Raw genomic sequence first — 120,330 nt, 5'->3', positions numbered from 1 at the left:
ACTTGTGAATCCTTACATTAAGCGCACTGAATGATTCGCCAGTGTCAGAGCCGGTTTCAGTGCGATATGCAGACTCCCGGCGGCCAGACAAGCGGATTTATTTTATTTTTGCTTTGAAAAAAAAAGTATTCAAACCTCATGAACTTTTTTACATTTTTCATGTTACACCCACAAACAAACGCATTTTATTGGGATTTTTTCTGATCTACCTACACAACGTAGCAAGTATTTGCGAAATGTAAAAGAAATAAATAATACATGGTTTTATATAAATCTGAAAATTGCGATGTGCATTTATAAGCAGCCCCGCGTCAATACTTTGTAGGACCGCTTGTCACTAATTACTGCTGCGAGTCTTTTAGGGTAGGTCTCTACCAGCTTTGCACATGCGGACGATTACCTTTTTGCCCATTTTTCTTTGCAAATAGTTCTATCTGCGTGAGACCGGATGAGTGTGTCTGTGAATAACATTTTTCACATCTACAGATACGTAATGGGACATAGGTCTGGACTACGAGTGGGGCATTCGCACACTTGAATGCGCTTTCATCTAAACCAGCGTTTCCCAAACTCCAGTCCTCATGGCCCCCAACAAGTCATGTCTTCAAGATTTCCTTAATATTGAACATGTGATGGAATCATTACCAAGGCAAATATTAAGGAAATCCTGAAAACATGACCTGTTGGGGGTCGTGAGGTCTGGAGTTTGGGAACCACTGATCTAAACCCTTCCATTGTAGCTCTGGCAATATGTTTAGGGTCATTTTCCTGCTGGAAGGTGAACCTACGCCACAGTTCCAAGTCTGTTGCAGTCTCTAACAGTTTTCCTCCAGGATGACCCTGTATTTAGCTCCATCCATCTTACCATTAACTCTGACAAGCTTCCCTGTTCCTCCTGAAGAAAAGCCTCTATATACAGCATGATGCTGCCACCATCATGTTTGACAGTGGGGATGGTGTTTTCTAGGTGAAGTGCAGTGTTAGTTTTCCGTCACACATAGAATTTTACAGTTAGCCTCCAAAAATTCTACTTTGGTCTCATCAGACCAGAGCACCTTCTTCCACATGCTGTGTCCCCTACATGGCTCTTTGAAAACTGCAAATGGGACTTATGGATTGCTCTCAAAAAATAGCTTTCTTACAATTTTTCCATAAAAGGACAAATTTGGCTAACTAATAGTTGTCCTATGGACAGATTCTCCCAACTGAGCTGTGGATCTCTGCAGTTCCTCCAGAGTAACCTTGGGCCTCTTAGCTGCTTCTCTAATTCGTGCTCCCCTTGCTTGGGATGTCACTTTAGGTTAACGGCCATGTCTGGGTAGGTTTGCAGTTGTGACATTGTCGTTCCATTTTTGGAGGATTGATTGAATTGAACAATGCTCTGTGAGATGTTCAGTGTGTGGACTACGGTTTTTTTTTTTTTCTTTTTTTTAAATAACAACCTTGCTTTACTCATTGCTACAACTTTATCCCTGACCTATCTGGTGTGTTCTTTGTGTTTTTTTATGCTGTTTTATCCATAAAGTTTTCCAATAAACGGGACGCCTGTAGTTATACTGAGAATAAATTACACACAGGTGGACTCAATTTACTAATAAAAGTGTCTTTTGGAGGCAATTGGTCAATCAAGATTATAATTTAGGGGTATCAGACTACAGAGGGGGGCTAAATACAGATGCACATCACAAGTTTCAGATTTATATTGCAGGAATACTTTTTTGAGGCACTGTGTAGAAATATATCTCTAGATATACATCTCTAACTATACATAGAGTCTGGAACAAGATGTTATAGCTATGGGTCAGAACTAAATCATTTAAGATTCTGCAGATCTAGAGGCAAACATTAAAATTTCCTCATCATGGCATATGTTCTCTTTAGAAGAACACAATATTCTGGAAGACATTTAATAAGGCCTTAGAGTTATGATGGGGATAGACAAAATCTTCCATGCAGTGCAGACAGACCGGAACATTGCATTCTGCAGTAGAAAATAGCCAAAACCTCCAAAAACAATGGGACGTGAATTGTCTGATGTCTAGTTTCATTCAGCATTCCCATAATCTCTTAAAGGGTTATTTTCAGACCTGCAAGTTTTTCCCTGGCCGTAAGGTACCGTCACACTAAGCAACATCGCTAGCAACATCGCTGCTGAGGCACAACTTGCTAGCGATGTCACTGTGTGTGACATCCACTAACAACCTGGCCCCTGCTGTGAGGTCGTTTGTTGTTGCTGAATGTCCTGGACCATTTTTTAGTTGTTGCTGTCCCGCTGTGAAGCACACATCGCTGTGTGTGACAGCGACAGAGCAACAACTGAATGTGCAGGCAGCAGGAGCCGGCTTCTGCGGACGCTGGTAACCAATGTAAATATCGGGTAACCAAGCGTCCGCCGCTCTCACGCTGCCAGTGCCGGCTCCCTGATCTCTGCACATGTAGCTGGAGTACACAATGGGTAATTAACCCGATGTGTACTCTGGCTAGGAGTGCAGGGAGCCGGCACTGGCAGTGTGAGAGCGGCGGATGCTGGTAACAAAGGTAAATATTGGGTAACCAAGGAAAGGGCTTCTTGGTTACCCGATGTTTACCGTGGTTACCAGCGTCCGCAGAAGCCGGCTCCTGCTGCCTGCACACGTAGCAGAGTACACATCGGGTAATTAACCCGATGTGTACTGTGGCTAGGTGTGCAGGGAGCCAGCGCTAAGCGGTGTGCGCTGGTAACCAAGGTAAATATCAGGTTGGTTACCCGATATTTACCTTAGTTACCAAGCGCAGCATGCTTCCACGTGTAGCGACGCTCCAGCAATCCCTGCCAGGTCAGGTTGCTGGTGGGATCGCTGGAGCGTCGCTTAGTGTGACATCTCACCAGCGACCTCCTAGCAACTTACCAGCAATCCCTATCAGGTTGTATCGTTGTTGGGATCGCTGGTAAGTTGTTTAGTAACATCCCTATCCTAAAGGCCCAGTCACACTAATCACTGGGGGTTCAACAGCTGGCATTTCCATGTGATCCCCAGAACTAGACTCTGCAGAGCACCATCTAAAATGGAGTGGAGGCAAACAGACCTGCCCTCCGCTGCACAAATTGTCTATCAAACTGGTGGAGCTAGCCGAGCATAGTAGAACCTCTGGAAAAGGTAGAGATCAAGCATGAATCCACTTCATTCGAGATGGAACTCTGCACAGCCCTGTTCTCCTAATCTCTGGGGGTGACTAATGCTGAACACTCATCAATCAGCACATATCCCTATCCATACCATTTCACCTATGGTATGGATAGGTGACAACTTGCAATTCTGGAAATAAGTTAATTTTTTATTTTTCTCTGATATATCTACACAGTGATCACAACAAGCCTTTAAGAAGCACATCTATAAACACTGATCCCAAAATACCTTGCTATTCTAAATAGCCATAAAATGTATGTGCAGTGGATACGCCTTGCTTTTAGAGGGTAAGCATCATCAGAAATTATCGTCTGCCACACATTTGGGTGAAATTATCTCAAAAGAGAGATGAAGGTTCTCATCAGTTAAAAAGATACTGAAGAGAGACCTCAAAAACTAAAGAATCCAGCAGCGTCACTGCCATGTCGGGTAACCAAATTGTGACGGCATTTTAGAAAAATCAGTTTCTAAGGATTGTTAGTTTTTTCTTATTTTGAAATCCTGCAGAACACATACAGTGCCTTGCGAAAGTATACAGCCCCCTTGAATTTTTCAACCTTTTCCCACATTTCAGGCTTCAAACAAGCGATCATATTGAAATGGAAGGAGGATCATACCATTGCAAATCTACCAAGACCCGGCCGTCCCTCAAAAATGTAATGTCAAACAAGGAGAAGACTGATCAGAGATGCAGCCAAGAGGCCCATGATCACTCTGGATGAACTGTAGAGATCTACAGCTGAGGTGGGAGAGTCTGTCCATAGGACAACAATCAGTCGTACAGTGCACAAATCTGGCCTTTATGGAAGAGTGGCAAGACGAAAGCCATTTCTCAAAGATATCCATAAAAAGTGTAGTTTAAAGTTTGCCACAAGCCACCTGGGAGACACACCAAACATGTGGAAGAAGGTGCTCTGGTCAGATGAAACCAAAATAAAACTTTTTGGGTACAATGCCAAACGATATGTTTGGCATAAAAGCAACACAGCTCATCACCCTGAACACACCATCCCCACTGTCAAACATAGTGGTGGAAACATCATGGTTTGGGCCTGCTTTTCTTCAGCAGGGACAGAGAAGATCGTTAAAATTGATGGGAAGATGGATGGAGTCAGGACCATTCTTGACGAAAACTTGTTGGAGTCTGCAAAAGACCTGAGACTGGGACGGTGATTTGTCTTTCAACAAGACAATGATCCAAAACATAAAAGCAAAATCTACAGTGGAATGGTTCACAAATAAATGTATATATAAATAAAATTATTATTATTATTATTATCCAGGTGTTAGAATGGCCAAGTCAAAGTCCAGACCTGAATGCAATCGAGAATCTGTGGGAAGAGCTGAAAACTGCTGTTCACAAACGCTCTCCATCCAACCTCACTAAGGTCGAGCTCTTTGCAAAGGAAGAATGGGCAAGACTTTCAGTCTCTCGATGTGCAAAACTGATAGAGACATATCTCAAGCGACTTGCAGCTGTAATCGCAGCAAAAGGTGGCGCTACAAAAGTATTAACTTAAAGGGGGCGAATAATATTGCCCGCCCCAATTGTCAGTAATTTATTTTTTACAAAAATTTAAAAATAAGCAATAAATATCGTTCAACTTCACAATTGTGCCCCACTTCTTGTTGATTCACCATAACTAACATTTTTATCTTTATGTTTGAAGCCTGAAACGTGGGAAAAGGTTGAAAAATTCAAGAGGGCCGAATACTTTTGCAAGGCACTGTACATGAAGCGTACCACTTTCTCTCAATCTTCTCTATCATTAGCTGCCAATTTCAGACCTGTTTCGTGTAAGGAGGAAGTTCTACATGGTCACAGGACACACTCCCACAGACACATTTGCTTTGGCCTCGGTGGATGGGGTTTCCAAAAAGTACTGTAATTTCCCCGGATTTATTTCCTCAATTACAAAATTATTTTAAAAAAAATCCCCTTTTCTTGAAATCACCTAAGGAAGTTCAAAATACAAATACACGCTACAAGTAACACTAGCAAGGGCTTCATAACCCTCTCAATCATCTTATGAAAGTGTGGCATGTGGAAGCTTCTGGGACCCCTAAAGCTGGTCACACACCATTACTAGGAGCCACCAGAAGGCTCGTTAATCTGACCGCTCTGTCTCCAGCATACACACATGAATGCGCTCTTCAGCTATGTGTTCTCCATAGGGAGAGGGGAATTCGCTCAATTTAGACACAATAGGCAGCGGCTTATCTGCGATAACAGTGAATCAGGCATATTCCGCTGGTTTCACATCAGCGTTTTTCTGCCGCACTGCCGGATCCGGCACAAGTGCAATACAGTTCACTGGCAAGCTCCGGTCACATGCGGTCATGCCCATTGTCTACCGTCATCAGCGGCGACACATGTACCTTTGTCTGTTGTCACCGCATCAGATGCTGGGCAGTGCACATGATCAGAAGCTATCGCACTTCCGGTCGTGCGCACTATGAAGCTGGGTGTACGCATCTCTGCTTCACGGAGATCTGGTGCACATGACCAAAAGTGCCGAGACTTCTGATCATGCGCACTGGCCCTATGCCTAGTGTCTGATGTTGGTGACAAAGGACACAGATACGCGCATCACCACTGATGACGCTAGGCAATAGTCATTGAATGGCATGTTAGCACACCTCTGTGAACATACTACATACTAAGAGGGCAAAATGAGAGCAGGAACTAAATGCCCTTGTGACTAGTCACTGCGCTCATTAGCATATCATAAAGGGTCTTTACAAATACTTTTCTAAGGATCTCTTTGTCTATGCTAGTGTATACAGGGACAGTTAGGCAGGGATTATAGATATGCACACAGAACTGCTCGTGGGTCTGGGTGCATATTTCACCTAACAGGTTCCCTTTAACGAAAGATGACCAGTGGAGGATACAATAACATAACATAACATGGGGGGGAAACCCATGCCAAAGGGTATTGAATTTATTTTTATACCACTATAGAGGCGCACACACCGCCTGGGATTCCAAGTAGTCAGATATGCTGTCACACAGGGTAGGGACGTGGTCTGATTGCAACCAGACAGCAGGACTGCTGGTGGGCGGGGGAAGCAGTGCATATGTATGACTAATGAGCAGCCCCGGAAGTAGCGCTACAGGCGCACAGGAGACTAAGTACAACGTGCCTCCGCTAATCCACCTAGCTCTTTCTACCACCATTTTAAAGCCCATGATTCGGGTCCCCATAGACTAAAGGGCCCGTTACACGCTACGATATATCTAACGATATGTCGTCGGGGTCACGTCGTTAGTGACGCACATCCGACATCATTTGATCTATCGTAGCGTGTGACAGCTACGAGCGACTGTGAACGAGCAAAAATACTCACCTTATCGTTGCTCGTTGACACGTCACTCATTTTATAAAAAAAATCTCCGCCCCTCCGCTTCTATTGGCCGGCCGCTATGTGACGTCGCTGTGACGCCGAACGTCCCTCCCCTTCAGGAAGAGGATGTTCGCCGCCCACAGCGAGGGCGAGCGGGAGGTAAGTGCGTGTGACGGGGGGGAGTGGGGGGTGTTTTAACGACTTTGTGCGACACGGGCAACAAATTGCCTGTAACGCACAAACGATGGGGGCGGATTCGATCGCACATGCAAACGCACGATAAATCGAGGTGTGTAAAGCCGCCTTTATATGGGGATCGGCATCCAGCCGGATATATAAAATTAATTCCGGGCCCGGACCGGGTTTTTTTATTTAAAAAAAATAAATAAATAAATTCCGTTTGGACCCTCCGATTCCGGTTATCCGCGGGTTTGCCTATGAACAGAGTGAAAGATCAGTCCAGGGAGAGAAAGAAGTAGATATCTCTAATAAGATACACTACGTCGTCGCTTATTTTCAAGTGTACTATGAATTTATGGAGTAAACTATTTAGCATAATCGTGGTTTAAGTCTCCTCGTCTTCTCCTATGCCCAAGTTCATATTCAGACAAGATTTATTTTGTCTGTATGGAAAGCAGTCCCAAGGTTCGCTTATGTTCTAGTTCACATATGCTACTTTTCATACAGCTCTCAGTTCTGTGTGAAAATGGGAGAAAGAAAGAAAAAAAAAAAATAGAGAAGGTCAGCACAGCATGTGCTAGTCTGGTATGATTTATGGACCAGACTAAAGCATGTACATAGTAGACAGCTCGTCCATCTGAATGCACGGAGCCAGTCCGGTACACAAATGCTGGGCACGACTGGTCCAATAAATCAAGCGGACCAGTCACAGACATGTGAATGCAGCCTAATGCCAGACTCGGGCTGTCATTTTTGGTCGGCATGCTGTTAGTATACGCCAACGACCGCAGGCTGATCTAATAATAACCCGTGTGCACTCCATTGATTTTTCACCTTGTGCAATTCCTCTATAAATGGCACATTCTTTAGCTGTAATTACTCATGTGGGTAATCTTGAAAAGGTAAAAGTTTAATATCGATATCAAACCAATCCTTGTTTGCAGTCATAAAATACCGGAGGTCAAGGATACACGGGAGGGCGTATGTGCAGGCATGTTAGTACGCCTTTACTAGAGATCTCTGGTTATGTTTCATAGCACGGTGGCTCAGTGGTTAGCACTGCAGTCTTGCTGCGCTGGGGTCCTGGGTTCAAATCCCACCAAAGGACAACATCTGCAAGGAGTCTGTATGTTCTCCCCGTGTGTGCGTGGATCCACACTCCCAAAGACATACAGATAGGAAATTTAGATGGCAAGCCCCAATAGGGACAGGGATGATCCGGTCTGGAAGACACTATGGAATTAATAGTGCTATATAAATAAAAATTATGGAAAATTTTGCCAAAGTAAGATGCACTCATGTGTAAGACAAGATGTCACATTTCCCGATAGTATCACCCCTATAGAATGTTACAGTGTAAGTGTAAAACAGGACATTAGTAAAATGTATTTTAGACTGTCCGAAGCCTAAGCAACCTGGATAATGAGAAAATACTTGAATATTGAGTTAGGCTATTGTAGTTTTAAAGAGTGTGGAGAATGGGGATGTGATTTCAGGCTAAGTGACCGTATCATGCCAGGTATGGGATTGCATGTACCAGATCATTTACCAGTGTAGCTGTGACCGGGAAGCTAGCCCAACAGCGGCTTCAAAGGCCCCCTATGCACAAATTCACACCTCCATCAGCCTGGCTGAAGCCCGAGCTTTTCGACAGGAGGAGCCCCAGCTGTGAGCACAGGCTTCTGGCCCACTTTAAATGGGACAACCTAGCTGGAGAGGTATTATCATGTATAGAATGATAGAATTACAGTATATCCGAGCCATACACCGATTATATTTCCAGAAATGACAGGCCAAACGCGCACCTGGGTCTCAATTCTTCCAGGGAATCTCAGGGAGGAGATCCTGGGATGGTTAAGAAAAATGAGGTACAGCAGCCATGTTTGGTCTTCAAATGACAAAAGCCCAACTGAAGCCGATGGCGCCAAAACCGCAGCCCTAGGACCTTCCGAAAAAGGTTATCGCCCATCATGAATTGTAGCTGTGAGAATCCTGTTGAGGGAGTCTTGGACCTTCCCAGGGATGGGAAGGAGAGTGACTGGCCAAGGGTCATAAGCAAATGGGAAGGTATGGCCTGGTGTTTTCTACTAAGGGAGGTCACACCATTATATGGTGTTGGAAGAAACCGGAAACCCCTGGCACCACACACCTCCCATGTGGCTGCGCAGCTACAAGGCCTAACATCCAACCGGTAACTGATTTCACCTGCTTAAGCCCCTTGAATCCCCACCTGTATATGCATAGCTGACCGTTGTATTTCATTTGTGTACATAGTGTCATCTATGGCTATTAAATATTATTATTATAGCGTCATTTATTCCATGCGGCTTATATATGAAAAAGGAGGGGCACACAGACAAGTACAATAATCATCACCAATACAAGGCGCAGACTGGTACAGGAGGGGAGAGGACCCTGCCAGCGAGGGCTCACAAATATACAATTTATGCCTGGGTTGCTCTTATCTCAATTCACACATCTGTGTTCTCAGTTTGTCACACGCTACTGGGCTTGTTTCTTGACCGACATAATCCCGCTACGGACCGGGTTTATATGTAACAATGAACTGATGGCAGTCTTACCAGCAGGCAGGTCTCGGTTTCATGGAGTCTAGTGAAAAGGATCCTTCAGCAGTCAGGGTTGTGGGTGAGTGAGGTGCCACGCCAGAGGTTGCGTGGATCTCCTCCTCTTCCAGTGCCTACTTGTGCCCATGTGTACAGGAAGGATCTGTATAAACCAGTGCCATGCTGACCTTACATATCCCCAGGGGTTGCGTAACGTCACATTCTGGCGGAAGTGACGTGACTGTATCACATGACCTCAACGTAGCAGTGATGTCAGTCGCGGCTACGAGGTGCAGTTTGTCAAAGGGCATTTATTATTTGGATATTGAGCCACTAATCTTTAAAAAGAACTTATTGGCGGAATTTCCACTTTATTTACTATAAAAACAAACAAAAAAAAAAAACACTGCCCTTCAATAATAGAGTAGAAGCAATTAGTGCTATAATTAGGCATTTAAGAGAGGAGACAAAAAATATATATTATACACACACATACACAGTACAGACCAAAAGTTTGGATGCACCTTCTCATCTCTAGAACAACCATTAAGAGGAGACTTTGTGCAGCAGGCCTTCATAGTAAAATAGCTGCTAGGAAACCACTGCTAAGGACAGGCAAAAAGCAAAAGAGACTTGTTTGGGCTAAAGAACACAAGGAATGGACATTAGACCAGTGGAAATCTGTGCTTTGGTCTGATGAGTCCAAATTTGAGATCTTTGGATCCAAACACCATGTCTTTGTGCAACACAGAAAAGGTGAACGGATTGACTCTACATGCCTGGTTCCCACCGTGAAGCATGGAGGAGGTGGTGTGATGGTGTGGGAGTGCTTTGCAGGTGACACTGTTGGGGTTTTATTCAAAATTGAAGGCATACTGAACCAGCATGCCTACCACAGCATCTTGCAGCGGCGTGCTATTCCATCCAGTTTGCGTTTAGTTGGACCATAATTTATTTTTCAACAGGACAATGACCCCAAACACACCTCCAGGCTGTGTAAGGGCTATTTGACTAAGGAGAGTGATTGGGGTGCTACGCTAGATGACCTGGCCTCCACAGTCACCAGACCTGAACCCAATCGAGATGGTTTGGAGTGAGCTGGACCGCAGAGTGAAGGCAAAAGGGCCAACAAGTGCTAAGCATCTCTGGGAACGCCTTCAAGACTGTTGGAAAACCATTTCCTATGACTACCTCTTGAAGCTCATCAAGAGAATGCCAAGAGTGTGCAAAGTAGTAATGAAAGCAAAAAGGTGGCTACTTTGAAGAACCGAAAATATAAGACATATTGTCAGTTGTTTCACACTTTAAGTATTTCATTCCACATGTATTAATTCGTAGTTTTGATGCCTTCAATGTGAATCTACAATTTTTAGAGTCCTGAAAATAAAGAAAACTCTTTGAATGAGGTGTGTCCAAACTTTTGGTCTGTACTGATAATATAATTTTTTTTTTGTTTGTTTGTTCAATCCAGAGCGGTGACCAATCGCTGTCTTTCCAAGTATTGTGGGATACTTGCTAGTATCACTGCTGAGGCTTGTGATTGGCTGCACAGTCACATGAGTATCTGATGGCATCACTGCACAGAAATAAGCAAAGACCGGCAGGGGCCTCCGATGCAAAGGGGTGTTAGGGTTGACTTGGTGAGCATATAACTTTTTTTTTTTCTTCATTAGAAAGCCCTATGATTTTGGCTGACAGCCTGTAGGGGGGTTAGGGGGCGAGGCGTAATGCATGTGATAATGAAGATTACATAACTGGCGCAGATAAGCAGTGTGGAGATATGCCTGCCTCCGATGGCTGCTCATGTCAAGCAAGGTCGATACACACCCAGTAACATTACAGACATAAACCTGAAATACATCCCTGCCATATTCTGAGCTGCCCGGCTTCCTACCAATTGGTATCCAGAGCGGATCTTCTCATAACTAGGAATTAATAGCGGTGTGGAAAGTATAGTTGAGACCTGGGTGCTCACATACTCCTGTGATAGTGCGTGCGGAAATGGCTCATGATAGCCATCTCGTCAGAGCAGGCAGCAATGCAAAGGTTAATAAAATGTCACTTCTCATGTTCGGTCATGTACAGGAATGTTTACATACTGTACATTCAATTCTAGGGGCCAGATTAGTTTACTGTTTACATACAGCAACCGGCAAAGCGAGATTACTGGAGGCAGCTCGGCCACACAATTAGGAACATGTCGATGTTCTCGCACAATACTATGGCTCGGCTTACAACTCCAGATCGCGCTGACACAAAAAAGACAGGAGTCCCAAAAGCAATGAACACATTTTTTCAAAAATTTTGAGGCGATTATGATAAAGCCATTACAGCGGATCAGGAATATAAAAGTCTGGATTATTTATCATGTAGAAATGTTGAAAAACATGATAAAAGTTTTACTGATTATGAAGCATTTACCGTATTTTTCATTTTATAAGATGTACCCCAAATTTGAAGGAGCAAAATAGGATAAAAAAAATCATTTTTACTGTTAAAATGAGGGTCCGTCTTAGGCTGTGTGCACACGTTGCGTTTTTTACCGCGGAAACGCTGCGTTTAGAACCGCAGCGTTTCAGTGGCAAATTGCATGCGTTCAGCTTTCCCAGCAAAGTGTATGAGAAAGCCGAAAAATCAGTGCACACGCTGAGTTTCTAAACGCAGCGTTTTGGATGCCAAAAATCGGTGCGGAAAGAAAAGCAGCATGTCACTTCTTTTGTGCGGTGTGGCTGCGTTCTCTCCCCCATTAAATCAATGATGGGGGTCAGAACGCAGCTACACCGCAGTGAGCTGCTTTTTTGTTGCGGTCCGCGGGCTTTGTCGGCATACAGAACGCAGGCATTTACCTGGAAGTGAGGTCAAGAGGTTTCCTGTTGACCTCACTTCCTGGCAAAGTCCTGGAAAGCCCCCGGTGTCGCCAAAGTGCCCGCCCCGACCCCCCTCCCGAAAATCCAACATGGCCGCGCGCACAGTAGCGCACCGGCCGCCCTGCTCCTATGATTTCTGTCGCATGTGCCTTGAGACATGCGACAGAAAAATGCCCCCCCGGCCCTGCCCGGTCACCCCCTATTCCCCCCGGTATTCCCCCTTACCTGTCCGGTCGCAGCGCTGATCCCCCGCGGCCCCCTCCTCCTTCACAGTGCACGCTGGCCGGTCACATGAGCAGAGCAGCTGACAGCCAGCACTGTGTTCAGAGAGCTGTGCTGGCTGCTCGCACTCTGCAGCTGTGACCCGGGGAGAGTGGGTGCAGATTTTTGGCACCCACTCTCCTCAAATGGAGGGTCTGCCCTCCTAGAAAATGGGGGATACGTTCCCTTAACGTGCCCCCATATTCTAGAAGGTCCAGAGGCGACGTGGGACGTCCAAATGGATTTCTGCGGACCCATTTTTTTCAAATTTTTTGATTAAATTGGAGAACAAGGGAATGATTTGGGGAGTGTTTTTTCTAATAAAAATGTGTCATTTTTTTTTGCTTTTGTTTACTATCAATTAGTTATGTCTGGTATCTGATAGACGCCGTGACATCACTAATTGCTGGGCTTGATGCCAGGTGACATTACACATCTGGTATCAACCCCATTTATTACCCCGTTTGCCAACGCACCAGGGCGCGGGATGAGTTGGGGCGAAGCGCCAGGATTGGCGCATCTAATGGATGCGCCACTTCTGGGGCGGCTGCGGCCTGCTATTTTTAGGCTGGGAAGAGTCCAATAACCATGGCTCTTCCCACCCTGAGAATACCAGACCCCAGCTGTCAGCTTCACCTTGGCTGGTGATCTAATTTGGGGGGACCCCACGTTATTTTTTTTTTAATTCTTTATTTATAAATAAAAAAAAAAAAAAAGCCTGGGGAGCCCTCCAAATTGATCACCAGCCAAGATGAAGCTGCCAGCTGTGGTTTGCAGGCTACAGCTGTCTGCTTTACCCTGACTGGCTATCAAAAATAGGGGGGACCCCACACCTTTTTTTTCCATTGTTTTTTTTTTTTTTTTTGGATAAATACTAAGCTAGGCACCCTTTAGTGCCACATGAAAGGTACTAAAGGTGCCAGCTTAGAATATGCAGGCGGGGGTGGGACGTTATATATATTTGACATCCATTCATCCATTGACGCTTTTTAGGCTGTGTGCCCACAATCAGGGTTTGCCGCGTTATGGGCGCTGAGTGGTTTCCCTGCGTCCATAACGCTGCGTTGTGCAGTAGAAGCACAGTGGAAGGATTTTTGGAGATCCCGTGCCCATTGTGCTTCTTTTCTCCGCAGCATAAACTGACCAGTGGCGTGGCTTCCCGAGCCTCAGCATGTCAATTTATGCTGCGGAGATGAGTGTTCTCTGCAGGTAGCATAGAGCTCCACAGCAGCCTGAACCCAAATCTTGGGCATGGGCAGCTGCGTTCTCCCGTGGACAACACTCACATCTCTGCAGGAAGGCTGACACTGTGTACTAGACGCCGTGTCGCTGGATCATGGCCACATAGCCTTAGGCCTCTTTCACATGTCAGTGATTCTGGTATGTTTGTGCTTTTTTTTAAACATACCAGAATCACTGACATACGCAGACCCATTAGAATGAATGGGTCTGCTCAGATATCAGTGATTTTTCACTGCACGTGTCTCCGTGCGGCGTACCCGCGTGTGCGTGATTGCCGCACGGCGACATGTCCATTTTTTTCTGGCATCACTGATGTCCCACGGACCACGCAGTGGTGTGATCCGTGAAACACGTGCCAGAAAAAAACGTCCTTTTAAAATAAAAATCATTTTAACTCACCCGGCGTCCAGCGATGTCCTCTGCAGCCCGTGCAGCTTTCTGATTCTGAGCCGGCTCATTATTGTCGCGCATATTCATGATGCGCGACACAGTCGACCCGGAAGCAGTTGCTGCGGGGGTCAGCGCCAGCCGGATGCTGTACCGCGGGAGCGATCAGCACCATGGAGAGCGGGAGAGTTGATTACTGAGTGCAATCACGGGCCACGGAGAACGGAGCCCGGATTGCACTTAGACAACCCACGTGTGCCGTGATTCACGGCACACGGAGGGACATGTGCGTGTTTTACACGCCAGTGAAAAACGTCAGTGTTTTTCACTGACGTGTGAAACGGGCCTAAAAGTGAGAATATTGTTGCTACAGCAACATTTTGGGTGAAGTAGCTGTGGATTCAAAATGCTTAATATACTCCTGAATAAAATCCTTGAGGGGTGCAGATTCCAAAATGGGGTCACTTGTGGGGGTTTTCTGACGTATAGGTAACCAAGGGGCTCTGCTAATGTGACATGGTGCGCGAAGTTTATTTCAACTTTTCCAAAATTCAAATGGTGCTCCTTCCATTCCAAGCCCTCCCATTTATCCAAACAGAATGTGGAGAAGGAAATGACATCACAGGTTTTTTATTCCAAAGGTCTGTGTTCAACCAACATTATTAACACTGACAAGTCTTAAAAAAACGCACCTAAAAAAAAGCATGAAAAACGCATGAAAAACGCATGCGTTTTTCTCAAAAAGCATCAATTACAATTCTCCCCTCTGCCAGAGGGTGCGTTTTTTTCCGCGTTGAAAAAAAAGCAATGTGTGCACATAGCCTTATAATCTTAGTGCCTCATATTAGCTCACTAGGGGGAGGGGCAGCAGTGGTGGAGCGGCTCAGGAAGGTCACAGGAGGCAGGGTAAGCAATGCTGCAGGCTTGGAGAAGGGGGCGTCACGGCTCAGGAGGGTTCGGCAATGCTGCGGGCTTGGAGGAGGGGGTGTCGCGGCTCAAGAGCGTCAGTGTGCGGAGGATCAGCAATACTGTGGGGCGCCACGGTGGAGGGCGCCAATGATCTGAAGGCGGGTTCGAGGGTTAGTGGGCAGCAGTGGAGGGTCGGTGATACTGCGGTCTTATGGTGTGTCTCGGTGGCAAGCGCCATTGATCTGCCAGTGGACTGTGGGCTCCATTCAATCGCCAGATGTTGACGCGATGAACTTTAAGGAAATGGCCGCGGAGGAGGAGCATATGCATAATAGCCTTCTGAGCTGCTCCACTGCAGTGACACCCCCTCCGAGCCCTCCGTGTCACTGACCCTGCGCCACCACTGCCACCCCAGTAAGCCGCATGCGGTTTGTAAGATGCATCCCCATTTTTCCCCCAATTTTAGGGGGGAAAAGTGCATCTTACAAATTGGAAAATACGGTAAATATTTCCCGCAACAATGATTCAACTGAACCAAAAGATTTTCACCACAGATTTTCCTTTGTATTCAACGTCTAGTGTCTCCCATATTGGTGTCCACCAATAATCTGCTACCATTGATGGATTCCAGTAGCGTTGACGCTTTTTCATCATAGCAATATCTTGGTGAAGCAGTTTGTCATTGACTGTGCCAAGATTTTCAGGGAAGAATTCCAAATTTGAAAACAGAAAATTAGTTTTCAGTGACATGTTGCACTTCATCGCTGTAAGCTTCAAGAAGGTGGTCAGCCAATTCGATGTAGTTTGGTGCTCAATATTGGTCAAAGAAATTGTCGAAAACATTCTTGAATGATATCCAAGCAATTTTCACAGGCCACACCAGCAGCTCGTCATTCATGATGTGTCGGATTTGTGGACCAACAAAAAAATGCTTTCCTTAATCTAGGCATCGGTTATTTTTGAGAACATTTATCTCAAATAATGAAAACCTTCTGCCTCCTTGTCATTGTTTGCACAAAATTTTTCATCAGCCCAAGATTTATATAAAGTGGAAGCAGAAATATCATTGATGGGTCTACAAGTGCTTTATGTGCAATATGTTTCTACTGGGGAGACAACTAGTTACATATTGGCCACTTCCTTCTACTGTAATGTGACTGCTCAGCTCGGCTGTCCCATTCACAAATCAAACAGTAGTACTTGGTATAGCAGAGCTGCCATCCAAGCCGCAGGGACACTACTTTTATGTTCCAGTTGTAGTTGCTGTACTTCGTGTTTCAACAACAGTGCCATGTTCTCATGGGTTTCTTTCATTTGTGCAGCATAGCCAACAGGTATGGAAGGAGGAGTAAGAAGACAGCCTTGAGGCTTCACACTGATGAGTCAATAAAGAGACGCCACTGTTTGGGCTCGTGCTCACAACCCATCAGTGTCGGTGAAGAAGCACGGGTTGTCATCTTCAAAGAAATGTAAGGAGTTCATGCCTTTGTTTTTGAATTACATAACAGCACACAATGTGGACAATACACGGCCAGCCAGAAAAAAAGAAATCATTCACAGAATATTTCAGAAAAACAGTACCCGACTGGAAAATTTCAAGACGATTTTCGAGACCAGCAGCTGAAATTACATAACCTACATCACCAAGAAGCAGAACCAGTCTCCAGTCAAGGAGACCACCTATGCCAAACATGGTATCCATCCACCCCGAAACGGCTGTCTGTGGATGGATACCATGTTTGGCATAGGTGGTCTCCTTGACTGGAGACTGCCCTTCCCGTGGTTGTTCCTTCCCGGTGAAAGACCTGGCTAGTTTCCTGCCAGCGTTGAGAAACATGTGATGGTGTCTCCGCAGGCCTTCTTGCTTTGAATATTTCCCAGGGGGCATTGCTCTAGAATCACTGCGTTGAGAAACACGTGATGGTGTCTCCGCAGTGGTGGATGTTGATCTCCCTAAGGTCAATCATCCTTGCTTACATTATACTCCGGTGTTGTCTTACCGTAGGGGGGCAGCAGTGGTGGTGAAGCGGGGGTCACAGAAGGCAGAGGTTGTGCTGGCAGTAGCGGTGGCGTCCTTGGCATTAGGCGCGGTAGATCAGTAGTGGTGCCGGCAGCAGCGACTTTAAGACGCACCTCTCATTTTCCTCCCAAATGTTTGGGAGGAAAAGTGCGTCTTATATTCCGAAAAATACGGTATATGAACGCAGTATCTGACGCCTCACATCTGCCACCTGCTGCGGATGAACGGCTCCTGAGCCACACACTCCACATAACCCTATGGCGCTTTGCAGAAAGGGTCCGCTCTCCTCCTTTCGTTACTTTCCTGTATGTTATATGTAAAGTACAGCCTGGGAGGGTTTATCTAAAAACGGGGTGTCCCTGGCCTTCACAACTAAACCTAGAGAGATATTATACAAATAAATGTTACATTTTCTGGACAAATGGGATCAGGCTTACAAATGTGTGTCCTACAGCAGACAGGGCATAAGTATGGGGGCTGTTATTGCAGCCAGTTTTTTTTAATAGGCAAATCCAGGGCCATGGAGTAAGAGGTGGGGGAGGGGGGGGGGGCACAGAAATCGGTAAGAGGAGATCCGCTATGTCAGTTATAGGCCTCATTCAGACATCAGAATTTCACATACGTGTTCTATTGTTCACGGATACAACATGCACCCATTCTAATCTATCACATGTCTGGGTATTTTCACGGACCGTTTTTTGTCTGTGCAAGAATCACAGAGACATGTCTGGAAGCATGGATGAAAAATGCCAATACAAGTCTATGGGTCCGTAAAAAACACAGACAGCACAAGGGTGCCATCAGTGTCCGTGTTCAGCATTGCAAACGGATAGGAGAAGCTTTGTAGCTAAATTATTTATCCATCTGTGATAAAGGCTGATGACATCTGATGGTAAAAAAAAACACCGATGACAGCGATCCCACCGGTAACATTGTTATGCAGTTACACTACAGTTCAAAAGTTTGGGGTCACCTGGACAATTTTGTCTTTTCTGTGAAAAATCTTACTTTTATTTATCAGATGAGTTGCATAATGAATAGAAAATATAGTCCAGACATTGACGAGGTTAGGAATAATGATTTTTACTTGTAACAATAAATTTTCTACTTCAAACTTTGCTTTTGGCACAGAATGCTCCTTTGCAGCAATTCCAGCTTTGCAGACCTTCGGCATTCTAGCTGTTAATTTGCGGAGGTAATCTGGAGATATTTCCCCCCATGCTTCCAGAAGCCCCTCCCACAAGTTGGATTGGCTTGATGGGCACTTTTTGGGCACCATACAGTCAAGCTTCTCCCACAACAGCTTAATAAGGTTGAGATCTGGTGTCTGGGCTGATCCCTCCATTAGGCTGGAGCCACACTTGCGAAAGACTCGCGCGAGTCTCACATAGTATCACCTGGCATGGCCACACACTCTCCTGACAGGAGCGGGTCAACTGCATGTATTTCTATGCAGCTGAGATGCTCCTGTCCAGAGAGCTGCAGGCCATGTCAGATGATGTGATGCAAGACTTGCACGAGTCTCTCACAAGTGTGACTCTGGCCTTACAGACAGAATACCAGCTGCCTTCTTCTTCCCTAAATAGTTCATGCATAATTTGGAGGTGTGCTTTGGGTCATTGTCCTGTTGTAGGATGAAATTGGCTCCAATCAAGCTCTGTCCACAGGGTATGGCACTGCAAAATGGACTGATGGCCTTCCTTATTCAAAATCCCTTTTACCTTGTACACATCTCCCACTTTAGCAGCACCAAAGCAACCCCAGACCATAAAATTACCTCCACCATGCTTGACAGATGGCGTCAGGCATTCTTCCAGCATCTTTTCAGTTGTTCTGCATCTCACAAATGTTCTTCTGTGTCACCTCAAACTTAGATTTGTCTATTCATAACACTTTTTTCCAATCTTCCTCTGTCCAATGTCTATTCTTTTGCCCATATTAATCTATTCCTTTTTTAGCCAGTCTCAGATATGACTTTTTCTTTGCCACTCTGCCCTGAAGGCTAGCATCCCGGAGTCGCCTCTTCACTGTAGACGTTGACACGAGTTTTGCAGGTACTATTTAAAGAAGCTGCCAGTTGAGGATCTGTGAGGTGTTGTTTCTCAAACTAGAGACTCTAATGTAATGTCTTGTTGCTCAGTTGTGCAGCGAGGCCTCCCACTTTCTACTCTGGCTAGATACCGTTGGTGCTCTCCTCTGAAGAGGAATTTCTAAACATTCATTAGCCTTCTAACACAGTTAGCAAACACAATGTACGATTAGAACACTGGAGTGGTGGTTGTTGGAAATGGGCCTCTATACCCAAATGTAGATATTGCATTAAAAACCAGACGTTTGCAGCTAGAATAGTCATTTACCCCATTAACAATGTATAGAGTGTATTTCTGTTTAAGGTTAGCTTTATTTTTTAAAAAAAATGTGCTATTCTTTCAAAAATAAGTAATATAGCTAGAAATCAGAAGCGCTGATAGGGTCTTACCAGATAAACAACGAGGTAATATATAATATAATACACTCACCAATTGTGGTTGTGAAGGGTCACAACCACCATAGATAGCATGAGATAATGGCAGCTGCGGCGGCCCAACGTGGAAATGTCAAAGTAGGAGGAGAAAAAGGGGTTAATCCCGCGCAATCCGCCAGAATGAGATGTAGAAATGTTGATAGATTAATAACTTTTATTCCATAGGTCTACGCGTTTCGAGGTGTAAAAACCTCTTCCTCAGGACCAGAATATCAACAAAATCAATCATTTTGTTGATATTCTGGTCCTGAGGAAGGGGTTTTCACACCTCGAAACGCATAGACCTATGGAATAAAAGTTATTAATCTATCAACATTTCTACATCTCATTCTGGCGGATTGCGCGGGATTAACCCCTTTTTCTCCTACTTTGAAGACTTTAAAAAAAAAAAAAAAAAGGAAATATCTAAGTGACCCTAAACTTTTGAACTGTAGTGTATGAAAAAGCACTGACACCAGAATGAGGCCTTAAAGGGAATCGGTCACCATTTTTTTCTCTATTAAACCAAAAGTGTCACCTTCTGCAGCTCCTGGGCTGCATTCTATGACGGTGCACCTTGTTGCGGCCCCCTTTGCAGACCCCAAAAAGAACTTTATAAAATCTCACCGTTTCCTATGCAAATGACTTGTGCTGGCCAGATGGGCGGGCTCATTTTCAGCTTGTGTCCTCTGGCCTTGCTCGAAGCCCCCCTGTCATGATTTACATGGATGACTACGCCCCCGTTCGCAGTGCCCCTATCGCGGGCCATAGCAGAAAGTTTTCCTCGCCGGTGATGTATTTGCACAGGCGCGAGATTATGGGCGGCGCTGTGCATGACCTCACCAGCGTCATCCTCGTACCCGCCCATAATCTCGCGCCTGTGCAAATACATCACCAGCGCGGCGAGGTAAACTCTCTGCTCAAACCCGCGATAGGGGCACTGGAAACTGCGCGAGACTTTGCCAACAGTGTGGACGATGACAGGGGCGTCGTCATCAATGTAAATCATGACTGGGGGACGGCGAGCAATGCCAGAGGGAAGGACACGAGCCGAAAATGAGCCAGCCCATCTAGCCAACACAAGTCATTTGCATAGGAATCGGTGAGATTTTATGACGTTATTTTTGGGGTCTGCAAGGGGAGCCATGGAACAAGGTGCACCTTTATAGAATGCAGCCCAGGAGCTGCAGAAGGTGACACTTTTGCTTTAATAGGGAAAAAACTGGTGACAGATTCCCTTTAAGGCCTCATTCTGGTGTCAGTGCTTTTTCATATACTACAGTTCAAAAGTTTAGGGTCACTTAGATATTCTCTTATTTAAAGTAATATTCCAGTGGGTTTTTTATTGCACTTCTGGAGTGGTGCTTAAATTGGCTGTTATATACTCACCTTCTGGAGGGTTTCATCATCTATTGCTGATGCTCTGGTCGGTCTCGGTGGTTTGTGACCTACCAGCAGCTCCAGTGTTTCATGTAGAGCACCAGAGTTCACAAGTCAATAAAGGTCTATGTGAAAATGGATAAGGTGTCTGCTAAGTGTAGTAAATTATAAGCATAGACAGTGATCCAAGAAAGATTAATGCACTCACCTTGGAGAGGTAGCGTTGATGCATGTAAAAGTGAGGATCATGCTCTTGAGGGACGGTATGCCACCTGTTCAGGAAACTGTGGGAGTCACCTCCAGCAGGTTTCCCACAGAGGGGCTAGGGATAGTGTTAACCGTAATTGGCGCTCACAGTCTATCCAGAGGAGGAAAAAGGCCAAAGATCCAAAAATTATTGATTTACTACTTTAAAAAAAAAGTCTAAAAAAACCCCAAGGATTGACAAGATGTGCCAGAACAATGTGTTTTGGCTTCCTGAAAGCCTTTATCAGGTACATGAAATGAAAAAAAAAAATGCATACATGCCAATTTTTGTTTTAATTTCATTTCATGTACATGATTAAGGCTTCAAGGAAGCCAAAATGCTTCGTACTGGCACATCTTGCATATTTGTTTTTTTAAAAACAAACTTTTAATACAGTAATTTTGGCTCTTTTCTCTTCCGGATCGACGGAGCGTCAATACAAATCGTGAGAGCCTTGTTCTGGCTCTCAGAAAAGCATTGGGACCTTGTGACGTAACTTCTGACTTCAGGACAGTCAGAAGTTACAGTCCGGAGTGGCGTTTGTAATAGGTGAAGTTGTTGGAAGGTGACTATATGACAGGGGGCTTAGATTTAAAGCGCTACTTCAGCGCTGAGAACACTCCCCTGCCCCCCCGCTGGAGTGGCATTTTAAAAATAGGACCTGTCACCAGGTCAGAAGTAGACAGTTTTCACCCTCATAGGATTCCTGCTGTCCAGGGTAGTGTTTTTAAAGACTAACACTTGCTTCCAGAGTTTTGGATCCTTATATTTAGTGCCTATATTTAGATACTAAATTGTATGGTCTTTTCTGATAAGCCCAATATCTCTGGAACTGAATGGTGGATTTATTACAAAAAAAAAAAAATATCAGGGGGAATAAATTAGGAGTGAAAACTGATAAAGAGAACCTGTCACCAGGTCAAGTTAAAACAGTGGAAGAAATCAGTGTCAGAGAAGATTTCCCATGTTTACAATACTGGGTCCAACAGCAACCCCCCTCATCACAAAAGTATTGGTACCTCCTTTGTCTGAAAGTGCAACATTTATTTTTATAATGCATCTCTAGCTTTAGTGATCTGAAGCCTATGGACACCACATTTATGGGAAAGCCTCCAGGGGTGTACTTGACTCCCAATGCACAGACATTGTGTGCATTAGCGATCTCGTTGGGGTCACGGAATTTGTGACGCACATCAGGTCGCTTTAGCGATGTCGTTGCGTGTGACACCTATGAGCGATTTTGAATAGTCGGAAAAACGTTTAAAAATCGCTCATCGGTGACATGGGGGTCCCTTCCCAATTATCGTTGCTGCTGCAGTAACAATGTTGTTTGTCGTTCCTGCGGCAGCACACATCGCTATGTGTGACACCGCAGAAACGATGAACATCTCCTTACCTGCGTCCACCGCAAAAGGAGGAAGGAAGGAGGTGGGCGGCCTGTTCCGGCCGCTCCTCTCCGCCCCCTCCTTTTCTATTGGGCGGCGGTTCAGTGACGCTGCTGTGACGTCGCTTTGACGCTGAACAAACCGCCCCCTTAGAAAGGAGGCGGTTCGCCGGTCACAGCGACGTTGCTGACAAGGTATGTACGTGTGACGCTGCCGTAGCGATAATGTTCGCTACAGCAGTGATCACCACATATCGTAACGATGGGGGCGGGTGCTATCGCGCTCGACATCGCTAGCAATTGCTAGCGATGTCGTAGCGTGTAAAGCGGGCTGTGTAATTGACAGCTGTAATGGGAGGTGTCCTGTTACATCACAGCCATGCTTTAGAGCAGGGGTCTCAAACTCGGCTGGGTGTATGGGCCACACCGAGGAAAAAAATAATTTGGGGGGCCGCATTCTTTGCAGGACAAAGTGGCATTTTTATTGGTACCATATATATTTTTTTACACACCTTTGGATGACTGATTTTCAACATTTTTCACTTGTTTATTATAACAAATGTGCACATTCTTTGGTTAAATCTAAAAAAAAAAAATTTGATGTTAAAAAAAAGTCATGCCTTATTTTGTTTTACATTTTATCCCTTTCTTGTAACTAATAGTGTTACAATTATCACTATACAGAAATTTTGGCCAACATCTTTTAGTAATGTTCCCTATCCTATAGACATGTGCCCACCTTGTCCCCATCCTATAGTCATGACCCCAGCCTTGTCCCTATTCTATAGTAATGTCCCCATCCAATAGTATTATGCCCATCCTTGTAATGTCCCCATCCTATAGTCATGTGCCCACCTTGTCCCCATCCTATAGAAATGTGCCCACCTTGTCCCCATCCTATAGACATGTGCCCACCTTGTCCCCATCCTATAGACATGTGCCCACCTTGTCCCCATCCTATAGACATGTGCCCACCTTGTCCCCATCCTATAGTCATGTGCCCACCTTGTCCCCATCCTATAGTCATGTGCCCACCTTGTCCCCATCCTATAGTCATGTGCCCACCTTGTCCCCATCCTATAGTCATGTGCCCACCTTGTCCCTATTCTATAGTCATGTGCCCACCTTGTCCCCCATCCTATAGACATGTGCCCACCTTGTCCCTATTCTATAGACCTGTGCCCACCTTGTCCCCATCCTATAGACCTGTGCCCACCTTGTCCCCATCCTATAGACATGTGCCCACCTTGTCCCCATCCTATAGACATGTGCCCACCTTGTCCCCATCCTATAGTCATGTGCCCACCTTGTCCCTATTCTATAGTAATGTCCCCATCCTGTAGTAATGGGGGGGGGGCAGTGGCGGCGGCGGGTGAAAGGTGATAATTTACCAATCGCTCTCGGCTTCCTTCCACCCACAGATTCCTGAGTGAAGCTGAGGGGGCGGTCTCTGGCCCCAGATCAACAGTGATTGGAGAGACCGGCCTTGTGACCGATCTCTCCAATCAGAGCTGGGGGCGGGTGAAACTGAGGTCACCCAGCTCCAGCCAATGATCAGAGCTACAGCTGCACTGATCAGGGCTGGATTTCAATGTTACAGCCATTTTCAATGGCTGGAACATTACAGTGGCTGTGATTGGCTGACGAACGCCGCACAGCCAATCACAGCCTCCGTAGGTCCGGGGAGGAGACACCACCCCTCCTGAGGTTCCCTCCTCCCTGAATCTAAGGTATTTGCTATTTGCAATGCAAACAGCGATTGCAGCCACCGGGGCCACGATCTCGCCATGACGTACTGGGTATGTCAAGGGTCCTTAAGTACCAGGGAGCCATAACGTACCCAGTACGTCATAGGTCGCTGAGGGGTTAATGTGCTGTCCTTCACATACACAAAAAATAAAAAAACACCATTCTTCTCACCTGTCCCGCGCTCCCTCGGCTCCTCACCTCTGCTTCTTGCTGTCTGCAGGCCGTGCCCCGGTGACTATCGCGGCCGGTGCAGGGGCCACAGCCACTGGCAGCGATTTATGTCAGATCAGATGGTTGTTTTGCCGGCGCTGCGCGCGCACAGTCCTTGCCTCTGAGAACGCAGCGCCGGCAAAACAACCATCTAACAAAGTGCAGACAGTGGCTGCGGCCCCTGCACCGGCCGCGATAGTGACCAGGGGCACGGACCTCGGGCTGCACGAAGCAGCCTGACGGGCCGCATGCGGCCCGCGGGCCGCGTGTTTGAGACCCCTGCTTTAGAGGGTCTTTGTAATGTATTGTCAGACCAAAGTATCACTGATGTCAAATAAACAACAGACACCTTAGCAATTGAAATGAAAAAGATAAAAACACGGCAAAGTGAAGCTCACGCCTCACGATGCATTAAAGTGCATTAGTTTATCTATGTATCACAGTGAACAGCCAGGGCCATTATAAACAGAGCACCCAATGTGGCAGATGAGAGGAACCGCGAGGTGCTTGTTAATGACTGACAAATCAAGGTTACTGCGTGATTAATATGTTACTGTACTCGTCTCCTTTGGGTGCTTGCCCTTTCTATTACAAAGGTGAAAAACATTTGCTTACGCTCTATTATGTCTCCTAACCTTGTACAGTGTCTGGTTTATGCATTTTTTCCTTCACGTTATGTAATATCTCACCTAGCAAGTTCATGTGAAATGTCATCTTCAAGTCGTCTTAGATGAGACGTATAAATTACAGGTGTTAAGTGCATATCTGCAATACAAGTCAATTTTTGATAAAAAAAAAAACAAAAAAAAAAACCTAAAAAAATTCTACAGCAATTGTGCCATGACACCTTAAAGGGACAGCCCTGGAATTGTAGGACTTACATTTTTACATAGCTCCCACTTACTTTATGAAGAATAACCTAGTACTGTGTTTTTCCAAAAATAAGCCCTCCCCCAAAAATAAGCCCTAGCAGGTATTTTCATCATTTTCGGAGCAAGGCTTAAATATAAGCCCTACCCCAAATATAAGCCCTAGTCGTGGTTCAATAATGAAGTATCCATTTAGATAGAGTTAAAACATACTGCAGGACACTTCATTATAGACAGCAGACACTCCCGCAATCACACTCACCAGACGCCGAGCAGAGGATCTGCAGTGGATCGCACCCATCAGATCGCGCGCGCACACACACACACACACACACACACACACACACTTCTTCTGACCGGCAGAATTCTGAGACGCAGTGGGGTGGAACGCAAGGACCTGCGGCTGCGGATGGAATGTTTTGCAGGACCTGCAATACGTAACTTTCTCCCATCTTTCCCTGCGGCCAGAGACATTCTGTTCCGCCGGATGTGGTGAGTGACTAGTGTGTGTGTCTGCGATCTATGGGTGATTGTGTGTGCAATCTAATTGGTGATTGTATGCATGAGTATAAGGGGTACTTTGCACGTTGCGACATTGCTAGCATTGCCTAGCGATACCGAGCGCGATCGTACCCGCTCCCATCGCACATGCGATATCTTGTGATAGCTGCCGTAGCGAACATTATCGCTACAGCAGCTTCACACGCACTTACCTGCCCTGCGACGTCGCTGTGGCCAGCAACCCGCCTCCTTCCTAAGGGGGCGGGTCGTGCGGCGTCACAGCCACGTCACACGGCAGGCGGCCAATAGGCGCGGAAGGGCGGAGATGAGCGGGACGTAAACATCCCGCCCACCTTCTTCCTTCCGCGTAGCCTGTGGAGGCAGGTAAGGAGACGTTCCTCGCTCCTGCGGCTTCACACACAGCGATGTGTGCTGCCACAGGAACGAGGAACAACATCGTATCTCCTATTGGTGCGACATTATGAAAATGACCGACGCTACACAGATCACCAATTTTGACGCTTTTGCGATAGTATATCGGCGCATCTAGGTTTTACACGTTGCGACGACGTTACCGGCGCCGGATGTGCGTCACTTTCGATTTGACCCGGACAATAGCGCAACGTGCAAAGTACCCCTAAGTGTGTGTGTGCACAATCTGATGTATGCGAGTGTGTTGGCCAGAAGCAGGGGAGAATGGCGTGCAGCATACCGGCCAAGAGGGCTCGCCGGAGATCACACGGAGGATCTAGGGCCCCCCCAGACGTCCAAGGTATTTTTGGAAAAATACGGTATGTGTGATCATTTTTATAAAGCAAATAGACAGGATTACTTCCTAAGAACTTGTGAAGGATTGAAAGGTGGAAACTCACCTTTCAGAATGATTAAGTATATCTAAATTAATACGTAAAACACTGAATCCTACCAGCAGAAGACAAGTGTTAATAATATAGGGGAAAACAAAACAACCATTACAGGTTACTATACACAAATCTTGTAAACATTTGCCATGTCTGCAATTCTTAAACACAATTATTAAAATTGTATTTAAAAAAAAAAAAAGGAGTTTTGCCACAGTTGACATGACCTGCTCTGGGGACACTGTTTAAAATTGTAAAGAGTTTGCTAAAATAATTTTGCGGTTTACATCTGATTAAGAATACTCTCCGTTCAAGACAAGAGGGATTTTTCATTTTATAGCTTACGGCTCATTACCAACTTTACTGATTAGTTTTCTAGGTAATGAGGATACGCTTACAAGCTGGCTGGATTGGAGCATCTTTGGTGCCCCTGTGCTCCTCTGATGCTGCCTCTACTAACAGCACTGGAGAGCGCACAGGACAGACCAGTGGATGACCAGAACTATCACGCTGCAGAATATGGGCCCCCAAAAAACTGTTTAATAGCGTGTTTCCCATCAAACGCCTTTGTAGTGTGTGTGTGTGTGTGTATAAAGGGAGAGACAGGTCAGTCATCTGGAGCAGAGCGGGGAGGCGCCGGTCGGATCGTCAAACTAGATTTTCCCTGAAACACCAGAGAAAAATAGACCGGCTACAATCGTACTTATTCATGATGTCCGTGCTTTGGGCAGCATGAACTGACTGAGTTTCCCTTTAATTAGAGATGATCAGGCCAGTAGAAGTGCGGGTTCGGAAAGTTCAGCCGACTTTAGATATAGTACATTTCTGGACCCAAACCTCATTGGAAGTCCCTGATTGGGCAGTTCCCCAGTAAAAGCAATTCAGACACTGCACGCTGCTCGCACTGGGCTGAGCACCGAGTGTACCCGAGCACCGAGTGCACCCGCGCACAGTGACGCTCGCATGGTTTGCATACATAAAATCACCCGAACACTGATTCTTTTAGTAAACTCCATATTCAATACGAACCCCGAACTTTACTGTTCGGATTCACTCATCTCTACCTTTACCCCTTTTGCATATGTTTTAGTTTTTTATGCTCTATCACCGTTATCACACAGTACAGAGCTTATGGCAACAAAATCAATTCTCACTCCAATTCTTACAAACAGTTCCAAGAAACCCCAGGTCTAAAACAAATGCTGGGTAATACTGGAGTTTTGTTCATCCTGGATTCAATTACTGTAGCCTGGCAATGCCAGAAAGTGGAAAAGTAACATGTAAACTGGTTGATATGGAAAGGCAGATGTTTCTTCCCCCAGTATGTGACAAACCTATAAAATTATAATTACAGCTTAAAACAATTCGATAACTTTTCAATCAAGGTGAAATCTAGCAATACATGGTTTCCATCGCATTAATGACCCATGAGCATAGAGCACGGAGATCATGGAAAGGAATCCCCAATAATTTAGGAAACTATCAAAGCTGTTATCTGGGACTTTGGTTATTTTTTCATTTAGGGCTAGGCACTTAGCAGCAAGCAGCTGATAATTACCTCTTCTGCCCTGTGACGATCTCTCCCGGTTCAGAATAGTCATGGACGGCTCCTGTCGGCGAATCTCCTGCTCCCTTTGACGTCACATCGACAGAGCAGCTCCTTCTTTTATGTTGTGTGGTCATCATGTCACTGCTGACATCATGCTGACTATCACCAGACTTCACTGCCTAATCGTGGGGAGCCGGCTGTCAGTCAGCATGACATCAGCAGTGACATCAGTCAACGGAGCAGAGAGGACAAGGAGTAATTATTGTGATATGAGGTCAAAGGAAGCTGAAGAATCACCAGCAGGAGCGGTCCACAACAGCTCTGAGGTGGCGGAGATCGTCACAGGGCAGAACAGGCAAATAATTAGCAACTACCCACTGGTGAGTGCTTAGCCCCATCTGTCCTGGAGAACCCCTCTAAATGTGGGAAAGCAAAATATTACTCACCATAATGTGGTCTTGTGCTCTTATGCAAATTAGACGCAAACCTACAAAAGGAAAGGGCACAAAAAAAAAGATGTTTTTACTAAACATTGATAACACAACCACATACATGCATGTACAAGGCAACAGCAGCAAATCAAATATATTCACATTTCTAGGCCCAGCAGCAGCACAATATGGAAAATGAGGAATATACATAGAAAAAAAATTACAACTTATAATATAATAATGTAATATAAACTGATCTGCCTGGGGTATATGTATCTTCTACAAGGGGTTCGCAGCACTAAGGCTAGGTTCACATTTCCATTGTTTTGCATCAGTCACATGTGTTGCTTGACGCTTGTGACTGATGCGTTGTACGAGTCATGCGAGTGATTTGAAGCGCACGTGTGCTGTTCAAATCGCTGCAGAAATTTCTGCAGGGCAGAACGCAACGTGCGCACATAGCCTTAGAATACACATTTTACTGCACATACAGCAAGTTTCTCACCTGAATGCGTCCTGTACTGCTGCACCCTCACATGTAGAGTGCTGCACCCTGACATGCACCCGCGCTTCTACAGGCTGAAGTGATAGCTTTTATTCCAGCCTATTTATAAGGAACCAGTGGCATGACTAGGGCACGAGGAAGAAGAAGCGATTATTAAGAATAATAAGGCCAGGGAGTTTTGATTGAGGGGATTTCACACGACAGTATCATCCTGTGCTATACCTGTGAGAACTCTTATATTAGGGTGATTATCATCTACGGTGATGTGGCTTGCCGCATTTGGAGTTTCTTACCTTTCATCCCCCCATGTGGTCTCTTATGTGGATGCGTCTCACTGGCTCACCCATTATATGCTTATGTCGGAGACAGTCATTTATGCAATAGTATGCAGCATAATAATATATATATATATATATATATATATATATATATATATATTATATATATATATATATGCCACTCACAAAAAGTGACGGATATTTGGGTTTCGGGTGAAATTTAAGGATAATCCTACAATGCACTCTAACCTTCTCTAAACTCTTGAATGCTCATGTCCAACTGCTCAGTGTTTTTGCACAACTTGCTGTTCTCTAAAACACAAAAACCACAACAGGCGTTTGATCCATGAATGACCCAATAAGTTTTGGGCGTCAATTAGAATTTTCATTAAAACAGTCCTCCTCATTATGCTGTTCACATTTTGACATCATAAGACCAAGATGACACCTAAAAATTGCTAAACAGTACCTTGGCATTGAGAGGTTTCCAGCAGGATGCTCTCAGACGGAAGTTACCACTGAACTTGGAATGTCATCAGCAGGTTCAACAGAGATACAGACAGACTGGAGGAGTCGCAAAGAGGAGGATATCATTTGGCTACATCCCGCTACATCCCACACTAATAACCGCTTCTGTGTGAACAATGCCCTTCAGAAGCAAACGGTAAATGCCACATAACTCCAGGCACAGTCAAGGGAGGCGAGAGGCACCCAAGTGTCACGTCAGACCAGTCTATATTTACATCAGCATGGTCTGTGTGCTAGACGACCTGAAAGGGTACCGGACTACACAACCAGGCACAGGTATCATTGTCTTGCTGGACGAGGGACTCGTGGGTCTCACTGCTGTTTACTGATGAAAGTCTATTCACGCTAAACAGAAATGATGGCCACCAAGGATGTTGGGAGATATCAAGGAGAGCGCTATGCATCAGCCACTGTTGTCACCAGGTGAGCCTTTGGTGGTGGTGTTACAGTGCGGGCAGATGTGGCTAGTCAATATAAAACAGCCCACCTCTGAATAACCTAATTAATCCAGTCATTATGCCTCTGCATGAACAACACAGGCCTAATTCCATCTTAATGGACGAGAATTCTCCAGCTCATTGAGGTCACATTATTAAGGAATAACAATCAAAATGACTGCTGGAACACCATTGTAAATGTCAACAAGGTGCTAACCAAAAAATACACAATCTGTATGAAGTGAAAGCTGCACACCAAATTCAGAGAAATATGAACAAGCATAACTGCTTTATAATGCATAAGGAATGACAAATACAACTAGACATGAAAAATGGAGACAAAATTTAAATGTGACATGGCATGACTGCTGAGGATTGTTTGAAAAAAAGAGATCTCTTACCGCTGGAGGCGATATTGAATTGATGATGCCCTACAACTTTTTTTTAAAGGGAACCTGTCACCACTTTTTTGGCTATAAGCTGCGGCCACCACCACCGGGCTCTTATATACAGCATTCTAACATGCAGTATATAAGAGCCCAGGCCGCTGTGACAACATAAAACACACTTTATAATACTTACCTAACGGTCGCTCGGTTGCCCATATGGGCGTCTCCGTTCTCCGGTGACTGCACCTCCTCTTTCGGCCATCTTCGTCCTCTTTCTGAAGCCTGTGTGCATGACACGTCTACGTCATACACACTTGCTGGTCCTGCGCAGGCGCACTGCAATACTTTGATCTGCCCTGCTCAGGACCTGAATGTCGGCGAGTGTGGATGACGTCAGACGCGTCTTGCACCGCGGCTTCAGAAGAAAAAGGACGAAGATGGCCGAAAGAGGCGGCGCCGGCACCGGACAACGGAGACGCCTCCGTGACCCAATTCCACCACAGCGCGACCGTTAGGTAAGTTATAAAGAGTGTTTTTTATGTTCTCACAGCGGCCTGGACTCTTATATACCGCATGCTAGAATGCTGTATATAAGAGCCCTGTGGTGGTGGCCGCAGCTTATAGCCAAAAAAAGTGGTGACAGGTTCCCTTTAATTCCCTTTTTTTGTCTGTCTATCTCGTTCCGTTTTCGAGATAAAAATGCTAACTCCGTTGTTTTCCACCAGGTGGCGCAATAGGTGGTTTCATTGCATAGCGCATGGCTACTTTACTATACCTAGACACCACTTCTATGCCTATTACTGCCGCCATTCTCAAGTTAATGGCGGTGGACAGGATATGGGTGGACGCACTGTATATCTACACACATTTACAGAGAGCTCTCACAGATCCAGTTTGCGGTGCGGCATTCAGGGATTGGAATGCAAAATTATGGCAATGAAAGACCAGCACACCGATCCTCATCACAGATTTATAAAGAGCTACAAAACAACAAGTACAGTTTAACCCCATGTGCACCAGCCATTTTATGCTTTTTCTTTTATTTCTACACCTTGGTTTTTCATCTTTGCCTTCCAAGAGACTCAGTACTTTAGTTTTCTTTAAATAGGTTGTCCATTACTTTAAGATTAATGACTTATTATTATTTAATATAGTGTAATTTATCCTAAGGATAAGTCATCAGTTCAACGCCTGATCGACCGGGGTCCGACTCTCAGCATCCCACCAATAAACTGTTCTCGGTGCCGGCGGCAGCAGCAGGAAATGCACAGATCCGGAGCTGCTCCGTCTTCTGCTAGTGGCCTCCTATGTCAGACCCCAGCGGTCAGCGATTGATGACAGCCCATCAATGTTAAAGTAGTGGCCAACCTCTAAACTTTCACAATGGCATACCCACATAAGGACTGGTTTTCTGTGGGACAGGTTTATGACCTCATTAAATATAAAAAAGAAAAAAATATTCTTCTTGGGTCGGATTGAGAAAGAAAAAAAATAAATATTTGAAATTCTGACATTATTATCGGGTTTAAACTTTAAATCGTTTGGGGTTTGGTAAAAGTTCAATTTTAATGAAAAATTGAAGTTTATAAAAAAAAAAAAAAAAAAAAACAACCACTCAAAAACAGAAGTTTGGCTTGTGACGCCATATTCTGAGACCCAAAATGTTTTTCATTTTCCCTCTATGGAAATATGTGAGGACTTGTTTTTTGCAAGCTATGTTTCCTAATATTTTCCTACACAATTTTTTTTTTTTTTTTTTTTTTTTTACAATGGATTTGGTCAATGAAAAACTACAATTTTGAATGAAATATATATATATATATATATATATATATATATATATATATATATATATATATATATATATATATATTTATTTTTTTTGCGTTCCCCGACAGTTTTGGCCCTTTGACATGAGCAGATACTTGTTGAACGCTGGCTCCCGATTACCTGCTGGTGTAAACATGTCAACAACCATCTAACAAGCGAAATGTGAAATTGTCCCAGTTGTTGATATTCATGCAGAGAACCCTTATCGGCAGCACATTGCTGTGTGAGCAGGGGACGGACTGAAAATAACGTACTGAATTTGAGGCAGAACAATCGTTCATGCAAAGACTGGTAAACAAGCACCGATGGGCACCAGCCTGAACCCGCCCAGTGCAAAGGAGACATTACTGGTGCGGTGATTTATTTTCCTCTTCATTGTTTGAGGAGAATACGGCCCCCTACAAACATCATTGAATCTGTTATGTATGCTACTGTTTTTATACGTACCAGAATCACGGACATATGCAGACCCTTTATAATCAATGGGTCTGCGCACACATCAGTGATTTCTCACTGACGTGTTTCCGTGCGGCATACACGCGTGTCCATGTTTTGCACGGAGACAAGACCGTTTTTCTCTGGCATCACTGATGTTCCACAGAGCACACTATGGTGTGATCCGTGAAACACGTACCAGAAAAACACGGACATTTGAAATAAAAAGCTTTTTAAACTCATGCTGTCTCTGCTTCTATGCTGCCTAATTATGCTGATATATATGCACTGCACAGCCGACCCGGAAGTAGCTGCAGAGGGGAAACAGTGGTGGCCAGACATAGCATCGCGGGAGACTTCAGCACCACGGACAGCAGAAGCGTGGAGAGGTGAGTATAAGTGCCCAATATCCGTGTATGATCACGGATAGCACACGGAGATCACATATGTGCCAAAATCGCGGCACACAGAGGAGCCCTTAAAAGGTACGCATGTCTTTGTCCACTTGTGTACCGCTTCCGATGTGAGAGCATCGGAAGCGATATGATAATGACCCTCTGCTGCGGGTGTCAGCCGAGGGTCATGCGACTGTGATGCATCTTGCGATCGCATTACAGGTGTGGAAAAGATGGAGGGAGCACTTTCTCCCAAACTCCTTCACTGTCTGCACTGCAGTCACATAACATGCGAGTGCAATGCGATGTTTCACACGCTCCCATAGGGTTGCATGGGGGTGCGTGAGCCGAGACTCGCTGCAAAACGCAGCATGCTGCAATTACATCGAGAGCACGATTTGTGCTGTAGAAAAATAAGCAAGAGGACAATGCCCGATAGATTAACACTGCTGCGAGTGCGATCAGATTTTTTATCGGATCGCACTAGCCCATGAAAATCTCAAGTGGACATGAAGCCTTTACAAGTGTGTTTTCCACTAACATGTGAAAGAGGCCTAAGACAACAATTGAGATGATTTAAACTTTCGTTTTTGGGGGTTCTCTTTACATCTTTAATGACATATTTTATAACATTCCGCTTATGAAGAAATGGCCAACTGGGCGTTACCAGCTGAGGAGGGCAATAGGTTATTATCCAATAAGTGCAGACTCCGTAGGAGTCAACGGTAACAAACGGGTGTCAGTTCATTCATCAATCTCTAAGTGCGTGGGGAAAAATATAAAGTAAAAAGGACGGCAGAATTAGGGAACGCTCACAGTGGTGGCTGTTTTATTTTAACAGCGTTTATTTTCCCATGAGTGTTTGCAGTAAAAATGCAACCGAGCACTTTACACTTTTTTTTTCTACTCCTTTAATTGAATAGGTAAAAATATAACAATATCTTCAAAGATACAAACAAATGATACACTGCATGTCTGAAAAAAATGCACTGATGGTTTAAAGGGTTAATCCCCTCGCTGACATCCTATCCCAGTAATAAGAAGTTCAGTAGCACATACCGCCACTTAGAGATGTAGTATACGTCTCCTGATAAGCTGTCACTTACCTCATGCGCAGTCATGGCAGTAGCTTAGGTATCCATGGTTACGACCACTAGCAACTAAGTTTCCCTATATGTGTGGTCGTAACCATGGATACCTAAGGTCCTGCAATGCCATAAGTATGAGGTAAGCGGCATAGTGAATCAGGAGAACTATACTACATTTCTAATTGGAGGTATTTGCTGTTATTACACCTACTACATATTCGGAGATGACCTTGGAAATGGGAATACCCTTTTAAAGTCGAAAGGAAAATAAAACACCGCATGTGGATAACAATTTGGGATTTTCATTGATTTTCCTGAAACTAAAATGTTGCATTTTTTTATTACACAACGAAAACACGAAAATATAAAAACACTGCAAAAACAAAACGGGTGGTGGAAGTGGGGAGGTGGGGGGTGCAGCCGGCCCGCGATGTGGAGGTGGTGATGGAGGGGGTGCAGCCGGCCCGCGATGTGGAGGTGGTGATGGAGGGGGTGCAGCCGGCCCGCGATGTGGAGGTGGTGATGGAGGGGGTGCAGCCGGCCCGCGATGTGGAGGTGGTGATGGAGGGGGTGCAGCCGGCCCCGGGAGATGGTGCTGATGGAGGGGGTGCAGCCGGCCCCGGGAGGTGGTGATGGAGGGGGTGCAGCCGGCCCCGGGAGATGGTGCTGATGGAGGGGGTGCAGCCGGCCCCGGGAGATGGTGCTGATGGAGGGGGTGCAGCCGGCCCCGGGAGATGGTGCTGATGGAGGGGGTGCAGCCGGCCCCGGGAGATGGTGCTGATGGAGGGGGTGCAGCCGGCCCCGGGAGATGGTGCTGATGGAGGGGGTGCAGCCGGCCCCGGGAGATGGTGCTGATGGAGGGGGTGCAGCCGGCCCCGGGAGATGGTGCTGATGGAGGGGGTGCAGCCGGCCCCGGGAGATGGTGCTGATGGAGGGGGTGCAGCCGGCCCCGGGAGATGGTGCTGATGGAGGGGGTGCAGCCGGCCCCGGGAGATGGTGCTGATGGAGGGGGTGCAGCCGGCCCCGGGAGATGGTGCTGATGGAGGGGGTGCAGCCGGCCCCGGGAGATGGTGCTGATGGAGGGGGTGCAGCCGGCCCCGGGAGATGGTGCTGATGGAGGGGGTGCAGCCGGCCCCGGGAGATGGTGCTGATGGAGGGGGTGCAGCCGGCCCCGGGAGATGGTGCTGATGGAGGGGGTGCAGCCGGCCCCGGGAGATGGTGCTGATGGAGGGGGTGCAGCCGGCCCCGGGAGATGGTGCTGATGGAGGGGGTGCAGCCGGCCCCGGGAGATGGTGCTGATGGAGGGGGTGCAGCCGGCCCCGGGAGATGGTGCTGATGGAGGGGGTGCAGCCGGCCCCGGGAGATGGTGCTGATGGAGGGGGTGCAGCCGGCCCCGGGAGATGGTGCTGATGGAGGGGGTGCAGCCGGCCCGGGAGATGGTGCTGATGGAGGGGGTGCAGCCGGCCCGGGAGATGGTGCTGATGGAGGGGGTGCAGCCGGCCCGGGAGATGGTGCTGATGGAGGGGGTGCAGCCGGCCCGGGAGATGGTGCTGATGGAGGGGGTGCAGCCGGCCCGGGAGATGGTGCTGATGGAGGGGGTGCAGCCGGCCCGGGAGATGGTGCTGATGGAGGGGGTGCAGCCGGCCCGGGAGATGGTGCTGATGGAGGGGGTGCAGCCGGCCCGGGAGATGGTGCTGATGGAGGGGGTGCAGCCGGCCCGGGAGATGGTGCTGATGGAGGGGGTGCAGCCGGCCCGGGAGATGGTGCTGATGGAGGGGGTGCAGCCGGCCCGGGAGATGGTGCTGATGGAGGGGGTGCAGCCGGCCCGGGAGATGGTGCTGATGGAGGGGGTGCAGCCGGCCCGGGAGATGGTGCTGATGGAGGGGGTGCAGCCGGCCCGGGAGATGGTGCTGATGGAGGGGGTGCAGCCGGCCCGGGAGATGGTGCTGATGGAGGGGGTGCAGCCGGCCCGGGAGATGGTGCTGATGGAGGGGGTGCAGCCGGCCCGGGAGATGGTGCTGATGGAGGGGGTGCAGCCGGCCCGGGAGATGGTGCTGATGGAGGGGGTGCAGCCGGCCCGGGAGATGGTGCTGATGGAGGGGGTGCAGCCGGCCCGGGAGATGGTGCTGATGGAGGGGGTGCAGCCGGCCCGGGAGATGGTGCTGATGGAGGGGGTGCAGCCGGCCCGGGAGATGGTGCTGATGGAGGGGGTGCAGCCGGCCCGGGAGATGGTGCTGATGGAGGGGGTGCAGCCGGCCCGGGAGATGGTGCTGATGGAGGGGGTGCAGCCGGCCCGGGAGATGGTGCTGATGGAGGGGGTGCAGCCGGCCCGGGAGATGGTGCTGATGGAGGGGGTGCAGCCGGCCCGGGAGATGGTGCTGATGGAGGGGGTGCAGCCGGCCCGGGAGATGGTGCTGATGGAGGGGGTGCAGCCGGCCCGGGAGATGGTGCTGATGGAGGGGGTGCAGCCGGCCCGGGAGATGGTGCTGATGGAGGGGGTGCAGCCGGCCCGGGAGATGGTGCTGATGGAGGGGGTGCAGCCGGCCCGGGAGATGGTGCTGATGGAGGGGGTGCAGCCGGCCCGGGAGATGGTGCTGATGGAGGGGGTGCAGCCGGCCCGGGAGATGGTGCTGATGGAGGGGGTGCAGCCGGCCCGGGAGATGGTGCTGATGGAGGGGGTGCAGCCGGCCCGGGAGATGGTGCTGATGGAGGGGGTGCAGCCGGCCCGGGAGATGGTGCTGATGGAGGGGGTGCAGCCGGCCCGGGAGATGGTGCTGATGGAGGGGGTGCAGCCGGCCCGGGAGATGGTGCTGATGGAGGGGGTGCAGCCGGCCCGGGAGATGGTGCTGATGGAGGGGGTGCAGCCGGCCCGGGAGATGGTGCTGATGGAGGGGGTGCAGCCGGCCCGGGAGATGGTGCTGATGGAGGGGGTGCAGCCGGCCCGGGAGATGGTGCTGATGGAGGGGGTGCAGCCGGCCCGGGAGATGGTGCTGATGGAGGGGGTGCAGCCGGCCCGGGAGATGGTGCTGATGGAGGGGGTGCAGCCGGCCCGGGAGATGGTGCTGATGGAGGGGGTGCAGCCGGCCCGGGAGATGGTGCTGATGGAGGGGGTGCAGCCGGCCCGGGAGATGGTGCTGATGGAGGGGGTGCAGCCGGCCCGGGAGATGGTGCTGATGGAGGGGGTGCAGCCGGCCCGGGAGATGGTGCTGATGGAGGGGGTGCAGCCGGCCCGGGAGATGGTGCTGATGGAGGGGGTGCAGCCGGCCCGGGAGATGGTGCTGATGGAGGGGGTGCAGCCGGCCCGGGAGATGGTGCTGATGGAGGGGGTGCAGCCGGCCCGGGAGATGGTGCTGATGGAGGGGGTGCAGCCGGCCCGGGAGATGGTGCTGATGGAGGGGGTGCAGCCGGCCCGGGAGATGGTGCTGATGGAGGGGGTGCAGCCGGCCCGGGAGATGGTGCTGATGGAGGGGGTGCAGCCGGCCCGGGAGATGGTGCTGATGGAGGGGGTGCAGCCGGCCCGGGAGATGGTGCTGATGGAGGGGGTGCAGCCGGCCCGGGAGATGGTGCTGATGGAGGGGGTGCAGCCGGCCCGGGAGATGGTGCTGATGGAGGGGGTGCAGCCGGCCCGGGAGATGGTGCTGATGGAGGGGGTGCAGCCGGCCCGGGAGATGGTGCTGATGGAGGGGGTGCAGCCGGCCCGGGAGATGGTGCTGATGGAGGGGGTGCAGCCGGCCCGGGAGATGGTGCTGATGGAGGGGGTGCAGCCGGCCCGGGAGATGGTGCTGATGGAGGGGGTGCAGCCGGCCCGGGAGATGGTGCTGATGGAGGGGGTGCAGCCGGCCCGGGAGATGGTGCTGATGGAGGGGGTGCAGCCGGCCCGGATGGTGCTGATGGAGGGGGTGCAGCCGGCCCGGGTGGTGCTGATGGAGGGGTGCAGCCGGCCCGGGTGATGGAAGGGGTGCAGCCGGCCCGGGTGATGGAAGGGGTGCAGCCGGCCCGGGTGATGGAGGGGGTGCAGCCGGCCCGGGTGGTGCTGATGGAGGGGTGCAGTCGGCCCGGGTGATGGAGGGGGTGCAGCCGGCCCGGGAGGTGCTGATGGAGGGGGTGCAGCCGGCCCGGATGGTGCTGATGGAGGGGGTGCAGCCGGCCCGGATGGTGCTGATGGAGGGGGTGCAGCCGGCCCGGGTGGTGCTGATGGATTGGTGCAGTCGGCCAGGGTGATGGAGGGGTGCAGCCGGCCCGGGTGGTGCTGATGGAGGGGGTGCAGCCGGCCCGGGAGATGGTGCTGATGGAGGGGGTGCAGCCGGCCCGGATGGTGCTGATGGAGGGGTGCAGTCGGCCCGGGTGATGGAGGGGGTGCAGCCGGCCCAGTTGGTGGAGGGGGCGCGGCCCGCAGTCTATGCTCCCGCCCAGTCCCCGCCGCTTACCTTCCGGACTCGCCCTACAGAAGCTGCACAGCTCGGGATCTCTGGGCGCGCAGTACCGGACCGCTCCTCCGCATACTTGTCACTAATCACTTCCTGATGGAGTCGCCCTCCAATGACGCAATCCTTCCACTATAGGCCCCGCCCCCTGACCTCTTCATCACACTCCGCACGTACCACATGAATCGCCCAATATGGAGTTTTCTGTATCCTCTATGGAGAAACTACAAGCCCCACAATCCTCCGCAACCTGAACTCGCCGTACCGTAAAGGAAAAGGATTGTGGGAGATGTAGTCCACTGTAATGTACTATCATAAATAGGGCGGCTCATGTGAGGCGGGAGCTGCTGATAGCGGGATTCCTGCGCTATTTCCACACTCGCAGGGCTGCGGCTGCAGTGAAGTGTTTATGGGGCTCAAAACTGAAATTGCACCAAATGTATCTAAACTGCGCACACAGAATGCCATATTGTGAGCACTCACTGTAATAGACCCTTTTTCTTACATGACCTTATATCAGGATGAGTTTACATCAATATTTTGTGCTAAGATGGCCCCGCCATTAATAAACTCGTCTTCTATATCTCAAAGGCGCAATTATTGAGGAGGTTCTTGTACCTTCTGAATAATAGTTCTTAGAATTTTAACTAGAAAATTTCTGTATACTTGTGACCACAGACTATGGCTCCAAGTCTTCGTCTTGTCCGCGGGTCCTAATGAAGGGGGCGCCGTAGGAGGATGCTACCAATGTGTACGGGGGTACGGGTCGCGGCTTCTGAGGCGCACGGGCCCATGATCGGAGGCCAGAAGGCTTCTTGTCTTGTCTCTGAGTCCGGGACGCTACACCTGGCTCCAGAAGCTCAATGATGTGAGGGACAAGGCCGCTAGGTGGGCCGCAAGTCTGGGGAAACTGACATCCTGCGACTAATCAAAGGGGACATTTGCATATTTTAGACATACTTTAGAAATACCTTTCTAAAGATCTGTTTACGTGTGCAATGTAATAAAGGGACTGCTGGGCAGGGATTATAGATAGGTACACACGGCTTCTTATGGTTCTGGGGTCACGACGGACATGACAGGTTCCCTTTAAAGCGAATTCAGCCAAGGCCAGGCATGCCCCCCCATTCTTGTTGATTACTGGAGCAAAAACACCTTAATTATGACTCCAAGCCATGGTTGGTTTGCTCAGTCTGCCCATTGAGTGACTCGCGTGAGTCTCACATCGCATCACCTAGCACGGCCTGACGCTCTCCAGACAGAAGCGTCTCAGCTACATAGAAATACATGCTGATGACCGGCTCCTGTCAGGACATTGTGCGGCCGTGACTTGCGTGAGTTACTCGCAAGTGTGACTCTGGCCTTAGTCTGAGGGTGGTATGCAGATGAAAATGACAGCTCCCTCCTGAGGTACTTACAGAAAGCCCTCCAAAACCCAGAAATAGAATGGGAGCCTTGATAGGAGACAATGTTCATTGGAACACCATGCAGGGTTACCACCTGAGCGATAAACGGATCTACCATCTCCTGAGCATTAGGCAGCTTAGCTTTCACACATCCGGTTTTTCCTGTGTGGCACAATCCGGCTCTTTGCAGAAAAATCGCAACCGTTTTTTTTTGCCGCCGGTTGTGTTTTTTCCGCATAGACTTTCATTAGTGAAGGATTGTGCGTCATGGCCTTGCGTTCGGTCCGTTTTTTGTCGGATGCAGCATATTTAGCCGACGCGGCGGCCGGATGGAACGTTGCCTGGCACGTTATTTTGTCCGGCACAAAAAACCGCATCGCGCCGCATCCGGCGCTTTTTCCAATGCATGCCTATGAATGCCGGATGCGGCAAAAAACGCATCTGGCCACTGCATGCGGATTTTTGCACTGCGCATGCTAAGTAGCGTGCCGCAACCGGCAAAAACTGGACGGGCCGCATGTAAAAACTTATGCAAAGGATCCGTTTTTTTCGCCGCATCCGTTGCATAGGTTTTAGAGCCGGATTTAGCCGCACTGCTAAAACCGGATGTGTGAAAGCAGCCTTAGTGAGGGGAACCAAATAGCATTGTTTTGAAAAGCGGGAAACTATTACTCAAATACTGGTTATATCTTTGGACTTAGGCTGATCAGTTATGAAATCCATAGATTTGTGAGACCATGGAGGTACAGGGATAGACAGAGATAAGAGCTTCACAGCCAGGGTGGCGCGAGGGACTTTCTTTCGGGCAAACATTTCACATGCCTCAACATAGGCCTCTACATCTTTACCTAGGGACGGCCACCAATACCCTCTTTTAATGGTGACACGTGCCCTTGATGCCCGAGTGACCCGCTGAGTCATGACACTCCGGGAACAACCCCAATCTCAAATGCACAGGAGACATACTAGGCAGAGCAATTCCCTGTGCCTTGACACTTCCAAGGCTACATTGACAGAAGAGACCACATTCCTCTAAGGAAAAATGGAATACATTTCACTAACCTCAGACTGGATGGGGCAAAGACTCCGAGATGGAGCATCCAGCCGTACATTCTTTGTGGGTGTGCTAACATGCTAAGAGTGCGGAATGAGCGCAGGAACTAACGCCCTTGTGATTAGTCCCTGCGCTCATTAACATCTCATAAAGGATCTCTAGAAATACTTTTTCTAAAAATCTGTTTATCTATGCTACTAGATACAGGGACAGTTAGGCCCTGTGCGTACACTGCTTTCTTTGCTACATTTTTGCTGCTTTTTTGGTGCAGGTTTGGATGCAGTTTGTGGTCCTAAACTGCATGTATGACCTTCCCCAGCAAAGTCTATGACAAATCCGAAAGGCTGTGCACACGTTGCTTTTTTTTTTGCCTGCAGTTTTGGTTGCAGAAAAAAGAAGCAGCATGTCACTTCTTTTCTGCGTTTTTCATTGAATATAGTGAAAAAATGCATGGGCAAAAACACGGCAAAAACACATGCGTTTTTTGGTGTATTTTTTCGTCCAGAGGTGTGCTTTTTTGCTCAAGAAACCAAACTTCTGTGTGCGTACATACCCTTAAGGCCACTTTACACACAGAGATAAATCTGTGTCAGATCTGTGGATGCAGTGAAATTGTGGACAATCAGTGCCAGGTTTGTGGCTGTGTACAAATGGAACAATATGTCCATGATTTCACTGCAACCACTGATCTGCCAAAGATTTATCTCTGTGTGTAAAGTGCCCTTCCACTTGCGTTTTGCATGGATGAGTGAAATCTGATTAAACATCGGATTGCTCTCACTCTAGTGCAGAACTATGGGGCAGTGTCCATCTGCGATTGATTTTTCATGCCATAGAGGCATGTGGAATGAATCGCAGCATGCTGCGTTTGGCAGCGAGTCTCGGCTCACACACCCCCATACAAGTCTATGGGAGTGTGTGAAACATCGCACTGCACTTGCAATGTAATCCGAGTACAGTGCAATATGCGAAAAGACAGGCAGCCGAGGAGATGGGGAGAAAGTGTTCCCTCCCTCTTCTCCGCAGCTGTGATATGATCGCACAGTCGCACGACCCTCGGCTGACGCTAACAGCAGAGGGTCATTAGCATATCACTTCCGATGCTCTCACATGGGAAGCTATATTCATGTGCAACCGTACCCTTAGGCAGGGATTAGCAATATGCACCCAGAACTGCTCGTGGTTCTGGGTGCATATTGGACCTGACAGGTTCACTTTAAAGTTCCTCCTAAGGAACCAGAGGGCAGAGCAGAGTGCAAATTACCTACAGAAGGGATGGTGTGCTGAAGCAGAAAGTGATCCCACAGTGAGTAAGACAAACAGCAAAATACCAGAGAAGATGAATATTGTTAAAGAATATGTTATCCTATGCTTTCTTTGTCGCTCCATTGGGAGACCCAGACAATTGGGTGTATAGCTTATGCCTCCGGAGGCCACACAAAGCATTACACTTAAAAGTGTAAACCCCTCCCCTCTGCCTATACACCCCCCCCGTGCATCACGGGCTCCTCAGTTTTATTGCTTTGTGGAAGGAGGCACACATCCACGCAAGCTCCACATTTTAGTCAGCACCAGCTGCTGACTATATCGGATGGAAGAAAAGTGGGCCCATACAGGGCCCCCAGCATGCTCCCTTCTCACCCCACTCGGGTCGGCGGTGCTGTTAAGGTTGAGGTACCCATTGCGGGTACATAGGCAGGAGCCACATGCTGTTTTCCTTCCCCATCCCTTAGGGGCTCTGGGTGAAGTGGGATCCTAACCGGTCACCAGGCACTGGGACCGTGCTCCCTCCGCAGCCCCTGGGGGAATCTGCTGGACAGGAGACCGGGTATCATCAGGGACAAGGCCCTGCTACTCTGAGGTACTCTGTGTCCCCTTGGGGACGGCGCATAGAGCGCCTGTGTAATGGACACTGCAGCAGCTGCTGGGTGTGTTGGTGCGCCGGGACTACCGCGCTGACCGCGCTTGTTTGCCGGCCGCGCTTATAACTTTAGTCCCTGGCTTTTGCGGCCTAGTACCGCATATTCCCGCCCCCGGGCCTGCCAGTCAGGGGTAAGGGCGGGACGCTGCACTGGACGTCAGCGCTGAGGGCTGGAGCATACTTTGTATCCTCCTCCCCCCTCACTGAGCACCGTGGGGCACCAGATTCCCGCACTTTTACAGGCACGCCCACGGCTCCCTCCTCCTCTCTGAACGCCGGCAGCCATTGCTATCAGCACTTCAGACGCTGGAGAACTTCAGAGGGGAGACAACTCCGAGCTCCACAGCTCTGGGAGGCCCAGGCAGGGAATCTGGTGGTCACACAACCGCTGAGAGCGGTCGGTAAGCCGCACCTGTTACTAGGTGCTGGTCCCCCTGGGTGCCGAAGTGTATATTTATATGCTTATATTGTATATACGGCCGCACTATTAGCGTTTGGCTATATACCCTCAGTGCTCTAAGAGGAGAAACAGCATGTCGTCCGCAAAAAGCAAGGGTGCCAAAGCACAGGCTTACTTTGCAACCTGTACCTCATGTGCGGCAATGCTTCCTGCAGGTTCCACCTACCCTCATTGTGTGCAATGCTCGGCCCCTGTGACACTCACTCAGCCGGAGTCTCAGCCACTGGTGGGACCCCCGGCCCAGGTGGAACCTCCGGCCCCCACTGTCCAGGTGACAGGGACAGAGTTTGCAGTATTTGCTGACAAACTTTCTGAGTCTATGGATAGATGGTCTGCTAAGATACTAGAAGCTTTGCAGTCCAGACCTGTAACACAGGCCCCGGGCACTGTTGATTCATTGCCCCCATGCCCCCCTCGGTCGGAGCAGCAAAGTGCTCCTAGGTCGACTCATAGGTCCCACGGGGAGGACTCCGACACGGACCGCAGTCCCAGACCGACTAAGCGGGCTCGCTGGGAGCTTCCCTCGACTTCATCTCACTGTTCAGGGTCTCAGCATGAGGACTCTCTGGAAGATGAAGCGGATGTGGCAGATCAGGGCTCTGATCCTGACGCCGCGCTCAACCTTGATACGCCTGAAGGGGACGCCATAGTAAACGACCTTATAGCGTCCATCAATCAGGTGTTAGATCTTTCTCCTCCAGCCCTTCCAAGTGAGGAGTCAGCTTCTCAGCAGGAGAAATTTCATTTTAGGTTTCCCAAACGTACACGGAGTGCGTTTCTTGATCACTCCGACTTCAAACATGCAGTCCAGAAACACCGGGCTTTTCCGGATAAGCGCTTTACTAAGCGCCTTCATGACACACGTTATCCCTTCCCCCCTGACGTAGTCAAGGGTTGGGCTCAGTGTCCCAAGGTGGATCCTCCAGTCTCTAGACTGGTGGCCAGATCCATAGTTGCAGTGGCAGATGGTGCATCACTCAAGGATGCCACTGACAGGCAGATAGAGCTCCTGATGAAATCCATCTATGAGGCTATCGGCGCGTCCTTTGCTCCGGCATTTGCAGCCGTATGGGCACTCCAAGCTATCTCAGCTTGTCAGTCTGAGATTAATGCGGCCACACGGGCCGCTACTCCGCAGGTTGTGTCATTAACCTCTCAGGCGTCGGCGTTTGCGTCCTACGCCATGAATGCTGTACTAGACTCTGCGAGCCGTACAGCGGTAGCATCCGCCAATTCAGTGGCACTCCGCAGGGCCATGTGGCTACGTGAATGGAAGGCAGACTCTGCTTCCAAAAAGTTTTTAACCGGTTTACCGTTTTCTGGCGACCGCCTGTTTGGCGAGCAATTGGATGAAATCATTAAACAATCCAAGGGTAAGGACTCGTCCTTACCCCAGTCCAAACCTAACAGACCTCAACAACGGAAGGTACAATCGAGGTTTCGGTCCTTTCGGCCCTCAGGCAGGTCTCAATTCTCCTCGTCCAACAGGCCTCAAAAGGGTCAGAGGAACTCTGATTCATGGCGGTCTAAGGCACGTCCTAAAAAGACCGCCGGAGGAACCGCTCCCAAAGCGGCCTCCTCATGACTTGCGGACTCCCCAAACCGCATCCTCGGTCGGTGGCAGGCTCTCCCGCTTTTGCGACGCCTGGTGCCCACATGTCCAAGACCGATGGGTGAGAGACATTCTGTCTCACGGTTACAGGATAGAGTTCAATTCTCGTCCTCCGATTCGTTTCTTCAGAACATCTCCGCCCCCCGAGCGAGCCGATGCTCTTATTCAGGCGGTGAACACTCTGAAGGCAGAAAGAGTGGTTATCCCTGTTCCCCTTCAGCAATGGGGTCACGGTTTTTACTCCAACTTGTTTGTCGTACCAAAAAAGGACGGATCTTTCCGTCCCGTTCTGGACCTCAAACTGCTCAACAGACACGTGAAAACCAGGCGGTTCCGGATGGAATCTCTCCGCTCCGTCATCGCCTCGATGTCCCAAGGAGACTTCCTAGCCTCAATCGACATCAGGGATGCTTATCTCCACGTGCCGATTGCGCCAGAGCATCAGCGCTTCCTGCGTTTCGCCATCGGGGACGAACACCTTCAGTTCGTGGCACTGCCTTTCAGCCTGGCAACAACCCCACGGGTCTTCACCAAGGTCATGGCAACAGTGGTAGCAGTCCTACACTCTCAGGGACACTCAGTGATCCCTTACCTGGACGATCTTCTTGTCAAGGCCCCCTCTCGGGTGGCATGCCAACACAGCCTGAACATTGCTCTGGAGACTCTCCAGAGGTTCGGGTGGATCATCAATTTCCCAAAGTCAAAACTGACACCGACACAATCGCTGACATATCTTGGGATGGAGTTTCATACACTCCCAGCGATAGTGAAACTTCCGCTGGACAAACAGCGATCACTACAGACAGGGGTGCAATCCCTCCTCCGAGCCCAGTCGCACCCCTTGAGACGCCTCATGCACTTCCTAGGGAAGATGGTGGCAGCAATGGAGGCAGTTCCATTTGCACAGTTTCATCTGCGTCCTCTTCAATGGGACATTCTCCGCAAATGGGACAGGAAATCGACGTCCCTCGACAGGAACGTCTCCCTTTCTCGGGCAGCCAAAGCCTCCCTTCAGTGGTGGCTTCTTCCCACTTCTTTGTCGAAGGGGAAATCCTTCCTGCCCCCATCCTGGGCTGTGGTCACGACGGACGCGAGTCTGTCAGGGTGGGGAGCGGTCTTCCTCCACCACAGGGCTCAGGGTACCTGGACTCAGCCAGAGTCCTCCCTTCAGATCAATGTTCTGGAGATAAGGGCAGTGTATCTAGCCCTAAAGGCGTTCCAGCCGTGGCTGGAAGGCAGGCAGATCCGAATTCAGTCGGACAACGCCACGGCGGTGGCATACATCAACCACCAAGGCGGCACACGCAGTCGGCAAGCCTTCCAGGAAGTTCGGCGGATTCTGCTGTGGGTGGAAGCCACAGCCTCAACCATCTCCGCAGTTCACATCCCGGGCGTGGAAAACTGGGAAGCGGACTTTCTCAGTCGCCAGGGCATGGACGCAGGGGAATGGTCTCTTCACCCGGACGTGTTTCAAGAGATCTGTTGCCGCTGGGGGAAGCCGGACGTCGACCTAATGGCATCCCGGCACAACAACAAGGTCCCGGCATTCATGGCACGATCTCAAGATCACAGAGCTCTGGCGGCAGATGCCTTAGTTCAGGATTGGTCGCAGTTTCGACTGCCTTATGTCTTTCCTCCTCTGGCACTGCTGCCCAGAGTGTTACGCAAGATCAGGTCCGACTGCCGCCGCGCCATCCTCGTCACCCCAGACTGGCCGAGGAGGTCGTGGTACCCGGATCTGTGGCATCTCACGGTGGGTCTACCGTGGGCACTACCAGACCGACCAGACTTGCTGTCTCAAGGGCCATTTTTCCATCTGAATTCTGCGGCCCTCAACCTGACTGTGTGGCCATTGAGTCCTGGATCCTAGCGTCTTCAGGGTTATCTCAAGAGGTCATTGCCACTATGAGACAGGCCAGGAAACCAACGTCAGCCAAGATCTACCACAGGACGTGGAGGATCTTCTTATCCTGGTGCTCTGATCAGGGTTTTATTCCCTGGCCATTTGCCTTGCCCACTTTTCTGTCCTTCCTTCAATCCGGAATGGAAAAGGGGCTGTCTCTCGGCTCTCTTAAGGGACAAGTCTCGGCGCTCTCTGTATTTTTTCAAAAGCGTCTAGCAAGGCTTCCGCAAGTACGCACGTTCCTGCAGGGGGTTTGCCACATAGTCCCCCCTTACAAGCGCCCGCTAGAACCCTGGGATCTGAACAGGGTGCTAACGGTTCTTCAGAAACCACCTTTCGAGCCAATGAGAGATATTTCTCTTTCTCGCCTCTTGCAGAAGGTGGTCTTCCTAGTGGCAGTCACATCACTTCGCAGAGTATCTGAGCTAGCTGCACTGTCATGCAAAGCCCCCTTCCTGGTGTTTCACCAGGACAAGGTGGTTCTGCGTCCGGTTCCGGAATTTCTCCCTAAGGTGGTATCCCCTTTTCATCTCAATCAGGATATCTCCTTACCTTCTTTTTGTCCTCATCCAGTTCACCAATGTGAAAAGGATTTGCACTTGTTAGATCTTGTGAGAGCACTCCGGCTCTACATTTCTCGTACGGCGCCCCTGCGCCGCTCGGATGCGCTCTTTGTCCTTGTTGCTGGCCAGCGTAAAGGGTCGCAGGCTTCCAAGTCAACCCTGGCTCGGTGGATCAAGGAACCAATTCTTGAAGCCTACCGTTCTTCTGGGCTTCCGGTTCCTTCAGGACTGAAAGCCCATTCTACCAGAGCCGTGGGTGCGTCCTGGGCATTGCGGCACCAGGCTACGGCTCAGCAGGTGTGTCAGGTGGCTACCTGGTCGAGTCTGCACACTTTCACGAAACATTATCAGGTGCATACCTACGCTTCGGCAGATGCCAGCTTAGGTAAGCGAGTCCTTCAGGCGGCGGTTGCCCACCTGTAGGAAGGGGCCGTCTTTCGGCTCTATTACCGGGGTATTCTTTTACCCACCCAGGGACTGCTTTTGGACGTCCCAATTGTCTGGGTCTCCCAATGGAGCGACAAAGAAGAAGGGAATTTTGTTTACTTACCGTAAATTCCTTTTCTTCTAGCTCCTATTGGGAGACCCAGCACCCGCCCCTGTTCCCTTCGGGCTGTTGTTCTTTTGTGTACACATGTTGTTCATGTTGAATTGTTCTTTGGTTCATGGTTTAAGTTCTCCGAACATCCTTCGGATTGAATTTACCTTAGACCAATTTATAAGTTTCCTCCTTCCTGCTTTTGCACCAAATCTGAGGAGCCCGTGATGCACGGGAGGGTGTATAGGCAGAGGGGAGGGGTTTACACTTTTAAGTGTAATGCTTTGTGTGGCCTCCGGAGGCATAAGCTATACACCCAATCGTCTGGGTCTCCCAATAGGAGCTAGAAGAAAAGGAATTTACGGTAAGTAAACAAAATTCCCTTCTATCCTATTAACTGACAACAAACATAAGATGGTGCAGAGTGAGTGGAGAACAAAACCAGCAGACAGAAATATCCAAGCTGGTATTCCACTAACTGGGAGAAACTAACAGTAATATGGCCGGACATCAAAATGACAATATCACATGCATGAGGAATGGGTATTCCCATCTCCAAGATCCTATCCTAAACTTTTAGCTTAGGTATCCATGTTTATGACTACAAGAAACTAACTAACTATCACTATAGGAGTGGACGTAACCATAAATACCTAAGGTCCTGCAATGCCTTGAATATGAGGTGACAGTGTAAATCAGAAGACCTATATGACATTTATAACTGAAGGTATTTGCTAATATTATTACACCTACTACATATTGGGATAGTATCTTGGAGATGAGAATAACCCTTTAAGGCTAAGAACGCACTTTGCGTTCACCTACTTGCAGTTTAGAACGCACGTTTTGGGCTTAATTGATTTGACCAAAGTTGCCTTTTTGAGAACTTTAGCGCTGAAAACGCGTGCGTTTTGGCCGCGTATTTGATGCGTTTTCAGCCCTTTTTACATGCTTTTTCACCTGCGTTTTGACAGATGCGTTTTGAACATCAAGACACTGGTAAATAAAGTTTAAACAGTCAAACATAATGAAAAAAGAGAAAAAAAGAATCAAATCTATATTAATGGAAAAAATAATGATAATAGATGTATTTCATAAAATTGTAGCGCTAATATACATTTTATCACTAAAATAGCAATAAATGCATATTTTTCTTAAATTAAATTGTCGGATTATGTGTGTGTGTAAAGGGCATATGAAATCATTATTTTGATGTCCAAAAAGCATGCGTTTTGGTAGTCCTAAACGCATGTTTTCTACACTGAAAAAGCATGTAAAATGCATGAATTTGAAGGAATATTGGTTTTTGCCATTTCTCATTGACTTCCATGTTAGCAAAACTGACCTAAAATGGCAAAAACAACTACATGCTCCTTCTTTGAACGCATGGTTTTTGCCACAAAATATGCAAATTAAACCCAGCGTTTTGAAACGCAAAGTGCGATCTGAAAATCAACATTTTCCATTGACTTTGCTGGAAAATCAAAACGGATGCAATTTGGCAGAAAAAAGGTGCTTCTCAAAACGGACCAAAAAAGCAGTGGAAACGCAGGTGGAAACGCAAAGTGAGTTCCTAGCCTAAAGCCTCAACCGAAAGGTGATTGAGCAGGCAAAAGATTAAATGAATACACCTGTTAACCTAATAGAATGAAAGCATGGATAACAGAAACTAAACACCTGAATCTACTGTCATCTGGTGAACAAAGAAGCAGCGCACAGACTCAAAGGTTCGAATCCAGATGCTGGACACCTGGAGGACCATTTGATTATATCCTCTCCCTCCCAGTCAATAATCGGATTGTGAGCACAAAGCCACTAAAGGCCCAAAACCACTGTAGTGGGGAGGTCTCATAGGATGAAGAAGTATACCTTTTCCCTGTGAAGACAATCTGTGGTAAGGGACACCCACTCCACAGTACAGAACCCAACACTCTGGTAAAAAGAATTATCTAGGGAAGATAGCTTTATGCAAGCAGATAGCTTTATGGAAGCATCTAAGGAGATTAGAGAAATGCGCTGCTTCTGGCCTTTAGCGGCACCCAAAAAAATAATCTCAGCCCCACAATCCACAAAAGTATAACCCTCAAAATGTTTATCAAATAAAGAAAGCATAATTGGCAAAAGTACCAACAAGGCTCCAGGCGTGGACACTCACAGACCAGGTGATATGGGGAGCAGAGAAGGCATTGCCACTGATACCATCTTTATTGTATCACCTTGTTAGAGGTGCCCACTCCACTGATCTGCTTGGGTTCATCAACGACCTCCAGGAATGCAGAGGGAGAGGGTATGTCCCACTTAAACTATAATTTCTAGTGAAATGATTCACATCTTCTGTCCAGATGGACTGCTAATGTCATGGCGGCATCAATTGACCAAAGAGGAGAGTGATGAACCAGCATATCGTTAACCTGATCATTAATACCAGATACTAAAGGGTGCTTTACACGCTGCGACATCGCTAATGATATATCGTCGGGGTCACGGTGTTTGTGACGTACATCCGGCGTCGTTAGCGACATCGCAGCATGTAACACCTCTGAGCGACCTAAAACGATCGCAAAAGAGGTAAAAATCGTTGGTATTAGAGAGGTCGCTCCAACACCAAAAATCGTTGACAGGTGAGTAGCGAGGTTGTTAGTTGTTCCTGCGGCAGCACACATCGCTATGTGTGAAATCGCAGGAACGAGGAAACTCACTGTACCTGCGTCCCGCTGGCAATGAGGGAGGACGGAGGTGGGCGGGATGTTATGTCCCGCTCATTTCCGCCCCTCCGCTTCTATTGGCCGGCCGCTTAGTGATGCTGAAGTGACGTCGCTATGATGCCAAATGCACCTCCCCCTTGAGGGAGGGATTGTTCGGCGGTCACAGCGACGTCGCTGACAAGGTATGTTCATGTGACGCTGCCGTAGTGATAATATTCGCTCCGGCAGCGACGCACGAACAACGGGGGCGGGTGCTATCGCGCTCGACATCGCTAGCAATTGCTAGCGATGTCGCAGCGTGTAAAGCACCCTTAAAGTTCTGCAGAGACTGGTATTATTCCACCTATAGACCATCTCTGAAATTGGGAACAATAATCTTCCACTGTGAGATCCCCTGGTATAAAGCCACAAGATTGTACGCAGCTAAAGTTGTACAGTCTGGTTCATCATAAATTTGCCACATGGCCTCAACAAATTCAGTAACCGATGAATGAGTGAGCAAGTCTAGTGGTAATAAAAATGGCCATATTTGAGGATACCCTCTAAGGAGAAAATTATGCAGATAATCTGAGTTTTTTCATCCCCGGAGAAAGTGGATGGAGTTGGAAATAGAGTTTATAACTCTCCTTAAAATTATCAAAAAGCAAAAAAGAAAGAATATCATTACTTACAGCAAGATGGAATTGCAGCTGTATATTGCTCAGGCCAAATGTATTTGTATCCTGCTGGAGTAGTAGTAGTTTTTTCTCCTTAAAATTAGAAAAATACTTCTGAGCCCTCTCAAAAAATGAGGAATGGGAACCTTAGGTTCTGCAGGGGTGCCCCCGTGATAGAAATTGGATCAGGAATCTGATGCGCCACTGGGACTCCGTGAGCAAGAGTCCGACAATGCTCACCCAAAATATTAGCTAGATCCTGGAATAATCCCAGTAAAAATTGCATTCGGTCAGCAAGCTGCTTGACCGGGTCCAATATATTTTTAGAGTATTTATGTTATGCGCCATAGGAGATAAATCATGTTATGACTCGCATCCACTGGACCAGCAATGGCGCTGTCAAAAACGCACCTGGCACAAGCCACCATTGCTTGGTAAGTCCTTAAGGGCCAAGATATTCTTCACCTGCTCCTGAAATGACAGGGGGCTTTGACAGAGCCCTTCCCAGACTACTGTCGTAGGATAGGATGATGTCAGAGTCAGGTAACAGGAGTAAAACCAAAACTAGCAGCGCAGTACAACATAAAAGTAACAAAGGGAAAACCCGGGATATTGGCAGGGACGAGGAACCAAAAATAACCACTGGCAAATGCTGAGAAGCAACTAGACGTTTACCTGAAACCACTCACCACACACTGCGCAAGGGAACTGAATAAACAGCACTGGACTGGGTTAGGAGCAGGGTTAAAATAGCCAGACCAATGCTAAAGCTCATGTGATGCATTCCCCCCAGTCATGTCCAGAAAGCCTCTCCGTGCTCACCTGTACTGCGGGGTGCTCACACTCTCACCATTGGCTTACACCAGGCAAGGCAGCACAGCGTCTCATGTCTCCCAGTCCGTGAAACACATGGGTGGTGCGGTGTCCCCACATCACACACCCATTCCTCATGAGGCACCATCATGTATAGTCGCACAACCCAAGTGCACAGTAGCCCCTCCACTAGAGCGAACAGACCAGTGGGGAATTCTGACAAGCGGGGGACAATTGCGACCACAAGCAGGTATTCCTAACAGTCGGGTCCATTTTCACAAAGCTAGCCAGAACTAGAGTGAAATTACTAAAAGTCACAAAAAAATATTATTCTCGTGCAAAAATGCATCAACTTTTTAAGGTATTTTACTTCATTGTTGCAAAAACACCTCAATTAATCATCTCATTATGAATATTGAAAGAAAATATTTAAACTAAAGTAATATACTTTCCTTAGTTTGAAGACAAAAGCAACACATGATAACATATGCCTGCTATATTGTGTCTTAAACTTGTCACCAAGGGTTTAATATGAGATGGGTGGAGGGCCGATACCCAGCGCCCACTGATCAGCTCTTATCTGCTCCCACAGCAATTGGATATAAAGAATATATGGGGCCAGAATGGCACAATGTGGTTGCTACCAGAGTCAGCACTTTAGATCGAATTCTTTCTGACAGTAAACAGACCAAAAATATGCTCCTCTGAACATGCTTTTACTGCTAGGTTTCTCTGTTTTCTGGAGGCTTTAGCAGGGGAACACTTTGTTATCAGTATAATATCATCATAGGAAACTTTCTATTAGTAAGTGAGAATTGACTAAAGTAAAAAAAACACTTGAAGGATACACAGGCATCATTTAGTGATGGTGGTCATTTTCCTGAATCGGCTTTGCCATGGTTTTTATAGCAGTAGCTTTGACTCTATAATATTAAAGGAAAGGTGTCGACCGAAAAAAAAATTCAATAACTGAAAAAATGTTAAGTATTAATGTTTTAATGTTTTGTTTAAATATTATTATTTGTTCTTAATTGAGCAAAATATAAAAAAAAAAATTAAAAGTTCGATATTTTCCAACCTTAAACATTAGGGGGAGCAGCTGCTGAAATCCTGCTGTAGAGCTACTGTAGAACTAGCTCACATTACAACTGCAATAAAAGTGGGCAGAATCTGCTCTCCTGTGTGTGATGTCACACCGCCCCCTCCCAATCTGGGTGTTTCTAAAATGATAAGGGGAGATGGAGTTCAGGATCACAGTGCGGAGCAATTTTGATGGTGACCGCAAAGTGATCCTAATGTCTTAAGTGTCACCAAGGACAGCTGCATAGTGTTCCCCACATAGCGCTCTGCACGCCCCGTACCAGCAATGCTCTGCCACACGCACGCCCGCAATGCTCTGCCGCACGCACGTCTGCACACCCACAATGCTCTGCCACACGCACGCCCCTCAGATGCACTGACGCACGCACGCCCACCAAATGCTCTGCCACACGCACACCCCCCAAATGCTGTGCCGCACGCATACCCCCCCAAATGCTCTGCCACATGCACGCCCCCAAATGCTCTGCCACACGCAGGCCCCCTCAAATGCTCTGTCGCACGCACGCCCCCCCAAATGTTCTGCCGCATGCACCCACTCCCCAAATGTTCTGCCGTACGCACGCCCCCAAATGCTCTGACGCACGCACACCCCCCAAATGTTCTGCCGCTCACATGCCCGTGTATACTGCTCCTCAGTATATTGTGCTCTGCTGAGCTGAGCGAAGGCCAGAAGTGAGCACACGAGAGCAAGGGGAGCGGCGGAGGGGAAGCAGCGGTGGGAGAGGAGGGTGGCACAGAGGGTAGCAGCAGCAGGGGGAGGAGGGGGAAGGGTAGCGGCGGTGACCCAGCACCGGTACTCACGCATCCCAGCGGGTGACAGGGGGAAAGTACAGTACACAGCATACGCTGTGAGCTCCACATAGATGGCAGTGATCTACTACCTCTGCTATGATCTGGACTGCCCAGGGGGCTTGTCCAGGTCACAGCAGGAAGCAGACAAAGTGCAGGAGATGGGGTCGGAGAGCGACAACTGTCTTCTATGCCCAGGGTGCTGCCGTATTTGAGGTGAGTACTGTCGTTACACACAGCAAATCCAAGATGGCAGCCCTCAGTGTTTCAGTAAAACTAGAATTAAATAAAAACTAAATAAACAGTGAATTTAATTTAGCATTAAAAATACTTGATTTCATAATCACTATTATTAATACAAAAATAAAAAAAGGCGGCACCTTTCCTTTAAGTATGGAGATTGAGCGGCTTCCTAGCAAAAGTCATCCAAAGACTGAGTTTGTCACTTCTTTTATACTGTGCTCATTTAGTGGGGCTCTTTTGCAGGACTTTTTCAGACTTTTTCTGAGCAAAATATGTCTGAAAAAAATTGTGACCTATGGTAGGTTTTCGCAGTATTTGTTCACTTATTAGCTAAATTAAGTTACTTGCTTTTTTTCATTGCGTTTTTTGGCTCATTTTTTAAGCCTTTTCATTGTTTTTGACTTTGCTGTGTTTGCATTTTGTTGGTGTGTCATGTTTAAAATAAAGCTGCTTTGTTTATGAATCTTCATTGTATTTGGTATTAACAAAACTTTATTGACACAGATATGTGTGGATTACATGCATTTTTGGTGTTTCCATAGCGGCGAAAACGCATATGTGTTTTTCACTTACAGTTGTTCTGAATTTTAATGCAAGTCTATTAGGAAAAACTCAGCATACCTGTAAGAAAAATTGACATGGTACAACTTTAAAACACGCACCACAGGTCAGCTTATGAAGCACAAAAAAACAGTGGGCATAAGGGCTGCTTCTCACTTGCGAGTTTCTCGCAGTAGAGCAATGCGAGAAAAACTCGCATTGGAATCGGACACATGTTAGTGAATGATTCAGCTCTCATCTGCGATTTTTTTCTCAGTCCAAATCGGACTGAGAAAAAAATCGCAGCATGCTGCTTTTTTGCGAGTTTCTACTGCGAGTCTCTCCAATGCAAGTCTATGGGAGCGTGTAAATAATCGGATGTCACGGGACGGCACTCACACCATCCTAGTGACATCCGATTTTCTAAATACATTTCTCGCATGTTTCCTAAAACACTGGAAACGAGCGATGTCTCACAATGTCTGTCAATCTCTATTCTCTGACAGTCAGTCTCTCCCTCTCGGTCTCTATTCTCTCTCTGTCGGTCCGTCACTATCTCTGTCCCTCTCTCACAGTCTGTCGGTCATTTTCCCCTCCTCTCTCATACTCACCGTTCCCCGATCTCCGGCGCGGCGCTGCACAGCATTCTCACTGCTGCGGCGGCTTTCACTATTGTGAAAAAGCCGGCCACTCATTAAACAATCTCGTATTCCCTGCTTTCCCCGCCCACAGGTGCCTATGATTGGTTGTAGTGAGACACGCCTCCACGCTGAGTGACAGGTGTCTCACTGCACCCAATCACAGCAGCCGGTGGGCAGGTCTATACTGTGCAGTGAAATAAATAAATAATTTAAAAAAACGGCATGCAGTCCCCCCCCAATTTCAATGCCAGCCAGATAAAGCCATACGGCTGAAGGCTGGTATTCTCAGGATGGGGAGCTCCATGTTATGGGGAGCCCCCCAGCCTAACAATATCAGTCAGCAGCCGCCCAGAATTGCCGCATACATTATATGCGACAGTTCTGGGACTGTACCCGGCTCTTCCCGATTTACCCTGGTGCGTTGGCAAATCGGGGTAATAAGGAGTTAATGGCAGCCCATAGCTGCCACTAAATCCTAGATTAATAATGTCAGGCGTCTATGAGACACCCTCCATGATTAATCTGTAAATTACAGTAAATAAACACACACACATGAAAAAATCATTTATTAGAAATAAAAAACACAAACAAATTCCCTCATTACCAATTTAATAAGCCCGAAAAAGCCCTCCATGTCCGGCGTAATCCTGGATGTTCCAGCGTCGCTTCCAGCTTTGCTGCATGGAGGTGACCGGAGCTGCAGCAGACACCGCCGCTCCTGTCACCTCCAAGCAGCAACTGAGGTGAGTAGCGCGATCTGCTGAGGTGTCACTGAGGTTAATCGCGGCCACCGCTGGATCCAGTGGCGGCCACCGGGTAACCTCAGTGACAGCTCAGCTGATTGCGCTACTCACCTCAGTTGCTGTGTGGAGGTGACAGGAGCGGCGGTGTCTGCTGCAGCTCCGGTCACCTCCATGCAGCAAAGCTGGAAGCGACGCTGGAGGTCCGTGTATTACGCCGGACATGGAGGGCTTTTTGGGGCTGATTAAATTGGTGATGAGGGAATTTGTTTGTGTTTCTTATTTCTAATAAATGATTTTTTTGGGTGTGTGTGTTTATTTACTGTAACTTACAGATTAATCATCGAGGGTGTCTCATAGACGCCTGACATGATTAATCTAGGATTTAGTGGCAGCTATGGGCTGCCATTAACTCCTTATTACCCCGATTTGCCAACGCCCCAGGGCAAATCGGGAAGAGCCGGGTTCAGTCCCAGAACTGTCGCATATAATGTATGCGGCAATTCTGGGCGGCTGCTGACTGATATTGTTAGGCTGGGGGGCTCCCCATAACGTGGGGCTCCCCATCCTGAGAATACCAGCCTTCAGCCGTATGGCTTTATCTGGCTGGTATTAAAATTGGGGGGGAGCCGCACGCCGTTTTTTTAAATTATTTATTTATTTCACTGCACAGTATAGACCTGCCCACCGGCTGCTGTGATTGGTTGCAGTGAGACACCTGTCACTCAGCGTGGGGGTGTGTCTCACTGCAACCAATCATAGGCGCCTGTGGGCGGGGAAAGCAGGGAATACGAGATTGTTTAATGAGCGGCCGGCTTTTTCAAAATAGTAAAAGCCGCCGGAGCAGTGTGAATGCCGTGCAGCGCTGCGCCGGTGATCGGGGATCGGTGAGTATATGAGAGAGGGGGGGAAACTTCAGTCACTCGGGGGATTAGCGGTCACCGGTGAGTCCTTCACAGGTGACCGCTAATCAGGATGCGGCACAGATAGAGCCGCAGCATGACAGTGAAGTCGGGTGAAGTTCACCCGAGTTCATTCTGATTGTGCGGTTCTGTCTGTGTCTGCTGTCATCTGCCATTCAGCTCTGCTACATGGCTGTCTGTGTCTGCTGTCAGCGGCCATGTAACAGCGCTGAATGGCAGATGACATAGTAAAAATACGCATTACACACGCATTACACACGCATTACACACGCATTACACACGCTAGTAAAATCATTAATTTATTCAGAAAAAGCATCGCACTTGCGTTGCACTCGGACCTAACGTGAACTAAAATCAGCCGAGTTTTTTTCAGCCCAGTCGGACCGATTTTACTCGCATAGATGTGTTTCCACCCTAAGACTTCTATAACTCTCATCCACTTTGCTGTTAGTGTACCGTATTTTTCGCTTTTAAGACGCACTTTTGTTCCCCCAAATTTTGGGGGAAAGTAGGGGGTGCGTCTTATAAGCTGAATATACGGGGGTGTATATATATATATATATATATATATATATATATACACTGCAGGGTCTAGGGGAGGTGGGGGCAGCTCTGGAGCGCTGCTGGGGGCAGGTGAACGCTGCGGGCGGCAGCGTTAGATCTCCTGCTCCCGCTCATACAATATGCACAGCCGCTGTCCATCTGAAACCGCACCGCAGTGACGGGCTGGGGGAGCGGTGCATATTATATGAGTCTGCGCCCCACTGTGATGGCACATGCCCCCCCTGTGTTAGATATGGCCCCCATGCTGCTACTCATCCTAAAATAAAAAAGCTTTACTTACCCCCTCCAGCGTTTCTCCCCGGTGTCCCTGCTTCCACTGTGATCAGGCACGCAGAGATGATATCACTCTGCTGTGCCGATCACATGACCGGCACCAAGAACCAGGTAGTGGAGGAACAGAAGCACGGAGGGAGACAGGAGGGAGATCAGCGCTGGAGGAGGTAAGGAAAGAGTGTTTTATTTTACTATGGGCAGCAGCATGGGGGCGATATCTAACACAGGGGAACATGTGCAATCCATTGGGGGCCATAGGCAGCACAGGGGAACGTATGCAATCCATAGGTGGCCATAGGCAGCACAGGGGAACGTGTGCAATCCATAGGGAGCCATAGGCAGCACAGGGGAATGTGTGCAATCCATAGGGGGCCATAGGCAGCACAGGGGAACGTGTGCAATCCATAGGGGGCCATAGGCAGCACAGGGGAATGTGTGCTATCCATAGGGGGTCATAGGCAGCACAGGGGAACGTGTGCAATCCATAGGGGGCCATAGGCAGCACAGGGGTACGTGTGCAATCCATAGGGGGCCATAGGCAGCACAGGGGAATGTGTGCAATCCATAGGGGGCCATAGGCAACACAGAGAGACATGTGCAATCCATAGGGGGCCACAGGTAGCACAGGGAACGTGTGCAATCCATAGGGGGCCATAGGCAGCACAGGGGAACGTGTGCCAGCACTAGGGTCTATATTCAATATAAGGGGGCCATATCCAGATTATGGGGCTAATTTTAGGATGGGGGGCTATGAGGGACATATACCCTATATGATTTGTTAGATGGACACTGGCATTATAAGATGGACCCCATTTAACATTAAAAAAAAGAAATCTCTTTTCCTTCACCAAATTTGGGGGTGCGTCTTATAAAGCGAAAAATATGGGATATGCTGCATTTTAGAGCAGTGAAAATACGCATCAAATACCTACCATGACTTGTTCCACAAGTTGTCCTACTCATTACAGCTAGGCCCACACCATTGCTCGTTGTGTGTTGTGGTGCATACAACATGTTGGCATTTGTCAGCACCTGGATATCATTTGCGATAACACTTGACGGTCAAGCCTTGCCTGCAAAAGTGGAGGCGTGAATAAGACATATTTAAAGGGGTATGATCTAAATTATAAAGTTTGGTCTGTGGTAGGGTCTGAGGTAGGGTCAGCATCAGCGCCTGGTGCAACTGGGCAAGTGTCGACGCCCTGGACAGACGGGGGTCTACTTGCTTTCATCAGGGGTGGTGATCTTTTCTGTTGACTCCTGGGTTGATTTCTGGGAAACGCAGTGCTTGGCCCTTTAAACCCACACTTGCACTGAACGCTGCATGCACATGCATTGAAGTTCATTTATGGATAGAGTTAGAGAGTGATACACTCCCGTCCCACATATGAAGAGAGCAGCCATTGTACCAGCATCCCTCAGTCCTGTATGCCCCACAAAGCTGTATGCCACCCAGAGCTTTCTGCCACTCCAGTGCTGTCAGCCCCCCAGTGCTTTCTGCCACCCCAGTGCTGTATGCCCCCCAGAGCTGTTTGCCACCCCAGTACTGTATGGGCCTCAGAGCTGTATGCCCCCAGAGCTGTATGATCCACAGAATTGTATTCCCCAACCACAGTAACATGTATGCCCCCATGAACATGTGCCCCCCAGTAATGTTTATACCACCCCAGTAACGTGTATACCACCCCAGTAATGTTTATGCCCCCAGTAACATATGCCCCTCCAGTAATGTGTATTCCCCCAAGTAACGTGCTTTATGTCCCCTCACCCAAATAACATGTATGCCATCAGAAATGTGTATGCCCCTCTAGTAATGTGTATGCCCCCCACAACAGTAACATGTATGCTCCCCAATAATGTTTATGCCCCTCAGTAATGTATATGTGTGGCGCCCCTGAGGCTTCAGTCGCCACAGAGTATTGCACCTTATTTTGGGTAATATTCAACTCAGGTAAGGAGGGGTTAATCACCGTTGTTCCACTTTCACACTTTACAGATAGCTTAGGAGCCTTCTTTCTGGGGAGCTCTGCTAGGGTAGGCAGGGGGGTGGCCAACACACAGCTTAGCACTGCCCCGGTCACTAGGACAACAACCTGGAGGGCGGGTTCCACTTGAGGTAGCCTCACACACACAATCACTAGTCAGTCTACCCGGGACATCAGTTCTGAGACACGACACCACTTCCGTTCCTCTCCACAGGGCCTTGGGCTTGAAGTGCTACTGCTCAGCCCAGGTGCCTCACAACTGCAAGGACCACTCTCACAAGGGGACTTTCTTCTTCTTTTCAACACGGTAACTTCTCCTAAATTACCCGGGTTAGGCGGAACCTATCACAGCAAGTGACAGGCATTACCCGGGTGAGCGGCACAACACAAAAAGTGAGTAAACAACCTGGAACCGCAGCCATAGACTCTGTCTCTTGATTCCCGGCACCGCCGCTTGGCGCGTCGGCACCTGCCATTACTACTCCCCTCATCATCCTACCATCCATAGCTGCTACCACCATCCGCCCCAGAGGACAGCAACAGTAGCGGCAGCTACCTCCCTGGCCGCATACCACATGTGGCGTCACGACATTCACCTCACTACTACCCCCATCATTATCTCTCCCGCCATCTTCTGTACGCCTCAGGGCAACAAAGCCGGGCTACGCTGCCCGTGACGATGTCTGTCGACGGCCCGGCAATGAGTAGGTTAAACACCTGCCCCGTGGGGCGCTACATATGCTCCCTCCAGTAACGTGTATGCCCCCAGCCTCCTCTGTGATGTATATATAGCAGCCTCAGTGTGCACTTCAAGTGACAGCCATCAAGCAGCGCGCCCTGCACAGCCACATGACCGGGGAGGAGCTGGATACAGACAAGCGGGGGAGGTGAGTGAGGCTGCTGCTGGCTTCCCCATATTAATAATATCTCCAATATATCTGTGTGTGTGCATGTATGATGTGTATCTGTACGTCAGTGTTCATCTCTGTATATATACATTTATTTCTGTATACATGTATTTTTGTGAATTTGTCTTCAAATATGTATATGTACGCATCTGTGTATGTGTGTGTCTGCGTGTGCATGGGGCCCGCTGAGATTCTTTCTCCCGGGACCCACAAAAACCTGTAGCCAGCCCTCGGACTCTGAGGTCTGAATATATATAAATTTTGGGGCATAAAATGGTCTGCCCCATGAAGCATTAAAAGAATGTTATCAAAAATGGATTCACTCTACATAATTTTTATTATTATTATTTATTATTATAGCGCCATTTATTCCATGGCGCTTTACAGTGAAAGAGGGTATACATACAACAATCATTAACAGTACAAAACAGACTGGTATAGGAGGAGAAAACCAAAGAAAAAACTCCTAAAATTAATGTTTATTAATGTTCAATATTAAAATCTTTCACCATAAAAGCATAATTACTTTTAAATAACTAAATTATAGACTGGTCACGTGAGGTGGATGTGAAGAAATGGTAGAGCCGACTCGTGCACTAGTACTCCTACTTTTCTACTGTTTTTGGTTTAAATGGTATAGGAGGAGAGAGGACCCTGCCCGCGAGGACTCACAGTCTATAGGGAATGGGTGATGGTACAATAGGTAAGGACAGAGCTGGTTGCACAGTGGTGTACTGGACTGAGGGTTAATGTAGTAGGCTTGGCTTGGAAGAGATGTAGGCTTGTAGGCTGTAGGCTGTAGGCTTGTTGGAAGAGATGCGTCTTGAGGTGCCTCTTGAAGCTTTCCACGGTAGGGGAGAGTCTGATATGCTGAGGTAGAGCGTTCCAGAGTATGGGGGAGGCACGGGAAAAATCTTGTATGCGATTGTGGGAAGAGGAGATAAGAGAGGAGTAGAGAAGGAGATCTTGTGAGGATCTAAGGTTGCGTGCGGGTAGGTACCGGGAGACTAGGTCACAGATGTAAGGAGGAGACAGGTTGTGGATGGCTTTGTATGTCATGGTTAATGTTTTGAACTGGAGTCATTGGGCGATGAGAAGCCAGTGAAGGGATTGGCAGAGTGGCGAGGCTGGGGAATAGCAAGGGGAGAGGTGGATTAAGCGGGCCGCAGAGTTTAGGGTAGATTGGAGGGGTGCAAGAGTGTTGGAGGGGAGGCCAGAGAGCAGGAGGTTGCAGTAGTCGAGGCGGGAGATGATGAGGGCATGCACTAATGTTTTTGCTGATTCTTGGTTAAGGAAAGCACGGATCCGGGAGATATTTTTGAGTTGTAGTCTGCATGAGGTGAAGAGGGCTTGGATGTGTGGCTTGAAGGATAGAGCAGAGTCGAGGGTTACTCCAAGGCAATGAGCTTGTGAGACTGGGGAGAGTGAGCAACCATCAAGTTTGATGGAAAGGCTTCTTGGAGGGGATGAGTGAGGAGGAGGAAAGACAATGAATTCTGTTTTGTCCATGTTAAGCTTTAGGAATCGCGCAGAGAAGAAGGATGAAATAGCAGACAGACATTGTGGAATTTTGGTTAGTAGAGAGGTAATGTCAGGTCCAGAGAGGTAGATATGTGTGTCATCGGCATGGAGATGATACTGAAAGCCATGGGACTCTATGAGCTGTCCCAGGCCGAGGGTGTAGATGGAGAACAGCAGGGGTCCAAGAACTGAGATATAAAAAATGGTTTCTTCAGCTCACCTGCTGCCCGGACTGTTCAGCCTTGCGGGTGCCTGGAATCCTTCGGTCTATCCCGACCGGTAACAGAGAACGTAGAAGCGAAAAAGAGGGCGATCCGGCACAAATCCTCCTTATGTTAAAACATTCAAGGCTTTATTTGGACATCGTTAAAAACATTGTGAACACCGAAATCCACTTAGATGGTACAGGTAAAGGTCATGATAGCTTAACGCGTTTCGGACTATTAATAAAAACAAACAAGTCCTTAATCATAAGTGTCTCATGAAACCAGCAGAGCTACTAAAATAGACTAATCAATTAAGTGAGGAAGAGGGAGGGGTAAGAATATGCTAATTACATACAAAAAGGCAGGTGAGTAATTTGAATACTTATTATCCTCCTTCGATTATAATTGCGGTTTAAAAGATTGACAGATAGGATTTATTCATACATGGCAAATATTGACATAGAAATAAAATTCGATGTCAGCTGAAGTGATGTGTATTGTTATTCCCAAAGACAAGGCTCCTTCGTTCAAAGGGTTATATGTTCGCAACCATAAGTATTTAATCCACTTATAGCTAACAGAATGTTTCACATAAATATATGATATACTATATATGTTATTTCTCCTCTCAGAAAAAATGCACGGAAGCACAAAATCCAAGTAATATCATTCTTATTAATTATGTTCATATTAATATATGTATTATTTTCTATATATAAGCAAATAATCTCAGGGGTGAAAGAATGATAATCATTAGGGGAAAAGTGTGCATAGATCATTAAATAAAAATACATATGTATGCATAAACCCGATCTCAATTTGAGGACAAAGGAACCATGTTCCTCATATTGGTATCAAATAGAAAGGTAAATACGGTCCTTGGGGGAAAGAGAGAGGGTGGGGGAGGGAAGGGGGGATGGAATGGGTTAAAATTAAATGAATGGGAGAATGTAATTTTACAATCCCCTATCACCTGACATCGAGTTATATATCAAAAAATATGGATCGCATTTATCAAAGAATATAGAGTACCGTCCATGGTTTCAGTGTCTTATAATGTTTGCGCCATTTAAGTTCCAATATCCGATCAAATGTAGAAATAAAAATCGGAGCGATAGTTGAATACATTCGGATATCTTAAATTCGATGTCTGCTGGAGTGATGTATATTATTACGTCCTAAAATAAGGTTCCCTCGATTAAAGGATTATATGTTCGCACCTATAAGTATTTAATCCCTTTATAGCAAACATAATGTTTCCCGTGAGTGTATGGTATATTATATATCTTATTTCACCTCTCAGAGAAAATGCACAGGGGCTTTAAATCCGAGTAATATCATTCTTATTAATTATATTCATATTAATTATACTCAAATGCTTAAGGTAAAAAATAGGTGGATACAAACCCCTCCATTCCCCATCCTATAGATAAAATGAATATGGGGGGGAAAAAAAACAAAAACAAAAAAAAACCTCATCTTAATTTTGCTTATATTTTATTGTTTATTTTTTGTGTGTATTGTTTTCTATATATAGGCAAATAATCCCAAAGGTGAAAAAAATGATATTCCTTGGTGGAAAAAATGTGCATAGGTCATTAAATAGCAATATATATATATGTGTAAACCCGATCTCAATTTAGGAACAAAGGAACCTTGTTCCTCATATTGGTATCAAATAAGAAGGGTGGATATAATCCAAGAGGGAAAGAGGGAGGGTGGGGGAGGGGGGGAGGGGGGTAGAGGAGAAAGGGGGAAAATGAAATAAGACAAATTAAAAATTAAAATAAAAGAGTGGGTATGTGTAATTTTATCCCCCAATCACCTGACATCGAATTATATATCAAAAAGTGTGGATCACAATTATTAGGGAGAATATAGTACCGTCCACGGTTTCAGTGTCTTATAATGTTTGCGCCATTTAAGTTCCAATGTCTGATCAGAAAATGAACCGTAGGTCGGAGCGATAATTGAATCCTTTCGGATATCTTGAATCTAATTTTAAGATCCATTTGGCTTCTGCCAGTAACAAGGCTTTAAACCAGTCACCTCCGCGTGGGGGTTTGGGAATAAATTCTAAGCCTGTGATCCTTAAAGTTGAAAAGTCTGCAGCATGACATTCGATGTAATGCCTGGTTAATCCTGATAGGGAACGTTTTCTAACTAGTGTAGCATAACTTAATGAAGTTTTGTCTTGGGCGGCTAAAGGGATGCGAGTATGCTCTGAAATCCTGGTTCTTAATGCTCGGGAGGTGCAGCCTACGTAATTTTTACAACAAGAAACGCATGTTGCTACATAGATTATGTGTGTGGAGGAGCAATTGATGAAAGATCTAATTTCAAAGTTCTCCCCATTTTTTCCTGGAAGAGAATTATTATTCAGCATAAACTTGCAAAGACCGCACCTATTGGATCCACATTTATAAGATCCTTGAATGCTGAGCCAGTTCTTGTTTGATCTACCAGATTTCTTAGGGGCATATCTGCTGGGGGCCACCAAGTTCCCTATTGTACAAGCCCTCCTGGCTACTATATTAACTCCTGATTGGAGAATACGGTTTAAAGTGACAAGGAGCCTTGTCTTTGGGAATAACAATACACATCACTTCAGCTGACATCGAATTTTATTTCTATGTCAATATTTGCCATGTATGAATAAATCCTATCTGTCAATCTTTTAAACCGCAATTATAATCGAAGGAGGATAATAAGTATTCAAATTACTCACCTGCCTTTTTGTATGTAATTAGCATATTCTTACCCCTCCCTCTTCCTCACTTAATTGATTAGTCTATTTTAGTAGCTCTGCTGGTTTCATGAGACACTTATGATTAAGGACTTGTTTGTTTTTATTAATAGTCCGAAACGCGTTAAGCTATCATGACCTTTACCTGTACCATCTAAGTGGATTTCGGTGTTCACAATGTTTTTAACGATGTCCAAATAAAGCCTTGAATGTTTTAACATAAGGAGGATTTGTGCCGGATCGCCCTCTTTTTCGCTTCTACGTCCAAGAACTGAGCCTTGGTGTGAGAATGGGAGATGCTGAAAGTTCGGTCGCTTAGGTATGAGGAGATGCAAGATAGGGCCAAGTGTGTGATGCCAGAGATGAGAGAATCTGTAGTAGGAGGGAATGGTCTACTGTGTCGAAGGCAGAGGACATGTCTAGGAGGAGGAGGACAGAGTAGTGTCGCTTGGCTTTGGCGGTTAGTAGATCATTGGTGACTTTGGTTAGGGCAGTTTCAGTAGAGTGATGAGGTCAGAAGCCAGATTGTAGCCGGTCAAAGAGGGAGCAGGAGGAGAGGTATGAGGACAATTCAAGATGGACATGCTGTTCCAGTAGTTTTTAGGCATGGGGGAGAAGGGATATGGGGCGATAGTTTGACACAGAGGATGGGTCAAGGGACATCATCTATATATATAATTGCCTTATTCTGTCTGTCTGTCTGTCTTGCTCCAAAATGACGTCATTACCCTGACAACCGTCGCATTGGCCGCTCGGCCCGGCCATGCCCCCCGCACGCATTGGATGCTCAGCCACGCCCCCCACACACTGTGCCCGCTTGGCCACGCCCCCAGACACTGTGGCCGCTCGGCCATGCCCCCCACACACCTTGCCCGCTTGGCCACGCCCCCCACACACATTGGGCACCTATACACCTCCCCCCACGACTACTCCTCCTATTATCCTCCTCTCCCCCCAGGACTACTCCACCTATTAGACACCTCCCCCCAGGACTACTCCTCCTCTTTTCCTCCTCTCCCCCAGGACTACTCCTCCTATTATCCTCCTCTCCCCCAGGACTACCCCTCCTATTATCCTCCTCTTCCCCCAGGACTACTCCTCCTATTATCCTCCTCTCCCCCAGGACTACTCTTATTATCCTCCTCTCCCCCCAGGACTACTCCACCTATTACACACCTCCCCCTAAAGTCTACTCCTCCTATTATCCTCCTCTCCCCCCAGGACTACTCCACCTATTAGACACCTCCCCCCAGGACTACTCCTCTTATTATCCTCCTCTCCCCCCAGGACTCCTCCTCCTATTATACGCCTCTCCCCCCAGGACTACTCCTCCTATTATCCTCCTCTCCCCCCAGGACTACTCCTCCTTTTATACTCCTCACCCCCAGGACTACTGCTCCTATTATCCTCCTCTCTCCCCAGGAATACTCCTCCTATTATCCTCCTCACTCCCCAGGACTACTCCTCCTATTATCCTCCTCTCCCTCCAGTACTACTCCTCCTATTATACTCCTCTCCCCCCAGGACTACTCCTCCTATTATACTCCTCTCTCCCCAGGACTACTCCACCTATTACACACCTCCCCCCCAGGACTCCTCCTCCTATTATCCTCCTCTCCCCCCAGGACTACTCCACCTATTACACGCCTCCCCCCAGGACTACTACTCCTATTATCCTCCTCTCCCCCCCCAGGACTACTCCACCTATTAGACACCTCCCCCCAGGACTACTAAACCTAATATACTCCTCACCTCCAGGACTCCTCCTCCTATTATACTCCTCTCCCCCCAGGACTACTTCTCCTATTATACTCCTCTCCCCCCAGGACGACTACTCCTATTATACTCCTCTCTCCCCAGGACTACTCCTCCTCTTATACTCCTCTCTCCCCAGGACTACTCCTCCTATTATCCTCCTCTCCCCCAGGACTACCCCTCCTATTATCCTCCTCTTCCCCCAGGACTACTCCTCCTATTATCCTCCTCTCCCCCAGGACTACTCTTATTATCCTCCTCTCCCCCCAGGACTACTCCACCTATTACACACCTCCCCCTCAGGTCTACTGCTCCTATTATCCTCCTCTCCCCCCAGGACTACTCCACCTATTAGACACCTCCCCCCAGGACTACTCCTCTTATTATCCTCCTCTCCCCCCAGGACTCCTCCTCCTATTATACTCCTCTCCCCCCAGGACTACTCCTCCTATTATACTCCTCTCCCCCCAGGACTACTCCTCCTATTATACTCCTCTCCCCCCAGGACTACTACTCCTATTATCCTCCTCTCCCCCCAGGACTACTCCTCCTATTATCCTCCTCTCCCCCCAGGACTACTCCTCCTATTATCCTCCTCTCCCCCCAGGACTACTCCTCCTTTTATACTCCTCACCTCCAGGACTACTCCTCCTATTATCCTCCTCTCTCCCCAGGAATACTCCTCCTATTATCCTCCTCACTCCCCAGGACTACTCCTCCTATTATCCTCCTCTCCCTCCAGTACTACTCCTCCTATTATACTCCTCTCCCCCCAGGACTACTCCTCCTATTATACTCCTCTCTCCCCAGGACTACTCCACCTATTACACACCTCCCCCCCAGGACTCCTCTTCCTATTATCCTCCTCTCCCCCCAGGACTACTCCACCTATTACACACCTCCCCCCAGGACTACTACTCCTATTATCCTCCTCTCCCCCCCCCAGGACTACTCCACCTATTAGACACCTCCCCCCAGGACTACTAAACCTAATATACTCCTCACCTCCAGGACTCCTCCTCCTATTATACTCCTCTCCCCCCAGGACTACTTCTATTATACTCCTCTCCCCCCAGGACGACTACTCCTATTATACTCCTCTCTCCCCAGGACTACTCCTCCTCTTATACTCCTCTCCCCCCAGGACTACTCCTCCTATTATACTCCTCTCCCCCCAGGACTACTCCTCCTATTATACTCATCTCCCCCCAAGACTACTCCTCCTATTATACTCATCTCCCCCCAAGACTACTCCTCCTATTATACTCCTCTCTCCCCAGGACTACTCCTCCTATTATACTCCTCTCCCCCCAGGACTACTCCTCCTATTATACTCCTCTCTCCCCAGGACTACTCCTCCTATTATCCTCCTCTCCCCCCAGGACTACTCCACCTATTACACACCTCCTCCCAGGACTACTCCTCCTATTATCCTCCTCTTTCCCCCAGGACTACTCCACCTATTAGACACCTCCCCCCAGGACTACTAAACCTATTATACTCTTCACCTCCAGGATTACTCCTCCTATTATACTCCTCTCCCCCCAGGACTCCTCCTCCTATTATACTCCTCTCCCCCCAGGACTACTCCTCCTATTATACTCCTCTCTCCCCAGGACTACTCCTCCTATTATACTCCTCTCTACCAAGGACTACTCCTCCTATTATACTCCTCTCTCCCCAGGACTACTCCTATTATACTCCTCTCTCCCCAGGACTACCCCTCCTATTATACTCCTCTCCCCCCAGGACTACTCCTCCTATTATACTCCTCTCCCCCCAGGACTACTCCTCCTATTATACTCCTTTCTCCCCCAGACTACTCCTCCAACAGAAACACACTGCACAAAACATACCTCCCTCCAAAACACACACACCCACACAAATCGCGCAACACACACAGCACCACACACACACAACGCTGCAGACACACAGCGCTCCACAAACAACACAACACACACAACGCAACACACAAACAACACCGCTCTCACACACCCAGACAACACCCAGAACATGTACAGCGCCCTACACAAACACTTGGCAACTACACACAACAACCTCTATATAACAAAAATCATACATTAACTACACAATAAATTCTAGAATACCCGATGCGTTAGAATCAGGCCACCTGCTAGTTATTTATAAATGGATAGTGACTGTGTCTATGGACAGACATATTTCTGCATATACAGTGCTCAGTATAAATGAGTAAGGCTGCTTTCACACTACGTCTTTTTAACATGCGTCCTGAACGGTTTTTTGCTGCAAAAGCGGATCCTGCTTTTACAGCAAAAAATGCATGCAACGCATGTTACTTTGCAGGATCCTGTCACTGGATGTTTAGGGGCGGGCATTGGAGTCATGTGATCGGGAGTGATGGGAACTAAACGTGCCAGACTGGGAGCCGGCATCTGACAGCTGCGAGGCTCGTAACCAAGGTAAACATCGGGTATACTTGCTTGGATACCCGATATTTACTTTGGTTACAAGCGTCTGCAGCTGCTAGGAGCCGGGCTCCCTGCACACGTTACCAACGTAAACATCGGGTAACTAAGATAAGTGGTTACCTGATATTTACCTTGGTTACGAGTGTCCGCAGCTCTCAGGTGGGAGAGAGAGGGAGAGGGAGGGGGAGAGACAGAGAGAGAGAGGGAGGAATGAGAGGGTGGAGGGACAGGGTGAGAGAGGGAGGAGAGAGAGGGACTGATCACGGAGGCTGCCTTCTGTGCATGCTCAGTAGAGCAAGCAGGATCCTGCCTATCAGCACGCCAGCGTTCACATGCATTTGCGTGCTGTTTAGTCAGGATCCAGCAATTTGCAGAAGTTGGACGCAGCTCAAAAACGCTACAAGTAGCGTTTTTGAAAGATGTTAAAAAACTGCAAGTCGCTGGATTCTCACTATAACGCACGCAAACGCAGGTGAACGCATGTTAACGCGAGTCCATTGCAAATGCATTGAAATGAAAACGCATTTGCACTGGATCCGTTTCTGCGTTAAAAAAACGTTCAGGACGCATGTTAAAAAGACGTAGTGTGAAAGCAGCCTTATAAGTGATTCAGTGGCCAAGTATATCCCGATCTAAACTCAATCGAACACCTATGGTGAATTCTGGAGACAAGTTGAGCATCACTCTTCATCCAGTCTCTAAAAAAGGTCGTTCTTGATCAATGGAAAAAGATAGAAGTTGAAATATGTCGCCAACTTGTTCACTCCATGCCAACAAGACTTGGTACTGTACTTAAAAATTACAGAGGTCATACAAAATACTAGATGTAGTAGTTTTTGATGTGGGGTGAATTCATTTTTGCTTCAACTAATTTGAGTAAAACTATAAAACTAAAATTGTCTCTCCAGGACAGGAGACAAACTTTAGCGCAGCGCCACCTATTGGAAGTAGCGATCCTAAAAGTTAAATGTGGATTTTTAACAATCCTTTACATATACCTTAGGATATATATGCCAGATCAGAATCCCAAAACTAAAAAAACTATACATAAAAACTATAAAACTAAAGATTTTGTAATGAAAGTTATATTATTAACTTTACTTTTATGTTATGAGTTCAAAAATGTTCTTTGATAATCAGTCTTGTCCAAATGTTCAGTGAGATATTGATTAAAACCTTAATTTTCAAATAGGGTATACTCATTTATGCTGAACACTGTACATTATATAATCTACAAAAAAAACAGTACACACAAAAATGACGTCATTCTTAAGTTTATTAGAAATGCAAATACAGTAATAAAAAAAAACCTTAAAAACTGACTGAATATGTCACAGTTTAAGGGAGAATTATCTTTTATACTAGACAAGAGACAAATTATTCATTTGCATGTGATTGGTATTAAACATGTATCAGAAATATAAACCAAATAACATTGTGTGAAGATAAAATCTCTAGAAATGGATATGGATAACACACAAAACTTCCGTAGATTTTAATCAGGTTTGACAGTATTAGGCTATGTGCGCATACAGCGTTTTTGTGCGTTTTTGGCCGCTAAAAACGCACAAAAATGCATAAAAACGCACCCGCAGCAAAAACGCGCAAAAACGCAGTGTAAAAACGCATGCGTTTTTACCGTGTTTTGGTGCATTTTTGGCTTCATTTTGTGGCGTTTTGGATCTCTGCGTTTTCCTGCATTTTTCCAATGCATTGCATGGGGTGAAAACGCAGAAAAACGCAGGAAAGAATTGACATGCCCATTTTTTTTTAAGCACAAAAATGCAGCTTAAAAAAAAAGTTGTGTGCGGACAGCAAAAATGAAAACTCATCGACTTTGCTGGGGAAGCAATGTCATGCAGTTTTGAGCCCAAAAACGCACAAAAACGCACCCGAAAAATGCACAAAAACACAGCAAAAAACGCACTGTGCGCACATAGCCTTATTATACAGGTATTTTTGTTCACAGCATTCAGTGAGCATAGTGTAGGCTTGTCTCTGACCGTCTTCTTTTTACTATGAACCACTCATCTAATGTGGGCACTGTGTAGATGGCACTGTTTTGAAGTGCACTGTTATAGCAATATTCCAGAGCACTGGCGGACACAGACTGAAAAGGGTCCCTGTGTAAGAACAATATAAGGGCCCTTTACAGTCGAAAAGCTCATCATCATTACGCACAATTCAACCTGCACTGGAGGTAGAAATGGGAACCCTTACCGCTTGGGCCACTATGCGGCTGCACAGGTTGCACCAATGATATGTCTGCCCCTGTTCCTTAGGGTGCTTTCTAGAGATGCAATACGGCACTAGCCCTGAGAGGACTTTGTGTCCATATATCTCTGTCTATTGTCTAACACTAGAGATAAGTGAGCCTCAAAAGTAAAGTTCGGTATTCGTACTAAACACAGACTTTACTAAAAGATCAGTGTTCGGAGTTCGGGTGCAAACCACTCGAGCGAGCATTGCTGTGCTTGGGCACTCTCAGTGCTTGTCCCAGTGAGAGCCGCTTGCAGTGTTTGAACAGCTCACACTCGTGGTAACAACAGCATGATTGGAAGTAGCATGCACCAAAAAAATAATTGAAACCCCCCCAACCTCCACCACCGGATGTGATTCTGTTTATGACTGGCTGCCTTTGGGTGGAGACCCAAACTGCCCAATTAATGACTTCCATTGGAGTTCAGGTCAAGTCCGGGTCCAAAACTGAACTTTATCTAATGTTCATCTGAACCCACCGAAACAAACTTCCACGGGTCCGCTCATCTCCATATAACACTATTTCTACATCTGCTGTGTGGATAATTCTCTGGGCACTGTGTAGATTATTCCTGTAGGAATTTGGAGAAATTCTATGAACTGCATTCATTGGAGTAGTAATATCTTACAACTATGACACCGATCAAAATTTTAACCCTATCCCTGACATTACTGTTCACTACTGGCATCACTGTTAAAAAACTCATGCATCCCTTTCTAAAAAATAAAACTACACTAATGCTGCTACAAGTAATAATAATAATAATCTTTACTGATATAAAACCAACATATTCTGCAGCACATTACAATTATGGAAGTAACTGATAAATACAACCCCAAGTCCCAAACAGTTGGAGCACTGTGTAAAATCTAAAGAAAATTAGAAATGAAAAAATCCCTTATAACAATATTTTATTTACAAGAGAGTGTAGGACACATATCAAATGTTGAACGGTAGATATTTCTCAATTTCTTTTGGTAATATTAACTCAGTGGGCGAGGGTTAACAAAGGCTGGAAAAGTAACAGGTACTAAATAATGAAAAACAGCTGACTGTGTTTAAAAAAAAAGCATGTTATAGAGGCAGAGTCTCTCAGAAGCAAAGACGGTCAGAGCTTCATCAATCTGTAAAGAGCTGCACCTAAAAATTGTTGACCAATTTTAAAAATATTTTCCTCAATGTAAAATTGAAAAGACTTTGAATATCCCACCATCTATAGTAGAAAATATAACACAGGTATGCCAAATTTGGGTTTATGAACACTTTTTCAAATATAATGACAGATACTTATGGTTTCTTATACCCTGATTTAAAAAAATAAAAATAAATAAATCCTATTTTTAACCATCAGATTTTGGATTTTGCACAAATTGCTTGCGAAATTACATACAAGCGAGATGAACCAGAAAAATCTTTATTGTAGTAAAAAAATGTACACAATATTATTTATAAAAATGTATTGAACATTCATCCTGCAACTTTATTGGAATTTAATTCCTTTTCCTTTTCTCTTCAAAGCTTCTCTTGATATCTTTTCTCTTATAGAAGGCCTATGGATCTTCTCTGTGAAGCATCCAGCAGTCGTCCCCATCATGTTCACGTTCCATCTACCTTGGTATTGTCGTTCCATCTCCTAGGGAGCCTGAATAAATCTTTCTCCTTGCTCTTCACTAAAGCCTGCTTTACACCTTACGATATCACATACGATATCGTATCCGCCCCCATCGTATGTGCGGCACATTCAATTTGTTGACCATGTCACACAAACGATTATTTGCCGTCACACGTACTTACCCTTCCTTACGACCTCGATGTGGGCGGCGAACATCCACTTCCTGCAGTGGGAGGGACGCTCGGCGTCACAGCGACATCACGCGGCAGCCGGCCAATAGAAGCGGAGGGGCGGAGATGAGCGGGACATAAACATCCCACCCACCTCCTTCCTTCCGCATTGCCGGCGGGAGCCGCGGAACGCAGGTAAGATCTGTTTATCGTTCCCGGGGTGTCACACACTGCGATGTGTGGTACCTCGGGAACATTGAACAACCCGACGTGCAATTTTAAGGAAATGAACGACGTGTATGCGATGAACGGTTTTACGTTCAATCGCAATCGCACGTAGCTGTCACACGCTACAACAACACTAACGATGCCAGATGTGCGTCACTTACGACGTGACCCCGCCGACACCGTTAGATTTGTTGTAGCGTGTAAAGCCCGCTTAACAGCATCAAGTTTTTCAGGAAACTAGTCCAAATGGGAATGTAAAAAATGTAACTTCAAATTCATCAGACAAGCCAAGATTTTGAAACCTTTTCAACTTTGTTGTTACCAAGAAATTTCTTCATGACTTCTGTAAAAGAATCCCAAGCCCTTTTATCAACAGCTTTAATTTTTGTTTCGAACACATCGTTTTTTAAGATTTTCTAAATATCTTCACCCGCATGTCTTCCTTCAGTTTTGCTTAGGACAGTTTATGAAATTTGGTACACAGGTACTTAAAAGTGTTTCTTTTTTTTCGTTAGAGCTTTCACAAAATGCTTAATCAGTCCAAGCTAAATGTGTAGTGGTGGCAGGAGAGCTTTACTTGGATCAAATAAATTTTCTGCAATTATGTTCTTATGTCCAGGTTGAAAAGATGTTTTCGTCAGCCAACTTTTTTTGGCTTCAGTGATGTCCTGATTGTGGGCACGTACCCTTAATTCTTATAGTTTTCTCTAAAGTGCATAGAATGCCCCACATGCACTGAAGAATATTTGCTGCCATTGTGCAGTAGCATAGAGGGTATTTTTTGGATGAATCAATAAAGAGTCTCAACTTGTTTATATTGTACTCAATGTTACATTTTTCCATCAGCCCAGGAACATCACTGCAATACACTAGAGCAGGGGTGGGGAACCTTTTTTCTGTCGGGGGCCATTTGGAAATTTCTACCAATGTTCGGGGGCCGCACAAAATTATTAATGTTTAAATGACCCTGCTATATTGGGTGAAGCAATTAATTAACTGGGGGCATGGGGCTGGGGGCACAGACACCACACGCGGGGCTGGGGGCACAGACACCACTGGAGGGGCTGGGGGAACAGACATCACTGGGGGGAGGCACAGACATCACTGGGGGGGAGGCACAGACATCACTGAGGGGGAGGCACAGACAGGACTGGGGGGGCTGCACACAGGACTGGGGGGGCTGCACACAGGACTGGGGGGGCTGCACACAGGACTGGAGGGGGGGCTGCACACAGGACTGGAGGGGGGGGCTGCACACAGGACTGGAGGGGGGGGCTGCACACAGGACTGGAGGGGGGGGCTGCACACAGGACTGGGGGGGGCTGCACACAGGACTGGGGGGGATGCACACAGGACTGGGGGGGATGCACACAGGACTGGGGGGGGGGATGCACACAGGACTGGGGGGGGGATGCACACAGGACTGGGGGGGGGATGCACACAGGACTGGGGGGGGGATGCACACAGGACTGGGGGGGGCTGCACACAGGACTGGGGGAGGCTGCACACAGGGCTGGGGGGGGCTGCACACAGGACGGGGGGGGGGGCTGCACACAGGACTGGGGGGGGCTGCACACAGGACTGGGGGGCTGCACACAGGACTGGGGGGGGTGCACACAGGACTGGGGGGGTGCACACAGGACTGGGGGGGTGCACACAGGACTGGGGAGGTGCACACAGCACTGGGGGGTGCACACAGGACTGGGGGGGGGGTGCATACAGGACTGGGGGGGTGCACACAGGACTTGGGAGGTGCACACAGGACTGGGGGGTGCACACAGGACTGGGGAGGTGCACACAGGACTGGGGAGGTGCACACAGGACTGGGGGGGTGCACACGGGACTGGGGGGGTGCACACGGGACTGGGGGGGGTGCACACGGGACTGGGGGGTGCACACAGGACTGGGGGTGCACACAGGACTGGGGGGGTGCACACAGGACTGGGGGGGTGCACACAGGACTGGGGGGTGCACACAGGACTGGGGAGGTGCACACAGGACTGGGGTGGTGCACACAGGACTGGGGGGTGCACACAGGACTGGGTGATGGGCTGCACATAGGATTGTGTGGGGGTGCATACAGGACATTGGGGGGCTGCTTACAGGACTGGGGGAGGGGTGCACACAGGATTGGGGGGGTGCAAACAGGACTACTGGGTGAAGGGCTGCACACAGGACTGGGGGAGGGGTGCACACAGGACTGGGGGGGTGCACACAGGACTGGGGGGGTGCACACAGGACTGGGGGGGTGCACACAGGACTGGGGGGGGTGCACACAGGACTGGGGGGGGTGCACACAGGACTGGGGGGGTGCACACAGGACTGGGGGGTGCACACAGGACTGGGTGATGGGCTGCACATAGGATTGTGTGGGGGTGCATACAGGACATTGGGGGGCTGCACACAGGACTGGGGGAGGGGTGCACACAGGATTGGGGGGGTGCAAACAGGACTACTGGGTGATGGGCTGCACACAGGACTGGGGGAGGGGTGCACACAGGACATTGGGGGCCACACTGCGCTGAGTTTCATGCAACTCTGGGGGAGAGGGTTTACAGAACTGGTGTGGGGAGGCACAAAGCATTGGGCAGGGCATATAGCAGCAGAGGGTCGGCGCTGGACTCACAGCAGCATTGCACTCACATCACCGGAGTGCAGGAGCCGGACACACTGCATCAGAAGGAGAAGGCAGGCACTGATCTCCGGAGGGCAGGAGGCGGACACACAAGGCTGGAAGCTGAGGCTGATGTGGACCCGCCCACAATTGGCACTGGCCGACGGGAGAACACATTGCAGTACAAACAGCAATGTGTGGATTTAAAGGGCCGGCGGCAGCAAACTGCGCTGACAGCACCAGCACTGCCTCCCCCGGGAATCTGCCCGGGGGCCACATAAAAGGTCATGGCGGGCCGCATGCGGCCCGCGGGCCGGAGGTTCCCCACCCCTGCACTAGAGCATTGTCTTGAGAAAAGTACAGGCGGAATTCCTTTTCTCAGCTTCTGTACCATGAAAAACAGGTATAAGGAGCTAGCAGGTTCTTTTCCTTTAGTCTAGAGCAGTGTTTCTCAACTCCAGTCCTCAAGACCCACCAACAGATCATGTTTTCAGGTTTTCCTCAATGTTAGACAGGGAATAATTCCATCACCTGTGCAACATTAAGGAAATCCTGAAAACCTGATTGAAGAAAACCAGAAAACATGATCTGTTGGTGGGTCTTGAGGACTGGAGTTGAGAAACACTGGTCTAGAGCCTAAACGTTCTGCTGAATGTTTACGAAAGTCCAATTGCCTGACCAAATCATTTATTTTGAGCTGTGAAACAAGCTGTGGCTCATTAAGCCTATAGTGTGTTTGTGAAAAAATCCATGATGGAATTTTTTTTTATATTTTTACTGAGTTCAGCGAACGAAATGATATAAAAATCACCTCTTACTTTTCAAACAATTTTAACCTTGCAGACCTGTGATAATCAAAAAATTCAAATATTCGGCAGAGAATCCATGTGCACAAAGCCAATGGTCAATATTTGATGCTCATGATCTATGGGGCTCCAGGCAGCTCTGAGTTCCAAAGAGGCAAGATTCGGTCATGCAAATAGCAGGAGAAGAGCTTAGATGTTTAGAGATTAGTGATTCCGCAGATATTCGGGACCGGCGGGTGCAACCACATTTAAAAAAAAACAAACAAAATGGTTTGGGACCAAAATGAATCCCGAATATCTACCCATACAAGTCTATGGGGACCCAAATATTGTACTTTAAAATGGTGGTAGAAAGGGCTGGGGGAATAAAACAGGAGCGTTATACTTACCGAATCGCCTGCGCGGCTGTAAAACTACTTCCAGGGCCTCACATTACCCTCATACATATTCACGGCTTCCCCCTCCCACTGGAAGTCCTGGTATCTCTGATTAGTTGCACACAGACTGCGCCCCTACCCTGTGTGAGAGCATTCGTGATTGCTTGTACCAAATCTGCATCTTCTGGCAAAATAAACAAAATCTCATTATGTTTTGATGCGATTTTTGCCAGAAGATGCAATATTGATGCAGGAATATGGTATATAGTTTTCGGCACAAAATCTGCACCTCTTGGCAAAAAAAACGCGTTTTTCTGCCAGGAGATGCAGGTCTGATTTAACTCAGTTCACCTGAGGTGAGATCACTGAGTTAAATGAGTTCACCTCAGATCAGTTTACCTTCGGTCACAGGTGGGGCACCATGGGAACCTCCAGCTGTGACCACACATAAACTCAGTAATGCTACTGCTCACAGTTGCAGCTAAATCAGTCTCTGCCTCCAGCCGCAGCGGGCAATCATGTTCTGTGCCCATGTGCTGCGACTGCAGGATGTAGGAGAGCCAGGATCATTGTAGGACCTTGTTTGGATTACGTCAGACCTGGGTGTTTTGGTGGTTAATAAAGGGGTGAAAGAGGGTATTGGTTTTTTTTTATTTCATAGAAAAGATTTTTTTTGTGTTTGTGTTTATTTCTTTTCATTTACGGATTAGTAATGGGGGGTCTCATAGACGCCTCCCAGTACTAATCTAGGGTTTAGTGGCAGCTGTGAGCTGCTATTAACCCCTTATATTACCCCGAATGCCACCGCACCAAGGCAATAGGGATTAGCCAGGTATAGTGCTGGTATTGTCGCATCTAATAAATGCAACAATTTCGGGAAGCTGCAGGCAGCTATTTTTAGGCTTGAGGGAGCCCAGTCACTATGGGTCTCCCAGCTTGAGAACACCAGCCCCCAGCTGTTGACTTTAGCATGGCTGGGTATCAAAATTGTGGGGGACCACATGGCGTTTTTTTTAAATTATTTATTAAAGTGCTTTAAAACAAAGAGCTGCATGGGGTCCCTTTTATTTTTATACACAGTCAAGATAAGCACATGGTGGGTGCCTTCAGCCTGTAGCCATATGCTTTATCTGTGCTGGGTATCCTAATATGGAGGGAACCTGCGCCAATGTATTTATTTATTTATTTTTACACCACTATAGAGATGTGTGATTCCAAGCAGTCACGTACGCTGTCACACAGGGTGGGGATGTAGTCTGACTGCAACCAATCAGAAACACCGGAATTGCCGGTGGGTGGGGGAAGCATTGATAATGAATGAGGTTAATGAGCGGCCCCTGAAGTAGTGTTATAGCCGCGCTTTAGACTTGGTAGATATAACGTTCCTGGTTTATTCCCTATTTTCTTACTTTAGCATTTATTTTTTTTAAATTATCCAGGTGGCCGACTCCAGATAGTTATATGGAGTTCCCCGAGAACTCCGTGTTTCGGGTCGGTTCACGGATACTTGGTATCCAGTACGGATCCCGAATTTACAGTCCAGGTTCACCCATCACTAGTGATGATTACTTGGCTGCCTGCAATCCAGACATCTCACTAACAAAAATCCCTTGGCGCATTATAAAACAAAAAATCTGGCAAACAAGACCCAGGGCTGCTGAGGAGCAAGAAGCCAGACAATAATGGGACCATTTTCCTTTCCTAAAACGGCCCAGGCATTTATAGACTGCTGTAAAAAGAAGAATGGATGCTACATTATGGGGTAGACATGGCCTTGTCAAAACTTTTCTCAGATGTGTGGGCAACTCTCTGCCTCTTTACTCACAGGGTCAAACATACCTGGCAAAGATAATACAGCTAGTGCCTGACACATCCTGCACATAGATTGGACAGCATTTATTAGCTGTCAGGTTCTCGTAAAAGCTTCATTGTTACTATACCAAAAATTGATACTCTTTACTTTGTTCTTTACCTTATTGAAGTGATTTGAGTTGAATATGTTTGTCTTTTATATTGAGAATGTGTAAATACAAGTAAATAATAAAAAAACTATTAAAAAAAATGAATTGCTGTTGCCAAATGTTAATACCCAGGACACAAGAAAAATTTCTTCAGAAGAGTATTCCTTTCCTGCGTTGGCATCTGGATACGATTCTTCGGTGACTGTTGGAATGACCGTTGTACCTTTGAGGAGAAAAAAAAACAAGAAAGATCAAAAATACATTTTAACTTTTGAATGTATATTTAGTATAGAGTTAAAGGGAATCTGTCAGCAATTCTTTGCTATGCAATTTGAAGACAGCATGCTGTAAGGGCGGCTTTGCACATTGCAACATTGCACGTGCGATGTCGGTGGGGTCAAATCGAAAGTGACGCACATCCGGCGTCACTTTCGACATCGTTATGTGTAAATTCTAGATGATACGATTAACGAGCGCAAAAGCGTCGTTATCGTATCATCGTTGCAGGCTCCGACTTTTCCATAATTATGCTGCCGCAACAGGTATGATGCTGTTCCTCGTTCCTGCGGCAGCACACATCGCTATGTGTTACGCTGCAGGAGCGAGGAACTTCACCTTACCTGCCGCCGGCGGCTCTACGGAAGGAAGGAGGTGGGCGGGATGTTTACATCCTGCTCATCTCCGCCCCTCCGCCGCTATTGGCCGCCTGCCGTGTGACGTCGCTATGACGCCGCACGACCCGCCCCCTTAGGAAGCGGGGCGGTCGCAGGGCAGGTGAGTGCATGTGAAGCTGGCGTAGCAATAAATTTCGCTACGCCAGCTATCAAAAGATATCGTACCTGCGACGGGGGCGGGGACTATCGCGTGCAACATCGCAGCATCGGCTTGCGATGTCGCAACGTGCAAAGCCCGCCTAAGAATTTACTCAGAGATTTCAGCTGTATGTCTCTTATCATAAAGTGTGTTTTGTTTACCTGCAATATTCGTTTAAGCTTCAGCAGTTTTATCATTAGTGGACTCAGGAGCTCCTGAGCTCAAGTCCGACTCCGCCCCATCTGTGGTTAGCAGCGTCTCTCTATAGAACTGTACATAGCCTTGTGTGGACAGGACAGGGCTCTCAGCTCTGCTACTTTGCTAAAGCTAAAATCATTGATTGTTTCAGAATGGCTACACCCAGTAATCTAAGTGATACATCGTTGGATTCAGGTTCTCTTTGTCTACATCATGCTGCTTTCAGAAAATCTCCCTTTTAATGGGTTGTCACATTTATATATATTTTTTACAATTGTGTTGGACATAATTTTGTGTCACTTACTAATATAGACTTTTTAAAGGTCCTCCTCCTTTACAGACTAAACAGTACTCCTGTCTGCATACTGGCTGCTAGTGGAGGACCTTCTCTACGCAAAGTTTTTTTAATTAAAGAAGATTAATGGGCACATCTGGTCATATTTTCCTGCAACAACAGAGTATGAAAAAGGAGCGCTGTGAAGTCTATGAGGAAGGCAGCACTAAGAAATGCAGGAGGAAAACCTGTAAGGGTAGGTTGACATGACCCAATGGAAAAATCAGTCAGAGTTTCATCCAGAAAAATGGGAAGATTTTTTTCTGACTAGTAATTTAGATAATATACAGTTAGTATTTGCTTCTTAACCCCTTCCTGCCCACCCAGTGAAAACTGCTAATGGCACACGCTTCTGCCCTTCTACAATTAAGCAACTGCTAGGGATTCCTTGAAGAATTGCTTCTTCTCTTCATGTATGTGTCTGTAGATCACCAGTAATAGTGATCTATTTGACTATTGTCATCTCATCACTGTCATCAGAGTATTTGGGGACATAAGTGAACACATATTATGCATTCACTGCTAAAACCTGTGCAAACATAATAAAAAGTATAGAAACGTATAATAAATATTTAAAATATAAATAAAATAATTAAAAAAACGAGAGAAAATCAATATTAAAGCAAAGAGAAGAGTAAAGGGTGCTTTACATGCTGCGACATTGCTAGCGTTTGCTAGCGATGTTGAGCGCGATAGCACCCGCCCCCGTCGTTCATGCGACATTTGGTGATCGCTGCCTTAGCGAACATTATCGCTACGGCAGCGTCACACGCACATACCTTGTCAGCGACGTCGCTGTGACCGCCGAACAATCCCTCACTCAAGGGGAAGGTGCGTTCGGCGTCATAGCGATGTCACTGCGGAGTCACAAAGCCGCCGGCCAATAGAAGCGGAGGGGCGGAGATGAGCGGGACGTAACATGCCGCCCACCTCCTTCCTTCCTCATTGCCAGTGGACGCAGGTAAGGAGATGTTCGGCGCTCCTGCGGTGTCACACATAGCGATGTGTGATGCCGCAGGAACGACGAACAACATCGCTACTCACCAGACAACGATATTTTGTTTTTGGATGACTTCTCCAACACCAACGATTTTTACCACTTTTGCGATCGTTGAAGGTCGCTCATACGTGTCACACGCTGCGATGTCGCTAACGAAGCTGGATGTGCGTCACAAACACCGTGACCCCGACAATAAATCGTTAGCGATATCGCAGCGTGTAAAGCACCCTTAACATAAAGAAAAAAACTCTCCCTTTAAGTTACTGAAGATATTTGTTTTTTTTCTTTGTATACTGTATGTAAAAAAAGCAGAGCAATTTTCATCAGTATTTGTTCAGTGTATCCAATTTTACCATCAGTAATTTAAAAAAAAAAAACAAAAAACATTTTTTTTCAAAAAAAGTTTATTCTATCCATTGCAATTTCTTAAACATGGAAAGCACACAAATTGGTCACAGATAGCATGATTTTAACCGATCTATAGGTTTGTATGGCTGATTTTGATAATTTGGATCATAAATAGAAGTGTCTGTGTGATTACGTGGTCCACAAAAAATTTGAGATGTATCCAGCCGATAGACTATAATGGGTAAAGGCCGCTTTACACGCTGCGACATCGCTCAAGCGATCTCATTGGGGTCACGGAATTTGTGACGCACATCCGGTCGCTTTAGCGATGCCGTTGCTTGTGACACCTTTGAGCAATTTTGCATCGTTGCAAAAACGTGCAAAATCGATCATCAGTGACATGGGGTCCATTCTCTAATATCGTTGCTGCAGCAGTAACGAAGTTGTTCCTCGTTCCTGCGGCAGCACACATCGCTCCGTGTGACACCGCAGGAACGAGGAATCTCTCCTTACCTGCCTCCCACCCGCAATGCGGAAGGAAGGAGGTGGGCGGGATGTTACGTCCCGCTCATCTCCGTCCCTCCGCTTCTATTGGGCGGCGGTTCAGTGACTCAGCTGTGATGTCGCTGTGACGCTGAACGAACCGCCCCCTTAGAAAAGAGGTGTTTCGCCGGTCACAGCGACGTCGCAGGGCAGGTAAGTTGTGTGACGGGTCTGGGCGATGTTGTGCGCCACGGGCAGCAATTTGCCCATGTCGCACAACCGATGGGGGCGGGTACGCACGCTAGCGAGATCGCAGCATATAAAGTGGCCTTAAGTGTCCGATCCATGAAATACACGAGTAAAACACATAGGCAATTTCTGAATGAAGCCTAAGGGGCACTTTGCACACTATGACATCGCAAGCCGATGCTGCGATGCCGTGCGCGATAGTCCCCGCCCCCGTCGCAGCTGCAATATCATGGTGATAGCTGCCGTAGCGAACATTATCGCTACGGCAGCTTCACATGCACTCACCTGCCCTGCGACGTCGCTCTGGCCGGCAAACCGCCTCCTTATTAAGGACGTCACACGGCAGGCGGCCAATAGAAGTGGAGGGGCGGAGATGAGTGGGACGTAAACATCCCGCCCACCTCCTTCCTTCCACATAGCCGACGTGAGCCGCAGGACGCAGGTAGGAGATGTTCCTTGCTCCTGCGGCTTCACACACAGCGATGTGTGCTGCCGCAGAAACGAGGAACATCGTAACATCGGTATTTCCCAATTAATGGAAATGACCGACACTACACCAGTGATACGATTACGACGCTTTTGCGCTCGTTAATCGTATCAGAAAGGATTTACACACTACGATGTCGAGAGCGACACCAGATGTGCGTCACTTTCGATTTGACCCCTCCGACACTGCACCTGCGATGTTGTAGTGTGCAAAGTGCCCCTTAGGTTGTGTGTACACAGCCTCATGCAGACTCCATTGAACCCATATAGTTTTTGTTGTATGAAGATTTTTCAGTAAAATAATGACAGTGTTTTCCCTGAAGAGTCTTTTCTCACGTTTTCTTAAATGACTTTTGCAGCGTTTTTTCCACCGCTGTAAACATTTTTTAACATTCTCTATATAAAATAGGGGAGGCATCTAAGCTGAAGCCACCAGAATTGATCAGGTAACTTCTTTTATCCACTTCACGACTTTCAAAGCCTAAAGTTGGTAAAAGAAGTGACAGATGATGGAATGTGGAAAGCAAGGCATTTTGACATTGCAGTGCGTATGTTCAGGATCATAACAATCACGGTCGCATGGTGTGCAACTGCAACTGAGCCTGTGGAGTCAGGGGGCACCTCTACTCCAGCATGGGTTTGAACTGAATGTGCATCCGAGGACATACATTCAGCTGAAATGTATTGCGGTGCAGAGAGCGACATGTTCCCTGCACCAGAATAGCTATACAGGTTGGCAGCCTCTAATTGGCCTGTCACAGGCAGCACATGACCTCACTGCCATGCAATGCCCTGCCTCTACACCAACTATGGAGAAGGAAGATGACACTTCTTTGGGCGTGAGCTGGGATAGCTAAGGGTACTTTCACACTTGCGTTTATTTCCTTCCGTTACAATCTGCCCTTTTGGAAAACAGCGGAATCCGTTAACGGATTCCGCTGTTTCCCATAGACTTGTATGGGTGACGGATTGTACCAAAAGGACCTGCGTTGCTTCCGCTGGGCGACGCTCCGTTGCTTCCGCCCAGCGGGAGGAACGCAGCATGTAACGTTATTTTGAGCAGCGGAATCCTCTGGATTCCACTGCGCATGCTCTTTTTTTTTTAAAATCAAACTTTATTTTGGCTCGCGGTGGCCGAACGTTCAGCTGAGCGCCCGGCCGTCAGCAAGCGACAGCGCTCAGCTGAGCGACCGGCCACCGGCATGCCCGGCCGCCGGCAAGTCACAGCGCTCAGCTGAGCTCCCGCCCGCTGGCATGCCCGGCCGCCGGCATGCCCGGCCGCCGGCAAGTGACAGCGCTCAGCTGATCACCCGGCGGCCGGCTGCAGGGAGCGATCAGCTGATCACCCGGCGGCCGGCTACTGGGAGCGATCAGCTGATCACCCGGCGGCCGGCTACTGGGAGCGATCAGCTGATCGTTTACAATAGTCTGCCGCTGGTAAAACTGTAAAAAAAAAATAAAAAAAAATCAAAACGAATTGCGTTGTTTTGCAGCATCCGTTGCATCCGTTGTGCCACTATATGCAACACATCCGTTGCATCCGTTACACAACGCAATGCAACGGATACCGTTCAACGCAAGTGTGAAAGTACCCTTAGAAAAATAATTTATTTAGAAACAAATGTGTTGGAGTGGAGCGGCAGGTTAGTTTACATTATTACAGGAAAGCGGCCAGGATAAAAGACATTATTACAGGATGGGGGCAAGGACGGGGGGACAATTGTCATTGGGTGGTGCCACATTCTTGTTGTAAGTGATGTGAGGTGACAACTCTAGTTCTGTATCCTCTAGGACTTGTAGTTCTGTCTGGGCTGTGAGATCGAGAGTTAACTACTCTAAAGGTTACTTTACACACAACGATATCACTAACGATAAATCGTCGGGGTCACGGTGTTCGTGACGCACATCCGGTGCCGTTAGCGATATCGTTGTGTGTGACTAAAAGGAGCGATGATCACCGATCACAAAAACGTCAAAAATCGTTGATCGTTGACACGTCGCTCCTTTTCATAATATCGGTGGTGCATGCCGCTGGTTGTTCGTCGTTCCTGCAGCATCACACATCGCTATGTGTGACACGGCAGGAACGACGAACATCTCCTTACCTGCGTCCACCGGCAATGAGGAAGGAAGGAGGTGGGCAGCATGTTCCGGCCGCTCATCTCCGCCTCTCCTCTGCTATTGGGCGGCCGCTTAGTGATGCCGCTGTAACGCCGAAGAACCGCCCCTTTAAAGGAGAGATTGTTCGGTGTTTCCAGCGACATCGCTAAGCAGGTGTGTGTGTGGGATGCTGTCGTAGCGATATTGTTTGCTACGGCAGCAATCATCCCCATGACGAAACCTCGACGTGGGCGGGTGCTATCGTGCATGACATCGCTAGCTATCGCTAGCGATGTCACAGCGTGTAAAGCACCCTTTAGTGTTTTCTCCCTGTGATGTGGCCTGGGCAGAGCTACACGCAATTTAGCTACTGAAAGCCTTCTGTTCACTGCCATTATCACTTAATGGGTATCTGTCAACAGATTCTTGCTATGTAATCTGAAGATAGGATGCTGCAAGGGTTGACATACTGTACATATTACAGCCAGGCGTCTCTTATCACAAAGTGTATTTTTGTTTACCTGCAATGTTACTTTAAGCTTTAGTAGCTTTATCATTTTGATTTGTCATGAAGATTGTGAGAAATATGGCATCTGACTATGGATATCCACTGTAGCCCAGGAGGACTACCAACAAACAGTAGGGTATCCTACTGACATCTATGGTGATACTTTACTGTATGTTATAATACATCAATCATTATAACTATGACTATAGGTTTTCTAAATATATTGCAGAGTATTTATCCATATCAGAGATCCCTATATCTGTGATATATTGCTAAGAATAGGATTGTGATTTTCAGTCTAACACAAGAAAGGGGGTTGTTGCTGGCACTGGCCCCATGGTACCAAATATGAAGTCCTAATCTGGCCAATATAATTATAATCGGTGGATTGAACTGTATCTGTATTGTTAGTCTACCAAAAATATTTTAATACTTTCCCGTGTTGTGTCTGGCAGCTATGTGCTGATTTACTGCACCTTGAACTTTTGGAGACTAGTGGTGGGTATATTGTATGGTAGATAGGAGCAGAGAGTGGAATGGGGGCATCACACACGTAGGGTGCAGCACGTGAGCTCAAGTCCGACTACTCCCCCTCTGTGATTAGAAGTGTTTGTCTATGGAAATGTACACTGAAAGCCTGGTGTGGGCAGGAGCAGCTACTACATGCTAAAACTAAAATTTTTGAATGTGTCAGAACGGCTGCAACCAATAATCTAAGTGATGCATCATTGGATTCAGGATTTCTTTGCCAACATCACTCTCTTCTCAGATGAGGTAGCAAAAACCTGCTGACAGGTTCCCTTTAACTAGCATTAGTGAACTTTTGGATAGCCTGCCTGTATTCCCTGTAGACATTCCTGATTTTGACCTTGGCTCATTCTTCAACTACTCTCCTGCCTTACAATTTTGTCCCTGCACAGACCTCCTGGTTCTGGCCCGGCTATAGACCAAAAGCATATCAGGGGTACTTCAAGGAGTTAGACCAATTAGCAAATTTATACCCATTAAAATTATTTTTTATTATTTATATTAAAAAACAAATCATTCCAACCATACAAACAAACACACAATGTGCGTGTAGTGTGTAAGTGCACACTTGGTAGAAGGTATTAGAAGATGATATGGAGGGGCCTGAGGTGAGGGTGAATAATAGATTATACGAGTCAAAAATGGACACTGCAGGATATACCTTTCCCTTCTCTTGGTCCTACCTCACAATGGGGCTTTAAGCACCCTACGTGTGTGATGCCCCCATTCCACTCTCTGCTCCTATCTACCATACAATATACCCACCACTAGTCTCCAAAAGTTCAAGGTGCAGTAAATCAGCACATAGCTGCCAGACACAACACGGGAAAGTATTAAAATATTTTTGGTAGACTAACAGTACAGATACAGTTCAATCCACCGATTATAATTATATTGGCCAGATTAGGACTTCATATTTGGTACCATGGGGCCAGTGCCAGCAACAACCCCCTTTCTTGTGTTAGACTGAAAATCACAATCCTATTCTTAGCAATATATCACAGATATAGGGATCTCTGATATGGATAAATACTCTGCAATATATTTAGAAAACCTATAGTCATAGTTATAATGATTGATGTATTATAACATACAGTAAAGTATCACCATAGATGTCAGTACCCTACTGTTTGTTGGTAGTCCTCCTGGGCTACAGTGGATATCCATAGTCAGATGCCATATTTCTCCCAATCTTCATGACAAATCAATTAAATATTGTGCCTGGTATTGTGTAGGTACACACTTCCTTAAGCCTACGCGTTTCACCCCACTAGTTGTTGGGGTTCATCAGGGGATCAAAACAAGGCAACTGGGAGCAGAATCGCAACCCAGTTGTCCCAAGATGCCACCTATAAGATACTAAGTGCCCGGTCTCAATGTCCCATGGGGCCCGAACGTCTGGATCCGGGAGCTTAATACCTCCCTCCTAGTAGTGCTGCCATATCCACCTGTGTCCATTTTTGACTCGTATATCTATTATTCACCCTCACCTCCATATCATCTTCTAATACCTGCTACCAAGTGTGCACTTACAGACTACACGCACATTGTGTGTTTTTATGGTTGGAATTATTATTTTTTTTTAATAACAATAATAAAAATTAATTTTAATGGGTATACATTTGCTAATTGGTCTAACTTCTGACCCGGCTACCAGACTATTCTCTTGCCTCTTGTGTGTTGTTATAGCCAGCAGCCCTTCCCTGAAACAATCCAGTGGACACCTCTAAAAACTTGTTTCATATAGAATATTAATATTAATAAAGTATTCCCATCTTCATAAATGTTTATTCTTGAATAATGCTTGTGAATACAGGCAATTTCACAATTTACTTATTAGCCCTTTCGCAACCACATAATGTTCAATTACATCATATGACTGTGGCGGGTGTATTATATAGTCAGCATCTGCTTGTAACAGGAGTGACTAGAGTTAGCTCTGATTGCTGCTACTTAACCATTCAATCAGTGATCACGGCATTTAAAACTACATCATTGCCGGTGCCAAGCTTTGGGTTGTTATTACTTCCGGGCACCTGCTAAAGGCACCTGTTACTGCAATCTTGGACCTCCTGTGAAGCTCATCCACAGTTTGTGTTCCATAGTAGAATCGTGATTTCATTTTATATAAGAAATCAAACAATCACAGGTAAAAATCCCCTAAAGGGACTAAAAAATAAAATAAAATAAAAAAAAAACAGGGAAATTAACAACAGCACGTTTTTTTTACAAAAAAACTGCAACCAGGGATTAAAGGCTTTTTAAGTTTAAGCCCTTTCAAGTTTGTCTTTATTAATATATTCCATAAGGACCCTGTGAAATAAATTCCACTGGATCAGATTTTTGGTGGAATAGTCTTTTTTTTTGTTTTTTTGGTAACTATCATTTGTTTTGTTTTGTTTTTTTTATTATATACCTTATAGGAGCTCTCCCAAAAAGATTTTTTCTTCATTATACCTATGTATTTCTGGTGTTATAATATGGTGTGTGTGTTAATGCACTCACCGTCTCTGAGATTCAGCTCTGTTCTGCTCCTCTTCTCAGTGACATCACTGCTCTTCAAACTTTCCAGTTTGCTGGATTCATACAATGGTATGGCATCCGATGCAAGTGCATCGGATGTGATATGCTAATGACCCTCAGCTCCAGCTGTGCTGCCAGCATGAGCTGAGTGTCATGCAACTGTGATCCGATCTGCAATCAGATCACAGCTGTGGAGGAGAGGGTGGGAGCTGCAGAGGAGAGGGAGGGATTAATCTCTCCATCTCCTCCATTGTCAGCCTGTGCATATATCGCACTGCACTCGGATGACATCTTAGTACAGTCTGATATTTCACTCACACTCATAGACTTGTATGGGTGCGAGTGACATAGCTCTCGCTGACAATCGCAGCATGCTGCGACTTTTCCCTCATCCAGAATCTGGATGAGAAAAAAGCTGACCATCTGTTCGCCCTCATTAATAACACTGGTCCAAGTGCAATATGAGATTTACTCGCATTGCACTTGTCCGAGTCATACACTCGTGTGAGCATACCCTTACAATGTAACTGTACTTTTGATGCTCCATAGGTTTACATTGTAAAAGCCACATCAGGGTTACATATATTGCAGCGTGATCCCGTCAGTCTGAAGAGCGGGGACATCACTGTGAAGAGGAGCAGAACCACGCTTGATACTGGAGAATTTGACAGTAGATGATATTAATACACTCACTCCACCACTACTAAAAAACCTTCATGGGAGAGTTTCTTTAATAATACACATACATTTTTGTAAAAAAAAAAAATACAAAACTTTTACTTAACCATATAGTAGTCAGAAAAATAGGAAAAATGCAATTCCTCCATTGTTTTGTTTTTTTTTTAAACAAACAACTTTTATTATCTAGTGAAAGTGACCCGGCATTATGATTCCCCAGGACAAAATTAATTTAGTGATAGCAAACTTGTATAGATTTTATATTCTATTAATGACTTAAGGGAATGCTGAAATTCCTAAAAAAAAAATAAAATAAAAAATATATGTTGGTTTGTGCCTTCATTTCTTGAAACCTGTAACTTTTTTTTGCCAATAGGACTGTATGATACATTTTGTTGTACACTGAGCTTTAGTTTTCAATTGCTCAATATTTATAGTTTGTTTCTTTTTAGGGAGGTGTAGTGACTCAATTTGATAATTTTGTTTTTTTTTACTCTGTGTGCTTTATGACGTCTACCATAGGGAACACCTACTGCCACAATCCAAGTGTTAAAGCCCAAAAGAATCACTAATAAAAACCACTAATGTAGCTGAAGGATGCAAAGCAAGCAGAAGAATATGAATAAATCACTTTATTAAATTGTAATATACAAATGACACATTAAAAAGTGGAGCACAATAGAAGTATGGAATAAAGGAGGGGGCACCTGGAAATAGATTACAGACAGCAGTAATTTGTATGCTAATTACATGACAAGGAGATACACCATAAAAATAGTAAAATGTAATGGTTAAAGGTTCAGATAAATGGCAAATAAATAAAGAAGCATTGAAGTGTGAGAAATAAGACGTCTGTGCCTCTTCATTTATCTGGCTGTACATTTAATCAGTGATTTATTGCTATTTTTCTATTTGTCTTGTATGCTTCAGCTATATTGGCATTTACCATATGGATTAAACAATTTTATGATTAACTAATTAATCACAGGAACTGCAGAAAAGAAAAGCGCAATAGGGTCTTAACCGATAAAAACACTTGTGTATAAAAGTAAAGTCCACTCATCTATAGCGGTTGTGCCAGCCACAACCTCTATAATGGCCAAAAAAAGGTGCTTAGCTGCAGCTCCTCAAGGTAGGCAATTCAGGTATACAGGAGAAATAGGATTTTCGCCGCGCTCACACCATACTGCTCGTAAATATTAAATTTATGTCTTTTTTATTCTTTGTAGGCACAGGTCAACGCGTTTCAAGGGACTCAGCCCTCTTCATCGGGACAGCAGACCAAAAGAACATAAATATCAATAGATTTATATAGTTATTTATGTTCTTTTGGTCTGCTGTACTGATGAAGAGGGCCGAGTCCCTTGAAATGCGTTGACCTGTGCCTACAAAGAATAAAAAAGACATAAATTTAATATTTATGAGCATTGTGGTGTGAGCGCGGCGAAAATCCCATTTCTCCTGTATACCTGAAATGATTAACTAATTAGAGACCCTTATTAACGCAGCAATCAACAACACCAAATATGATTTTTTCTTATTTTTTTTTTAATTTGAACTGGAGAAATGTTTAATTTTAAATTTGTATTTTTTAATGTTTTTATAACATTTTTATTTTTTACTTTTCTTTCAGTTAGGAACTTGAAACTGAGAATTCGGTTGCTTGGCTCACATACTATCATACTTCAATATTGCCATGTTTAGTCCTAATCATGGTGTTCTGTGATGTTACATACTGGGTTCCACAGGAGTACCAACATGGCAGTGATAGGGGCTTTCATTAGGCTCCAGGATACCATTGTAAATCATCCAATCACTCTACAGTTACATGGCGAGGAGGAATAATGGGTGCCCAGAACAGATGCCCACCTAGGACTGTGCAGTCTGAATGATGCTGCTCTTGAGACTGCTCCTTACACACCGACCCACTCCATGATGGATTTATCCATCATCGGGCATTAGGTGGTTAAATGGGTTGTCCACTACTTTTACATTGATGGCCTATCATTAGGATAGGTCATCAATGTCTGATCAGCTGTGGTCCGATACCCAGTGCCTCTGGCAATCAGCTGCTCTCATGGCCAGTGGCGGTAGCAGGCCAGAAACGCTCAGTTCCAGAGCTGCTTCGTCAACTGATAGTGACTGTGGCCAGGTACTGCACATCCGCCTCCCATTGATTTGAATAGGAGGCGGATGTGGGGTACCCAGCCGCGGCCACTATCCGTTGATGAGGCAGCTCTGGAACTGAGCATTTCCAGTTGACTGCTACCGACGCCGGCCACAACAACAGCTGATCGGCGGGGCTGCGGGGTGTCAGACTCCAGCCGATTAGACATTGATGACCTCTCCTTAGGATATGCCATCAATGTAAAAGTAGTGCACAACCTCTAACTTTACCAAATCAATGTTCACCACAGAAGATTAAACTTAATGTGAAGGTCCACAATTCTATGCTGACCACTGTCATCATTATATACTTATACAAATTTTCTAGGAATTCTTACTTTTTGGAAGATATCCTGTACTGGTGAATTGTGAGCATCTTTTTTCATGTCGCTAATCAATTGTTGAATAAACAAGGAGCCAGAGGCGGGATCTCTAAAGGAAACGGTATCTGGTGACAAAAAGACAAAAATATCTGCATGTCAGAAAATTAGAACAATATTTTAGTATAAAACTTGGGCGTAGACTCTCAAACGTCCGAATAAACGTAATGTGGTTTCTACAAGTTATCACCACTCCACTGTGGATTTAATAAATCCTTGTATTCCCCATAAAATAATACTTCTGCACCATCTTTTTTTAAATTTTGTGTTGTGCCATTCCAGGTTTTCCTTCTGTTGGATGACATTTTTTTCCTCTGACTCATTACACATATGCATGCCCAGTTTGGATGAACGTGCTGAATTCTCAATAAACAGAGAGGAGAATTTTCCTACCACCTAATCTGATGGCAGCTACTCTCCAGAGAATAAAAAAGGATCTGTCCATTGACATCTGACACTGGGCTTGTAAAAATCTGATGGCTTATTCTTAGGAAAAGCTATCCATGTTTGAACTCTGTGACCCACTCAAAATGAATGGGCCCTTTCCTTCTTGGGCCTCTTCCTTCTTTACATAGCTATAGCAAGAACTCGTGCATACTGTCATATTTTATTCTCCAAATTGGCCATGCAGATTAGATATAGATACAGGTGCATCTCAATAAATAAGAATATCATCAAAAAGTTAATTTATTTCAGTAATTCAATACAAAAAGGGAAACGCATATTATATAGAGTCATTACACACAGAGTGGTCTATTTCAAGTGTTTATTTCTACAAACAGGAGGAGACACTGTGGAAATGATAGCGCAAATAGGACATCAGAGAAAATCAACAATGATTGTTACATTTTTCTGATGTCCTGATGAAGGAGGCTGCGACCTCGGAAACGCGTTGACTTGACCGGTGCATGAATAAAGAGAATATTTAATCAACGTCGCATCCTGGTGATAGCGTAGCATACAAACCCGATTCCCCTTTTTATCTCTAAAGTGTTTATTTCTGTTAATGTTGATGATTATAGCTTACAGCCAATTAACAAACAAAAGTCATTATTGGAGAAAATTAGAATAATTACCACAAAACACCTGCAAAGGCTTCCTAAGCGTTTAAAATGGTGCCTTAGTCTGGTTCAGTAGGCTATACAATCATGGGGAAAACTGCTGACTTGACAGATGTCCAGAAGGCAGTCATTGACACACTCCACAAGGAGGGTATGCCACAAAAGGTCATTCCTAAAGAAGCTGGCTGTTCACATAGTGCTGTATCCAAGCATATTAACGGAAAGTTGAGTGGAAGGAAAAAGTGTGGTAGAAAAAGGTGCACAAAGCAACCGGGATAATCGCAGCCTTGATAGGATTGTTAAGAAAAGGCCATTAAAAAATTTGGGGAAGATTCACAAGGAGTGGACTGCTGCTGGAGTCAGTGCTTCAAGAGCCACCACACACAGATGTATCCAGGACATGAGCTACAATCGTCCCATTCCTTGTGTCAAGCCACTCATGACCAATAGACAACACCAGAAACGTCTTACCTGGGCCAAGGAGAAAAAATAACTGGAGTGTTGCTCCGTGGTCCAAGGTGTTGTGTTCAGAAGAAAGTAAATTTTGCATTTCATTTGGAAATCAAGGTCCCAGAGTCTGGAGGAAGAGTGGAGAGACAACAATCCAAGCTGCTTGAGGTCTAGTGTGAAGTTTCCACAATCAGTGATGGTTTGGGGAGCCATCTCATCTGCTGGTGTATGTCCACTGTGTTTTATCAAGACCCAAGTCAGCGCAGCAATCTACCAGGAAACTTTAGAGCACTTCATTCTTCCCTCTGCTGTAAAGCTTTTTGGAGATGGAAATTTAATTTTCCAGCATCACTTGGCACCTGTCCACACTGCCAAAAGTACCAATACCTGACTTAATAACCACAGTATCACTGTGCTTGATTGGCCAGCAAACTCGCCTGACCTAAACCCCATAGAGAATCTATGAGGGTTTTTTTAAGAGGAAGATGAGAGACACCAGACCAACAATGCAGATGAGCTGAAGGCTGCTATGAAAGCAACCTGGGCTTCCATAACACCTCAGCAGTGCCACAGGCTGATCGCCTCCATGCCACGCCGCATTGATGCAGTAATTCATGCAAAAGGAGCCCCAGCCAAGTATTGAGGCATTTACTGTACAGACTTTTCAGTAGGCCAACATTTTTCCAGTTGGTCTTCTTTTCTGAGATAATGACTTTTGGGTTTTCATTGGCTGTAAGCCATAATCATCAACATTAACAGAAATAAACACTTGAAATACATCCCTCTGTGTGGAATGACTCTATATAATATATGCATTTCCCTTTATGTATTGAATTACGTAAATAAATTAACTTTTTGATGATATTCTAATTTATTGAGATGCACTTGTAGATTAATGATGATGAATAATCATTTTGGTGACACATTTTGAACCATATGGCCATTGTAGTAATTCAATGGGCCATATATTTTCACTAAATGGGTTGAAGAAGACATGATCATTGAAAACACGTTCTTCCAAAGATAAATAATCCAAGAATGAAAGATTTTTGGGGCGATATGGCTCAATTTGTTCAATTTTACAACGTATCGATGTCACCCGCCCCTGTCGGTTGTGCGTCACGAGCAAATCGCTGCCTGTAGCGCACAACATCGCTAACACCCGTCACACCCTTACTTACCTTCTTAGCAACGTCGCTGTTGCCGGCGAACCGCCTCCTTTCTAAGGGGGCGGTTCGTGAGATGTCACAGCGGCGTCACTAAGCGGCCGCCCAATAGAAGCGGAGGGGCGGAGATTAGCGGCCGTAACATCCCACCCACCTCATTGTCGGCGACCGCAGGTACGCTGTAGTTCCTCGTTCCTGCGGTGTCACACATAGCGATGTGTGCTGCCGCAGGAACGACGAACAACCTGCGTCCTGCAACAGCAACGATAATTGGGATTAGAACGACCGGTCAACGATCAATGATTAGGTGAGTAATTTTGATCGTTTAACGGTCGTTCATGCATTTCACACGCAACGTTTTCGCTAACGAGGCCGGATGTGTGTCACGAATTTCGTGACCCCAACGACATCTCGTTAGCGATGTCGTTGCGTGTAAAGCCCGCTTTAGTCTAATATCGATGGGCACATTTGCGGTAGGCCATCAATGTTGACTCTTGAAAAATGTCTCTAAGAAAACTTCATGAAGGCATTCTTTAATAAAATGGATGGCATATGCCTATTCTCAGCCCAGATGTGGCTTACATAAGGTGTCCACTTTGGATAAATCCTATACAGCATCCTCATGATGAAGAGCCGAGCACACCGTGTTTTAGTCTAATATATAAAGCTGAGTGTATGTGTGTATATCCGCTAAAGGAATCCGCACCATCACACTTACAATCACAAAATTTTGCACATATGCCCCATGTGACTCAGGGAACATCATAGACTATGTTTTGACAGGAAAATGTAACCCCACGCTTTACAGTTACTCTCCAAAAAACCTCCATTAAAGTGAATGGAGCTGCGCGCTACAGGCTATTAATAGCAGCTGTGATTGGTTGCTATAGGAACAAAGGACATTCATAGTATAAGAAGCTTATGTGTGAGGGAATATGATGTCAGTGGGGAGACAGACACAGACTGAGAAAGAGGCACACAGGGAAAGGGACAGAGACAAACAGAGACCGATAGGAAAAAAAAACAGAAGGACACATGGGGCAAAAAACAAACAGACAAAGGCAGACAGGCAAAGAGACAGACAGACAGACAGAGATAGACAGGGAAAGAGACAGACAGAGATAGACAGGGAAAAAAGAGACAGACAGAGAAAGAGACAGGCAGGCAGACAGGGGAAAAAAGGCACACAGACAGGGAATGAGACAGAGGCAGACAAGGAAAGAGACAGAGGCAGACAGGGAAAGAGACAGAGGCAGACAGGGAAAGAGATAGACAGGGAAAGAGACATAGAGGGAAAGAGAGAGACAAGCAGACAAGTAAGGAGACAGACAGAGAAACAGACAGAGAGATAGAGAAATAGATAGACAGGGAAAGAGACACAGACACACAAAGACAGACACACAGAGGGATAGAGAAAGACAAAAAGAGAGACAGACAGAGAGACTGCTACAGAGACAGACAGTTAGACACTGATAGAGACAGAGACAGAGACCCACTGACAGAGACAGAAACAGACAGACAAAGACACAGACAGACATACAGACAGAGACAGACACAGATAGACAGACAAATAGACAGAGACAGACAGAGAGAGACAGACAAAGAGATACAGAGAGACAGGGAAAGAAACAGACAGACAGAGACAGACAGAAGTAGACAGAGAAAGAGACAGACAGACAAAGACTGACAGGCCAAGAGACAGACAGACAGAGACAGACAGAGATAGATGCAGACAGGGAAAGAGACAGACAGAGACAGACAGAAGCAGACAGGGAAAGAGACACACAGACAGACAGAGAGACACAGACAGACAGAGACAGACAGGAGCAGACAGGGAAAGCGACAGAAAGAGATAGAGAGACAGACAGGAGACAGACAGAGAGATAGAGAGACAGACAGAGAGAGACTGGGAGAGAGACCGAGAAACAGTTACTATCCTGGGCAACGCCGGGTACTACAGCTAGTATCTCTATAAAGCTTACAATATATTTACATTACAATGGGTTATTATAAATAAATGCATTTGGCAACTTGGTAACAGACAGCGCTGAAAAAGTGGAAAAGTTTGTTAATTGTAGGTAAGTACATTGATGTACCTGGTGTTGTAGAATAGAAGCAGATGAAGTCGGTCTCCTTCAGAACAAAGCTCCCAGCATCATCTTCCAAATCGTTTTGTTGGATGCTTTGGGATGGCTGAGCCCCGTCACTGACCATTGTCCTACTCCTCTCTTCTGTAGGAAAATATTTGATTCTTAGTCTGAAATATTCCATATTACTTTTACAAAGATATGTTTACTACAAAAAATCCTTCCATTCCTCAATCTACACAACTTCAGTAATATTGTTTTCTATAGTTTTGCATATTTATTTTTTTCGCTTGAAGGGTATGTATCTTTTTTATTAGTTTTTCGTTGCTCACATCAATAGAAACCAGTTACCCGCTCTCTCCATGCGCTCATGCAGGAGCTCAGAATTTTTGCAATTTTTTTTTTTGTAAAGAAAGTGAAAGTTAGTAATAAGGTGAAACTACCCTTAAGGGATGTTACTTTTAAACAAGCAGACTTAAAGGGAATCAGTCAGAAGGTTTTTGCTATGGAATCAGAGCGCAGCATGATGTAGGAGCTGAGAGCCTAATTCCAGCGATGTGTCACTTACTGGGTTGCTTGTTGCAGTGTTCATAGAATACTTGTTTTGACTGACATATAAGTAGCATTCCTGCCTTCTGCTTTGCATAACCCCGCCCACACCCCTCACTAGCAGCTTCCTGTACACTGTGCATTGTCAGCTATCTGCCAATCAGTGGTGGGGGCGGGGTTACACAGATGAGCTGGACTGGCCAGCACTTTGAGACATAGTCCTCTAGTGATGATGTCCTGCTGATAAAACACTTATTGTATTAAAACTACAGCATAAAGTCTAAGGGACTGATCCCTGGAATCACCAGTGAGATCTACTGCTGCAGCTCGCTTCCTGTTGATAACTCATATGTCTGAATGTGGGGAGAGAATACGGCGGTGATTGGGCGCTGGGCTTCCATGACGTGACAACGCGCTAACAGCAGAGCAGAGTATAAGCCTTTTTATTTTAATAAGGCAAACATGAGGTATAAGAAGGGGTTTTCCTACTAGTGGACAACCTCTTTAAAGGGAACCTGTCTGAGCTATGGGCAGCATGAATCATAGACTGGCTCCCTCATTACAGACATCTGTATCACCCTGTAACGCTGTGGCTTTTTATAAGAAACAAGATTTAAAAAGCAGCCAAGAATAGAAAGAACAAACTTCTTCTAGGTGGTCCCCAACTGGTTCCACTTCTTTAATGCAGCAGCTGACTGGCAGCTTCCTGTGTACACTATGCATTGTGAGCAAGCTGCTAATCACTGGTGGGGTTACACAGATTAGCCTATCTGTTCCTCTTCCAATGTGGTGTACTTAATCCTGTGCACTATATGTCCTATTGGGGGCCTCTATGTTGGAGAAACAGGACAGAGACAAAGCAAGGATGAGATCTCACCGCCACACAATTAGAGACAAAAAAAATTATTTACCTGTAGCCAAACATTTCTGTGCTCCAGGACACAACATAAACCACATGAAAGTTGTCATATTAAAAGGCAACTTCAGATCACAGAGCCATCACAGGGTCTGGGAATACAAATTCATCACAATGTTTAACTCTGTGGACACAGGACTTAATCTGTCAGGAGGATTCATGGCCCATTACAAAATCTGAGGAGTCATTCCAGAGATTCACCAGACCTCTGATCCTACATGGATATTGGGACAATAAAACTCTCACACCACTAATCAAAGCTAATTATTCACTTTCTAAGCTCAGTGTTTGTTTATTTAAATGTCTTTTATTATGCCATTCCTCTGCTCTGCTTGTGCATATATTTGTGTTTCTTCAGATATTTTGTCATACTATGCCTGATGAAGGGACCTCGAAATGTCTGGAAAGCTTGCTTTGTAACATCACTTTATTTTATTTTAGTTAGCCATTAAAAGGTATCACAAGATTATAATTTTGTTCCTCTCACTGAGAACATTCAATAACAGATTAGCCTGACTTGTCTGCATGTGAGCTGTAGTCTGAAAGTGATAATCTCTTGGTGATAAAACACTGATTGCATTGAAACTACAACACACATAAGTGACAAATCCCTGGCATCAGGCTTTCATGCTCCATATAATGCTACTCTCAGATTAAATAGCAAAAACCTGGTGACAGATTTCCTTTGAAATGTTCCAGATAAATAACAATGTGATATGTCACTATAGCCATGAAAGAGTAATAGACGTGTGCAATGGTGCATGTGAGCCTTCTGTTTTACAATGCCATTAGATGTGATCTGCGCCATAATAGACCTATTGTCAGTGTAGAGCCATGAATGGCTGTAAATGTGAACAATACAGGAGTGACCAGGAGAAATATTAGATTTCATTACAGTTTTGCTCCTCTCCCTGTACAAGTGTCGTATATCATCTACTCCTTTAACGTACCTCCGCGGCAAGCCTGGATAATTATCATTTTTGGTTTATCCCGCAATCCTGAGCAATTTTTGTTATTGAATGTATTGTAAATATCATCGACACGGAGGTCGCCAGTTACTCTTTCCTGCCCTTCTACTTTTTCTCTTTTAAAATCAGTCCCGTAAATAAAGCCTCTTTCTCCATGAGACATGAAAACCAAGAAGGTGCTGTCAGAATCCTTGTGATCAGTGTCAGCGGCAAAATTCTTCATCGTGGTCCGCATCTCCTGAAAATAAAAAATGATAAAAATATTGTAACTTAGTGCTTTACACCAGACAATGTATAAATAAAACGTATTCATGATCACTTGTGATGGGGTTACTCACTCAGCTTACTGTTGAGATAGCACACAGGAGCGCTTACCATTTAACACTAGAACTACTGAGGTAGTCATTTTGACTACTTTGCACTATGTATTTCTATATAAGTGTCATGAGTCCAGTAGTTCTAGTGTTAAAAGTCCAGTGGGCTAATTAAAACAACACATAAACCACACTTCTGGTAACATACAAAGCCCCTTTCGGCTTAAAGGAACTAACACAGTCCATAGTCTGTTTAAGTCACAGTACGCCCAGGTTCACATACACGTCTCTCTAGAAGAATCCTAGTGGAGGTATCTTCCGCTCCATGAATTGACCTGAGGCAGAACACATGACCCCTCTTTCTGAGGTTCCTTTCAAAGGTGTCACAAACCTCCACACACTGACCCATGTTAGTACACATGACTACTCTTTCTGAGGCTCCTTTCTGAGGTGTCACAAACCTCCACACACTCACCCCAGTTAGTACACATGACTACTCTTCCTGAGGTTCCTTTTCGGAGGTGTCACAAACCTCCACACACTGACCCTGGTCAGCATCAGCTAACCCTCTCTATCTCAGAGGATTCCTTCCTGAAGATAACACAGCCTCCCCACACGGACTGTGTGTCAAACAATAATGTCCTCATGACACATGAGACACACCCATGGGTGGAGGTATGTGGATAGCAAAACTCACCCGTCTCCAACTATCTGTAATACCTGTCCCTGGAATGCCCTAAAAAGCCTCATAGCATTACAAGTACCATCCGTGATACATACCTACCACCATGTTACACTCTATAAAAAACCCACCTTTTTTTAGGAATACATACTTACAAATTTTATAGAAGCTCGAGTGGTTTGCATTTTTATATTAAAAGTTAGTATGGCATACGTATATTACACATTAGAGTAAAATGAGCCAAACCCGGTGATCTAGGCATGGGAAATGGGAATGTGTGAGAAAAATAGGGATCGAGTAGCTTAAATTAAAACATCCAAAGTTTTTCCTGCAAATAAGCCACAGCCTCAGGTATCTGGCAGCGGCTCCTTCTCCCTATATAGAATACATGCAAGCTTATCTGAGCCAAGTGCTTACTGAATGACTGCTATCTGAAAGTGTATACAGTGGAACCTTGGATTACGAGTAACCCAGTTTGTGAGCATTTTGCAAGACGAGCAAAGCTTTTTACAAATTTGTAACTTTGTTTACGAACATTAATTTGCAATTCGAGCAAATACTCACGCACGCACTGCCTGGTCCGTACTTTCACCACGCTCTGACCCGCTCTGGCTGCTTCTTGCATGTGTATCGCATGGGGTGCAGTGGCTGTTGCTGTCTTTGCTTTATTTCAGATAAAAGTTTTGCCGGTGCTGTGCAGAGTCAAGCTCTCTCTGCACAACTATTGTATTCCCAAAGGCAATCAGAGGCAAGCAGCTAATGCGTATGACGTCAACTGCTGAAGCGCTGACAGCGGCAGCCCCTGCATCGGCTGTGATTGTTATCGGGTCCAAATGTCTGCAGATTGCAAGAATCAGGGAAGAGGATGCCGAGGGAACAGACGACAGGTGAGAATAATGTTTTTGTTTTTGTGTGTGTGTATGTGAAGAATGGCACAATAGTGGACCAGGATGGGACATTGATACAAGAAGAGGATCAGTAAAGTGGACATTACTACAAGAAGTGGACCTGCATGGACATATTAGTAAAAGGGGATAAGGATGGAAGGATGGGCACATTACTACAGGATAAGGACAAGGATGTGGTATAAATACAGTCAATATTTTTTGGGTTGTGGAACAAATTGGATTACCAGCACACTCACGGAACAAATTATGCTCGTAATCCAAGGTTCCAATGTATCTGGATAATCTTGGAATACGCATTTGTAAGACTGTCCAGCCATGTTATCATGCCATGCCATGTTTAGCCCCTTGATCTCTTGCTATAAATTTCCTAGGACTCGTCCTCCTTACCGCTGCTGTCAGATTCTTTTTCCATTGAACGTTGTAGTCAAGTCCTTCTAGTAGTTCCTTCATTCCTGTAAGATCAAACTGTGCCCCTTTGCGCTCTCCAATATTTTTCTCATCAAAATTAATATTACATATAATCAATGCCAAACGTTTGCGTTTATTCTTCTTACAAATCGGATAATTCTAGAGGAATAAGCAAAAACAATTGATGTAAAAAAAATCCAGTTACTCAATTTCTGGAAAAATAAACACAATTCAGCCATGAAAACAGTAACAAAGTATAAGAAGGCTACAATGCAGTGGTCTACAACAATTGCTTCTTCAGCTGCCGCAGAACAACAACTCCCAGCATATCCTTGCATCTTACTGAGAGCTGTGATTTCAGATGGAGAGCCTCAGATTGGAGACTATTTCCACAATGAAACCCAACATTTCAGATTTTGGGTAAATAAACAGTTAATAAATGGTTTGAAAAGTCAAAAATGCCTTCTTGACTCATGGCCCCAGCCTGGATCAAAGCCGATCTGAATATCTTATTTATTTATCTTTATTTATCTATTGTGCTAGAAGGGTCCCTTCTTTTTCTGAGTTGATCTACTGTGGTCCCAGTGTTTGGATCCCCAATATTATTGCCATAATGTAAAAGGAAACCTATGGTTTTATGTTTTACTTAATATCCAGTCTTTCTTAACATATGCAGCATATCGGTGGGGGGTTGAGTCCTGAGAGCACCATTGATGCTAAAAAAAATCTCTGTTGAATACTACTATACTGCTAAATAGAAAGTCAATGAGCCAGTACAAGAAGTGTGCAGGGTAATGCTACATTGTATTTTACTAATTTTCCAGGCTTCAGTGATCAATCCAACACATCCATAAAATGTAAAACTTTATTTTATTCTTTAAAAAAACTCCATGGAACATGGCATCATCAAATGAAATACAGGTCCAGTATATAAGTGCAGTACAGGTTGACGCGTTTTGAAGGCAACCTTCTTACTCATAACCTACACTGCATCATCATAGGAAATACAGTTCTAGTGAATAAGTGCAGTACGGGTTGATGCGTTTCATCATAAGTAGGTTCTCTTCGAAATGCGTCAGCCTGTACTGCACTCATATACTAGAACTGTATCTCTTATGATGATGCTGTATAGGTTATGAGTAAGAAGGTTCCCTTCGAAACACGTCAACCTGTACTACACTTATATACTGGATAAAACCCAAAGAGAAAAAAATTGTATGAAAAATACCCTGAATAATAATTAATAAAATGAAAGGGCTTAATAACAGGGTACTTAGTATATACATTTTTGCAAAAAGGTAAGAAGCCATCCCACCTCGTCACGGTGTACCCATCTGGGATGGTTCCTAACCAACTAAAATTAAAACCATTATATATCAGCTGGGTCCCAGACTAAATATACAGCAAAGTGGGAAGCAATTAGTTGTTCAGCCTCAGTATAAGGAGGGCTGCACCCCAAATTGCTTCCCACTTTCCTGTGTATTGAATCTGAGACCCAGCTGACCACTTGTTACCATTCACATTGGAGTTTTGATAGACACAAGTCAGGTATATATAATGGTTTTAAGTTTAGTTGGTTAGGAACCATCCCAGATGGGTATACCGTGACGAGGTGGGATGGCTTCTTACCTTTTTGCTGATTGTTAATTCTGTTATTTTGTTTATGTAGACCTAATTTTTTGATAAAGGCTATTTAATGCCGAAAACGTTCATGAAATGACTGAAGGTTACAACTCGATATTTTGCATATGAGTGAAGAATTATAATAATAATAAAAATAATAATAAAAATAATATTTGGACCACCATATCTGTTTCTTTCTCGTTTGGGTGTGCCAGAGTTACGCTTTTTAGGTATATATAATGGTTTTAACTTTAGTTGGTTAAGGACCATCACAGATGGGTACACCGTGACGAGGTGGGATGGCTTCTTACCTTTTTGCAAAAATGTACATACTAAGTACCCTGTTATTAAGAACTTGTATTTTATTAATTATTATTCAGAGTATTTTTCATACAATTTTTTTCTCTTTGTTTTTTTCTTGTCTAGAGGCTGCCATTTACATGCTTGGAACGTTGCATGTTTACTGTTTTTTTTTGTTACAGCTCAGTTTTTTGGTGTTACTTATCTACTGGGACTGTATTTCTTATGATGATGTCTTGTAGGTTATGAGTAAGACTGTTCTCTTCGAAACGCGTCAGTCTGTACTGCACTCATATACTGGAACTGTATTTCATATGATGATACCTTGTAGGTTATGAGTAAAAAGGTTCTATTCGAAATGCGTCAGTCTGCAATGCATACAGACACTGGGACTGTATTTTTTATGATGATGCCTTGTAGGTTATGAGTAAGAAGGTTCCCTTTGAAACGCCTCAACCTGTACCGCACTTACTGTATGTACTGGAACTATGGTATTTCTTATGATGTTGCCATGTTCCATGGAGTTTTTTTTAAAAGAAAAAAATAAAGTTTTATATTTATATTGTTGATTGGAATTTGGATCCTTTGCACCCAGAAAATAGGTGAGATGGTCACACATTTTTTTTGTTGGATTTTGCTAAATTTACTATTGTTCCTCCAATTTTCACAAAATGTGAAATGCCAATAACATATGACTAAACCCTAAGACTACAAAAGATGTAATGTAAGTGAGTCTGTGAACATTATATAAGGGGCTGTTTGGCTAATATCTGCCATATGAAAAAATAATTAAAGGAAAGGCAGCAGCACTGGTAATATGAAAGAGGAGGTGCACGCCTCTAAAGAGCCAACAACCAAGAAATGAGGCAGCACCTCCCGCGAAATGGATCAGAGAAATGATGACTAGAGCGGGTTATCTGGGTAAATAAAAGGTTAATGCTACTGAATGTGCTGCCTCACTCTCCATATTTGTTGCCATGTGAAAAAGATACCAGTCTTTAGTATCCATTATTGAATGATTCCTATGAGTCTCGTCACCTCTGTTTCTTCAGCCTTTATTCTTTGATACTCTTCCTCTGTGCATAAGGTGATTCCATTAATTTCTGAAAAGAAAAAAAAACAATGATAAATGAACCTCTAGCAATTCAATATTGCCTGAACCAAACATATAAAAATGTAAAAATGCATAAAAGTTTTTTGCCCCTTGAAAATACAGGGGAGTGTTATGGATTGTGTTATAGGTAAGGTAAAGAAATCTATTATCATTGGACATCTGGCAGCATCTCCAGTGTGTAGATTGATTTAGCAAGTCCATGGCCGATTCCTGAAGGGCAAGCCTTTAACAAAGAGGGTGCTACATCATAGGTGAAGATAATCGCCCCTAAAGCCTGCTTTACACGTTGCAATGTCGCATACGATATCGTATGCGATTTGCAACGCCCCCATCGTATGTGTGACACGTTCAATTTGTTGAACGTGCCGCACAAACGATTAACCCCCGTCACACGTACTTACCTTCCATACAACCTCGATGTGGGCGGCGAAGTCCACTTCCTGGAGTGGGAGGGACGTTCGGCGTCACATCGACATCACGCGGCAGCCGGCCAATAGAAGCGGAGGGGCGGAGCTGAGCGGGACGTAGACATCCCACCCACCTCCTTCCTTCCACATTGTGGGCCGGGAGCCGCAGGACGCAGGTAAGATCTGTTCATCGTTCACGGGGTGTCACACACTGCAATGTGTGCTACCCCGGGTACGATGAACAATCTGACGTTCAATTCTAGAAAAAGGTACGATGTGTATGCGATGAACGTTTTAACATTCAATCGCAATCGCACGTACCTGTCACATACGTACCTTACGATGCCGGATGTGCGTCACTTACGACGACCCCGCAGACACATCGTAAGATACATTGCAGCGTGTAAAGCGGGCTTAAGGCTGTGTCCGCACTTTCCGTTTTCATCTGCGTTTCTGGTGCTTTTAGGTCCGTTTTGAACTGCAACGTTTTCATGCCAAAAGGCATGTGTTTTGATTTTCCATCAAAGTCTATGGAAAATGGAGATTTACTGTCCGCACTTTGCGTTTACAAACGCAGCGTTTAATTTGCATAATTTGTGGCAAAAACACTACGTTCAAAGAAGCAGCATGTCAATTGTTTTTGCCATTTGGGCTGCGTTTGCTAAGATTGAAGTCAATGTGAATTAGCAAAAAGCAAGAAACATCAAAATTCCAGCGTTTTACCTGCTTTTTAGCTCCAGAAACACAGCGTTTTGGAATTCCAAAATGCAATCTATTCTGACATTAAAATAATGGAATAATATGTCCCTTTACACACGCACATAGTCCGACAATTAAATTAATGAAAAACATAAATTTAATGCTATTTTGCCACTAAATAGTATAAAACCACTATAATTATATGAAATATAACTATTTTGTTTATTATTTCAATAATTACATATGGGTTGCTTTTTTTCCCCTTTTTTCATTGTGTTTGACTGTTTAAACTTTATTTAGCAGTGTCTTGATGTTCAAAACGCATCTTTCAAAACGCAATGGAAAAGCATGTAAAAAGCGCTAAAAACGCGACTAAAACGTGGTAAATACGCATGCATTTTTAGCGCTATTTTGTGGTCACAAGCAACTTTGGCAAAATCAATTACTGCCAGTGGGTGGGTTTTGAACTGCAAGTAGGACGACGCAAAGTGCGCACATAGCCTAAGGGCTCATGCACACTCATGGTTTACAGAACTATTATTCTGATCAGGGTCTGCTACAAGTGCTATCTGATTTTCACAGGCTCATTGACTTGCATTGCCGATTGATTTTGCATTGCCGACCCTCGGATCAAAATTAAATATGTCTCCACGACATGAGAATTGGTCCATAGACTAGCACAGGTACTAATGCTACCCATGAAAACCACGGACAGCACTTGCATGTGAATATTTGACGAGTGAATGAGCCCTGAGACCGACGGGTCAACTCTAGCCCATATGAGAGACCTCACATGGCAATGGAAATGCAATATTTCCATGTCATATAGATAATAATCTGATATCAATATCATGCATGCATATAGGGGGTAAAATAAATATTGAACATGTCACCAATTTTCTAAGTAAATATATTTCTAAGTGCTATTGACATAAATTTCTCACGAGATGTCAGTAACAATCCAGTAACAATCTATCCAATCCACATAAGCAAAAAAATCAAACCATAGATATCATAAATTAAGTTATGTGTAATAATGAGCAATGACACAGGGAAAAAGTGTTGAACACATTTACTGAATTTTAATTAATACTCCATACAAAAGGATTTGTTGGTGATGACAGCTTCAAGATGTCTCCTGTATGGAGAAAGTAATCACATGCATTGCTTATGTGTGATTTTGGTCCATTCTTCCACACAAACACTTCAAATCCTGAAGGTTCCGTTGCCTTCTTCAATGAACTCTGAGCTTTAGTTCCTTCCAAAAATTCTCTATTGGATTCATGTCAGGTTATTGGCCGGGTATTCTAGCAGCTTTAAAGGGAACCTGTCAGCAGAAATTTTGCACAAAATCTAAAAGATTCCCCCTCTGCAGCTCCTGAGCTGCATTCCAGCAAGGTTCCTGTTGTTATTGTGCCCCCTGTGGGACCAAAATAAAGACTTTATAAAGTCTTACCTTTTTGTATGGCAATCTTTTTTTATAGTCACAGTGGCGGGCTTTCTGGCGTCCGTTATTCTCCCTCCTGGTCCTTTATGCCATCCCCCATCGCTCCTTTCCGTAGCTGATGACGCCGCCCAGTGCTCCCGAGGTCCCCGCGCATGCCCAGTGCCAGTCTCACGGGACTGCGCACTGAGCACAGTGTGACCGCTGTTGACGTGTGCACAGGCAACAGATTATGGGCGGCGCTGTGATTGTCATCAGCAAGTACCCGCCCATAATCTCATGCCCGCACTTTCCCCTCTGCCTCCACCGTTCTGCGCAAGCGCTGGTCATATGACCCCATGTCACCTATTACCCATCTTTCCCTGGAGCAGGAAATAGATGGGAGGTGACGTGGGGTCATATGGCCAGCGCTTGCACAGAACGGTGGAGGCAGAGGGGAAAGCGCGGGCACGAGATTATGGGCGGGTACTTGCTGATTTGATCAAGCGCCCACCACGAAGAGGATGCCAGGTACTACTCCCATGGCAGGGACTGGGACTTTGGCAGCTAGCTTTCAGGGTAGGGGCAGACACTGGAGTAGACAGGGCTGAGTCTCAAATGTAGAATGGGACCATAAGGGTAGCAGAGGAAGATGGCATGGTCAGGGCAGACAGATAAAGTCTCTAGCAAGGCTGGAAACACTGGAGTGGCCAAGGCATAGGGCACGGCTGGGACAGACAAGCAGTCTCTGGTGTGACATGGGTCACTGGGATAGATGAGACTGGAGGCACAGCCAGGGCAGACAGACAGTCTCTAGCGTGGCGAGGGCCAGAGGGATAGCTGAGACTGGAGGCATGGCCAGGGCGGACAGACACAGTTTCTAGTATGGTGAGGGCAACAGGGATAGCTGAGGCTAGAGGCACAGCCTGGGTGGACAGACACAGTCTCTAGTGTGGCGAGGGCCATAAGGATAGCTGAGGCTGGAGGCACAGCCGGGGCGGACAGGCACAGTCTCTAGTGTGGCGAGGGCCATAAGGATAGCTGAGGCTGGAGGCATGGCCAGGGCGGACAGGCATAGTCTCTAGTATGGTGAGAGCAACAGGGATAGCTGAGGCTGGAGGCACAGCCGGGGCGGACAGGCACAGTCTAGTGTTGTGAGGGCCATTAGGTGTTTTGTGTTTTAATTCGCCATATATTTCTAGAGATATGGGCCTTTTCATTTAGTGCTAATGCACATTAAAAAGTTACAGAAGTCTCTGGGATGAGACTTTAGGCTGCTCTGTATTATTACCCTGTGAGCCACGGCCACTTGGTAAAAATCATAAATATTATTCTGAAATAAAAAATCCCATATCTACGGAATTCTATGCTGGAATTAAAAATAGACAATGTACGGAATACTCAAGGAGCAACTGGAATGCAATAAGTAGAAACTGATCACATTTGACCTGGTGACAGGTGCCCATTAAGGTTCTCTTAAGTAATGATGCTCACCCTTCTCATTTAGATTGTCAGTGGAAGTAAAGTATTAAAGATTTAAAATATAGTACTTTATATTCTACTGTTACATTTATCTGACCATTACCTTGCTGGCTGGATTTTTCGTTGTTTGCAAGTGTAGATTTTACAGGTTCTAGAAAAAAATAAGGTATGATTCATTAGTTACGGAGTCTTACTGATTTCTCAAAGGAAAGACCAGTTGGAACATAAAAACATAATTTACAAAGGGTTAAAAAATATTTTAAAAAGAAACAATATAAAGGAAAACTTATGAGCACTAATATAGACAGGGATATAGCAATTTCACAATACAAATTAAAAGGAATATTAAATATTAACCCCTTCCCCCCATGCGATTTTCCGGGGGTATTTTCACTCCCCTTCTTCCGACAGCTGTAACGTTTTAAAGGGAACCCGTCATCAGAAATTTAGCTATAAACCTAAAAGTTTCCCCTCTGCAGCTCCTGGGCTGCATTCTAGCAAGGTTCCTGTACTTTTTGTGGCCCCTTTTAAACCAAATTAAATACTTTATAAACTTGTACCTTTTGCTATGTAAATTTTGTAAATCGTCCATGGGGGCGGGCTCTCTGCTGACCGTTGCTGTTCCTCCAGCAGATTTACGCCGCCCCCCAACACTGAATTTCATATCTCAGGACGCCGCCCCTGGACGCCCGTGGTCCCACGCATGCGCTGTGCGACTGTAGCGGGACTGTGCACTGTGTGCACGTGTGACCGCTGGTGACGTTTTGCGCAGGCACGAGGTTATGGGCGGCGCTGTGAGTGTCATCAGCAAGTGCCGCCCATAACCTCGTGACCGCACTTTCCCCTCTTCCTCCAGCGTTCTGCACAAGCGCTTGCTGGCCAGGTGACCCAACGTCACCTCTTTCCCATCTTGCCCTGCTGCAGGGTAAGATGGGAAGGAGGTGACGTCAGGTCATTTGGCCGGCGAGCGCTTGTGCAGAACGCTGGAGGCAGTGGGGGAAAGCGCGTCCACGAGATTATGGGCGGGCACTTGCGATGCAATCACAGCGCCGCCCATAATCTCGTGCTTGTGACACACGTCACCAGCGATCCTGGCGTGGGCGGCACCTCGGGCGCAGTGGGCGGCGTCCTGATGGATGAAATGGAGCGTGGGGGGACTGCGTCAATCTGCAGGAGGGACAGCAACGGTAACCAGAGAGCCTGCCCCCATGGACGATTTACAAAATTTACATAGCAAAAGGTACAAGTTTATAAAGTATTTAATTTGGTTTAAAAGGGGCCACAAAAAGTACAGGAACCTTGCTAGAATGCAGCCCAGGAGCTGCAGAGGGAAACTTTTAGGTTTATAGCTAAATTTCTGATGACAGGTTGCCTTTAATTTTTATGTCAATCTTGCCATATAAGGGCTTATTTTTTGAGGGACGAGTTCTACTTTTAAATGAAATCATAAGTTTTACCATATTGTGTACTAGAAAAAGGCAAAAAAATTCCAAATGCAAAAAATTTGCAAAAAAAGTGCATTATTGTATTTGAGATATTGTATTCACTGTGTTCTCTTTATGGTAAAACTGATGTGTCAGTGTGATGCCTTAGGTCGGTACAAGTTCATAGATACCAAATATGTATAGGTTTATTTTTATCTAAGGGGTTAAAAAAATTCAGAAATTTGTCCAAAAAATGGCGCTCCCTGTGCTACCATGGCAACCATTGGAATGTGAATGTTTACCATGGCCCGCTGTTACATCGCACTGTGATATTTTCACAGCACGCTGTAAGGGGTTAACAGGCACGAGTGGGTAGCAAATCCACTTGTGAGTGATAGCCGCACATGTCAGCTGTTCAAATCAGCTGACATGTGCACCAATCGCTGCCGACTGCCTGCGGAAGGCGGCGGGGATTAACCTCACACGATCCATGATGTACTCAGTACATCATGTGTCGTGAAGAGGTTAATAAACTAAAACCAATATTAAGGCTATGCGCACACGCTGAGTTTTTGGTTGCAGAAATTTTCTGCACTAAAATCTGCACCTTGTGGCAGAAAAATGCACAAAAAATGCATACGTTTTTAATTGCGTTTTTGCGCCATGCGTTTTTTTGTGAAATCAATTGGCTGGAAGGCATATAAAATGCAGGAAAAAACGCACCAACAATTGACATGTTGCGTCTTTTTTTTACACCCAAAACTGCAAAGAAAAAAGAAGCAACATGCGCGCAGCACTTCAAAATTTTCATTGATTTTGCTGCCATATGGATAGATATGCAGTTTTGGGCAACAAACTGCACCAAAAAACGAGGCAAAAATACACCAAAAAATGATGCGTGCAAACAAGGAGTATATGAAACAGGTGACTGCAACTGTTTTCACCTGCTTGATATACAGTGTTTATAGCATAGGAAAGTCTCTCAACAGTTGCTTGTAAGTACTAGAAAAAGTATCTATATGACCTTCAACAACAGTTAAAGCACTAAAATATACATGTACATGTAGCCCTACCTAGATACAGGTAAAATATATCTTTGTACCTTGTTAGCTAGTAGATAGATAAAAATTGTTTACTCACCAAATCGTTGCTTGTTGACACATCGTTCATTTCAAAATATCATTGCTCGTGCTGGACGCAGGTTGTTCGTTGTTCCTGAGGCAGCACACATTGCTATGTGTGACACCCCGGGAACGACAAACAACAGCGTCCCTGCGTCCTCCAGCAATGAGGTGGAAGTGACGTGAATGCGGCTGCTCTCCGCCCCTCGGCTTCTATTGGTAGCCCACTGATTGACGTCACTGTGACACTGCACGAACCGCCCCCGTAAAAAAAAGGTTGTTCGCCGGCCACAGCGACGTCGCTAGGAAGGTAAGTACATGTGACACGTACTAACGATATTGTTCTCCACGGGCAGCGGTTTGCCCGTGACGCACAAACGACGGGGGCAGGTACGATCGCTAGCGATGTCGCAGCGTGTAAAGCAGCCTTTAAGTAGGCGGTAATCATGGTCGAGGGCCTCACTTTTTTCATCCCGGTACGTGTGTGGGAGCATTCCCTTTTTGGACCCTTACCAGGTCACACTCTCCCTGATCTCAGGCCACTGTAATTCAGGCTTTCCATCTTCCGTACCATGGGTACACTCTCCCTGTCTTCATACAAGGAACACACATCATGCCTGCCAAGCACAAACATGCCCAGGGCAGTAGTCATGGTCGAGGGTTTCGCTCTCTTCACCACAGCACACTACAGACAATGGCAGTGTGTGTGTGAGCAATCCCTTTTTGGACCGGTACCCTTAGACTAAAGGCCGTTTTACACGTATCCACCCCCATCATTTGTGCGTCACGGGCAAATGGCTGCCCGTGGTGCACAAAATCACGCGGACCCGTCACACTACTTACCTGCCTAGCGACGTCGCTGTGCCTCCTTTTTAAGGGGGCGGTTCGTTCGGCGTCACAGCAACGTTACTAAGCGGCCACCCAATCGAAGCGGAGGGGCGGAGATGAGCGGGTCGAACATCCCGCCCACCTCCTTCCTTCCTCATTGCCGGCGGCTGCAGGTAAGGTGAGGTTCCTCGTTCCTGCGGTCACACATAGCGATGTGTGCTGCCGCAGGAACGACGAACAACATCGTACCTGCAGCAGCAATGATAATTGGGAATAGGGGAGCATGTCAACAATTAGCGATTTTGCACGTGTTTGCGACGATTTTTGATCGCACGTAAGTGTCACATGCATCGACATCGCTAACGCGGCCAGATGTGCGTCACGAATTCCCGTGACCCCAACTACATCGCTTTAGCGATGTCGCAGCGTGTAAAGCGGCCTTAAGGGTCGTAAACCTATTGCTTGCAAGCCAGATATGGCTCATTTAATGCCTGGATCTGGCATGCACACAAATCTTTAATAAAAGAAACACTGTATTTTCCGGTTGGTAAGACGTCCTTTTTTTCCCCAAAACTGTGGGAAAAATGAGGGTGCGTCTTACAAACCGCATATGGCTTTCCGGGGCGGCAGTGGTGGCACAGGGTCGGTGATACTGCGGGCTCGTGAGGTGTCACGGCGGCGAGCACTGACGGTGGACTGCGGACTGCTTTGAATCTCCCGCAGTTGATGAGATCGACTTCAAGAAAATGGCCGCGGACGCGGCTCGTGCGCAGATAGAACTCTGTGGCCATTCTCTTGAAGTCTATCGCGTCGATCTGCGCATGCACCACGGCCATTTTCTGGAAGTCGATCTTGTCAACAGCGGGAGATCCAAAGCAACCCACTGGCAGATCAATGGGGCCCGCCACCGTGACACCCCACCAGCCCGCTGCAGTATCGCTGACCCTCCGCACACTGACCCTCTTCAGCCGCAACATGCCCTTCTCCTCTTGGGACCTTCTGAGCAGCCCCACCATCGCCGCTCTCCCCTGGTGAGTATGGCTCTCACGGAATTACATTTTAAAATATGTGGTGTTCAAGGCTTTCTCAGCCAAAAAGGTTCCCGACCCCTGTTTTAGACCAATGGTCTCCTGCTTTTCTCCACTAGCATTTAGTAGCACCCAAGTATTTTTTATTTATTCTATATTGAGTCTACAATATATATAACTTTTTAATTATTGCCATATATAAATATTCCCTGATTTCTGAAAATTATCATGGATTCTGTCTCTTAGTGAACCAACCCCCTATTGGAAATTGAATGCCTTTATGTTCGCTCTAGTTCTTACCAGTGTGATGAAAATACATGAACATTTCCATACTAATTTTCCTCAGAGTAGACAGAAACTCTCATCACAGTTACTGATGATTATTACACAGCTCTTATCACAGAGTTATAATGAAGAAGATCACTGTTCATTTCCATTAGTGTATATTGTTCTACCTTTCTGCTATGTCACCTCAAATGAGTGGCTGTCATATTACAAATGCAACTTTGCTGTACTGCCATTGAAATGTTCTATGCTACTGCAAAATCTGGAATGTTGGTTATCATATTAGAAACTAAATGCTGCTGTTTTGTATTTGACTTAAAGATGTTTTATGACCTACTAAATTTATAACATATCTACAGGGTATGTCAATTATGAATGACAAATGTATATCTGTGTTAAGAAAGAGCCTTATCATACCACCTATGTGCAGTTCTCTTCATTTATTTGTATGGAAGTTAAAAGGAAACCTATCACCAGGTTTATTCTACTCCATCTTACAGCAGCATGACGTAGGTGCATGGTTATGCCAAGCTCATTGCCAGGCTTGACTAACCGGCAGATGGTTTGCTATTCCTCTCATGATAATTTTGTGTGGAAAAATCACTGACTTTATCAAAACTACAGCAAACACATATCACTGAAATCAGGGTTTCAGTATCTACATTATGTTGCTCTTAAATTAGGTGGCAAAAATTTGGTGACAGATTCCCTTTAAAAAATGTTAAGCAAGTGTTTTTATTTTGTTTTCAGGATCTCCATCCAAATTACAACTGTGTGATAGGATGCTGAGATTTTTTAATATATAACATTTTAGTTGTGATAGTGTAAAATTTTTTAATATTTATCTGATAAAATTAGGTGAACTTTTGACTTTCAGAAATATCTTGACTTGAGTGAAGTCTACTGTACAAGAGATCGATATTCATGCAATCAAGTTTAGGCATTTCTACATGCTTTTAACTACACCGCAAAGAGCCATATACCTCAAAAGTGGCAGGTACCAGCTTTTTCACGAGAATGTTTCCAATCGTTACAGTTTACACTCACAGACGTACCCGCCATGCAGTAACCTGATGACTGTATGCTAGCGTTACCTGGTGGGATGGGTTGGGCACCACTTCTATTTTCTTCCTGTGTTGGTAATGGAAGTGTTTCTGTAATTAGAGTAAGGATTAGGATTAATCTTCTGGTGATATCTTACTTGGAAATAAGCAAATGTGTAGCTTTAGGCTATGTGTCCACGCTGCGGATTTCTCGCGGATTTTGCCGCAGATTTATCGCGGATTTACCGCGGATTTCCTGAAAATCTGCAGCAGCGGCACTTCCCAGCCATTTCAATGGCATTTTGGAAATGCTGTGTCCATGCTGCGGATTTTTCCGCGGCGGATTTGCCGCAGATTTTGATCCGGAAAAATCTGCACCATGTCAATTATTGTTGCGAATTTTGGTGCGGATTTTGGCTATAGAATTGGGAAAAAAAAAAAAAATCTGCATCAAAATCCGCGGCAATTCTGCGGTAAATCCGCTGTAAATCCGCGGCAAATCCGCGGCAAAAAAAGTTGCGGATTTGCCGCGAAAGTCGCGGATTTTCATGCAGAAAAATCCGCAGGTACATTCTACCGTGGACACATAGCCTTAGTGTTCTGTCCAACTGGTTAAGAAATAGTAGACAAAAAGTGGCTACTAAACTGAGCGTTTTGTCTTATAAATTAAGACAGTTTTCATGGATCCATTCATCACAAGAAGAAATTTCTATGTGATTACGCAGTGTAGTTTTCCCTGAGATTATCTGCCAGCACTCCATCCCCACTACATTAGACAGGGATAATCAAGGAATAGCGTCATTATGTTGTCATACCCATAATACCGCAAAGCTCCACAATGACATGATTACCTGTTATTCCCAGGGCTTCACTAAGCGGCGGATCCTTTTCTCTGATTTTTTGCAGTAGCATCTTGCAGCTGAGGTCTCCTTTCTTTATCACTATATCGATCAGTGTTCGGCATTTTTCTCTACGCTCCGAGGAACCTTCCCTGATATACTCCACCTCAGCATAGCTTAATATCTTTATATGAGCCAAATCATCTAACAATTCTTGTAGAAGTGGTAAATTGCATCGTTCAACAAACTGAGGTCGGATGTTTCTGACTTTATCTGGAGAATAGAATTTAAAATGAAAGGATGTTAGAGGAAAACAGATCATCCTTATCCACACTTGTAATACTACAGTATATGAAGACTTTTATGCAGATGTCTTAAGGTCCTCATACATATTAGATTAAAGTCATCTGAACCCACCAATTTTTTTGTTGCATCCCAAATCTCCATTAACATACAGTATATGGTCATTGAAGAGATATGTTTGGCCAGTTTGATTTTAAACACCCGATCCTTTTGTTGGAAAATATGGTGCGACAAGAAAAACAAATGACTAATCGGTTGTGCATTTCGTATATATTGGGGAGACTGGTGTCAGCCAAATGAGCATATGACTAAGATGTATAGGAACCTACCGGCCAGGCAATAATAATTCCCATTATATGTTATAGATACTCTCAGTGTGTATATATATATATATACATATATATATATATATATATATATATATATATATATATACTGTATATATACACTATACGCACTTACATATACAGCTCTGGCAAAAATTACGAGACCACTGCAACATTTTCAGTTTTTCTGATTTTTCTCTTTATAGGTATATTTTTAGTGAAATGTAAATTGTTCTTTTATTCTATAAACTACTGACAACATGTCTCCAAATTTTCAAACAATAGATTTTGTATTTATTTTCTGAAAATGAGAAATGTTCAAAATAACAAAGTTTAATCTGCCCAATTTGACCATAGAGGACTGGAGTAAGGTCATCTCTGATGAGTCTAATTTTCAGGTTTTCCCAACACCTGGTCATGTAATAGTTAGACGGAGACCTGGAGGGGTCTGGGGATGCTTCAGCAAGTCTGGAATTGGGAAGATTAAACTTTGCGAAGGACATATGAATCAAACCGCATACAAGGTTATCCTGGAAAAACAGTTGCTACCTTCTGCTCAGGCAATGTTCCCCAACTCTGAGGACTGGATTTTCCAGCAGGACAATGCACCATGCCCCACAGCTAGGTCAATCAATGTGTGGATGAAGGAACACCACTTGAAAACCCTGTTATGGCCAGCCCAATCTCCAGACTTAAGTCTATTGAAAACCTCTGGAATGTAATCAAGAGGAAGATGGATAGTCAAGAGCCATCAAACAAAGAAGAACTGCTTACATTTTTGCATCAAGAGTGGCATAACGTCAACCAAAACCAGTGTGAAATACTGGTGGAAAGCAAGCCAAAACGCATGAAAGCGGTGATTAAAAATCATGATTATTCCACAAAATATTGACTTCTGAACTCTTCCTGAGTTAAAAATTATTAGTATTGTTCTTTCTAAATGATTATGAACTTGTTTTCTTTACATTATTTGAGGTCTGAAAGCAATGCATTTTTTTGTTATTTTGACCATTTCTCATTTTCAAATAAATACAAAATTAATTGCTTGGAAATTCAGAGAAATGTTGTCAGTAGTTTATAGAATAAAACAACAATTTATATTTCACACAAAAATATCCCTATAAAGAAAAAAATCAGAAAAGCTTGAAGTTTTGCAGTGGTTCCTTAATTGTTGCAAGAGCTGTATCTCTCTCTCTCTCTCTCTCTCTCTCTCTATATATATATATATATGTTATATATATATATATATATATATATATATATATATATATATATATATATATATATATATGCTCTACACATGGAGAGTACTCTGATCGAAAATATGTTTGGGTGTATATAATCTAAGAGGTAAACAGTGGCCTAAATACCTCAAATCTGACAATATAATTATTATGTACGAGTGCTTCTCAACAAAGAATATCATCAAAAAGTTAATTTATTACAGTAACTGAATGCAAAAAGTGAAGCAGATATATTATAGAGTCATTACAAACAGAATTATCTATTTCAACTGTTTATTTCTGTTAATGTTGATGATTATGGCTTACAGCCAATGAAAACCCAAAAGTCATTATTTCAGAAAATTAGAATAATTAACACAAAACACCTGAAAAGGCTTCCTAATCATTTAAAATGGTCCTTTAGTCTGGTTCAGTAGACTACACAATTATGGAGAACACTGCTTACTTGACAGATATCCAGAAGGCAGTCATTGACACACTCCACAAGGAGGTAAGCAACAAAAGGTCATTGCTAAAGAAGCTGCTGTCCACAGATTGCTGTATCCAATCATGTTAATGAAAAGTTGAGTGGAAGGAAAAAGTATGGAAGAAAAAGGTACACAAGCAACCGGGATAACCGCAGCCTTGAAAGGATTATTAAAAAAAGGCCATTCAAAAATTTGGGGGAGATTCACAAGGACTGGACTGCTGCTGGAGTCAGTGCTTCAAGAGCCACCACACACAGATGTATCCAGGACATGGGCTTCAACTGTCGCATTCCTTGTGTCAAGCCACTCATCACCAATAGACAATGCCAGAAGCGTCTTACCTGGGCTATGGAGAAAAAGAACTGGACTGTTGCTCAGTGATCCAAGGTGTTGTTTTCAGAAGAAAGTAAATTTTGCATTTCATTTGGAAATCAAGGTCCCAGAGTCTGGAGGAAGAGTGGAGGCCACAATCCAAGCTGCTTGAGGTCTAGTGTGAAGTTTCCACAATCAGTGATAGTTTGGGGAGCCATTTCATCTGCTGGTGTAGGTCCACTGTGTTTTATCAAGACCAAAGTCAGCGCAGCCGTCTACCAGGAAACTTTAGAGCACTTCATTCTTCCCTCTGCCGTAAAGCTTTTTGGAGATGGAAATTTCATTTTCCAGCAGGACCTGGCACCTGTCCACACTGCCAAAAGTACTAATACCTGGTTTAATAAACACAGATCACTGTGCTTGATTGGCCAGCAAACTCGCCTGACCTAAACCTCATAGAGAATCTATGGGGTATTGTCAAGAGGAAGATGAGAAACAGCAGACCCAACAATGCAGACGAGCTGAAGGCTGCTATCAAACAACCTGGGCTTCCACAACACCTCAGCAGTGCCACAGGCTGATCGCCTCCATGCCACGCCGCATTGATGCAGTAATTCATGCAAAAGGAGCCCCGACCAAGAATTGAGTGCATTTACTGTACAGACTTTTCAGTAGGCGCCAACATTTCTGAGTTTAAAATCATTTTTTCAGTTGGTCTTATATAATATTCTAATTTTCTGAGATAATGACTTTGGGGTTTTCATTGGCTGTAAGCCGTAATCATCAACATTAACAGAAATTAACACTTGAAATAGATCCCTCTGTGTGTAATGACTATATAATATATGCGTTTCACTTTTTGTATTGAATTATTGAAATAAATTAACTTTTTGATGATATTCTAATTTATTGAGAAGCACTTGTATGTTAGAATGTATGCTTTCTACAGCTATGGAAACTACATACAGTTCAGTGGAGAAGTGACTGCCCGAAAATGTGTGTAGAATGCATCAGCCAGTATTTGTGAGCAGGGTCAGGTAATATTTAGCTGTAGAGTATCAGCTGGACCCCCGACTACCCTGTGTTTCTAGGAGGCCTCTCGATGGTAAGCCAACGCCTGATCGGATACGTTCCATTTTTACGTGTTTGATCCTTTGTTCTCCAGGGCGATAAACCATCTCCAGAGGTGTCCAGCAGCTTACTGCACTTTCCCCATTGAGAACACATGTGCACTCAGCTGAGTGGAGGGAGTGTGTATGTGTATCTGGAGGTGGGTAGCTATAGCTATAGGCTAAATGAAAAATCATTGAATACATTATAGTCTCTGGACTTCTAATCAGGACATTACCTTCCATTTAGAAAGCAGTAGCAACAAGGACCACTCTGCAGCGCACAGCCGAGACGTGTGTGCACAATAACCAGATCACGTTACAGGAAGAAGGAAATACTTTGTACTTACAGAATGTAGGAGGGAGGGGGTTATTATGTCATCTACAGCAGTTTCACTTTTACAAGATTTCCAAAGATGGAATGAGAACAGTATCACTGGTATGTACAGCATGGCAGGCAAAGCTCCCAGTATACAAGAGAAGAGTACCCATAAGGCTCCATTTACGTGACGGTGGCCAAAAAAGTGAAAAAAATCTGCTTTGGCTTCTGTTGGGCGAGCTATGGAATAAATACTGTATGAGTGGATGTCTGTAAACCACACTGTTCTATAACATGAAATCCAGGAACACTGCACAGGTAACAGATGGTGTTCGATGACATCGGTTAGG

General features: G+C 45.8%; 2 protein-coding genes across 3 annotated transcripts in view; both read right to left on the bottom strand.

The window, feature by feature from the left end:
- Positions 1-39,042, bottom strand: part of MTMR4 (myotubularin related protein 4) — a 130,675-nt gene extending 91,633 nt beyond the window's left edge. Inside the window, exons 1-2 of the mRNA XM_075335390.1 lie at positions 38,941-39,042; positions 28,644-28,684 (exon numbers count right to left, since the gene is read on the bottom strand). Coding sequence (XP_075191505.1) covers positions 28,644-28,646 — 3 coding nt within the window. The 5' untranslated portion in view covers positions 28,647-28,684; positions 38,941-39,042. The remainder of the gene's footprint in view (positions 1-28,643; positions 28,685-38,940) is intronic.
- A 36,957-nt stretch (positions 39,043-75,999) lies between these two features.
- On the bottom strand, positions 76,000-120,022 carry LOC142291118 (caspase-1-B-like). Of its 2 annotated transcripts, XM_075335387.1 has the most exons (10): positions 119,901-120,022; positions 115,913-116,173; positions 115,113-115,172; positions 109,436-109,483; positions 105,246-105,310; positions 102,264-102,443; positions 99,955-100,210; positions 97,549-97,683; positions 92,734-92,843; positions 76,000-80,204 (listed from the first exon to the last, which is right to left on the bottom strand). In XM_075335387.1, exons 1-10 carry the CDS (start codon positions 119,905-119,907, stop codon positions 80,103-80,105), a joined length of 1,224 nt encoding a protein of 407 aa, XP_075191502.1. In that variant the 5' UTR covers positions 119,908-120,022; the 3' UTR covers positions 76,000-80,102. The 2 variants fall into 2 exon arrangements, with proteins under 2 accessions (XP_075191502.1, XP_075191503.1); XM_075335388.1 differs by lacking the exon at positions 109,436-109,483.
- Between the last annotated feature and the right edge of the window lie 308 nt (positions 120,023-120,330).

The sequence above is a fragment of the Anomaloglossus baeobatrachus genome, chromosome 2, assembly GCF_048569485.1.
Source record: "Anomaloglossus baeobatrachus isolate aAnoBae1 chromosome 2, aAnoBae1.hap1, whole genome shotgun sequence".
NCBI classification, from domain to species: Eukaryota; Metazoa; Chordata; class Amphibia; order Anura; family Aromobatidae; genus Anomaloglossus; species Anomaloglossus baeobatrachus.
The sequence above is the reverse complement of the archived record's forward strand: the minus strand, read 5'-3'. Positions and strand labels throughout refer to the sequence as shown.

What these genes read in the sequence shown, in the direction of transcription:
- LOC142291118 (XM_075335387.1), bottom strand. An exon ending in CGAAAAATCCAGCCAGCAAG is followed by an intron (nt 105,311 to 109,435) that starts GTAATGGTCAGA and finishes TTTTCTTTTCAG; the next exon opens with AAATTAATGGAATCACCTTA. An exon ending in TAAAGGCTGAAGAAACAGAG is followed by an intron (nt 102,444 to 105,245) that starts GTGACGAGACTC and finishes TTATTCCTCTAG; the next exon opens with AATTATCCGATTTGTAAGAA.